At 42.2% G+C, this 112,015-nt stretch overlaps 1 protein-coding gene across 2 annotated transcripts; it reads left to right on the top strand.

Annotated features, from left to right (window-relative positions):
* Nucleotides 1-532: 532 nt before the first annotated feature.
* On the top strand, nucleotides 533-66,842 carry LOC126187407 (peptidyl-prolyl cis-trans isomerase-like 3). Of its 2 annotated transcripts, none has more exons than XM_049928472.1 (5): nucleotides 533-619; nucleotides 723-797; nucleotides 31,755-31,916; nucleotides 66,423-66,541; nucleotides 66,643-66,842. In XM_049928472.1, the coding sequence occupies exons 1-5, from the start codon at nucleotides 617-619 to the stop codon at nucleotides 66,767-66,769; spliced, it is 486 nt and encodes a 161-aa protein (XP_049784429.1). In that variant the 5' UTR covers nucleotides 533-616; the 3' UTR covers nucleotides 66,770-66,842. The 2 variants fall into 2 exon arrangements, with proteins under 2 accessions (XP_049784429.1, XP_049784430.1); XM_049928473.1 differs by having other exon boundaries at nucleotides 66,507-66,541.
* Nucleotides 66,843-112,015: the final 45,173 nt, after the last annotated feature.

Here is a 112,015-nt window from a genome sequence, read left to right on the forward strand (position 1 = left end):
CGTGCGTATATGCACTTCGCACGTAAAAACAATTAAAAATCATCATGCAAGAATTGCAATTCCAGCGTTAAGAACAGCAATGTGAGTTGATATCGTGTGACTTAAATTGGCTTGAAGTGCTGTGACATGACGGACGGTGCGGTGACGCGACGGTGCCGTAACGAACACTGTGTATTGGCCATTAGCTTGTCTCTCGAAAGTGGGTATGCTGTACCCACCACTCTTTTTTATGGTAGTTCGGTGAGTTCGGAATTAATGACTGTTGACTGTCTCTTTAGAACCCGTATCGACAAATGACACTTGGACTTTAAAAAAAAGTTTAGTGGCAGTCATCCTTCGTGAGCGCACACCACCTTTTTGACGTATCGTGACAGTGAGAGAAAATTTTTTTTCAAGGTGACAGTGCAAAGATCCCCTTGCGCGCTAATCAGTGATTACTGGCACTAGTCTCTACGGTTGGCAATGACCAGAGACAAAAACGCTAGTTTATAAATACTAAATAGAACGCCGTTGTGGTGGACAGTAAAGTGTAGTGTGAATGTGTGATTGTTTTGTAGTGTGTAGATGTCCAAGGACCTTGTTAAGGGAGAATTGTTGTTTTGGCACTATCTGAAATATGGTATGTATTTCTTTTCGTCATTATCTACTGAAGCTGCACAGATGTATCTCTATTTTCATTCGAAGTGTTGTTATGCAGTTTTTGACATTTTGGACTGTTTCAGTCGGTTACAATTCATACGGACGTCGGTGATTTGAAAATCGAACTCTTCTGCGAATACTGCCCAAAAGCTTGCGAGGTATGGATTAAGTAAGTGGAATACTTTATAAATGGTTGGTTAAACATTGTGCGTAAGTGTTGCATAGTGTCAAATTTTGCGTGTATGACGTAGCCGTTGGCCCCGTGGTGTCAAGACCTGATGGGTGAATGCTCCACATAGTAATAAATGATGAATCGTGTAATAGCCGTGAATATGTCAGTGCAGTCTTTGATAGGGCAAGCTTTCAGTCTTTAAAATCGTAGTTGGTGTAAGCCAATATTGTGGCAACCATTGTGTGGTTTCAACATATTTGGTTAAAATTTCTTCTCCACTTAAAAGTACTGCCTGAGCTGTGTTATAGCCCTAGGGGGGGGGGGGGGGGGGTACCGAAAAATATACTTGATTGTGTTGTACTGCAGTAGATATCGAAGGAGTTCAGAGGCGGTCTGCTAGATTTGGGCAATTGCATAGTAACGGGTGTTACATGTACACACCTTAAAATCAGGAAAAATAATGTAAGGAAAAATATTTATTGAATTTAATGTAGAAAACCTTTAAAGCTTACGTTATATTAAATTATATTAAACGTTGATACTGGAATTGTTTTATTGTTCTCCTGGTTATTAATCAAAAAAGTAGAGTTACGGGTGTTACCAAAAGTAGACCTGACCCCTGTTATGAGTTAGGGAATTCTCTAATTTCTGCAAACTTGATGAAGCTTTTATTCTTGTAAAACAACTGTTAAGAGGTATTGCCCCAAATTTTATTTTGAAATATAAATTTTTGTGTGTGTGTGTGTGTGTATATATATATAAATCTACCTCTTACAATTGCATAAAAAGAAAAGTAAAGTTTTGTAGTTTATTTGGAATAAAAGTATGTACTTAAGAAAACATATTTGAAGGATAAAGCTATTTATTACACAAAAAATTTTGTTACAATTTTTTAGTACAACTAGGCCAAGATATCATTACTTACATTTCCCTCATTTTGTAGGCCTAACAAATTTATGACAAAAATGTTTTCTTCTTATTGATAGGTTTAAAAACTTCATTTAATATTCTTTTTCAGCAACATCCATCTCAAAATTGAACTCGTAGTACAAACGGTTACCTTGTTGTTTGATTTCTGGTGTTGTTACCTTAGATAGTACTTGACTGAATTTCACAAAACAAACATCAGTTTCATCTAGTTTAAAAAGTGTTTTACTTTTTCCTACTGAGTTCAGAAACATTATTTTCACATCCTCCTCTTCATCAACCTGACTCTGGCAGATTCCCAAGTAACGGTATTGAATTTTGGATAGGGTTAGCTTCTTTTTGTCACTTGGAATGTCAACCAAGACAAATAACCCAAATTTTAAATCAGACTTTTCAGCTTTATTAGTTTGCTTAACTCACAAGCACTTCCAATATTGTCTTGTGATTCAGATAGTGAAACAGTCTCGTGATCAGAACTGCACACTTCATAGAAGTTTATGCATCTTTTTGCATGTAATGTTTTAACTTTGGCCTCCTCAGTAATAAATACTGCCACCCTTGTCATTAATGACTCTGCTGTTTTTGAAACCAGCAAATCAGTTGTGTTATAAGGCCAAAAGTGATGGCAGCCCTGGATTTGAGGAATTGCTTGTAAATTTTTCCATCTTTCATCCAAAATAGGAGTGTTACGTTCCACTGTTATCTTATCAACCCATAGTACCTTCATTTTAGAAAAATTCTTCAGTGTGTAGTCATAAAAGTCAATTGCGTTGTTAATAATAACTTTTCTAGATCTACCCCCTGCGGGTTCGGGGGTTAGAATAGGCCCGCGGTATTCCTGCCTGTCGTAAGAGGCGACTAAAAGGAGTCTCACATGTTTTGGCCTTATGTGATGGCCCCCTCTCGGGTTTGACCTCCATCTTTCTAAATTATTCCGAAGAGCGAGCCAATTGGGGAAGGGCGCCTTACATGGTGCACTGTATCCGTCGTGCAATTAGACCTTTAGCCGGCTTTCACGTCGTTGCAATGGTGTCCCGCTCGTTTTCGATCTTTAGGGCGGGGATACGTCCCTGGGTGCGATTACCACGCTGCCCTCTGCAGTGTTTCTTTTAACTGCGACGACGACCTTGGACAGTTTTGAACCTAAGATCCAGCACGGTAGCCAGTCCGTTGTGGTGGGGCCGCCATGTACCCTCTTGGTTGTAGCCCCCTGACAACACAGGGATCGCTCTACTGATGCCTGCGCCGTTAACTCCCCACGTATGCCAAGGAGTAGATGCCTATCCTCCTGGGGTATCAGGATTCCCGGTAACGGCCATCCTGCCAGGTGGCCTTTGCTGTGGCTGGGTGGCGCCCGTGGGGAGGGCCCTTGGTCGGAGTAGGTGGCATCAGGGCGGATGACCCGCAATGAAGCGTGGTACATCAACTCTCGCTGGTGGCCAGCCGCCAGCAGTCTCTAAGCGTTCTCGGGCTCAATTTAATGCTCAGAAGTATGATCCGAAAACGTTCCCCTCCCTGGCCACGCCGTGGGAAGAGCGTAAGTCCCAGGATGGAGGTAACAGTTATTCACCCCGATTCTTAGTTTGCACGAGAGCTGATGGGGAGTCTTTTCTCTCCACAAAGCCTCAGTTCTTCGTCGAGCATTTAGAGGACAAGTTTGGGGAGGTGGAGGGCTTGTCTAAAATGCGCTCTGGCTCAGTACTGATACAAACGGCATCCTCCGCCCAGTCACGCAGGTTACTTGCTTGTGACAAGTTGGGGGATGTTAACGTTACTATTACTCCACATAAGAGTTTAAATATGGTCCAGGGTGTTACTTTCCATAGGGACCTCCTTTTGCAGTCTGATGACGAGCTGCGCGCCAACTTAGAACGTAGAGGTGTTCATTTCGTCCGGCGCGTTCATCGGGGTCCGAGGGACAATCAGGTTGCTACCGGTGCCTTCATCTTGGCCTTCGAGGGTGATACGTTACCGGAAAAGGTCAAGGTGATGGTCTACCGATGTGACGTCAAGCCCTATATCCCTCCCCCGATGCGGTGCTTCAAGTGCTGGAAGTTCGGCCATATGTCTTCCCGCTGCACTTCCAGCCTCACATGTCGAGATTGCGGACGCCCATCTCATCCCGATACTCCATGTGCCCCGCCTCCCATCTGCGTCAACTGCGGGGAGCACCATTCACCTTGCTCGCCAGACTGCAGAATATTCCAGAAAGAGCGCAAAATCATGGAATATAAGACCCTGGACCGACTGACTTATACTGAGGCCAAACGGAAATACGACCGATTACATCCAGTGCGAATGACAACTTCCTACGCCGCTGCTACAACACCTGTGCTAGCCCCATCAGTTTCGCGCCTTCCGGCCGGATCGACGAGTGGTACAACTCCTCCTGCCCCCTTGCCAGTGGGGGGCTCTACCCACCGGGTTGCTCCTGTGCCACCTACCTCAGGAGCAACACCATCCCCCCCATCGGGGACGTCGGTCCCCGCTTCTAAGCCGGAGAAGTGTCCAACTTCTTCGGCTTCTCACGCTTGCAAGGGGTCCCTTGGGTCCCTCCCTTCCCAGGTTTCCACCGGCGGGAAGGCTGACGATAGACAGTGGCGTAAGTGCCCACAATCTGCAGGTCGAAGGGCTTCCCGATCCTCCTCAGTCCCGGAGACTGAATCGGTGAAGCCCTCCCAGCCAGTTAAACCCAAGGAGCAGTGTGAGAAATCAAAGAAGAGCAGCTCTAAGCCCAAGGAACGCGCGGTGGTAGCCACCCCATCGCTACCTTCTAGCTTTGCGTCTGAGGACGAGGTGGAGATTCTGGCGTCCGCTGAGGACCTCGATCTCGCCGGTCCCTCAGACGCCGTGAATAGCAATAGCACTAGCACGGGTGCTCAATCGGAGGCAGCAGGTGACCCAGCGGCGTAATCTGCCGTCCCAGTCCCGGCACGCCTTTCTCAGCCATGGACAAAACCATCCTCCAGTGGAACTGCAGCGGTTTCTTCCACCATCTAGCTGAGCTCCGCCAACTTATCAGCCTTCACCCTTTCCTCTGCATTGCTCTGCAGGAAACTTGGTTTCCAGCAATGCGCACCCCCGCCCTCCGTGGCTATCGGGGTTATTATAAGAACCGAGCAGCTTATGAAAGGGTGTCTGGTGGCGTCTGCATATATGTCCTTAACTCCCTTCACAGCGAGTCTGTCCCTCTACAAACAGCTTTAGAGGCTGTCGCTGTTAGGGTGTGGACGCCGCAGGCTCTTACCGTCTGCAGTCTTTACCTTCCACCGGAGGGTGATGTCGCGCAGCATGTCCTGGCTGCGCTGATAGCCCAATTGCCGCCACCTTTCTTGCTATTGGGCGACTTCAACGCCCATAACCCTCTGTGGGGTGGGTCAGTGGCAACAGGTCGAGGCGCCACCGTTGAGCATTTATTGTCGCAGCTCGATCTCTCGATTTTGAATGATGGTGCCTCCACACACTTCAGTGTGGCGCATGGCACCTACTCCGCCATTGACCTTTCAATCTGTAGCCCTAGCCTCTTACCATCTGTCCACTGGAGTGTGCATGACGACCTGTGTGGTAGTGACCACTTTCCGATTTTTCTGTCACTACCACAGCGTCACTCTTCTGGGCGCCCTAGCAGATGGGCTATGAATAAGGCTGACTGGGACTTGTTCTCCTCCACTGCCGCTATTGAGCCTCTCTCAACTGATGCCATTGATGCGGTGGTTACATCGGTCACCGCCGGCATCGTCACTGCCGCCGAGTCTGCCATTCCCCGTTCTTCTGGGTCCCCTCGGCGGAGGGCTGTGCCTTGGTGGTCGCCTGAGATCGCTGAAGCGATTAAAGATCGCCGGCGGGCGCTCCAGCGTCACAAGCGACATCCCTCCATGGACCACCTTATCGCCTTCAAACGGCTGCGTGCGCGGGCCCGCCTCCTTATCCGCCAAGGCAAGAAGGAGTGCTGGGAGCGGTATGTGTCCACCATTGGACTCCATGTCACTCCATCGCAGGTCTGGGCCAAGATTCGACGGGTCTTCGGCTATCGGACCCCTGCCAGCGTCCCTGCGCTCTCACTGAATGGAGCAGTTTGTACTGACTCCGACGTCATTGCAAACCGCTTAGCAGAGCATTTTGCTATGAGTTCCGCTTCTGCGAATTACCCCCAGGCCTTCCGCTCCATTAAAGAGCGGATGGAACGTCGGAGCCTTTCTTTTCGCACCAACGCTTCTGAACCCTACAACGCTCCATTCAGTGAGTGGGAATTTCAGAGTGCCCTTGCTGCTTGCCCTGATACCGCTCCCGGGCCAGATCGCATCCACTGTCAGATGCTGAATCACCTTTCAGTGGACTGCAAGCGACGCCTCCTCGACCTTTACAACCGTCTCTGGGTCGAGGGCGAGTTTCCGTCGCAATGGCGGGAAAGTATTGTCATCCCCATTTTGAAACCTGGAACGAACCCTCTGGAGGTGGACAGCTACCGTCCCATTAGTCTCACCAACGTTCTTTGCAAGTTGCTTGAACGGATGGTGAGCCGGCGCTTAAATTGGGTGCTGGAGTCTCGGGGCCTTCTGGCTCCGTCTCAGGGTGGGTTCCGTAAAGGCCGCTCCGCCACCGACAATCTGGTGAGCCTGGAGTCGGCCATCCGTACAGCCTTTGCCCGCCGTCAGCACCTGGTCGCTGTCTTTTTCGACATGCGGAAGGCGTACGATACGACATGGCGTCATCACATCCTTTCTACGCTTCATGGATGGGGTCTTCGGGGCCCTCTGCCGATCTTTATCAGAAATTTTCTGTCGTATCGTACCTTCCGCGTGCAAGTCGCGGCCTCGTATAGTTCCTCCCTCGTCCAGGAGAACGGGGTACCCCAGGGCTCTGTCCTCAGTGTCTGCCTGTTTTTAATTGCAATAAACGGTCTCGCTGCGGCAGTAGGAAATTCTGTCTCCGCTTCCCTGTATGCTGACGACTTCTGTCTTTACTATAGTTCTATTAGCATTGCAGCAGCTGAACGTCAGCTACAGGGTGCAATCCGCAAGGCGCAGTCTTGGGCTGTAGCGCGTGGTTTTCAGTTTTCGGCTGCCAAGACCCGCGTTATGCATTTCTGCCGGCGCCGAACGGTCCATCCTGAGCCGCGGCTTTATCTTGCCGACGAACTTCTTGCTGTGGTGGAGACCCACAGGTTTTTGGGTGTCCTTTTTGATGCCCGGTTGACTTGGCTGCCTCATATACGGCAGCTTAAACAAGCGTGTTGGCGGCATCTCAACGCCCTGCGTTGTTTGAGCCACACCCGCTGGGGCGCCGACCGATCTACCCTGTTGCGGCTGTACCAGGCGTTAATCCAGTCTCGCCTGGATTATGGGTGCCTAGCTTATGGCTCAGCATCCCCATCTGCGTTGCGGGTGCTGGACCCAATTCTCCACAGCGGGATACGCCTTGCCACTGGTGCTTTCCGCACCAGCCCTGTGGACAGCGTCCTAGTGGAGGCAGGTGTACCTCCACTGCGGTTCCGACGCCAACGTTTGCTGGCCGCTTATGCTGCCCATGTTTTTAGCTTGCCCGGGCATCCAAATTATCGTGTCCTGTTCCCGCAGTCAGTCGTCCATCTGCCAGACCGTCGGCCCCGGTCGGGTTGTCCGATCGCCGTACGCATCAAGGAGCTTCTCTGCGGGCTTGGGTTTTTCCCAGTTCCACCTCCTTTCCGGGCGCCTCTGCGTACACCCCCGTGGTGTGTTCCTCGCCCTTGCCTTCGGCTCGACTTGGCACAGGGCTCGAAGGACTCGGTCCCTCCAGAGGCCTTCCGCCGCCGCTTTTATTCCATCCTGGCCACGTATCAGGGCTCTGGAATTGTTTACACCGACGGTTCGATGGTTGCTGGTCGTGTCGGGTATGCGCTAACTCTAGGGGACCATTCTGAACGACGGTCCTTGGCGGCTGGCTGCAGCGTTTACACTGCTGAGCTAGTCGCCATCTTTCGTGCCCTAGAGTATATCCGCTCCTGCTCAGGTGAGTCCTTCGTTATCTGTAGCGATTCCCTGAGCGGTTTACGAGCTCTCGGCCAGTGTTTTCCTCGTTCTCGTCTGGTGATGGCTATCCATGAGTCCCTGCATACTCCTGCGCGTTGCGGCCGCTCTGAGGTCTTTGTGTGGACCCCCGGTCATGTCGGTATCCCGGGCAATGAACATGTTGACTGCCTGGCGAAAGAGGCCACGAGTAAACAGTCTCTGGACGTTGGCCTCCCAGAGACTGATTTGCGGGCAGTCCTCCGCCGAAAAGTTTTTGCGCTTTGGGACGCTGAATGGCGCAATTGGATCATGCCCAATAAACTCCGTGCCATCAAGGAGACGACGACTGTGTGGCGGTCATCCCTGCGAGCCAACCGCAGGGACTCTGTCGTCCTTTGTCGGCTCCGCATTGGCCACTCCCACCTGACACACAGTTATTTACTGCGCCGGGAGGACCCTCCTGTATGTCGCTGCGGGGCGGCTTTGACAGTGGCCCACATTTTGTTGGCCTGCCCCCTTTTAGCTGTGGTCAGGCAGACATTTGCGCTGCCTGATACGCTCCCTGCCCTCTTATGTGATGACCCTGGTATGGCTGACTTAGTTTTCCGTTTTATTCGGGCAGGGGTTTTTTATTATTTACTCTGAGTGTTTGTTCTGTTCTTTTGTGTTGATTCTGGCCGTTGGCCTACGATTTTACGCTGAGTTTTTAATGTGTTCTCGGTGGTTGGCTTTTCCTTTTTATCTCTATGGTCGGCCAACCACTGTCACACTCTGTGTGATTTTAATTTGTTTCGTCTGATCTCTGTAGGAGTATTTCTTGTCCTGTGTCGTCTGACGTCTTTCCTGTTGTTGGTTTTTTATTCTCTTTGGGTGGTTTTACTTTTTTTTGGAAAAAGGGACCGATGACCGTCGCAGTCTGGTCCCTTTAATCCCCCCCAACCCTTTTCTAGGTCTAACAGCTGTCCACACGCTCCTCTTCAGTGCACCTCCAATGCCATCCATGCCTCCTTCAGCATGTGAACTGGCAAAAAATTTCACTCAACTGTCAATCCAAAGTATCTCTCAAAATAACATAGATTGGACAAAGTATATTTATTTTTGAACTGCCCAGCACAGTACATTGTTAAACATAGGCTCTTATGAATGACTAGAATTTACCTCAATAAGCAGTTTACTGAGCCTATATAAAATTTAAAACTGAGGTTAGTAATATTATTGTTCTTGGAAAAGTTAGAATGGAAAACATAAACTATATGTAATCTAAAGAATTTTGGGCTTAATTAACTTTTTAGGAGAACGTCAGTTGAGTCAGGTTAATGCTCTAACTAACTTTTATAATGTAGGTGTAGTGCTTAAACAAATGTATGCAGAGGAATCAAAATTTTAGTTTTCGTGCTTAAAACTGTTTTATATGTAATAAACATAGTTAAAAAAAACTTTTTTCCATTGATATTAATACCCTTTAGTTATAATTTAAATGTAGGGCCTAGGCCTACTAAAGATGAAGATGGCATTAAACCTTCCAATTCAAGTTACAGGTGTTACGCATGTGTTAAGTAACACCCGAAACAAAAATTAGTAACACCCGTAACAGCTCTAAGAGTGTTAAATAAGATTTCAAAATGCCATGTAATGGTATGATATTGTAAAACATGTGCATAACCTCACTTTTACAGAAAGGTATTGTGCAGAACAAATTTACTAGATTACAAATTAAACTTTTGTATCTTCTTTGTTACGGGTGTTAAAAGCTACATATATATTACAAAACTAACAAAATAAAGGAAAGCAATTAGCTTACCTCAACAAAATGAATTATTATGAGCTATAACAATGTTGACTTCAATATTCTTTGCAACAATAGAACAACCAGCCATAGATAACACAACTAATACTCATCTGGAAATAGCTTAAAACACACCTCTCTGCGGTGCCATAGAGTAGTGCACTTTAAACACTTAGTGAAGGTAGAAATTTAATTTTTTCATATTCATGATTATTTTACAATGAACAAATGTACTTTTAACTTGGCATTTTTAAGGTTATATTTGTAATATTGTCATTTTAATTTTTTTGTCACAAAATCTCTTTAACATGGAATGACCCACTTGTTACCGGTAGATTCAAACAGCACATAATTGTCACGGAGTTGCTTCGGGAGCTTTAATGGGAATCTCTGGAGGGAAGACGTCATTTTTCGAGAAGCACTATTGACAAAATTTAGAGAACCGACATTTGAAGTTGACTGTTACATGATTGTACTGCCGCCAACATTGCGCCTAAGGACCATGAAGATAAGATATGAGACATTAAAACTCCTGTGGGACCATGTAAGGTAGTCATTTTTTCCTCACTCTTTTTGCAAATGGAACAGGAAAGTAAACGGTTAGTAGCGATAATGGGTACCGTCTCCACACACCCTACGGTGGCATGCGGAGTATCCCTGTAAATGTCATTATTATTATCAGTAGCGAAATGAATTGTTAAGGAAAGTGATTATACAGTATGTACAGGCCCCTACATACTACTGTCTTCCACATTCCCTTTTTTCTCTAATTTCTAGTAGCTTACACAGAAACCTACTGTTTATTTGCGCACACATACCTTCTCTGTTCTTGTATATTCTGTTATCTTTTCACTCTTAATCCATTTTTCGCCCTTTGATGGGTTCCAACAGTGTGTTTAAGTTATTCTGATGTCATACTAACTCTTTGTGTTTCATCATTCCTCATCAGTCTTTTGACTGGCAGTCTATTGAAAGTATACAAACTTGTGTTCGGTACTGAATTACATTAATCTGTCTGTGATAAAAACTGCTCATCAGCATAAATTGTCCTCAGTTCATTACATATACGCTGTAAAATATTCTGTCTCTGAACTCCTGTTTCACTGCCTGTGAGATGATTGTAAAAATACATGCAATAGCATTAAAATATGTAATAAGAATATTAAATTAGGATGATTAATATTAAAGTCAGTTGTAATTTTAAAAGAAGCCAACTATTTTAGAGTGTGATAATGGAACTGCCCCCATCTCCTGTAGTCCTGGCTGTGATGAGAAACTGATCTATAGCATAGCTCGAGGTCTAACTTAGAATGGAAGGTGATAATTTAATTGTGAGTTAATGAAGGAAACGAATGTGAATGCAAAATAAAAGTTGCGGTAACAGCATGATCTGTCTTCTGATGCTTACATTTGCGCCTAATTTAACATATTTTTGCTGTATATTTAACACACATTTTGTTGTAAAACAAGTATGTTGATGCGCGTCACTCACATGAAGTATAAAAGATGCAAAGGGAGTCCAGTAGGAAATTATAGCACAACCTGTCTGTATATAATGTATTGAGAATAATAGGATATACTTACTATTCAGACCTATATATGAGATAGCATGCAATTTGCCATATAGAGTTGACCATGTTTGAAACTGTGTAGTAATGAGCTGAATCATGTATTGAGGTGGGGAAAGATGACACATTGTTCAATTAGTAGTCCACAACATCTCTCATGCAGCCAGTGATTCAGTTGCTCAAGATGATATATTGTGCAGGAAGGTCAATTGAAATTTGCGATACCATACATTGGCTTTGAACCATGACATAACTGTGTTGTGTGACATCATTGAGGTGCGGCATCTTTGAAATGGATTGTGTTTACAGAGGACGTATTGAAGGATGCAGTGGTGCACTCGAGTGTTGGATTTTTGTGTTTCTGATTTGAATGTGCCTGATGTTAGTGTGGGTTGGGCTTATCACTATATCGAACTTGGTGTTTTCTGAGGCTGTTGTTGGATTGTCATTGGGTCGTTTTAATCTCAGTAGTGATTGGTTATGGTTAGTTTTCAGTTTTGCAGTTGTTGGTTTGTTGTTTGAAATTTGCTCATGTGTAGAATTTAATTTTACCCTTTTGTCTTTCGTTGCTGAGTATGGGTCTGATGATTACTTTTAACAGTTGTTAATTAGTGACTGTGATGAGTGAGGGTATGGCTGTGACTATAAAATTCCTACAGCTACATGGCCTCATTGGTGGGTACGCTAGGTGTGGCCACTGCGGGGAATTGATGTTGACGAAAGTTGGTGCTTCTTGAACCAGGGACCAATACATGTGGCAGTGCTATTGAGATAGTATTTGGAGGGGTTCGGGTCAAGCAATCTAGACTGGCCATACAGAGTACTGTTTTACTAAGTTACTGTCAGTATTATTCATCCATTTAGTTTTGTGCACATGTGACAGACCATGAGAGTGATAGGTGTGTTACGTTAGTTAGCTTTACACAAATTAAAAAGAGCCATCAAATTTATTGAAGGCGACTATTTACCGAAACAAGAATTTATTTAATTAATATTGTGTTTTAACTTTTCTTGCAGAAAGAAATACAGTTAAATAACATTTACCCTTCTGGAAAAAAAGCCTTTTAACTTTATATAGAATATAATGACTGTGAAGTACAATTTAGTTTAAATATAGAAATTTATAGATCTTCACTCTATTCTAGGGTCTTTTCTCTCCTAAATTATTTCTTAATTTTGACCAAACAAGCATGTGTAGGTGGAGAAAATTCTCTTGATTGGTGCAGTGCTGGCAGGGCAAAAAATGACACACTAATAAAGTAGCTGTAAGAATGGATTAATATTTTGAATAAATTACTCATAGGAATTGAAGTTGAACTATTTAATCATCAATATGATCCCCCCCACAAAAAAAAAAAAACAATAAAACCCTCTGTTTTCCTCCCCATCTCTTTTTTCCCCTTTTTCTCACCCCCCCCCCCCTTTTTTTAAATATCCGTGTTCTTCTCAGCCATGGTTCTGATGTGGTTTTAGTGTGGTGGGGAGGTGTACTAGACAGGTTTTGGTTGTGTTAATAGAGGAGTATTGCTATATTGGTTAAGATTTAGATAGTGGTATGCCACATCTTGATGATTTTATGGGTCAAACCAGATGTGTGGTACCACAATTATTGGCAATCCCATGTAGAACAGTCTCATTATTTGGGAACTACAGCATTCCAGAAATTCTTTGACATGGGGATTCTCGTCTGAGTATAATTATTAGCTGCTATTTTGAACACACACACTACGGTACATTATTGGTTGATCTTTTATTGCCCATGGATTTTCACCATAGCCTTTCAACTTCAGGATTTTTTCCTCAGTCAGTCAGTTTGTGTGTGTGTGTGTGTGTGTGTGTGTGTGTGTGTGTGTGTGTGTGTGTGTGTGTGTGTGTGTGTGTCGTACTTTTGTTCAGAGGTTTACTTTTGTCCACTGTTCATTTCTAATGAATTGCTACATTGAGTTAAGTAAAGAGAGATAAATGTGGGAAACAGGAAAGGGGCATTGGGGAGCGGTGTCTGATGGCTTGAACGAAGGCAGCCAGTATGCAGGATAGGAATGTGTGAGGGGGAGGTAGTAGGTGTACATGATAAGAATGTGTCACATGTGCATGCAGCTAGTGAGCTGTGCAACACACATCGATGATGATGATGATGTGAAGGCATGCATAGGGAGAGGGTGGCAGGACAGAGGAGGGGGATATTGTTAGGAGGAAGGTGTCAAAGTACTGTATTAGTGGAGATTCAGGCCAAAAGTGGTATTGCAAGGATAACTACCAGCTGTGTAATTCAGGAAAGCTGATGCTTGGGGGCAGGATCCAGATGGCATGGATAGTAAAGCAGCCATTGAACTGAAGCGTGTTGTACTCAACAGCGTGTACAGTGACTGGATCATCAGCTCTCATCTTGACCACAGTTTGGAGATGGCTGTTTGTTCAGGAAGAGAGATGATTGGTGGTCATGCTCTCATAAAATGCTGTGCAGAAGTTGCAGCAGAGCTGGTGTGTGACATGGTTGCTTTCACAGGTGGCACTGTCTCTGATGGGACAGGACAAGCCTGAGTCAGGTAGGATGCACTGTCGGTGGGAATCAGCAGGTCTTGCGTCAGGTCTTCCACGCAGATATGACCCCCGTGGCAAGGCGATGGGAGTGGCATAGGGATGTATCGGAATGTTGTGTATGTCTGGTGGATGGCAGAAGGGGTGGGAAGATGTGGGTAAGGAAGTTCCTGATTTTCAGGCATCATGAAGGTAGTCAAAGCCCTGGTGAAGGGCATGGTTCAGTTTCTCCAGAGCAGGGTGATATTGGGTGAACATGAGGCACCACCTTGCAGCTTGTTCTGGATAATGGTGGGACAATTAAGGGTGTGGAAAACCTGTTTGTGGGCTAGGTTTTGGGGATAGTGCCTGTTTGTGAGGGCCTTTGTGAGACCTTCAATGGGCCGGCCTCTGTGGCCGAGCGGTTCTAGGCGCTTCAGTCCAGAACCACGCGGCTGCTGCGGTCGCAGGTTCGAATCCTGCCTCAGGCATGGATATGTGTGATGTCCTTAGGTCAGTTAGGTTTAAGTAGTTCTAAGTCTAGGGGACTGATGACCTCAGATGTTAAGTCCCATAGTGTTCAGAGCCATTTTTTAGGCCTTCAGCATATTGGGCAAGTGACTTCCTGTTGCTGCAGAAATGGTAGCTGTCAAATTGCTATATTGTCTGTGTGGTAAGTGATAGTTTATTAGAAGAATCGTGACGTCTGACATAGGAGCAGAGAAATTACATACTAAACATAGAAGCTGCATATCAGCAATGGAGGTAACTAGATAAATATGCTTGTATATCATCAAAATGTCGTAGGAAGTTAGAATCAAAACTTCTTTTTGGCCCAAAACCTTCACAACATAGTACACATAATAGCTTTGAAGATCTTTACAGTCAAAATAGATAATCAGTTTTTGATCAGTCACCAGTTGAAAGGGGAGCCAAGGTTTGTGCATGGAATCCAGCATCAGTTATTTGAGGTAGAGAACTAACCAAGCACGAGCTCTCTTTAACACTTTGGAGACCAAGCTCAAGTATAGATTGGTCAGTGATTTTCTCGGCATGCGAGCCACATGTCACTCAAAAAGTGTACTTATTTCGTATGACAATAATGTACCAACATCTTGCGACATGTCCCTTGACTGGTGCTCCTTTCTGTTGCAAATTTGTAGAATTATTTCGATAAAAACATTAGTGAGTGTAACTGTTCCTGTCATGAATAACTGAGCCAATATGATTGCACTGATGTACTCATTAGATTTTGCAGTTTGCTGTGATTCTGCTGCAAACATACTATGTTTGTTGAGTGAGCAAGAAATTTTGAAAGTTCGAGAGGAAGAAATTGCTCAGTAACTCACCTTTTACTTTTTTCGTGGAAAGATACGTTCTGTCATCATTAGTTTGAAATGTGTAGTCTATAAAAGATCTAAAGTAAATATAGAAAACAAAGCTTGAAGTTTGGTTCTTTTTTAGTATGTACTAATCTTGAAGATATACCATTTGCACATGTGCCAGTGGTACTTAAAATAATGGCATGAATGGCCAGTTTCCTAGGCTCAATATTCTTCTAAGTGAGCAGTCTCCAAAGAATTAAGAGACGAGAGTGAATTGAGTATGAAATTCAACAATTCATTAAATACACATTAATGTATTTAAAATATAATTTGTGCACACAGATGTACCATATTAAAAAAATAAAAATTAAAGTTCTCTATTAACTAGGTGCTTGTAAATATATATGTGGGTTTTTAGTTAAATCCTTAGTTTCTTTCACAGCCATATATGTTTTGAAAAAGTTTGTTCTGTGTTGAATTATGACCACAAGAAGGACTGCAGTATGTTCTGTTTGTATTTTTCTTAGCAGTATGTAAGTTGAAGCATGGGCCCTTTCAGAGGTGTATGTGGTTGGATTGAAAATCTTTTGGAAAAAGATCTCTTGTATTTACCTTGCAATTATGAGATGTATGAGGTGATTATGTTGATAGTTTTGGAATTAACTGCAAATGCTCTTCTCAAAGAATCATCCCTTGATCTGTCTTCCCATGCTCAAGGTGATCCATCATGCAAAGTGGATGGCGAGAGCCATATATGTTTAGAAAAAGTTTGTTCTGTGTTGAATTATGACCACAAGAAAGACTGCAGTATGTTCTGTTTGTATTTTTCTTAGCAGTATGTAAGTTGAAGCATGATCTTGTGCCACTTCAGGAGCCAGAGCCATTCTATGATTTCTTTAAAGGGAGAGGCACCACTTTCCCTTTCCTCAATGAGTCGAAATCGGGCACAACTCACTTTTTTATACTGGGGGTACCACAAAAACAATCAAACTTGAAAAGTAAGAGCCTGCATAAATGCCATGTTTTATTTTAGAAAGAAATGTGAAAATTACAGATTTTATGTAAACTTTCATACACTACAATTAAGAAATTAATAAAAGCAGTCTTAAAACCTAGTCATTATACCAAGCAGATGAAACTTAAACTGTGGACAAAACAATAGCTGCTTTTTTAATTGTTCAAACAAACAAAAATAACTTCTCTTGTGATAAATAAATGCCCTACAGTTGACCGTTGATCAAAATAATGAAGAGATAGGCAGATTTCACTTTCTGTTGCTGAAAAATGTGTGTGTTACATACAACTTAATTTTTATATACATTTTAGAATTATGTAAGTTGTACTGGAATAAGCAACTACCAAAAAAGAATGAAACCGGCTGAGTAAGACTGAGGAGGGAATGAGGACCACACAAAATAGACCAAGATGGGAATGAGATCACTGAAGTGAACTGTGAATGACCAGGAATAAGACCGACCATGACAACAGTGAACTATGACCATTCCCAGGAATGAGACCAACCGTGAGCGAAGTGAATGGTGAACAACTTTTCCTTAGAAGTCGTTCCTTGGTCTTTTCATTCACTTTAGTGAACCGTTCCTTTGGACCCATTCATTCATGAACAACCCACCTCTAGTTCAGACTCTCTACAACATTTGTACTCAACAGATAAAGTAGCCCAGAATATCCACGATGCCCCAATTTTACACTAACTTAAAGGATGTGACATAGTGCACCTATGCAGGTGACCAAGATTGGAGTTGGGAGAAAGTGAATGTTATGTGCCAGACTTACCCTTACTTGGTTTATGACATTTTACTTGTTTTAACCACCTCCGTTCCTACCAACTTCCATACTGCTGCTGATAATCTTGCTGTTGAGTCCATAAGCCCCCTTCTCCCTGTCTAAAACACAGTCTCACATCTTGTTCCGTAAATACTGCACACACCCTGGAATCCCCATCCCAATGACCTTCATATTTTTAAATTCTGCCAGTCCCTTTCCCTCACAAACCTGGTACTACAGAAACAAATTTCCATAGCATAGATGCTGTGAGGTTTTGTTACTGTGCAATCCCAAGTACTTATGCCACATCTACCACACTGAAATCCTTGTCCTCCATCACCAGGACGACCATTCCAGAGACAGCCTCCAAAAATTAATGAAGGTACTGTTATACCATTCCTGCATTAGAGTACCGGTACTCGGTACTCTATCTATCCTGATTCACTGTGAACACCCTCATCAATCCTGTAAAGCATGCAGGCCCTGCATTTGTGGCCTTTTCCATTTACCACATCCTCTAAAACTCACTCCTAATAAACCCAGAATACTGAGACTTACTCTCCCCCTGATTCACACTGTCGACCCCCCCAGGGGGCTCACGGTTCTTTCGTGCGCGGCGAGCACGGGTCCCCAAGCTATTGCAGCCTTCCCTCTTTCCAGGGCTGCATTTCCTTGCCCTTCCTCTCCTTGCTCCTTCCCCTTCCCCTTCGCCCTCTGTTCTCCCTCTCTTGGTGTCCTTGCTTATGTTGGCCCCGCTATCCTCCTGGTTATGTTGGTTTTGCAATTTATTTTTGTTGCGTAATCAGGGCGGACGCTATGCAAATGAAACGCATATGGGTCCAGAACTCTGGCAGTTCTTCTGCGGCCGGCTCACTGCATGGAACTGATTCTTCTACTGCTGCTTCTCCTGCCCTTTCAGCCTTCCCTTCCATGGCTACCCCCTGGGAGACGGGTCAGGCCCATCGGCTAGGGGCAAAACCTTTCTCCCTCTATCTGGTTTGCACCAGGATTGATGGGGATACTTTCACCAATAACAAACCTTTATTCTGTATGGAACACATTGAAGAAAAGTTTGGCGAAGTGGACTCCCTGGCAAGATGCGTTCGGGTTCGTTGTTGATCAAAACTGCTTCAGCTGCCCAGTCTACAGCCCTTCGTGCCTGTAGCCATCTTGGCACAATTCCTGTGTCCATTACCCCCCACCAGTCTCTAAATATGGTTCAAGATGTGATTTTTCACAGGGGCCTCATCCTTCAAACTGATGAGGAACTTCGGGACAATCTCGGACGGCAGGGTGTTCACTTTGTTCGGCATGTTCAGAAGGGTCGGAAGGACAATCGCATTGATACTGGTGCCTTTATCCTGGCCTTTGAAGGGGATACCCTCCCTGAGAAAGTAAAGATTATGGTTTATCGATGTGATGTGAAGCCGTACATCCCACCTCTTATGAGGTGTTTTAAGTGCTTGCGTTTTGGACACGTCTTCCCGCTGTTTGCAGGCCCCTCTCTGTGGTGACTGTGGACATCCACTCCATGAGGGGAGTTCCTGTGTTCCCCCTCTTGTGTGTGTTAATTGTCTTTGGCAGTCATGCTCCACATTCACCCAATATATCAGAAGGAAAATAAGGTACAGGAGTATAAGTCCCTTGATTGTTTAACCTACACTGAGGCTTGTAAGAAGTATGCACGTCTTCACCCTGTGTCCATGATGTCTTGTTATGCTTTCATTACATCTTCACCCCTTCCTTACCCCAGTCCTGGACCCCCTCTCCTCCCGCCCCTCCCCCTTCCCTAAGGCTCCCACATCTTCTCCTCCAGGCACTGCTCCCCGTCCCCAGCCAGAGAAGTGTCCCACTTATTCGGTGTCTGCTGGTCAAGGACGTCCCTCCTAGGATGCCTCTTCCCGGCACCTTCCAGGCCAAAGGTCTGCTGCCACGTGATGACCGCGAGAACCATGGTCTGTCGGCCCCCAGGTCGCCCAATCTCATTCTGTTCCCAATCGTGCTGCAGCTGGCTCCTTTATGCCACACATCCCTCCTCGATCTCAAACAGAAAAGAAGAAGAAACAAGTCCTGGGACAAGGAGCCTTTGGTGTCACCAGAGGTCCCATACCCGGCTTCACAACCAGATTTTGACCTGTTGTTCATGGATGTCGCCCCCTCCTGTTCGGTGACGGGTGCTGACCCGGTGGTATGACTGGCTTTAGCGTGTTCAACCCCCATTTGAATCATCGTTCTGTGGTTATTTAATGGAATTGTAATGGATACTACCATCACCTTCCGGAATTGAAATCCCTTATTTTGTCTTACTCTGCAGCTTGTGTGGTTCTACAGGAATATCATTTTACTGATGATCACTCACCAACCCTCTGTGGGTTCCGTGTTTTCTGTCAAAATCGTGTCAGCCCCCCTGCAGCCTTCTGGTGGTGTTTGTACGTTGGTCTGTACAGACATTGCTAGCACATGGATTCTTCTTCAAACTACATTGGAAGCGGATGCTGTTAGGGTCTACCTGGACTCCGAGGTCATGGTTTGCAATCTTTATCTCCCTCCTGACAGGACTGTTACGCCTGCTGCCTTAACTGCCCTTCTTCAGCAACTTCCTCCTCCCTTCCTCCTCCTCGGGGATTTTAATGCTCATCATCCCTTGTGCGGCAGTGCATTTCCATCTAGACGAGGTCTTCTCATAGACCAGTTTATTACAAACCACGACTTGTGCCTTCTTAATGATGGCTCCCCTACTCATTTCAGTGCCGGTCATGGTACCTTTTCTGCCATTGATCTTTCTTTCTTCTCCCTCCCTCCTCCCTTCATTGCACTGGTCACCACACGACAACCTTTGTAATAGTGACCATTTCCCATTGATTCTGTCGCTCCCTTCCCACTCCCCGATGGACAGATTACCTCATTGGTCTTTCCAACGCGCCGATTGGCCTCTATACACTGCACAGGTCGTGTTTTCTCCTTTGTCGGGTTGTATTGATGACGTCCTATGTGATGTGTCTGGCACAATTGTTCGTGCTGCTAGCCTTGCTGTACTGCGCTCATCTGGACCATTTCGTCACCGGCAAGTCCTGTGGTGGAGTACAGCCATTGCCATTGCCATCTGTGATCACCGTCGAGCTTTGCAACACCTTGAGAGGCACCAATTCGTTGCCAACCTTATTACCTTTAAATGCCTTCCCACTAAAGCCCACTATTTAATCAAACAGAGCAAACGGATATGTTGGGAATGATTTGTTTCTTCTCTCGGTTCTACTGTCCCTATGTCATGGGTATGGGCTACACTTCGCTCTCTCCAAGGTTGCCATCGGCAGACCACCCTCCCAGGCCTTCACCTCCCAGATGGCCTTTGTACGGACACGTTCATTCTTGCGGAAAATCTTGCTACCCATTTTGCAACGGCATCAGCCTCATATCCGGCTGCATTCCTTCACCGGAAACAGCGAGCTGAAGCTTCTGCCTTATGTTTTATCCCTTGTCAGTCAGAATCTTACAACAAACCTTTTACTTAATGGGAATTTCTTTCCACACTTTTTTCTTCTCATGATACGGCCCCTGGCCCAGACTCCACTCATAACCAACTGCTTCAACATTTCAGTGCTCCACAACGGCATCTTCTCTGGGTGTTTAATTGTATTTGGCTCCAGGGTGACTTCCCTTCTCAGCGGACGGATAGCATCATGGTTCCTGTTCTTAAGACTGGTAAGAACCCCCTATTTGTTGAAAGCTATCGGCCAATTAGTCTGACAAATGTTGTTTGCAAGTTACTTGAACAGATGGTAGCCCGTTGGCTCAATTGGGTCCTCAAATCTCAGGATCTATTGTCCCCTTACCAGTGTGGCTTCTGAGAGGGACGGTCTCCGATCGATCATTTACTTCGCTTGGAATCCGCAGTTGGCAGGCTTTTTCCCAGTGCCGCCATTTGGTTGTAGTATTTATTGACCTTCGCAAGGCCTATGACACGGCTTGGCACCATACTTACACTTCATCAGTGGGGTCTTCGGGGCCCACTCCCTATTTTTATGCGCCAGTTCCAGTTCCATCGGTCGTTCGAAGTTCGGTTTGGTACTATTTTTAGTTCTCCACAGACCCAGGAAATGGGCATTCCACAGGGTTCTGTATTGAGTGTACTTCTTTTCCTCATTGCTATCGATAGACTTGTGGTCTCTGTCGGTCCTTTGGTCGCCCCTGCTCTGTATGTGGATGATTTCTGCATTTGGGTTAGTTCCTATTCGATGGCCTATGCAGAGCGGCAGCTACAGGGAGTTATATGGCGTGCCTCTGCATGGACCCTCTCACACGGGTTTCAATTTTCTCTTTTAAAATCGCGGGTGGTCCACTTCTGTCACTGTACTACGATCCACCCTGATCCAGAGCTCTCTCTCTATGCACAACGATTGCCTGTGGTCCACAGTTTCGTTTTCTGGATCTTCTTTTTGACAACAAGCTCACTTGTCTGCCCCCTATCAGACTTCTGAAGGTAGTATGTTTCTGTAAACTTAATGTTCTTTGCTTCCTTGCCCACACCTCTTGGGATGCGGACCACTCTCTCCTTCACCACCTTTATCGTGCTTTAGGTCTGTCTCGCTTGGACTATGGTTGTTAAGTTTATGGTTCGGCTGCTCCTTCCACATTGCACATGCTGGATCCAGTCCACCAGTGTGGTATCAGTTTGACCACTGGTGACTTCCCTACTAGCTCTGTTGATAGTCTCCTGGTTGAAGCTTGGATCCTTCCTTCCCCCCTCCCCCTATCTCTTTCTGTTCGGCGGTCCCAGCTTCTGGTGTCTTGTGCAATCGCTGTCCGTTCCTCTCCCACTCATCCTTCCTATTCTATCCTGTTCCAAGACCATGGACGTTACCCACCTGATTCTTGCCCTCAGGCGGGTTTACCGGTTGGGATCCGCCTTGCGTCTCTGTGCCCTGATTTTCAACTTCCTTCTTTGTCCTGTCTTCCACACTCCCTCCCCTCCACCCCCGCTTGGTTAGTTCCTCGGCCCCGAATTCGGATGGATCTCTGCCGAGGTCCGAAAGATTGCATCCCCCCCGATGGTGTTCCATTCCTTTTTCCGCTGAATTCTATGGGAGTTTCGGGATGCTGTTGTTTTTTTAGACTGATGGCTCTAAATCTGCTGATCATGTGGGATATGCCTTCACATCTTGTGTTGGAATGGAAAATCATCTGCTTCCACCTACATGTGGGGTGTTTACTGCGGAATTGATGGCAATTTTCCAGGCCCTTACCTTTATTAAACAGTCCCAACACAACCACGTTTTGTTATGTACGGACTCAATGAGTGGCCTTCTGGCTATTGACCGGTGTTTTTCGCACCATCCCTTAGTCTCTGTCATACATGACCATCTCGCTGATACTCACCGTGCTGCTTGTACCACTGACTTCCTTTGAGTCCCTGGTCATGTGGGGATCCCAGGTAATGAACTCACTGATCGTTTGGCGGGGGGAGCAGTCACTTACCCCGTTTTCTGTAACCCCTCCTGCAGCAGATTCACGGCTTCATATCAAATCCCACTTCGCACAATCGTGGACCAACTCTTGGGAGGCTACCTCCCTGTCTAATAAACTTTGTGCAATTAAGGTGACACCAGGCCCGTGGCGTTGTTTCTTTCGCCTCTCCCGAAAGGACTCGACCACACCGTGTTGTCTCCACTTTGGCCATACCAGGCTGACCCATGGTTTTCTTTTGCGTGATGAGCCACCCACACTTTGTGGTTGTGGAGCCTTCCAGTCAGTAGCGCACATTTTGGTTGAATGCACCCTTCTGTGGCTTGGTGTGCTAAGTACAGACTCCCCCGTACTTTACCTTTGATGTTGGCTGATGATTCCCGGGTGGTCGAACTGGTTCTCGGTTTCCTCCAGGAAAGCGGTTTTTATTCTGGTTTAAAGTTTTCATCTCTCTCTGGTGTTGGAGCAGGGCAGTGAGTGTTGGGGTATCTCCCACTGTAAGCAGTGTTTGGAGAGCCCAGACTCCCCTCCCTGGCCGAGGTCCTCTTTTCTTCCCCTTTTACTCTGTTTTTATCACTTTTTAGGATTGGTTAGTCTCATTTTCCCATACGCACTTCTACATTCTAGCGGTTGCACGCTTTTAAGTCGCAGGTGGTCTTGCCTCTACTGCTTCAGGGGTGGGGTATTTCCTGCCTCTAGCATCGCATTGGGTTTGCTCTCTTGCTGATTTACCTCATTTTGTTTTTACCATTGACGACATGACTGCACTTTTACATTTTATAGCCTTTTCCCTTTTATCGTTCTGACTTTTCTGAGATGTCACACTATCGGAATGGACCACATTTGAAACAAGGGACTGATGACCTTGCTGTTTGGTCCCTTCATCCCCAATCAATCAACAAACCAACCACACTGTGGAAACACTTCTTTGCCACCAATCGCTCAAACAAAACCAGTATCATCCCAGAATTTGAACCTTGCCTATCCCATTTCGTACCTCTAACCAACTGTGGCCCTCCCTCCCAGCTAACCATTCCTTGCTCATCTTCTAGGAATTCCTTACCTTGAACTTGGCCTTACCATTCTTTCACAGAACAAAACCCTCTCAACAGAAGAAAGAACAGCCATTCACATTCTGAAGACAGATCCTGATTAAATAATCCTGTTTGTAAACTATTGTGATGAACTGCAGTGACTACAAGACAGAAAGCTTCCACCAGTTATCTGACATGTCACCCTACAAGCCCAGCCATAGTAATCCCATACCAGAAGTCTAATCCCTGTTCAGGTCCATATGCCCATCCCAGAATTTCTCCCATGAATCCATACCCTCCTCACCCCAGTGATCCTCTACACACCCACCTTATACTTACTTTAAAAAATTAATAAATGCAGCATTTGTAGACACCTCATTGTAGCTACTTACTGTGCTTCCACTGAAAGAATACCTTCTCTTGTCAACCCAACACTTCCAACTAATTGTGTGTAGCCTAGCCTCCCATATCAAAGATACAAACCACTTCCTTCACCACCTCTTGACCATTTCCACCCCATTGCCTTATGGATGCCAACTGTTGGTGCCACCTCTCTGTACATCAACATCTCTAATGACCGTGGCCTTACCTCTAACAAACACTACCTCTCCCACCATCACTTTGAGTCCAAATTTCCTGCTTCATTACTTACACACCTTACCAATTATATCCTCCCGTATAACTGCTGCTCCTTTGAAGGGAAGATATACACAAATCTGTAGCACAGCTGGAGCACTTGCTTGGCACCATCATATGTCAACATGTTTATGGGCCATCTAGAGGAAACCTTCCTAGTCTCCCAAACCCCTTATCTGGTTCATATTCATTGATGATATCTTTGTGATCTGGGCCCAGGCGAAGAAACCCTGTCATTCCTCTACAACCTCAACACATTCTCTGCATTTGCTTCACCTGGTCCTCCTCAACCCCACATGTCACCTTCCTGGATGTTGATCTCCATCCCTGATGGTTCTATCCATACCTCTGTCCATATAAAACCCACAAACTACAAACAGTACATGTATTTTGACCGCTATCACCCTTTCCACACCAAAAATCACTCCCATTTGGCCTGGCCACCACATATGGTGTTTGTGCAATAACAAGTCACTTGCCCAATATGCTGAAGGTTTCACAAAGGCCTTCACAGACAGGCACTATTCCTAAGACCTAGTCCACAAACAGATTTCCTATGTCATATTCTCACACACTTCTTATCATCTCACCGTTTCCAAGAACCAGCTGCAAGGTGGTGCCCCTGCTCTGGAGCAACTGAACCTTGACCTTCACCAGGTCTTTGACTATCTATCATCATGCCCAGAAATGAGGAATTTCCTACTAAAGTCCTTCCGCCCCTCCTAAAGTGCTACTCTGCTGCCATTCCAACATGCTCAGCATCCTGGTCCATCCTTATGCCACTCTTGACATTTTGCCACAGGGGTCCTATTCCTGTGGAAGACCCATATGCAAGATCTGCCAGATTGACCCATCCACCAGATAATACTGCAGTCCTGTTACAGGCTCGTCCTGTGCCATCAGAGACAGTGCACCTGTGAAAGCAACCATGTCATATACCAGCTCTGCTGCAGTTTCTGCACAGGATTTTATGTAAGCATGACCAACAACCAGCTGTTCGCCGTAACGAATGGCCACGACCAAACAGACCAAGGAAAGAGTTGACGACCCAGTGGCGGAACATGCTACGAGCACAACATGCTCCAGTTCAACGGCTGCTTCACTATGTGTGCTATCTGGATTGTTCCCCCAAGCTTCAGCTTTCCTGAACTTTGCAGGTGGCAGTTATCCTTGCAATAGGATTACAGCCTTTTCTCCTGTAATACCCGTGGCCTAAATCTGTGCAAAGCCACTGCACACACTCCTTCTACCCAACAATCTCCCCCTCCTCTATCCTGTCACACTTCCCAATCCATGCCGGCCAATTTCCTTCCCCATCTTTCACTTGATATTAGCTTGTGCTCAGTGTCGTTGCAATGGTGTTCCGCTTGTTTTCCATCTCTTGGGCGAGGATACGTCCCTGGATGCGATTCCCACGCTGCACTCTGCAGTGTTTCTTTTAACTGCGACGACGACCTTGGACAGTTTTGCACCTAAGATCCAGCACGGTAGCCAGTCCGTTGTGGTGGGGCCGCCATGTACCCTCTTGGTTGTAGCCCCCTGACAACACAGGGATCGCTCTACTGATGCCTGCGCCGTTAACTCCCCACGTATGCCAAGGAGTAGATGCCCGTCTCCCTGGGGCATCAGGACTCCCGGCAATGGACATCCTGCCAGGTGGCTATTGCTGCGGCTGGGTGGCGCCCGTGGGGAGGGCCCTTGGTCGGAGTAGGTGGCATCAGGGCGGATGACCCGCAATGAAGCGTGGTACATCATCTCTCGCTGGCGGCCAGCCGCCAGCAGTCTCTAAGCGTTCTCGGGCTCAATTTAATGCTGAAAAGTACAATCCGAAAACGTTCCCCTCTCTGGCCACGCCGTGGGAGGAGCGTAAGTCTCAGGATGGAGGTAATAGTTATTCGCCCCGATTCTTGGTTTGTACGAGAGCTGATGGGGAGTCTTTTCTCTCCACAAAGCCTCAGTTCTTCGTCGAGCATTTAGAGGACAAGTTTGGGGAGGTGGAGGGCTTGTCTAAAATGCGCTCTGGCTCAGTACTGATACAAACGGCATCCTCCGCCCAGTCACGCAGGTTACTTGCTTGTGACAAGTTGGGGGATGTTAACGTTACTATTACTCCACATAAGAGTTTAAATATGGTCCAGGGTGTTATTGTCCATAGGGACCTCCTTTTGCAGTCTGATGACGAGCTGCGCGCCAACTTAGAACGTAGAGGTGTTCATTTCGTCCGGCGCGTTCATCGGGGTCCGAGGGACAATCAGGTTGCTACCGGTGCCTTCATCTTGGCCTTCGAGGGTGATACGTTACCGGAAAAGGTCAAGGTGATGGTCTACCGATGTGACGTCAAGCCCTATATCCCTCCCCCGATGCGGTGCTTCAAGTGCTGGAAGTTCGGCCATATGTCTTCCCGCTGCACTTCCAGCCTCACATGTCGAGATTGCGGACGCCCATCTCATCCCGATACTCCATGTGCCCCGCCTCCCATCTGTGTCAACTGCGGGGAGCACCATTCACCTTGCTCGCCTGACTGCAAAGTCTTTCAGAAAGAGCGCAAAATTATGGAATATAAGACCCTGGACCGGCTGAGCTATACTGAGGCCAAAAGGAAATATGACAGACTCCATCCTGTGAGAATGACATCTTCTTATGCAGCTGCTACGACAACTGTGCTAGCCCCATCAGTTTCGAGACTTCCAGCCAGCTCGATAAGCAGTACGACTCCTCCTGCCCCCTTGCCTGTGGGGGGCTCTACCCAACCGGTTGCTCCTGCACCACCTACCTCAGGAGCAACCTCCTCCCACCCGTCGGGGACGTCCGTCCCCGCTTCTCAGCCGGAGAAGCGTCTAACTTCTTCGGCTACTCTCGCCCGTAAGAGTTCCCTTGGGACCCTCCCTTCCCAGGGTTCCACCAGCGGGAAGGATGACGGCCGCCAGTGGCATAAGTCCTCACCAGCGGCCGGGCGTAGGGCTTCACGATCCTCCTCTGTCCCGGAGACTGAATCGGTGAAGCCTTCCCAGCCGGTGCAACCCAAGGTTCAGCGAGAGAAGTCCAAGAGAAAGACCTCTAAGGCCAAAGAACTTGCGGTGGCGCCAACCCCACCGCACCTTTCGCGCTCTGCGTCTGAGGATGCAGTCGAGATTCTAGCGTCCGCTGAGGACCTTGATCTCGCTGGTCCCTCAGACGCCATGGATGCCTCTCGTACGGGTACTGAATCGGTGGCAGTGAGTGAACAAGCGTGTTAATTGCCTTCCCAGTCCTTTCACGCCTTTCTCAGCCATGGACAATATCATCCTCCAGTGGAACTGCGGCGGTTTTTTCCACCATCTAGCTGAGCTCCAACAACTTATCAGCCGTCACCCTTTCTTCTGCATAGCTCTTCAGGAAACTTGGTTTCCAGCAATGCGAACCCCCGCCCTCCGTGGCTATCGGGGTTATTATAAGAACAGGGCAGCGTATGAAAGGGTGTCGGGTGGCGTCTGCCTCTATGTCCTTCACACTCTGCACAGCGAGTCTGTCCCTCTCCACACACCTTTAGAGGCTGTCGCTGTTCGGGTGTGGACGCCACAGGCTGTTACCGTCTGCAGTCTTTACCTTCCACCGGATGGTGATGTCTCGCAGCATGTCCTGGCTGCGCTGATAGCCCAATTGCCGCCACCTTTCTTGCTATTGGGCGACTTCAACGCCCATAACCCTCTGTGGGGTGGGTCAGTGGCAACAGGTCGAGGCGCCATCGTTGAGCATTTATTGTCGCAGCTCGATCTCTCGATTTTAAATGATGGTGCCTTCACACACTTCAGTGTGGCGCATGGCACATACTCCGCCATTGACCTTTCAATATGTAGCCCTAGCCTCTTACCGTCTCTCCAATGGAGTGTGCATGACGACCTGTGTGGTAGTGACCACTTTCCGATCTTTCTGTCACTACCACAGCGTCACTCTTCTGGGCGCCCTAGCAGATGGGCTATGAATAAGGCTGACTGGGACTTGTTCTCCTCCACTGCCGCTATTGAGCCTCTCTCTAGTGATGACATTGATGCGGTGGTTCAATCGGTCACCACCGGCATCGTTACTGCCGCCGAATCTGCCATTCCCCGTTCTTCTGGGTCCCCTCGGCGGAAGGCTGTGCCTTGGTGGTCGCCTGAAATCGCTGAAGCGATTAAAGATCGCCGGCGGGCGCTCCAGCGTCACAAGCGACATCCCTCCTTAGACCACCTTATCGCCTTCAAACGGCTGCGTGCGCGGGCCCGCCTCCTTATCCGCCAAGGCAAGAAGGAGTGCTGGGAGCGGTATGTGTCCACCATTGGCCTCCATGTCACTCCTTCGCAAGTCTGGGCCAAGATTCGACGCGTCTACGGCTATCGGACCCCTGCCAGCGTCCCTGCGCTCTCACTGAATGGAGCAGTTTGTACTGACTCCGACGTCATTGCAAACCGCTTAGCAGAGCATTTTGCTATGAGTTCCGCTTCTGTGAATTACCCCCAGGCCTTCCGCTCCATTAAAGAGCGGATGGAACGTCGGAGCCTTTCTTTTCGCACCGACGCTTCTGAACCCTACAACGCTCCATTCAGTGAGTGGGAATTTCAGAGTGCCCTTGCTGCTTGCCCTGATACCGCTCCCGGGCCAGATCGCATCCACTGTCAGATGCTGAATCACCTTTCAGTGGACTGCAAGCGACGCCTCCTCGACCTTTACAACCGTCTCTGGGTCGAGGGCGAGTTTCCGTCGCAATGGCGGGAAAGTATTGTCATCCCCATTTTGAAACCTGGAAAGAACCCTCTGGAGGTGGACAGCTACCGTCCCATTAGTCTCACCAACGTTCTTTGCAAGTTGCTTGAACGGATGGTGAGCCGGCGCTTAAATTGGGTACTGGAGTCTCGGGGCCTTCTGGCTCCGTCTCAGGGTGGGTTCCGGAAAGGCCGCTCCGCCGCCGACAATCTGGTGAGCCTGGAGTCGGCCATCCGTACTGCCTTTGCCCGCCGTCAGCACCTGGTCGCTGTCTTTTTCGACATGCGGAAGGCGTACGATACGACATGGCGTCATCACATCCTTTCTACGCTTCATGGATGGGGTCTTCGGGGCCCTCTGCCGATCTTTATCCGCAATTTCCTGTCGTATCGTACGTTCCGCGTGCAAGTCGCAGCCTCCTATAGTTCCACCCACGTCCAGGAGAACGGTGTGCCACAGGGTTCTGTTTTAAGTGTCTGCCTGTTTTTAATAGCCATTAACGGGCTCGCTGCGGCCATGGGAAATTCTGTCTCTGCTTCCCTGTATGCTGACGACTTCTGCCTTTATTACAGCTCTACTGGCATTGCAGCTGTTGAACGTCAGCTACAGGGCGCTATCCGTAAGGCGCAGTCTTGGGCTGTAGAGCATGGGTTTCAGTTTTCGGCAGCCAAGACCCGCGTTATGCATTTCTGCCGGCGCCGAACAGTCCATCCTGGGCCGCGGCTTTATCTTGGCGACGAACTCCTTGCTGTGGTGGAAACCCACAGGTTTTTGGGGGTGGTTTTCGATGCCCGGTTGACTTGGCTGCCTCATATCCGGCAGCTTAAACAGACGTGTTGGCGGCATCTAAACGCTCTGAGATGCTTGAGCCACACCCACTGGGGCGCCGACCGCTCTACCCTGTTGCGGCTCTACCAGGCGTTAATCCAGTCTCGCCTGGATTATGGGTGCCTAGCTTATGGCTCAGCATCCCCATCTGCGTTGCGGGTGCTGGACCCAATTCTCCACAGCGGGATACGCCTTGCCACTGGCGCTTTCCGCACCAGCCCTGTGGACAGTGTACTAGTGGAGGCAGGTGTACCTCCACTGCGGTTCCGGCGCCAACGTTTGCTGGCCGCTTATGCGGCCCATGTTCTAAGCTTGCCCGGGCATCCAAATTATCGTGTCCTGTTCCCGCAGTCAGTCGTCCATCTGCCAGACCGTCGGCCCCGGTCGGGTTGTCCGATCGCCGTACGCGTCAAGGAGCTTCTCTGTGGGCTTGGGTTTTTCCCTGTTCCACCTCCTTTCCGGGCGCCTCTGCGTACACCCCCGTGGTGTGTTCCTCGCCCTTGCCTTCGGCTCGACTTGACACAGGGCTCGAAGGACTCGGTCCCTCCAGAGGCCTTCCGCTGTCGCTTTTATTCCATCCTGGCCACGTATCAGGGCTCTGGAATTGTTTACACCGACGGTTCGATGGTTGCTGGTCGTGTCGGGTATGCGCTAACTCTAGGGGACCATTCCGAACAACAGTCCTTGGCGGCTGGCTGCAGCGTTTACACTGCTGAGCTAGTCGCCATCTTTAGAGCCCTAGAGTATATCCGCTCCTGCTCAGGTGAGTCCTTCGTTATCTGTAGTGATTCCCTGAGCGGTTTACGAGCTCTCGACCAGTGTTTTCCTCGTTCTCGTCTGGTGATGGCTATCCATGAGTCCCTGCATACTCTTGCGCGTTGCGGCCGCTCTGTGGTCTTTGTGTGGACCCCCGGTCATGTCGGTATCCCGGGCAATGAACATGTTGACCGCCTGGCGAAAGAGGCCACGAGTAAACCATCTCTGGATGTTGGCCTCCCAGAGGCTGATTTGCGGGCGGTCCTCCGCCGAAAAGTTTTTGCGCTTTGGGACGCTGAATGGCGCGATCGGATTACACCCAATAAACTCCGTGCCATTAAGGAGACGACGACTGTGTGGCGGTCCTCCATGCGAGCCAACCGCAGGGACTCAGTCGTCCTTTGTCGGCTCCGCATTGGCCACTCCCGGCTAACACACAGTTATTTACTGCGCCGGGAGGACCCTCCTGTATGTCGCTGCGGGGCGGCTTTGACGGTGGCCCACATTCTGTTGGCCTGCCCCCTTTTAGCTGTGGTCAGGCAGACATTTGCGCTGCCTGATACGCTCCCTGCCGTTTTATCCGATGACCCTGTTATGGCTGCCTTAGTTTTACGTTTTATTAGGGCAGGGAGTTTTTATTCTTTCATCTGAGTGTTTGTTTTATTTTTTGTTTTGATTCTGGCCTTTGGCCTATGATTTTAAACTGATCTTTTAATGTGTTTCTAAGTGGTTGGCTTTTCCTTTTTTATTTCTATGGTCGGCCAACCACTGTCACACTCTGTGTGGTTTTAGTTCGTTTTTTCTTGTCCTTGTCTCCGTTTCTCTTGTTCTGTATCGTCTGTGATCTATTCTGTTCCTCGTTTTTATTCTCTGTGGATGTTCTTTGTCTTTGGAAAAAGGGACCGATGACCGTAGCAGTCTGGTCCCTTTCATCCCCCAAACCAACCAACCAACCTCAGTGTCTAGTGACATTGATGTCAACAGGACGTTAAACCCAATCTTCCTCCCTTCCTTCCAACCTGTGCCTTCACATTGTTGTCATTGTGTGTTGCACAGCTCACCGTCTCTAGTGCCCATGTGTTGCATTCTTATTCATACAACTGCTGTCTCAGCCGTCTGCATTATTCCTCACACCAGCTGCTTCCCTCCGATCTGCTCACCTCTTTCTCTCTCTGCTCACCTCGCAGAACACAAACTCTCTTCCCAGTCTGCCTGCTGTACTGAAGTTCTGGCATTGTGTATTTAGTCGGCACAATTTCTCATTCTTTATTGTGTGCCTGGTGACAACCCTGTAATTCTCCCAGAACTTTCATTGCTGTGTCAATAATACTTTCAGACATTTCTTTAGGCAGTAACTTCTACTTAACCAGTGATATCAAATGTAAACATGAACAAAAGTTTCAAATGGTAATTCCAGAACGAGAGTTTCTACCACACTATATAGAGTAGGAAATGAATTAAATGGGTGAAATAACAGGAATGAGTTGGAAAATCGCCAGAGTTCACAGTTCGAAGAATATACAGTGACTGCTTGATACCACAAATGAAATTGTTATGTTAACTGTTTTTCAAAATTTTTACAAAATGTGTTGTATTTATCTTCTGTTTTCAGAACTTCTTAGCACTGTGTGCAAGTGATTATTACAATGGCTGTTTATTTCATCGGAATATTAAAGGCTTCATTGTTCAGACTGGAGATCCTACACAGACAGGAAAGGGAGGAAATTCCATATGGGGCCGGAAATTCGAAGATGAATATAAGGAAGACTTGAAGGTAACAAAAATATCTACTATTTTCTGTTATCAGACTATTATTTCTGTGTAAATTAAGTTCTATGTTACTGCACTAACTATTTATAAATAACTAAATCCCCTTCTTTCTTCATTCAGCAAAACATCTTTATTTTTCTCTACTTACAAAAACAGAAGTAATTTCTTAAGTGACCTCTCCAGAAGAAATTCTGGAACAGTTATTTCTCTTGGGTCAATTAATTACAGTGCAATACATAATCCATCTAATCATTCATTTACCATATTTTACACACTGTAAACGCTACGGACTATAAGATGCAATTTTTTTCAAAACAAAACCTTTACCATCTTTATTATTAGACTGCAAAGCCAGACTGAACAAATTATTTGTTTATAAAACAGAATTGACCTTTAAAATGTGTAAAAATCATCATCTGAACTTTGTTGTTCTCCTTCTTCTTTTTCTTCTTCCTCTTCATCATCATTGTCCTCTTCATATATAAGATAGTTTTCACTGCCATCGGGAGCGTTACTTGTGCCTCACTTCTTGAAAGATTTAACAATAATGTCTTGTCTCACGATAGACCGTGACTGTTTTATCCACTGAGACACTTGTTTGATTGTAGGTCATTGTAAAGCTCCCTTCTGTATGAATTCATATTGGGTTTCATTTGTCATCCATTTTTTCCATTCCTCACTCATATACACTTCAAGGGGGTTATTTATTGATATTCAAGAGGTTGCCGCTGAGAAGTCCTCCAGGAGTAACAGCAAGCCCTGTATTTCCCTGTCTCAACTTCTCTTTTACAGAATTTTTCAGATGGCTACTAAACTGATCTAGCACAAGGAGAGTCCTCTTATTCAAGAAAGCACCTTTCCTTCTCTCCCACATTCTGTTCATCCATAATTTCATATCGGTTTTGTCCATTCAAGCCTTGTCATGTTTGTGAAAAACACCTGCTGGCAGTATTTCGGGAAGTTTTGGCATTGTTTTGCGCTTGAAAATGATCATTGGCTGTAGTACCTCCAGCACAACATGAAAGGACAACAGTGTAGTGCATTTTTTAAACTCCGCTTGTTTTTCTAGTTATACTTCAGTTACTCGGCACATCAAATATCAGAGGAGTTTCACCCATATTTGCTATTTGTGTCGACTCCCTATTGGTTTTATTTTGATGTTTAATAATAAAGCAATGGAAAGATAATATTTTCTCGTCATACTCTTGTGGCATTTTCTGAGATATTTTGGTTTTGGTTCACATACTAAGTATATGATGCTTCATAAACCAGTAGCACCAACAAACACCACCCTTAAAGTCTGTTAAGTTCCACTGTAGCAATAGGTTAAGAGCACGTATTTGAATCATATTTGTATTAATTTCAGTGACATTTTGCTGGTGTCCTTGAATCCATTTCAATATGTCATCTTATAGTTTTGACCATTTTGCATTTAGTACTCTTATTTGCATGCTTAGTCTTCCTCATTTTCTTCAGTTCTTCTTTACTAGCCCACCAATCGTGAATGGCTTTCTCTGTTGGTGCTTTGTTTCCATGTTGTTCTGCATATGCTGTTACTTTAGATTCATAGCCTGCATCATATGAATACCTTTTATTTCTTCCTTTAAGAAACTAGCTTCTAACAGAAATTGTACTGTTACTGATACCACAAATCTCTCTCAGTTCAAGCTAACTGGCATCGTAGCCTGCAATGATGCATCATATCCTAGACAGTGTTCTGGGTTTGTGATGGTGGGACGGGAGGGAGACATTGTTAGCTAGCTTGTGAATCCTCGCAACTCATATTTGTTGCATAAGTGCACTGCTGCTGCCAGATGAATCCAGTGTTGCCAGATAGAGATAACATTGATTTTTGTATCGATGCATACACAGCTTGTAAAACACAGAACTGTTATGCATACTGTGGCGTAGTTGTTTATATTTGCTTTACTGCAAACTGTTGATGTTGAATTAGTGTGGAGCTTCCACAATCATCAGCTTGAATGTTTTAGAGTTATGCGGGAAGAAACTACAGCGTTTCACTGACTCTGTGAACATTTCTAACAAGGAGATGCCCCAAGCAGTAGAATCGACTTTTTGAAACTATCTATAAGGCACTGTAGGTTAATGTCCCAAGTATCACAACTTGCAACCATTCACCCTGGTGAGCCCTTGTTTGCTGACAATCTACAAACAAAATTTGAAATTTTATGTGGTGCTGTACAGCTTTAAATAAGTTAATTAAATCAGACTTGTTTTGTAACATAATGATTATAGTACAAGCCTCGTATGCAAGTGGTTATGGGTGTTTCAATCTCATTAGCTGCATTGAAATTTTTTGTTTTTATGTCCTTGTCAAAACAACTTTGGTCACTTTTTAAATTCAGTTAATAGGTTTATAAGTAATTTATCTATTTCTGTTCCTTTGTCGTGCCATTTTAATCACCATATCAACTTTTTCAGTTGCTCTCATTTTTTCCTGTAATTCTTTCACCACTTGGAATCTTTGAGCATGTGATTTTAATTATTTCCATGCATTAACATTGATTTAATTTCTTTTGTTTCATCATCCTATATTTTTGCCCAGTTTATTGTATTTGTTATTAATTATAACTATTTATCATTTTGCTTTAATTTCATTTTATTTATAATCCCTTCTTTCATTTAAATCTTCACTTATGTTGTCCATAGTGCAATAAAAAATTGTGATTTAAATGTGTAAATGACTATTACCATCCAAGAAATTGTACATCATGCAACAAAAATCATATTTTGAAATCATTGCACATGTAAACAGATTATTTCGTCCTCTCTCTCTCTCTCTCTCTCTCTCTCTCTCTCTCTCTCTTCCCCCCCCCCCCCCCCCCCCCCCCGATAGATCGACATTTTCAAATTTTTTAAGTATTATGATAAATTAATAAAAATAATTGTACATTTAAATTCACATGCACAGAGTTTCTAACTGAAAGAAGAATGATGGGGGGAAAAAAATAAGAGCAGTTAGAAAAGTTAAAATGGTGATTAAAAGTGATGTTACATAGATGTTGGTACTAGTTGAGCAGACTGTCATTTGAACATATGTGTACTTAATTGACAGAACAACACTGCACAAGAACTCCTTTGAACAATATTAATGTGGCTTTATTAATCACAATCACAGGAGACAGCAAAGATTACATGGCTTGTTCGATCGTTCTGAGCTTGCAGTTGAAAATAACAAGCAAGAAACAAAAGCATCAGCGTTATCTTGTAGCCATGCACGAACCAACAATAAAAAAAGCATATTCCAAGAATAACAAAAACAAAACATACATATATAAAACACAACACCTCTGATGGCTGGCGCAAAATGTTTAACAGAGTAATTGTTCCTACACATGCACAATACAATGCTATGCAACTGCACGATGTCGCCACAAGTAAAAAAAGTTACATTGAAACCCATTCATTGAACAAAAATAATGATCAAAGTCATTTCAATAAATATTTAAAAATGTAAAACTTTCAAAGCACCTAATGAGATTCGAACCCACAATAATCTGCATATGAGGCTTGTACTGTAACCATTACAGTACACAGCCAGTTACTAAAAAAAAAAAAAAAAACTTTTTAAAATCTGTAGAGCATCAAGCAAAATTCCAAAATGTTTTTTCTTCGATTACTTGCAAATGAGGCTCCGCCAGGGTGAATGGTTGCAGGATGTGATACCTGGGATCTTAACCTATATTGCCATATAGATAGTTTGAAAAAGTCAGTTCCACTGCTGGGGATCTCTATTGTAAGACTTGAAAGTGCCATTAAATTAGGATATTTCAGTGATTAACAAGCTGCTATAGTTGTGGTAGTGAATAAAAAGTTTAGTTTTAGTGCTTGTGTAGAAATATCGAAGTACTTGCTGTAGTATTGTTGTAAACAGTAGTCAGTATTCTTAAAGCTCTATTTATATAGACAAATACCAAACTTTTTATAAATTTAGAAAATAAAAATAACAAATTGCATTACTATATTTTACTAAAAAGTTTGTTTACTGTATACTTGTGTAATGAACACAACTTAACCTGATCTCAGTCTTTGCTGTAGTGGCAGTGAAATCACTTACGTGAAACGGTATCCATTTTATGAAATATTTAGTAATGTAACATACAGCTAAATAGGTATTGTTTGTATATCTCGTACACAAATTTCTTGATTAAATTATATACCAGTATCATTAGTTAGTCATTTTTATCAAATAAAACTGTAAAAAGCCAAGTAATTTCAATATTTCATTGGGCAGGTACTGGTAAATAATTATGTATGCAAAAATGTTATTGTCACAATTGACAAATGTGAAAACTGCTGCCGACAGTGTGCAGACTACCAATGATTATTCATGTTGGATGCAGCAAAGCGCCGGCCGTGGTGGCCAAGCGGTTAAAGGCGCTACAGTCTGGAACCGCGCGACCGCTACGGTCGCAGGTTCGAATCCTGCCTCGGGCATGGATGTGTGTGATGTCCTTAGGTTAGTTAGGTTTAATTAGTTCTAAGTTCTAGGTGACTGATGACCTTAGAAGTTAAGTCGCATAGTGCTCAGAGCCATTTGAACCATTTTTGCAGCAAAGCAACCAGCTTGGATTAGATGTGTGACTGGCCTTTGGCACTGTAGTAGTTATGTCTATTGCTCCCTGATTATGAGAAAATTCCAGCTGCTCTTAAAATTCAAAGTTGATATGCCTATAGCATGGGCAGAATTAGAACAATTCAGAACTGTACTTGGCAGCAGTAAAGTTAGTAATAGTGTAGATGACTGGACTGTGGTCAAACCTACTGTATTGGACAAGAGGTTCAAGATATTGTGGAAGTCTGCTAGCATCAGTCTCAAAACAGCTTCACTGCACTGCAGACAGAAAGTATTCAAACAATCTGAGGAATTTAGGTATGCTCTGAAAAGACAGTAAAAAAGTGCAAGCTAATGTTAGTCATAGTTCAGGATGGAAAAAAAATAATAATAATTTTGTTTCGTGGCCAAAATCCTTGCTATTATTTGATAAGATCAGTGTAATTTTTTGCTGAAATTGCTGTTATTTTTTGCCAAAATTGACATTACTTTTAGCCAAGTTAGTTGATTGTGCCAAATTGGTTGTAACCATACTTTTTTTGACACACATGGTATTATTTCTTGCCAGATTCAGTGTTGCTTTGATAAATTTTATGTTATTGTTGAACTTGGTGTTTCACAATTTTTTCCATATGTGATAATTTTGTACAAAGTTGGTTGTAAGGTTGGTGCCATTTCTTTTTTTTTTTTCCAAATTTGCTGTTGTTGATTTTGCTGACTTTGTGTTTCTTTCCAAATACAGTGCAATTTTCTTTTCCAAACACGGTATTGTTTTTTGCCAAGTATGGTGTTCTTTTGCCAAATTCAGTATTTTAGCCAAATTGGGTGTTCTTTGGCAAATTTGGCATTTTTTGCCAAAATTGGAGACTTTTTTTGTCAAATTAATCGGGTGGTTTTTGCCAGGTTGGGTGTTCTGTTTGTCATCATTTCAAAGTTCGTTATCCAGGAACTGAACTATTATTGGAAGAGTGCACATGAAACTCTAACTTTAGGAGATTGAAAGTCAAAATGCAGTTTTAACATTCAGGAACTATCTATCAGTTTTGAATATTAGTAAACTACTATCCTCAGATTTATTACATTTTTATGAGATAATATTACAAATTTTGTGTTATATTGTGAAAATTGCCAATTTTGCATAATTTCTCAAAAAACCATTAATTTTTCATTATCTTTATTGCGGAATTTTCCTGTCAAGAGGGTTAAAAAGACCAAGGAGGTTCTTCTTTTAAGCAGTGGTGATGGGAGGGGAATGTTAGAACTAGCACAGAACTTGTTTGGTAATGAATATCAGGTAGGTAGTATTTTTAGGCAAAGTACAGGATGCAGTGGTGTCACCTATGATTTAGGTTCTCTGGGAAACTTCTTGAAAGATCATGCAGTTGTAATTGTCGGTGCCATGAACCATGTGTATGAAGCCAGGCACATCACTGGAAATGCTCCTTGCACAAAAGTAAAGTAAAGTAAAGTTTGTGTCACTCTTTGAGCAGTATGACAAACTCTGGATGACTTGTGTTGGACCTCTAAATTCAGAGCAACGTATGTTGCCCAGCAGATCAGTGATCACAGATGGAAATCAGTGATGATGTATCACATCTTACACATTCGCGCCTCACATGATGTGGTTTTCATTTGAATGTTTCTGGTAAGAGGTTACTTGTATGACTAATTCCCAGAAGCATTCAATGAAACCAAACCAATGTATGTTCAATCCTTGTGATTTCCAATATTATCACTAGGAATTTTCTAGGATAAATGGTGCCAAAAGATAGAGCTGTCCAGTAACTATAGAAACATATGCAAAAGTAAATGAAGAAACAAAAACTGGTAGTTTGGACAGAAAAAAGGTTAACCGTGAAAATACATTTTGACTTCTCCATCAAAACGTAAGAAACTTGTTTAATAAGAACAGGCATCTCTTATCAGTGCAAGACACTGAGAAATGTAAAGGTATTTCCTACAGATGTACCTTACATGATGAAACATCATTTGGAAATTCCAGAAATTGAACAGATCAAACTAGAGGGACACAAATTAGTATCACATTAATGTAAGTGTAGTATGAGGAAAGGGGGAATGGTTATATCCACAAAAGAGGAATAAAGTCCTAGGCCAATTGAACAACTATAAAAGTGCTGTACTTTGGTAATAGACTAGGTAACATATAAGGTCACTGTTCTGAGTTTGTAGGCAATAATCATAAATGTTTTAAACAATTGAAGGTGATACCAATAAGACTGTAGAAATAACTGGGAAGTGATTGTATACAGAGATTTCATTATAGTTTTCATCTCGTATAGTTCTGATTGAGGGCATCCAGAATTACTGATGTCTGTCTTTGGTTTGACCACTGCAAGGAGGACATTGTGTTAAAGCAATTGCTAATTTATTTTTAAAACCATATCTTCAAAACTTTGAGGTCCAGCCAGTTCGAAAAATTTTTGTGTCCAGAAAACCAGCCAGTTGTGGCACTATTTAAATTATTACTGGCACATTTGTGTTTGATATATCTTAAAAGATGACACAAAAAAGCCCAAGCTTCGAGGTTTATTTTTAATATTTCATGTAGTTCTGTGATAGATTACAAATTTTACAAGAATGATAACAGAATATAATTATCCTTCCAAAAAATAATTGGGAGATGCATTCTGAGCAATTTCACGAAAACTTGGCTTTTGTATGAAAAAGTCTGAAACATTCATGCATACAGAGAGGTATGTTACATTTGGAACTGTTCCAGCTTGTGTATTTCGTGCTTGCTTTGCCAGTAGATTGTTTTGTCTTCTCCGAACAAATCTTGAAAACCTGCATTGAATGCTGCTTTGTCATGAGATACATATATAAAAAAAAGGATGAGATGAAGATAAATAAAACGGAACTAAATTATAATTATAGCAACACTATTAGCAATGGAAACATTGTATCAGACTGTAGTTTACTTGAATATGAATTTTCTGCATACTCTTCCCACTCAGATAGATCTGTATGATCTAAAATCACTGAATTCTTCCTCTAAAGCTTCCAAAATATCTTTCTCACTCAACAAATGTGACACATTTGTAGCAGGATTACAACAAACAAGAAAATCGTAACAAATAAATGCACAAATTTCATGACAAAGCAGGTACACAGTGTCTCTGTCAAGTCTTGATAACAACTGTTAAGTTTGCTAATGCTGCTTTCAAAGTTATTCTAGAAATTGACATTGGAAGGCTGCACTTGTCAAAGGTTGGATGGCGAGATGTCCATACTTAGTTCTCCTATCTAATTTGCCCAGTTTTTGAGCAAGAGATGGTTCGTACATCGTGAACATTGGCCCAAGATATACTCAGGTGCAGTCACTTAAACGACTTGTGCTCTGGCTTGGTCACCAAAGTGTTAATGAAATAGATGTGAGTTCCATAATAAATGGTTTAGCTGCCCATTGTGGATAAATGACAGCTATAAAACATTTCCATCAATCTGGTTTAACTAAGGGAGGAAAAGGAAATTTCACAGACTTTGAAATGCTGACTCAGTTAAATTAAGCAGAGAGAATTTACAGGATTAGAATGGGGAAGAAGTTACCAAAGGGCACACAGCAGACAAGAAGTTTCCTTCCTAAAAATATTCTTAATTTATGAATTCCATTTTCCTTTATGAGAAGTCGGAGACATTTTCAGTGGATGCCAAGGAAAAGGCTGGCTAATATCTAGGTTCAGATTATCTTGTACCATGAAAAAGAGTTTTATTAAATGGAAAAGGAGTTGCTCTAATCAAGACCTAAAAATGCACTGCAAGCAGCACGAAGAATGGTTAAGTATATGATCAAAAAAGGCAAAAATCATACACTACACTAAAAAAATTGAAAGTTCCAAAAACAAGGCAAGGACAGTTTGGAGCATTATAAGGCATGAAACAATTAAACCCAGGAAAACAAATGATACTGATCTCCCAGATGGCAGCAGCAGTGAGACAAATGACATGAAATTTATTTGCAATTGCGGAATCTTTCTCACATCAGCTGCATTAGGTATGAACATATTACCTATTGGTGACACATGAAAGTTTGTGCCACACTGTAACTAGAATCCAGATTTCCTTCTCGTTGCAAGCAGTTGCCTCAATTAATTTGGTTATCCGAGCAAGTGGAAAATCTAGGTTCGAGCCCCGGTCTATCACACGCTTTCATGTGTCACTAATGGGTAATACCATCATACCTAAGATTCTGAAATTGCGAATAAATTTCATAAATTTAGTACAGCTGAAAGATCTTCACCAATACCTGTTTCTTTATACATGGAAACTGAAATGGAAATGGAAATGGAAATGAAGTCCCATGCATCTTGACAGAGCATAGGGGAACAATGCAGGAGACATGCACCGCCATACTAGGCAAGGTCCTAATGGAGGTGCTTTGCCATTGCTTTCCTCCAACTGTAATGATGATGATAGTGACACAACACCCAGTCATTTCGAGACACCACCACCCAGTCATTTTTGGGCAGGTGAAAATCCCTGACCCGACTGGGGATCAAACCCAGGACCCCGTGCTTGGGAAGCGAGAAAGCTATCGCGAGACCATGAGCTGTGGATTTCTTTAGACATAAATGAAAATAAATGAATTCTTCCTTAACTGTAGCTGAAAACATGGGGACAAAAAAATCTGCCATCTGAAGGAGATCCAGTCAACTTATTTCTTATATAGCTTACACATACTCCATCACCAAAAGAAATGAGTTTTGCCAACTAATCTGTAAGGAAGATCACAAAAATCATTAGTTCACTAAAAAGTAGCAACTCTTGTGGCCCTGATGGTATCTCAGCCAAAGCACTAAAATCTTATGCTGGCTTGGTAGCAACACTTCTGAGTTACCTGTGTAATCAGTTATTGAGTCAAGGGGTTTCCTGGAAGACTGAAGTATGCAGTAACATTCCACCACAATGGAGATAGGCCGATGACTTCTGATAATGCACCTATCGTCTTCTTTACTTTGATCTCAAAATTTTTGTGAAAGGGAAACTTGTCTGCATAAATGATTTACTGGGAACATTGGAAGACTCTTCAAAAACTATTGCTCACTGGTGGTACGTAGAAAGAAACGTGTCACTGACAAGTAATGTAGCTCAATACGTGTTGTGCAATGTTCATCCATTCTGGCTACAAGGTTGGTAAGCAGTTCTTGTAGTAGGCTGTTCTGTTCCTCCACTAGCACGGTTGACAAGTGCTGCGTGGTTGTTAGTGCATGTTGACTTGTTGTAACATACCTCCCCACATTCCACTTACGTTCGTTGGATTAAGTTGGGGGAATGGCACACAAGTCCATTTTCCAAATATCCTCACATTCCAGGAGATCCTCCATTTGCACTGTTTGATGCAGTCATGCATTGTCATCCATAAAACTGAAGTCAGGGCTGAAAGCACTCTTGAAAAGATGCAGCTGGGAAAGGAGTGCAGTGTCGCAATGTTGTTCACTGTTGAGTGTACCTTGCCTTCCCACACCATAACATCTGGACCACCAACACAATCATGTTCGATAATGGTGGATGTACCCTCATATGGCAAGATGTAGAAACACTTAAGGCACCCAGGACCATTGTCAAACATGGTTGTTTGGTGGTTCTGGTCTTGTTGTGTGTGGGAAGGCTTATTATTGTATGAGTGTACTGACCTCCAAATCTTTAAACACTGTAGACTCACTGGTCATCATTATTTTGACGCTTTAGTGTTTCCTCATGTATGCTTTTTCAGTGTGCGTTCGGCTCTGACTTCATTTTTATAGGTGACAGTGTTCAACCATATCAAACAGTGCAGGTGGGGCAGCTCCCTGAACGAGGGGACATTTGGTGAATGAACTGGCTTCTGCTCATCCCCCTCACTTAAATGTCACTGAGCATATGTGGGATGTGTATTGCAGCATGTCCACATGCCGCAAGTACCATCCAGCAGTTGTCAATTGCGCTGGTGGAGGAATGGAAAGCCCTTCCGTAAGAACTCCTTACCAACGTTGTAGTTAGCATGGGAGCGCATATTGCAGAGCAAGCATTGCTGACCATAGTGATCATACACCTGTTAAGAACCATGACCCTCCTTTCATAATGTCCAATGGACCATCATAAATTGCAGTGACTACAGTGTAATTGTTGTCTCTGAAGGAAAAAAAGTATTATTTCTGTTCGTCTCATTGCGTGTTTCTTTGTTACCTACAGTACTACTACTGTAGCAGTTCTTTCCATGTGTAGCCACATTTCATCGAGCTATGTTACTAGGCAGTGACACATTGTGTGAAAGCTACTTTTGTCCTTATGTTTTGTACATCATTGTCTACAAGGTGTGATCAATAGGTAACAGGAATTTTTGTTTTCCTTAAAGAAGCTTTATTTATTCATCATCAATATCAACTTTTTTCCCTTCAAAGTAATCTCTCTGAGATATAATACACTTGTCAGCATTTTTTCCAATCTTGGAATCACTTCTGGAACTCACTTTTCGTTGTGGTGTTCAGCTCCTTCAGTGATTTCATTTGTAACTCATCAGTGGTGGAAAGACAATGTCCTTTCATGGTTCTCTTCAACCTCAGGAACAGAAAAAAGTCTCATGGGGCCAAATCTGGTGAATAGTGGCTGAGGCAATGTAACTGTTTTGTTTATTCCCAAAAAATCATGAACAAGAGTAGAGATGTGAATCGGAGCATTATTGCGAAGCCATCTCCATGAATGGTTTTACCGCAGTTTTGGTTATTTTCTTTGGATTGCTTCACGCAAATGATGGGTAACATCCAGGTAGTATTTTTTATTGACCGTACAACCATAAGGCAGGAACTCATTATGCACTCTTTCATGGTAATCAAAGAAAACAGTGAGAAGAACCTCCATACCTGATCAAAATTCTTGAAATTTTTTTTTTTTGGTCTTGGCCCTTCAGGCAGTTTCCATTGGCACGATTGGGATTTGGTTTTGATATCCCACCCGTATACCCACATTTTGTCACCTATTATAACAATCTTTCTAAGTTCTGGATATTGTGGACTACATACCGCAATTCTTAAGGGACATTGTTTTTGGTCAAAATTGAATAATTTCAGAACAAACTTTCCGAAAAATTTTTGGCGTGAGCCAAAGGAAATGCTGACAGCAGCAGCAACCTCTCTGATGGTGATTTGTCCATTTTCTTGGTCTAGGGCATCAAAGCAATTGTCAGCTTCAGTGTCTTTTCAATGCTCTTTGTAACATTTTTACCACTCGTAAACTCTTATCTTACTCATAGTAGGTATGCTAAAAGCCACAGTCAACATTTCGAATGCGGTGCTGCACTTTATTCCATTTTTCATGCAAAATTTAATGCAAATTCTTTGATTCGTATTTTTCGAAAGTAAAAATTTGCCGAATACTCCAGAACATGTAAATTTTTTTTTTTACTTTCAACAATAAATTAAATATACAAAATAGTTGAAAATGCAAACATACATTAGGAACATGTGTACAAACAAGATTTTTTTAATCTTTCAGAATTGAATGTATAAAGCCCTTGAAATAAAATTCCTGTTAATTTTTGATCACACCTCATGATAAAAGATCCAAACACATCCATACCAGAGACAGCCCTGGGAATAATGGAACAGACTTAAAAGTTGTTCCCAGACAACAGCTTAACTGTTAATCTTATTAAAACTCATATTATACAATTCCAAATAAATAAGTTACTTGTCCAGAAGTTGATCAATGGGCATGCACTGAATGAGGCTCTGTGTGTTGAGCTCCTGTGTATCCAAATACATAATCTACTAAGGAGGTACCAATATGTGAATGAGTAGACAGAAAGCTCAGTTCTGCCTGTTTTGCACTCTGAAACATCTCTCACTGTGTCGACCTGCAGAGAGAACTGCTAGCATACATTACCATCTTTCACTCAGTTATGTCTTATGGCATAATGTTATGGCGCATTCCAGCTAAAATGAAAAAAAAATGTTTATTCTAGAGAAGTGTGCAATAAGAATATTCTGTAAAGTTGATAACTGAGCATCTTGTATGAGCCTCTTCAGTCACCTAGGCATTCTTACATTTACATGCCAATACATACGAGTTGTGTTCAAAAAGTATCTGGAATTTTATAATTTCACAGGTTGCATTTGTCCAATTCATGCAGTTTTTCATAGTGTTGGTAAACATGTCTGAAACATATCTGTATACTGACAGCCTATTGGATGTATAGTCTGTTGCCAGTTCTCAAGAAGGTTGCATGTGTATGCTTACGAGTGATGATTATTGTTTTTTAAAAATAATTCAGAGAATTTGCAGTAAATTTTGCTATAAAAATGGAATAAAATGTAACAAAGTTTCAGAAATGTTGGGTATTGTTTTTGGTAAGTCTGCTGTCAATAAAACTAGGACTTAAGAGTGATATAAATGTTTCCTAGATGTCCGTGAAGATGTTGAAGATGACGATCATTCTGGACATTCCAGCACATCAACAACGGTCTAAAACATGGAAAAAGTGAAAACAGTTGCCAAATCTCAATCAGATAAGTTGCTGATGGTGTTGGCATAACAATTGCCTTATACCACGAGATCTTTTTGGATGTTTTGGGTATGAAACACGTGAAACGATTCATGGATTTTGCACCACGGTAATGCATCTTCTCACACTTCATTGATTGTTCATGAATTTTTGACGAAAAACAACACTATAGTAATATCCCAGCCTCCACATTCACTAGACTTTGACTTTCTTTATTTCTAAAAATAAAAAGAACTCTAAAGGCGTATCATTTTACAAGCATAGATGCCTGCCACAAAACTTTCAAAACCTTACCTATTCTTTCCTATGTAATTTAACACTATTGTAAAAATACATACCTTTGGCGACTCATTCCTATGGTTATCTTGAAAATCTAGGGGTGTTGTAGGTGGAAATGGACAAAAGGTATTATTCCCAGCTCATCACAAATTCCTACAAATACTAATTACAACACATGGTTTATTACAAAGATGAAAATTTAAAGATATGTATCAGAATGTAGATAACATAAGCATTATATATCACACTGGACCAATGTCAGAAATCTGTTTTTGTATTGTAGATTCCGAAGCATGGTGTGATGCACATGGAGATGTACCACTTGGGGCAGTAGTATTGTGTTTCTCTCTAGACACACTTCTCACGTGTATCCTGCTTCTTGGAGCAAACTGTGCATACTCGTGTCAGATTGCTCTTCTTTTCTGTTGGTTTGATGGCTTCTGGGAAATGTCTTTGTCTACCGAAGAGGGTAGGGCGTTTGTCATGGTCATCTTCGTGTAGGAGAAATGATGCTCCCTTTGTACTTCTCAACTGTTTTTTTCCAAGAGGGTCAACGTAAATTGCTGGGAGTTCTTTTTCCCTCCACCTTTGCCGTACGAGATAAAAGAATTCCACACAGAAATTTCCAGCAAACGGATAAAGATTTTCGTATAATATTTTTTGCCTTGCTTTCTGAGTATTGGATACAATGCCACTCTCCGATCGGCTTGATCCACCTATCCCATGGTGCTGCTGTCGTTAAGCATGAGCTTTGGCTTCATTATTTCCTATTACCTTTTTTCAGTCTCCACCATATCCATAAAGTGGATAGTTGAAAGAAGCACCACTTCTTTCGTGTCTTTTCAATGCAATGCTAGACCCCACCCCCCTTCATAATTTTTTATTTCAGAGAAATTGTGGCATCTCTTTCTGGGTCATTTTTACTGTTCCATAAATACCTGTGGACTTCAGAGTTAGGAAATCGGCTAACAGTGGGAATATGTAAAAGGTATCTGTCATTAGACAGAAACCTTGCTTCAGGAGTGGTTTTACAAGTGTCAAAACAGCTTGTGATGACATTGGAAAATCTATAAATTCTGCATCCATCTTTTCCCCTTTCGCTGTGTCTATAGTCATGAGCCACACATATATGCTAAGATTCACACAGAATGTAGAATTTTATTCCAAATCGGTTTTTTCATTGGACTATACTGTACCGGACCCAGTCGGCACTTACACAAAAGTAGACTTTCATCACTGTAATGTCTTTCAGGAACATAAGAAGTTTTGAATTTATTTTCAAGATGTTGATAAACTGGGCAAATTTTTTTCAGCTTAGGCTTTGGGTGTTTTGCAGCATCACAGATTTTGTTATCAGAAAAATGAAGATACTTTTTGATTGACAAAGCCTCTTGTAAGACATTATGTTATTAAAAAAACGGAGTTGATATGCTTGCTGCTGCATCCAGTATATCTGCGGTTCAGGTTTCTGAACAACACTTTGCAAAATGGTTAGAGCAAGGAACATTCGAAGCTCTTCACATGATGGTGGCAAACCATTACAGCTGGTGGTTGAAACAAATTGGCTAATACACTGAAGCGCCCAAGAAATTGGTATAGGCATGCGTATTCAGACATAGATATGTAAATGGGCAGAATATAGAGCTGCATTTGGTTACGCCTGAGACAACAAGTGTATGGCACAGTTGCTAGATCGGTTACTGCTGCTACAATGGCAGGTTACCAAGATTTAAGTGAGTTTGAACGTGATGTACATTCAGTGCGCGAGCGATGGGACACAGCATCTCCGAGATAGCGATGAAGTGGGGATTTTCTCGTACAACCATTTCATGAGTGTATCTTGAATGTAAGGAATCCGATAAAACATCAAATCTCTGACATTGCTGCGGCCGGATAAAGATCTTGCAAAAACGGGACCAACGACGACTGAAGAGAACTGTTCAGTGTGACAGAAGTGCAATCCTTCCACAAATTGCTGCAGATTTCAAGGCTGGGCCATCGACAAGTCTCAGCATGCGAAACATCATCAATATGGGCTTTTGGAACCGAAGGAACCCTTGATGACTGCATGACACTAAGCTTTATGCCTCACCTGGGGCCATCAACACTGACATTGGACTGTTGATGACTGGAAATATGTTGCCTGGTCGTATGAGACCCGTTTCAAATTATATTGAGTGGATGGACGTATACGTGTATGGAAAGAACCTCATGAATCCATGGACCTTTCATGTCAGCAGGGTACTGTTCAAGCTGGTGGAGGCTCTGTAATGGTGTGAGGTGTGTGCCGTTGAATTGATATGGGACCCTGATGTGATGTGTCTTGATGTGACATGTACATAAGCATCCTGTCTGATCACCTGCATCCATTCATGTCCATTGCACATTCTGACGGACTTGTGGCAATTCCAGCCAGAAAATGTGTTGCCCCACACAACTAGAGTTGCTACAGAGTGGCTCCACGAACACTCTTCTGAATTTAAACACTTCCACTGTCCGCCAGACATTATTGAGCATATCTGGGATGCCTTGCAATGTGCTTTTCCACCCCCTCGTACTCTTATGGATTTATGGACAGCCCTGCAAGATTATTGGTGTAAATTCCCTCCAGCACTACTTCAGACATTAGTAGAGTCCATGCCATGTCGTGTTGCAGCACTTCTGCATGCTCGCGGGACCCCTACATGATATTAGGCAGGTATACCAGTCTTTTTGGCTCTTCGCGTGTATTTAGCTGTTTCCTCCTGTATTGTTTCCATCAAACCCCTATAAAAAAGTGGTCAGGTATTTCAAGTCCTTCATTGGCAGAAGGAATCATACAGCCAGGATTAGCAATAAATGGAAATTGTGGTGGACCACTATCATTATTTTGATTAACCACATCACAATCTCACCTGACACCAATCTGTATCTGTGCCTCCCTCACATTCCCCCTCACTTGATGAAAGTTCAAAAGAGACATTACCAGATTCCAAAACAGGGATGTCTTCCCACTGCTCTTCTGGACTGGAACAATCAATATTCATTATAGAAGACTGCAAGCAGATGTAATACTGCAACAACTGCACCAAAATGCTATGAAACAACGTGGTACTGCTGCAGCAGTACTACACTGTGGCAAAAAACTGCCAAAAAAATGCTAACTAGTGGTAACAGAATGAACCAAAACAATCATATCTGGATGCTGATACTAACTAGCAACAGTGAAAGAAACTACAGTTTTTATAATCAGGATATTTGTGCAGGGGTGCATCAAATTTGGAGGCCTGAGTTACCTCAGGCCAATATTTCTCAGTAAAACAGTTTAACCTGAGTTATCTTGGGATAATTAGTTAGGAGGTTAAAAATGCAATTCTGAAAGAGCTAAGTACTATCAAAAGACTGGGTTCCAAATGTGTTTCAGGTATTGGAAAAGGTGCTGGGATAAGTGTATAATATCTAATGGGGACTACTTTGAAGGAGATAACATTAATGTGGATGAATAAACAAAATTATTTCCGAGAAATGAAATTTCTTGATACTTTAACACGCCACACCTCATATACTCCCTAATGGTACTTTTGGTTAATAACAAGTGAATTTAGGATGAACTCAGCAATCCATAACCTCAATACTAGAAGTAGAAATTATTTCCATATAGAGTACTCATCCCTCTTAGGGTTCAGAATGGTGTTTCATATAGTGTTGCTGAAATCTATAACAGGTTGCCAGTTGACATCAGACAGGGAATACTTTAAAAAAAACCACCTCATATAACCACTCTTCCAACAATTTACTAGAAATTTTGGAATGTTCCCACAGGGCTCATAACTCTTTTGTCAGTACACACTTGGCTACTATGGGGCCCCAGCCTTTGCAGCTCCACTTTTCTTTCTGTGCTGCACTCCTGTACTTCCACTATCCCTTTCCCTTTCTGCCTTTCCATTGGGTTGTCTTTCTGGTGTAGACTCCACTTGGACCTTGTACATGATTTAGGACCCTAGTTTTCCATTTTACTTCTAACGCTCTCTACACCTTTTCATTAATAGATACATAGTCCCCATTGTTAGGTTTGACATGCCACCACTTGTACAAATTTTTCAGGAATGCAGATCATGCAGGAAAGGTCCTCCGGTGTGGTGTCTTTTCCACCTTTTTGCCTTTCCATCTTAGTACCCTTCTTTTCCAGTAAGGCAGCATGCCCAAAACCTGGCTCGGTAGCCATCCAGTTGTGGGGGAGGCTGTCAAGTTCCTGCACGATTGTAGCCCCCTGACCCCACACAGATTGCACTATTGAGGTCTCAGCTGAAACATCCCCATGTATGCCATGGAGTATGTGCCCATCATGACTGGGGCATGGGGTTTATGAGCAATGGATTACTGGCCAGGTAGCCGCTGCTGAGGCTGGGTGGCACCAGCCCACATTTGGAGTGGCTGGCACCATGGCACATGACTCACGTATGAAGCAGATGAAGATTTCTCTTGGTGGTGGTCACTTGGTCCCAGCAATCTCTTCAGAAGGAAAGAACTCATTCAACGCAGAGAGATACGACCCCAAAATGTTTCCTTCCCTGGCTACATCATGGGAGGAACGTATGGCAAAGCAACAAGCAGAGAAATACTCCCCTCAGTACCACGTTTGTACAATAGATAAGTATTCTTTTTTGGCTACAAAGCCTTTATTCTTTGCAGAGACAATATAGGACAACCTTAGGGAAGTTGCAGTCATCTCAAAATGAAGAGTGGGTCAATTTTGATTAAAGCAGCATCCCCTGCCCAGTCTCAGGCGTTGCTTGCTTGTGACAAGCTGACTCTCACTCCCCATGATAATCTAAACGTGGTTCAAGGCATCATTTTCCATTGTGACCTCCTCATGCAGTGTGGTGATGAACTATGCACCAACTTGCAGCAATGAGGTGTGCACTTCGTCTGTTGTGTGTTCATAGGGAGCCAAAGAATAATACGATTGCTATTAGGGCCTTCATCTTAGCGTTTGAGGGCGATTCATTGCCTGATTAGGTCAAATTGATGGTACATCGATGTAGTGTGAAACTGTGTGCACCCTCCCCCCCTTGTAATGCATTGAATGAATGAAATTCGGACACATGTCTTTGTGTTGCAATGCCAGCCCAGTCTGTAGGGATTGTGGACGACTGTTGCACACCAAAGTCCCTTGTGGTCCCCCCTCCCCATATATATGTCAGTTGTGAAGAGCACCATTGTCCTTGCTCACCAAACTGCACTGTCTTCCAGAGAGAAAAAAATACAAAAATAAGACTCAGGACAGAATGACATACGAAGAGGCCAAGGAAAAGTATGAGCATCTACATCCTGCCTGCATGACAGTGTCATACACAACTACTATGATGATGACGCCCTCTCTGTAGACAGTACTTTTGCCTGTCATAGCTCCTACAGCAAGCCCTTAGGGCTGCACGGCTGTACGTGTCCCCCTGATGGTTGAGGGCCATCTTCTGCTGCTTCTCCCACACCTACTTTGGGAGCAATGACTCCCCACCCACCAGGGACGCTGATACTGTTCGCCCACCCAGACACACATCACACTTGTCCCACTTCTTGTGCCAGGCTGCTGGTCATAAGGCTTGAAGGTCTTCATCAGTTGCCGAAACTAATTCAGAGAACCCTCACAGTCCAATTTTTTTCCAGAACTTGTCGCTCTGTGCTTCCCAGGTTCAAATTGGTGCTACCCACAGTATCTCCCATATCCAAGAGAATGGGGGTTATGCAGGGCTCTGTATTAAGTGTCCCTCTCTTCTTTGTGGTGATTAATGATCTAGCAGCGACTGTGGGGGCCTTGAGTGTCACCCTCCTTGTATGCTGATGATTTTTGCTCCTCTAGTGTGGGTGTTGCAGAACACCAACTGCATGGCACAATATGAAAGGTGCAGTCATGGCCCCTCAACCATGGCTTCCAGTTTTCTGCTGCCAAGACTGACATCATACATTTCTGTCGCTGTCTTACTGTTCATCCCCAACCAGGACTTTACCTCGACAACCAATTACTCAATGCGGTGGAGGCTTACTGCTTTTTGGGACTGGTCTTTGACACCCAGCTTAGGTGGCTCCCCCATCTTCGCCATTTAAGCAGAGGCGCTGGCTACACCGTAGTACATTTTGCTGACTCAGTAACACCAGCCAGTGGGTAGACTGCACTACTTTTCTGCAGCTTTATTAAGGCCTGATACTGTCCCATCTTGATTACGGGAGTCTGGTGTATTGTTTGGCATCGTTCTCAGCATTGTGCTCGCTGCACCCAATGAACTACTGTGGGGTCTGACTTGAAACAGGAGCCTTTCAAACTAGTTCTATGAACAACCTACTCACGGAGTCTGGGGGCCATCCACTATGGATCAGGTGACAACAAGAGCTACTCAGTTATGTTATAATGTTCTCATCTCCCCTAAGCATTCAAACTGTCAGTGTCTCTACTCTGAACTCCAATTCTCCCTCCATCACATCTTGTCAGTGATCAGTTGTGTACGCCCCTGCGGCATGTACCCTGACCTTGAATCTGTCTCAATTTACCCTTTGAACTCAAAAATTCATTTGACCCCACTGTGTTTTGCCACCTGTTCCTGGCTGTCCTTGATGAATTTCCTGGTTTGGAGGTGGTATACACAACATCTCAACGGTCGTTGGACAAACCTGCTTTTCACATGTGAGCTTGTGCAACACACACACACACACACACACACACACACACACACACACACACACACACACACAGTGTGCAGTGCCAAATGGATGCAGTGTCTTCATTGCTGAATTGGTGGCCATCAAACGAGCCCTTTGCTATACTCATTCTTGCACTGATAGGGTGCTTCTAATCTGCAGTGGCCCCTGAGTCACCTTTGTGCTATATACCAGTGCTGCCCTCGTTGTCCATTGGTCATGACTATCTATGATCTTCTTTCTGTCCTCCATCAAGCTGGATGGCCAGTCGTCTTTGTTTGGACCCCTGGACATTTTGGGATCTCAAGGAATGAACATGCCGACCACTTGACAAAGTTGGCTACCAGGAAGCCAATATTGGAAATGGAGTTCCCAAAACTAGACCTTCGATCAACCCTATGTCATCAATTGTTTGGATGTCTGGAACTCGGAATGGTTCACCCTGGACTCTGCAAACTGAGGGCAATAAAGGAAACCACGGCCATATGGCCGTCGTCCCTTCGCACTTTTTGTAAGGAATCCACTGTCCTCCACGCATTGGCCACACTCGGCTGACGCAGAGCCCCATTCTCCAATGTGAGAACCCATTTTACAATCAATGTGGTGCCCACCTTACGGTGGCCCAAATCGTATGAGACTGCCCAAATTTGGTTACTTTGTGGCAGCCTTTTAACATTCCTGACACACTCTCTTGTGCTAGCGGACAGCTCCAAAGCAGCTGACCTGGTTTTAGGTTTCACCCATGAAGGTGGTTTCTACTCATATCTGTGAGTTGGGCACTTCAGCCTCATTGACCCGCTGAGGGTTTGGAGGGGCACCCCTCGCCTGCTCTGGGCCAGGGTTCCCATGGTAGCCCTTGCTCAGTGGTGTGGCCTGGCCCCTACCCTTCCCACTTTTTTATTCTCCTTGTTCCTTTAAGTTTACCATTTTTAATGTTTTATCTTTTCTAAAAATTACTTCATCTTGTCTGTGGTGCTCTTTTTCTTGCAGTAAAGGACAGTGAGGTGGTGTTGGTGAGATCTAGAGGGTGTCTCTCCCACAGCATACGATGATCTGGGGACCTCTTACCTGCATTTTGGGTCAGCGACTCGCCCACCTTACCCCCTCTCATTCCCCTCCTGCACCTTACCCCCTCTCATTCCCCTCCTGCTTCTCCTTGATTTTATCTCTGTCTTATTGCATCTTGCATCTAAACTGGCTTCTCAGGATTTGCTTTCTCTATCCTTCTTCTGAGGATTTTTCATGGTTAAATTGATATAGGTTGAAGGGACTGATGACCTCATAGTTTGGTACCTTTAAACTCCATGCTACTCTATCCTGTGCAAGCTTCATCATCTCCCAGTACCTACTGCAACCTACATTCTTCCAAATCTGTTTAGTGTATTCATCTCTTGGTCTCCCTCTACAATTTTTAATCTCCATGCTGCCCTCCAGTACTAAATTGGTGATCCCTTGATGCCTCAGAACATGTCCTACCAACCGATCCCTTCTTCTAGTCAAGTTGTGCCACAAACTCCTCTTCTCCCCAATTCTATTCAATACCACCTCATTAGTTATGTGATCTACCCATTCTTCTGTAGCACCACATAGTAATAATAATAATAATAATATGAAATCCTTTACAAAATGTGAAAGTTATAAATTCATGTACACTTTTGTGATGAGGGGTGTGGGTAACACTTTTAATGGCTCCATAAACAAGCTTAATTTGTTGTGTATCATAGTGAAATCTCTTTTCAATAGGAATATGTATCTCAGAGAATTTGTTAGAATGTTGATTCTACATTCAACCTACTGAAGCTGATGGGACATGGAATTTTGTTCAAATTCATAAAGGACAGGAACTTTAAGCAGTCCTTGAGAAAAATTATTCCAGAAACAGAATAATCAATTAGTTGTTGTTGTTGTTGTTGTTATGGTGGTCTACAGTCCTCAGACTGGTTTGATGCAGCTCTCCATGCTACTCTATCCTGTGCAAGCTTCTTCATCTCCCAGTACCTACTGCAGCCTACATCCTTCTGAATCTGCTTAATGTATTCATCTCTTGGTCTCCCTCTACGATTTTTACCCTCCATGCTGCCCTCCAATACTAAATTGGTGATTCCTTGATGATGCCTTAGAATATGTCCTACCAACCGATCCCTTCTTCTAGTCAAGTTGTGCCACAAACTCCTCTTCTCCCCAATTCTATTCAATACCACCTCATTAGTTATGTGATCTACCCATCTAATCTTCAGCATTCTTCTGTAGCACCACATTTCGAAAGCTTCTATTCTCTTCTTGTCCAAACTAGTTATCGTCCATGTTTCACTTCCATACATGGCTACACTCCATACAAATACTTGCAGAAACGACTTCCTGACACTTAAATCAATACTCGATGTTAACAAATTTCTCTTCTTCAGAAACGCTTTCCTTGCCATTGTGTCTATATTTGATATCCTCTCTACTTCGACCTTCATCAGTTATTTTGCTCCCCCAAATAGCAAAACTCCTTTACTACTTTGTGTCTCATTTCCTAATCTAATTCCCTCAGCATCGCCCGACTTAATTCGACTACATTCCATTATCCTCTTTTTGCTGTTCTTGATGTTCATCTTATATCCTCCTTTCATGACACTGTCCATTCCGTTCAACTGCTCTTCCAAGTCCTTTGCTGTCTCTGACAGAATTACAATGTCATCGGTGAACCTTAAAGTTTTTATTTCTTCTCAATGGATCTTAATACCTACTCCGAATTTTTCTTTTGTTTCTTTTACTGCTTGCTCAATATACAGATTGAACAACATTGGGGAGAGGCTACAACCCTGTCTCACTCCCTTCCCAACCACTGCTTCCCTCTCATGTCCCTCGACTCTTATAACTGCCACCTGGTTTCTGTACAAATTGTAAATAGCCTTTCGTTCCCTGTATTTTACACCTGCCACCTTCAGAATTTGAAAGAGAGTATTCCAGTCAGTATTGTCAAAAGCTTTGTCTAAGTCGACAAAGGCTAGAAACGTAGGTTTGCCTTTTCTTCATCTAGCTTCTAAAATAAGTCGTAGGGTCAGTATTGCCTCACATGTTTCAATATTTCTACGGAATCCAAACTGATCTTCCCCGAGGTCAGCTTCTACCAGTTTTTCCATTCGTCTGTGGAGAATATGTGTTAGTATTTTGCATCCGTGACTTATTAAACTAATAGTTCGGTAATTTTCACATCTGTCAGCACCTGCTTTCTTTGGGATCAGAATTATTATATTCTTCTTGAAGTCATTTCGCCTGTCTCATACATGTTGCTCACCAGATGGTAGAGTTTTGTCAGGACTGGCTCTCCCAAGGCCGTCAGTAGTTCTAGTGGAATGTTGTCTACTCCCGGGGCCTTGTTTCGACTGAGGTCTTTCACTGCTCTGTCAAACTCTTCACGCAGCATCGTATCTCCCATTTTGTCTTCATCTACATCCTCTTCCATTTCCATACTATTGTCCTCAAGTACATTGCCCTTGTATAGGCCCTCTATATACTCCCTCCCCCTTTCTGCTTTCCCGTCTTTGCTTATAACTGGGCTTCCACCTAAGTTGTTGATATTCATACAAGTGGCTCTCTTTTCTCCAAAGGTCTCTTTAATTTTCCTGTATGCAGTATCTATCTTACCCCTAGTGAGATAAGCCTCTACATCCTTACATTTGTCCTCTAGCCATCCCTGCTTAGCCATTTTGCACTTCCTGTCGATAAATTCCTCGTAAGTCTGATATTTGTATTAGAGGTATCCTGAGTTTGCCATTAGGCTATATAGAAAGCCTATAGTGGTCTGTCTAATATTGCATAAGTGCTTTGTTTGAAGTAGTACACAACAGCATGAGGCTTTTCCCAAATAGCTGTTTCTCTTCTTACTTACATGTGTAACGTAATTTAAAAATTATTACCATTATTTGATTAGATTAGTACTAGTCATTTGTTGTTACTGTACGTTAAAGAAATAGCCAGAAGTGCTTGCATCTACATGTTAATGTACAACTTGACTCATTCCACATATCTCAAGCCTCCCCTTCATGATGGGATAAATGGAACATGGTGCATGAATGAATGAATGATGCCTGTTTACTTTGTTTTATTACATTGGAGTTATTGTAAATATAAAATTTACTTTACAACATTAATTGAATTTTTCATTGGTGCTTGGTGGAACATGATAAGAAATTTTTTAGTTAATATTTTTAATGTTCTGTGAAATAATATCTATTTGGTCATGAATTGGCTTTCAGCTACTTTGGTCATTGTCGGGTGACAAGGTACATATAATAATGGCTCAAGATGACAAAAGCTGGTTCGTAACCAAATAGATATAATTATGCAGAACATTTATAAAGTGTTTTCTATTTAATATTTTAAAATTTACTGTTTAGCATTATAAATTACTTCAATTAGATACAAGTTTGCATAATGGTAGGTTAGATTATTTAGTGTCTGGGTTTATCATGCAAACTAAATGAAATTGACAAGACAGCTGAACCCAATCAGTTGCTCTTGCAGTGTGGAAGCAATAAGTAAAGTCCAAAAACTGGCCCCCTCAGGAAGCTCAAGACTCATTCATGAGTATGTGTATGGTGAGCACGGGGCCCAAAGCTACTGCAGCACTTACTTCCTTTCTTAGGCTGTAGTCTCCATCTCCGACTCTCCTTACCTCTCTCTGTTTCTCTTAGTGGCAACCTTTGATGTTTACTCAGTTATTTCCATAGGTTCTGCTTTCTTTTGTTGACGTATTTCTTAATTTTTCCTTAATCACTTTTCGGCTGAAGTAATTTGGTCACCTGGGTTTGACTACTGGTTCCAGTTTTTTTCTGTAGTGTGAACCAACTTCGGAAGAACACCTCAAATAGCACCTACTGCCTACAGGGTTGATGACCCTCTGTACACAATAAGTGTGTGTGTACACACACACACACACACACACACACACACACACACACACACACACTTAAAAGCTATCTCGGTAGCCAATCTGACGTGATGGGGTCGTTATGCACCATTTCTGCAGAGTACCGTGGCAACGCAGCAGTCACAGTGCTGCTAGCTGCCCACATATGCTGAGTAAACTCCTGTCTTCCTAGGGAATTGGGACTTCCAGCAGCCTGTTCTCCAAATTTTCTCAATAATGCTCCACGAAAGAATGTTGTCATCCCTCCAGAGATTCCCACTTGAGTTTACAAAGCAGCTCCATAATACTTGTGTTGATCAAACCTACTGGTAAAAATGTAGTATCCCACCTTGGTATGGCTTTGATGTCTTCCTTTAATCTGACCTGGAGGGAATCCCAAATACTCTGGCAGTGCTGAAGAATGGGTTGCACTATTGTTGTATATGCTGTACCCTTTTCTCTGGCGAACCCCTAAGCACAGGCTACTGAAATCTATTACTTATGAAGTCTTTAGACCACTCAAATATCTGGGAACCAACTCCGCATGCTTGTACCTTCATTAACAGTCTCTATTGGGGCACTTTGTCAAACGCATTTCGGAAATATAGGACTATGGATTCTGCCTGTTGCCTTTCATCTATGGTTCACAAAGGGCAAGCTGATTTTCACATGATTTGTGCTTTCTAAACCCATGCTGATTTGTGGACAGAAGCTCTTCTATCTGAAGAAAATTTTTATATTTGAACTGAGGATATGTTAAACACATTTTCAGCAAACTGACATTAAGAATATTGGTCTGTAATTTTGCGGATCTGTTTTTGTACTCTTCGTAACACAGGATTCATCTGTAGTTTTTTACAGTTGCTTGGAACTTCGGCCTGATTGAGAGATTCATTATAAATGCAAGCCAAGTAAGAGGTGGATGCCAAGAGAACTCTCTCTAAAACTGAATTGTGATTCCATCCTGACCTGCAACTTACTGTATTTGTTTTCAACTCTTTCAGATGCTCTTCTATGCTAGGAGTGCCTATTACTATGTCCTTCATACTTTATGTTTCCATAACTTTGTTTGTACAATCCTCCTGCATGAATGTTTTCTTAAATGCAAGATTTAAAGCTTGGGCTTTTCTTTTACTTTCTTCTATTACCTTCCCAGACTGATAGAGTGCCCAAATAGAAGCTTTCGTTCCACGTAGCGATTTTATGTAGGACCAGAATTTTCTCTGGATCTTGGCAGGATCTTTCACTGAGTTACGACAGTGGTAGTTGTATACTTTATGCATCAATCTTTTTACACTTGATCAGATTTCTACTAACTTTCGCCTGTCATCACATGCACATTCTTTTTTTTAACTTAGAGTGCAGCAGTCTCCATTTTCCATATTTTGGTGTGATTTTGATTTTACTCTCTGCATATCAACCAGAGGATCTCAAATTACCACCTAGCCAGAATTATCCCTTGTGCATTCCACAAGTACTCTGCTACCCAAGTAGCTGCTTCCTTTGTGTAATGCAGTCTGACGTGTCAAGCCAAGTTGTACAATTCTCCACCCCAAATCTGCAGCATAGACTTGATGGAGAATCAGTGGAGCCTTTGGTTGAGGCACTCCACTTGATTCCAGAACAAAGGACACCAATCAATTCTGGGAACTATGCTGCACACTGTTTACTCTGCTTGCACCCCCCACACAAGGCCAGCAATCTTCACCACTTCTGCCAGCCACTCATATGAGCTCAGCATGGCCTCAGAACCCAAGTGACAAATGTCATTGGTACTGATGTGAGCCACACCCGCAGATGACAGCATGCTGCATGCTCGATAGCTGCAGATGGGAGTCTTCCACATCATGGATTAGACCTACCAGAAGACAGTGTCTTTTCCTTTCAGTTTTCCGAGAGTATCAATGTGCTACTGTCTCATTTTACTGACCACTTAAACCATGGATAGGTGGGATATGTGTTTACATCACCTGCCAATCAAGAACAACACTTATAGCTGGAAACATGGAGTTTTTGCAAAAACTGATTAGCATTAACAAAGATCCACATTTTATAAAACAAGCCTCCCTTGACTGCATTTTAAATTTCAGTGAACAGCCTCTAAGCCATTGGTCACAGTTACTCTTGTCACACTGCGATATCTGCTCTTCATTACCTTCTCTCTGACCTTACTTCTACTACCTGCACAGTTGTCTTTTTATGTATATGCTTTAATATTCCTAGATGCAGATTTGTGGGTGCCCTTAAAGCCTCTGCTCATTCGGAGATGAAATTATAAATGGTCGGCTACTGCCCCCTCTATTCAACTACTGCTGCATGGTGTTTCTCCTTCCATTCCTCCTGGAAGGAAACCCCTATCCTATCTCCCTCCTACATTGATTGTACCAGGCTAACTCATAGTTTTATTTTAAATAATGAGCCAATACCCCCCAATATTGGGGTTGCGAAGCATTACAGACAGTACCTCATAGCTTGGTGGAATGTTGCCACCTTCTGGCAGATTCTGTGCCACTAATATTGGCAGCCAATCCATGGACATATGAACTGGTTCTCAGTTATTATTAGATAGTTTAAAATTTTAAACTATCTTCATGGCAGGGGGTGGGACACTTGGGGTTGCGTCAACTTCCACTGCATGCTGGGTCTGAAGGATCCTCTAACCTGCCTCCTTTGCATGCTGCCTCTTTCATTCCTCTTTTAGTCTGTTTTAATGGCTTTTAGGTGTAGCCTGAGTCTTTCTTCTTCACCCTGTTTTCCATTTCAGGGGTAACACTGTGGAATTGTGGGTACCCTTTAACATCTAGTCTATAATGTATCAGGGGTGGAACAGTTCTTGATGGGACAGATCCTGTCATATGTAGAGTGTAGTGGAAACCCACCTGCTGCATAACATATTTCTCTTATTTTGTTGTCATTATTGAGTATACATCTGGTGCTCATTACGTTTTTAGCCTTCTCTCTTTTCACATTCAGAACTTCCCAACTAGAAGGCATTCTTTACTCTGTAACTGTCTTCTTCCTTAATCGATTTGGCTGGAGTCAGCTGTGGATGGGGTTTCTCTCATTGTGGATGAGCTCTGCGAGATCATCATCTGCTCTGACTTATACCCATATACTTCTCCATCTTCTTCTTCTTCTTCTTCTTCTTCTTTTATCTGGCATCTTTATTGCTTTAAGTGCCTCAGTTTTACTGCCCATACACACTTTCATCATAACACTTCCCTGGCAGACATCACTAACTGCAAATGAATAACCCATGGACCAAGTGACTGATGACCTCACTGTTTAGTCACTTAACCTCCACCCAACCAATGAACCAAAAACTGCCATGAATAATGACAAAAAAGAGCACACACGTACCTAAAATAGTGCGAGGTAAGCACATCAATCTAGTCTTTCATTTATAAGCAAAATTAAACTTTACAGCTTTGCTGAACAGAGGAATTGTGCATTGGAAGAGGCAGGGAGGGTGTGGTAGGCAGAGTTCATACTACGTTCTCGCAGTAAAAATTGAACATCTTGAGCAAATTAGAAATGTAATTTTGTTATTGTAATTGTCACATAAGAATATGAACGTTAAGTACACAAGTACAACATGGGAATGATTGTCTGTAGTCCACTTTACTCAGGTGCTGTTGCAGATGGTATTCAGGCACTTTTTGTATGTGCTGAGGGGTTGGTAAATTCCATTTTATCTGCCTTTTTGCAAACATACATAGCACAACAAATATATTTCACTGACTGACTGACTGTAGAGCCTGTTGAGGAAAGGTACCATAAATTATGTCTGAAAGAAGCTGCATAAATATTCAGTCTGATCTTGATAAGTTATCAGTGTGGTACAGAGATTGGCAGTGTATTCTAAATGTTCATAAATGTAAAATTTTAGACTACTCTAAAATCAATGAGTCGCTATAGGCATCGGCCAACTTGTACAAATACCTGTGTGTAACACTTTGTAGGGATATGTGATATGTGGTTTATTCATCTCATTACATACAATTATCAAATCTTTGATTTGATGTACAGGAGACATGTCAAGGTTTACAAAAGAAACTTTTTTCACTTTTTTAAGAGGAACACAAAAGTTTACATTATATTTTACATTTCTAAGTTACATGTACATAAAATAATAAATGTAATACAATCCCTGTGTTCAGGTTGTGAAGCTGTCCTCAATGAAGTCATCGACAGAATAACAACACTTTTCCACCAGAAGAGTAAAGAGCAATCTTCTCAGTGAACCCATCTCCATTTTAAATATATTACTGCCTTTTATTTTATTGAAAATTTTTAACCCCATATACTCTGGCGTTTGGGCATAAAGTTTTAAACGATGTGTTGGAAGTTTGAAGTTATCTCTGTGGCGAGTGCTGTAGTTGTGGTCAAAACGGAAAGTGTCTAGTGTATGTTGATTTCTATATAGGAACACCACCATCTCATATATGTAAAGTGAGGGGATAGATAGTATTTTTAAATTTTTTAACAGTGGCCGACAGGATTCCCATTTTTTTGCAACACACGTTTCTAATTACTTTCTTTTATAATACTAGGAGTCTAGTGACATTTGCTGAATTTCCCCAGAAGATTATGCCATAACAAATAACTGACTCAAAGTAGCAGTGATAAACTATCTTTCTGGTCTCCATGTTTGTGGCACCTGACAAAATACACATTGCAAATGCTAAGTTGTTCAGTTTATTTGCTAAGTAATCTATGTGCACCTTCCAATTTAAATTTTTGTCAAGATTTAGGCCTAAGAACTTCACGTGGTTTGCTTCTGTGATATCCTGATCATTGCAAGTTATCTTTATTTCACTCCTTTCTACTGATTTAGCTTCACATTGCATCATTTTGGTTTTAGTTACATTTAGTTTTAGTCCATTTTGATAGAACCAAGATTCAAGTTTTTCTAAAGTATTTTTGGCTTTTTCTGGAATATTTTCAGATACCTCATTTTCAATTAGAACTGATGTATCATCAGCAGATAAGACTGAATGAACATCAATAGCAAGTGGTAGGTCATTTATGTAAAAAAGAAACAGATAGGGACCCAATATCGAACCTTGTGGGACTCCTTGGGGAACTGTTTTCCAGTCTGAAGAATAATTGGTTCCATTTGAAGTTAAAATTACTCTTTGTTTCCTACCTGACAGGTAAGAGCTAAACCATTTTAAAGCAGTGTCTCTGATTCCATACAGCTGTAATTTGTGGAGGAGTAATGCATGGTTCACTGAATCAAAAGCTTTAGTCATATCACAGAATATACCTGTGACCTTTCTACCTTTATCTAATGTGGAGCATATTTGTTGGATAAACTCATTTATAGCATTCACAGTGCTTTTACAGTGTTGGAATCCAAACTGGTTTTTAAAAATTATATCATTTACAGTAAGAAAGTTATTAATTTGTTTTGCTGCAATCTTTTCAAACACTTTAGAGAAGACCGGCAATAGAGAGATAGGGCGGTAATTCCCCATATCTTCGGTCGATCCTTTCTTGAATAGAGGTTTGATCTCACCATATTTCAATACCTCTGGAAAGCATCCCTGTTCAAAAGATTGATTTATAATACTTGACAGTGGTTGGGAAATAATATCGTACTCGTACTTGATTACAGATGTTGTTATTTCATCCCACCCATGTGAGGTTTTGTTTTTTTAGAGACAATATTTCCTTTTCCACATCCCTTCGGGTGATTTTTTTTCAAATTGTTTAAAAGATGTGTTCTGGCTGTTTTCCAAATTTGTGATGCCCTGATAGAATGTCATATCCACATCCGATCTTACTACATTTAGGAAGAATTCATTGAAACAACTTGACATCTGAACAGGATTTACTATAATTTCATTTTCTTGTCTAATCTTCAAAATCTCATTAATTTTTACTTTGGCTCCTAGTTCAGACTGAACAACTGACCACACTGCTTTTGTCTTATTTCTGTGTTCTTGTATGAATTTATTATTTGCCATTTATGGAATGATCGCATAGGTTCTGTCATGGGTAAAGCAGGTGGTAGACTCTATTTTATTGGTAGATTACTGGGGAAGTGCAATCAGTCTACAAAGTAGATTGCTTACAAATCATTTGTTTGACTGGTTCTAGAATATTATGCAAGTATGTGGGACCCATATCAAATAGGACTATCAGAGGATATTCATCTTGTACAGAGAAGGGCAGCATGAATAGTTCCACATTTGTTTAATCCATGGGAGAGTGTTACAGAGATACTGAAGGAACAGGTGGTAGACTCTTGAAGATAGACGTAAAGTATCACAAGAAAATCTATTAACAAAGTTTCAATAACTGGCTTTAAATGATTGCTCTAGGAACATACAACCACCCCTATGCATCTCAAATAGGAATCATATCATCAAATAGGAATCATGCGGATAAGATTAGAACATTTAATGCACACAGAGAGATATTGAACAAGTCATTCTTCTCACACTTCAAATGGAATGGAATGGGAAGAAACCCTAATAACTGGTACAATGGGATGTACCGTATTTACTCGAATCTAAGCCGCACTTTTTTTCCGGTTTTCGTAATCCAAAAAACTGCCTGCGGCTTAGAATCGAGTGCAAAGCATGCGGAAGTTATGGAAAATGTTGGTACGTGCCGCCACAACTAACTTCTGCCATCGAATATATGTAGCGCGACACAGGCATGCTTTGTAGGCACAAAGATAAATACTGGCGCCAAAACCTCTGGGTCAGTAAATAAATTTAAAAAAAAAAAAGTGGAAGACGAGTTGTTTTTCTCCGCCGCGAGTTTCGACCACTGCATTTTCATACATTATCAAACGAAGCAAATACAAATTCCGTATTGTTCATCTTCGAATGTAGCACAATTTCAGTGTACTACGAAAATCCGACTTGCAAGACTGTTTGGGATGTTTGCCAATATGGCCAACTCTACGTTCTGAATTTTTTCCTATCTGTGAGAAGAGATGGTTGCTAATAGAAACCTGATGCAATTTGAATCACATACAGTATTCTCTTCACCATAAGAATAATACGAATATAAACATTTTGCCATGTATTCTTTTGTGTTTGCTGCTATCTCATTTAAATCCTGTCTGCCTAATAAACAACGAAACTAGAGTGAGACAACAGCAAACGCGGAAGAATATATGTATCGTGTCATGTTTATATTCGTATTATTCTTATGCCTAATAATGATACAGTCTGAAATGAAGCACGGCAAGTGACTAGATTTTTAAATCTAAGATGACTCTAATTTCTGTGCAGAATTGGATGTAATAAAGAAGCGGCTACAAAGATTTTCAAACGGAGAAAAATTTTCGCCTAACTCTCGTTCAGAACATGTTCTATCATACGCAGTCTATTATTTGATTCTTGTTGATCATTATCAAAGAAAGCAGCAGTGTAAGTAACAACAAACAGCAGTCTCTTGCCATTGTTTCGCTAATGAGACGATTCCTTTCTCCTCTCTCTCTCTCTCTCTCTCTCTCTCTCTCTCTCTCTCTCTCTCTCTTTTTTTTTAATTAATTGTACACGGCGGTAGCGCACACAAAAGCAAGCCATGCCGCGAGCCGCGACAGGCCGTAAACACGCACTATCAGAATGCGACAAACAATGCATGGCGCAGTGCAGTAATGCATTTTCAGCTTAAGAGTGACGCAAACACCTATAACAAAGAAAACGGCACTTATCAGGTCAAAGGGAAATAAGCAATCGATTCAAACCAGACGAAGCACGTGAAAAAGGAAGAGTACCCGTATAAAATACTGACGGAGCGCCTGACACATAGCAATGGCTACCTGGTAAAGCTTAACTGCTAAGCTTAAGACTCGAACCAAACTACTGTAGCTGTATTGTCATTCATTCGACCTAAATTGTGTCTCATATTACAATGGACCAACTTTGTTTCGATTTGGAGGTGTGGCCTAAAACTTTTCTCTCCCCTTGAATTTCGAGTCTCAAATTTCAGGTGCGGCTTAGATTCGGGAAATTTTTTTTCCTTGATTTCGAGTCTCATTTTTCAGGTGCGGCTTAGATTCGAGTGCGGCTTAGATTCAAATAAATACGGTACCCTCTGTGGTTTGCAGGGTATAGTAGTAGATGTAGATACCCAAAACTTGCGCTTTGTAGCAAAAATAGGGGAACTCCTGTAAATACTCGACATCTTCAAAACAATCACTTCAGAATAGTCTACAACTATGAGACTGTTTTTCGTTTGGTTGAAAGCACTTTTAAAAGTACATTATTTGTAGCATGTGTAATAACTGTTGTTTACATTTGTGTTTTTCTGTGGAAATAGCCACACATTCAATAAGAATTACATTTGGTGTAAAGAGAGAAATCACAAACTGCTAAGTCAGAGTGAGGGAGTTTCATATTCTCATTAAACAAAAAGTGAGTTATATGGAGGCTCATTGTAGAGATAACCAACCCATTTTAGTTTTTATTTCACTCAGGCTTTTGTCTCTCACATTTTACTGTAGTCTCATAAACATGCCAAATAGAACTTCACTGTGATGGCCTCAGTGGAGTGAATTCCATATGTACACTTTGATGGCAACAGAGTATACTATAATCACTGGATTTTGCTTAAAACATGTCATCTTTTTGCCAACAAAGGGATGGTGTTATTTACTGTGGGGTTTGTAACAATATTATGAGAAGAAAAGTTGCTACTCACTATATAGCAGAGATGGTGAGTCACAGATAGGCACAACAAATATTTTCACATTTAAAGCTTTCGGCCAATTCCCTCCTTTAACGCTGCTCCCCCCTCTCCCTTGCCAGCCACCTAACCTGCAGGACTTCACTGTCTGCCATCCCCACCATACTATCCTTGTCCCTCTCCGCCCCAGCCTCCTCCTTTCCCCGACCCAGTCGCCACTCCCATCATGCACCGGTGCTGCTGCTCGCAGTGTGATTCTAATTGCCTGAGACTGCAGTTGTGTGTGTATCTACAACTCAGCATCTCCACTATATGGTGAGTAACAACTTTCCTTCTCGTAATATTGTTACATTCAATCCTGGCTTTTCCATTGTTTGATTACTGTGTGGTTTGATGTTCAATATCAGTCACAACTGTACACATATAGACTTGCTATAATTTGTTGCCGTAGTCTATGGCTGTCCTATTATACTAACACCATGGAGGGCCTGTTTCTTTGTCATTATGTATCATTTCGTTAACTTGGAAAATTATTTTATAGATTTTGGATAATGAATATTAAATCGACGACCATTCAAATGTTGTGGATGTTCTCGTGCAAAAACCTCCCTTGGTCATTCAGTGGGTTCCAAGTGAAGTTTTTTTTCTGCTTAAAACAAACCTTAATTCATGCCATTTGAGAGAGAGAGAGAGAGAGAGAGAGAGAGAGAGATTTACCTTGTAGCAGAACTTATCTGGTACTTCATTGATTTTCTTATTTGTGCAGTATATTTAATGAAAAGCAATTACAATCTTTTTAAGACTAAGTGCATTGAAACAGGTACTTTGATGTCTTTCTGCCGCCATAAAATTGTTGCAGATTTTTCTAATTGTAATACATTGACTGTTATTTCTTTACTTTTGCAATTACACAGTCACTGTATTTTTTGTTGAACAGCATAACACTAGAGGTATGGTATCTATGGCAAATAATGGTCCAAACACAAATGCAAGCCAATTTTTTATTACATATGCTGCCCAGCCGCACCTGGATTTGAAGTACACCATCTTTGGAAAGTAAGTTCCATTGCCTTCTATACCACAATTTGTAACCAATAAACCAAATTTTGTTTTTCTTCCCCATTTCACTATGAGAATTTTATGTTCTTTTGTTGTAGGGTTATTGATGGATTTGAGACACTGGATGAATTAGAGAAGTTGCCAGTAAACCCTAAAAATTACAAACCTTTAACAGAAACAAGGATAAACAGAGTTACAATACATGCCAACCCCTTGGCAGGATAATTGTCTGCAATAAATTAATTGGATAATACATGTGAAATAAAAAAATAATAAATTTACTGCAAGCTTTACAGAAGTTTTAAAGGCTTTAGCTTTTATGAAACCAAGCACCCATCACTCCTAAAATTTCTTAGAATAAAAGGTGAATAAAAATTTAATTGATTTGTTATCATTCTTTTCCAATTTATATTCTAATCTTCGGTACTTCCCGAATGTTGTATACAGTGTAGGTACCTGAAGTGTTGAACAGACGACTATGGATGATACAAATTATTGTACATAACATTTAGTTTTGAGTTGCAAGAGATATTTTCGTATCTCAATATAATTCAAAGCACTTTCTTCTCAGCTGAAACTTCACACTTTTTTTTATCCAAGTAGTGCCCGTTATTGATAAAGGCAGGCGGGTACTGCTTTCAATTTTTTACTTGAGGTGGAGTTCTGGAATTCGCTACACCACAATAAACTTTGAGAAAATGATTAAATGCAATTAAATGTGCCCTCGTGTGTGTGTGGGGGGGGGGGGGGGGGGGGGGGGGGTGTGCGCGTATCAGTTGAACTTAACCCATTATGAACTGGTGTCTACATTGAAACAAGAAAAGGCATAGAACAACAAAATTGAATTCAAAAGCTATATTAAGAATCCAGTGTAGAAAGAGGAAGTTTTCAATTAGGTAAAATGTGGATTTAGATGGGAAACTTTATAAAATTGCAGCCAGATAAGCTGAACAAAGTTCGCTCAAGCAATAGGCATATGTAGAAGATTGCAGAAGAAACACAGAGTGCCGAAAAAGTGACATGGTAATGTAAATAGCTTATAAACAGATTCTTCTGTTACAACATGTTGGTTCTTGACTTAATATATTGTGGTGCTCTGGAAGAGAGAGAGTAAATCCTATAATTAGCGTGATATCTACAGTAAAGGGGAACATGTCAGGTGAGGTTTGTTGTTATCACCAGGTGGTCATCCATGTGCTTTGCATTCAAAGACCATGGGCTGTGTATTGTATGCATCAGAAATTGCAGAAATGCTTTCAATTGACAATGTATTAGGAATCATACATTTTGAGAAGCAGTGAAACTAGTGACAACTCTCCAAGCTGGCAGCTTACATGCACAGGTCATATGCTCCTGTCCAATTTCTGCGAGACTGTCAATACTGGTGAATATCTTCTCCAGACCCCCATGTGGCAATTTTGTTTCTTGGGGACATGCAGAAGAACCATAGTACTGTCTTACAAGCATATTTGTGATCTTGCAACATACCACACTTCAAACATTTTATCTTCTGACATTTTATTGACCTGTAATTGGTTTTAAATTTCCTGATAAGCTTCAAGAGGTTTTTGTGCTATGCATGTTTGCTAAGATGCTGGTATTCAGAGAAGATTAAAAGGTATGACAAATAAGAAGAAAACAACATTTAAAAGATAAAAACTTTACATAAACTCACAATTATTTGGTATCACTTAGTTGCAAATTTGATAAGCCGCTTTACAATATGGTTATGTAACCATAAGTTGTTTACATATCAACAAGTGTGCAATGTCTGTAAAACCAAAGTTGCAAAATTGTCATAACTGAATTACCACAATATTGTCGGTAGCTGTGCTGCATGCTGTGTGGAGTAGTGTTTTGTGCCACTTGCTGGATTGCTGCGGGTTGCCAGATCAAGTCTGATTATCAACAAATATTCAGTATTCATCTTGTCTGGAAGGTTCTCGGAATTTCTTGTGTTTGTATTATTCAGGAATATTATAATGCATGAATAGCAGCACTCTCCAACTAGGAGGCAGTTCTGTTCTGTTCTGCTGGATGTTGATGTGTGAAACATATATGCTTTCAGTGTTATGTTTTGTACTCCATTGATGACTCTCCTTTTGGATTTGGTTGTGGTTATGTGACAGTATGAACCTTAAAATGAAAGCCATGCTGTTATATGCAATACGCCAAACTGCACAGTGTTGATAGACTGAAAATGATTTTCATAAAACTGTCTATTTCTTTTGGATAGTTAATATTTGTATCATGCCACACATTACAAAATAGAGATAGCCAAGAAAACTCATTTGTAATTGCCTGCCTTTTTATTATTACAGCATGTCACAACTTACAGTATGCTTCTATTGTGTTGGCAGTCAGACTTTAAAAGTACTTAAGCAAAAAGGAAAAATCTTCCTCCACAGTAATATAAGTAGTCCATAAACTTTTTCTTCTTCATTAATGAAGGAGATGTGGTGAAAATGATGAAGGATGCTGTGCCCGGCATGGACTACCATGTAACAAAGAACACAGGAGATATTGTAATTGCTCATTTCTTCCACAATGCTGCCACTGTACCTATAGTTTGTACTGAGCATTTACACAAACTCCATATATTGAGCTTTCCTTGCAAAGGAGGGGTTGTAGATGGTGCCAATACTGCATCAGTAACTGCTTAAGCACTTATTTTAGAAGGAACAACCAGAGCGCAATGGTATTAGTGTACACAGTACAGTTCATTCACTGAAGTGGCAATGGCTGGATACAAGACCCCCAACTGTTTAGTTGTCAGAAGTCTACTGACTCTACAAAGCTGAGCATATAGTATACAGATCAGGAACATTTTGAATATTATAGTTTATGCTTTAAGTAAGTAAGTTTATATCGGAGCACCATTTACACTCCTGGAAATTGAAATAAGAACACCGTGAATTCATTGTCCCAGGAAGGGGAAACTTTATTGACACATTCCTGGGGTCAGATACATCACATGATCACACTGACAGAACCACAGGCACATACATACAGGCAAGAGAGCATGCACAATGTCGGCACTAGTACAGTGTATATCCACCTTTCGCAGCAATGCAGGCTGCTATTCTCCCATGGAGACGATTGTAGAGATGCTGGACGTAGTCCTGTGGAACGGCTTGCCATGCCATTTCCACCTGGCGCCTCAGTTGGACCAGCGTTCGTGCTGGACGTGCAGACCGCGTGAGATGACGCTTCATCCAGTCCCAAACATGCTCAATGGGGGACAGATCCGGAGATCTTGCTGGCCAGGGTAGTTGACTTACAACTTCTAGAGCACGTTGGGTGGCACGGGATACATGCGGACGTGCATTGTCCTGTTGGAACAGCAAGTTCCCTTGCCGGTCTAGGAATGGTAGAACGACGGGTTCGATGACGGTTTGGATGTACCGTGCACTATTCAGTGTCCCCTCGACGATCACCAGTGGTGTACGGCCAGTGTAGGAGATCGCTCCCCACACCATGATGCCGGGTGTTGGCCCTGTGTGCCTCGGTCGTATGCAGTCCTGATTGTGGCGCTCACCTGCACGGCGCCAAACACGCATACGACCATCATTGGCACCAAGGCAGAAGCGACTCTCATCGCTGAAGATGACACGTCTCCATTCGTCCCTCCATTCACGCCTGTCGCGACACCACTGGAGGCGGGCTGCACGATGTTGGGGCGTGAGCGGAAGACGGCCTAACGGTGTGCGGGACCGTAGCCCAGCTTCATGGAGACGGTTGCGAATGCTCCTCGCCGATACCCCAGGAGCAACAGTGTCCCTAATTTGCTGGGAAGTGGCGGTGCGGTCCCCTACGGCACTGCGTAGGATCCTACGGTCTTGGCGTGCATCCGTGCGTCGCTGCGGTCCGGTCCCAGGTCGACGGGCACGTGCACCTTCCGCCGACCACTGGCGACAACATCGATGTACTGTGGAGACCTCACGCCCCACGTGTTGAGCAATTCGGCCGTACGTCCACCCGGCCTCCCGCATGCCCACTATACGCCCTCGCTCAAAGTCCGTCAACTGCACATACGGTTCACGTCCACGCTGTTGCGGCATGCTACCAGTGTTAAAGACTGCGATGGAGCTCCGTATGCCACGGCAAACTGGCTGACACTGACGGCGGCGGTGCACAAATGCTGCGCAGCTAGCGCCATTCGACGGCCAACACCGCGGTTCCTGGTGTGTCCGCTGTGCCGTGCGTGTGATCATTGCTTGTACAGCCCTCTCACAGTGTCCGGAGCAAGTATGGTGGGTCTGACACACCGGTGTCAATGTGTTCTTTTTTCCATTACCAGGAGTGTATATTACAATTTTAATACCTGGAGAAATAAGCAGAAATCACATAGATAGCATTGATAAAAATTTCATTGCAAGAGGAATGTAAACTGTGCCATGGACCTGACAGTAGGGAGGAGATATGAAAGAGGACATCTGAAAAACATCGTAATACCTTACACAAAGCATGCTTCAACAGACACATGTAAACACACTTCAGACATTGATTTTGTGGGATTCAGTCCAAGGTCAGCATCTGGCAGAAGGGGTCAAAAGGCTGAGCCATACAGTAAACCCTGCATTTGTGCAATTGATAGACCTGCAACACGAAACAAAATGTAGCAAAAATTTGGTCATTTCATTTGAGCTGTACAGAATGCAGTACTGCTAGTGAATATTGATGGCAATGAAGAGACAGTCATGGGCACAAAAATATTTCAGGGGTATTGTGGAAAATAATGTGCAATGGTATATTTGTTCCCTATATATTAGTTTCAAAAGCTGAAATACAATGCACATGATGTTCCAGTTGAAGAGCTACAGAATATTTAAAGGTAAATGGACATCAGTTGAGAGCTCTCTCCTCTGTATGTTACTAGTGCAGGTATGATATAATGACAGTACGCGAATCATTTTCCAAGAATGTAACAATACCAGAGAAGGAAATTTGCTACTCACCATATAGCGGAGATGCTGAGTCGGGATAGGCACAACAAAAAGATCCGCACAATTATAGCTTTTGGCAGAACTGAAACTGAGTGTGTTTTCAGTTCTCTGAGACTGCAGATGTGTGTGCAAGTTGCATTTGCGTGAGTGTGCGCGTGTGTGTATGTGTGTCTACCATTTGTATTCCTGGAAAAATTGTTTAAAAAAATTTGTGGTTGACCTGAGGTCAAAACAGTAAACAGGTGAGAGGTGAAAACAGTTACCAATCATTTTTCGCAATGTATATGTTGCATTTATTAATTGTCTTTTCTGTGGAATGAATTAGACAGCTTCGGTGCACAAATGGGGTGATATATCATCCCTCACTCACTGTAACTTAAAAAGATAACTTCAGTGAAACAGAAAAGGTGCAAGCAATAGTGAGAGACAATAATAACTTTTTAAATGTGTACTGGTATATACAGGTATAAAAACTCTGCAAAGAACAGTTTCATAAACAAATTCAAATATAAAGAAGGAAAATGTATTTTTAAAATTCTTTTACCTTGCATATAACTATGTTTTTCTTGATATCTTGATGCAAAAATGAAATTAGTTCACTTAAAGGTGAGAGGTATGATTTTTTTTCATAGCATTTATTGTCAAGTTTATACAGCTGTGGACTGCGTCTGCGTATGGATGGGATGTCCATTTTACATATAGTATTGGAGAAGGGCCCCCAAACAGCACCATTCCTATTGGGGCTGAAAGAAATTGTGATTTAGCAGTAGGCATGCAGTTAATCTCAACATCTTTAAATCCAGTTGACGCCGGGGAAATACGCCTTGTGTACCCAATCTCATGGTAAATGAAAGCCACATTCTGTCTGACCTGCAGCTGTTCCCACAAGGCATTTTTATGAGCTTAGCAGTGCTTCCATTTTTGTCTGTTGGAATTCTCTTCATTAGAAAGTTGTTAGTAGCAGTGACTGAAAATGCGTGGTTATATCATGTTCCTGGAACTCATTGTACTGTATCCATGTGCCGTATATGACTAAATTCTGAAATGGTCACATTGTCACCACCTGCGAGATTACATGGAATGACCCTTGGGGGACAGCTCATCATGCAGGCCAGGTGTTCCAATCAGCACAGTAATAAATGTAGTAAAGGACTTACCTTGGAAGATTCAGGACAAATCTTTTGATAGAGGCGAGGTGTGCTATGCAATGAAAAAGTTTGGCGCATAAATTGTAAAATTTTTCTGGCCCCTGCCAGGCAATAAATGCTAGCTCTACTGAAGTGATAATCAAGTAGGCCACTGGGCAGCAATGTTGACATTACGTCAAACCCTCAGACTGGACCGGTTTGTGATACCAGTCGTAGGTGAAGCACGTAGAACACCTAATCCTCCCAATGCTATGAGATCAAGGTTGAAGTAACTTCTGGTAACTTGGAGCACTTGCGTGCTGCTGAAAAATCACACATTGCAAATATGACTGAGGTGTACTCAATGCAGAGCTAGGAAAAGATGACTAGACAAGGAATATGGAACAGATCCACTCATCCCACGTAGGACTATATCAGAAGCATAAAGAACGACAGACTGTTCGAGTTCCAGAGGCACCGTGACTAACACTTGGGTAGTGAAGATCTGCTGGCTGACTGGGTGCTGACGAATTTGTCAGGTTCTGGCTTGAGGTATGCCACACCAATATTGTTGCAGCTGCTGGATTTGGGGAACTTCACCATTGCAAGTGGCTGTGTGTAGCCACCCTCCATCCTCTGAGACACTTTGGCTGACAGACTGCAAGTTGTGTACAGTCCAACTGAGGAAGGCATGCTGTTCCAGCCTCCTAGCTACCTAGATGTCATCGGCCACCGTCCTGGTCAATCCCTTATGGGTGACTGGGAACTTGCTGCTCGGTGTCAAACGTCTAGTGTCAGCTATTGCACCCAAGTGCATGACGCAGGGATGTGTAGCCTGCCAAACTCTGGAGGCCCTGAATGGGCCGTACTCCTGGTTTATCCCTGGCTCACAAGACACATGGCACCGCGGAGGTAGCTGCCCATGACCTAGGGTAAACACGTCATGGGCACCACCAAGGGTATCAGTAAATTCTGCAATTGGCTGCACTGGCATGTGGACTGGACAGCCTTGAAGTCGGCTGTAATACTGTACATTACCAATGGAAATACACTTATTAATGCTGCCACTGTTTCATTGTGCACACCATTGTAAATCAGCCCTCACCTGCACCCTGGTAGAATTTTTCACAGAGCATAACTTGATCATAGCTAACACTTGGTTTAAGAATCGTGAAAGAAGGTTGTATACGTGGAAGAGGCCTGGAGACACTGGAAGATTTCAGATAGATTATGTATTGGTAAGACAGAGATTCAGGAACCAGATTTTAAATTGTAAGACATTTCCAGGGGCAGAGGTGGACACTGACCACAATCTATTGGTTGTGAACTGTAGATTAAAACTGAAGAAACTGCAAAAAGGTGGGAATTTAAGGAGATGGGACCTGGATAAACTGAAAGAACCAGAGGTTGTAGTGAGTTTCAGAGAGAGCATTAGGGAACGATTGACAAGAATGGGGGAAAGAAATACAGTAGAAGAAGAACAGGTAGCTTTGAGAGACTTAATAGTGAACGCAGCAGAGGATCAAGTAGGTAAAAAGACGAGAGCTAGTGGAAATCCTTGGGTAACAGAAGAGACATTGAATTTAATTGATGAAACGAGAAAATATAAAAATGTAGTAAATTAAGCAAGCGAAAAGGAGTACAAACGTCTCAAAAATGAGAGTGACAGGAAATGCAAAATGGCAAAGCAGCGATGGCTAGAGGTCAAATGTAAGATAAATACTGCATACAGGAAAATCAAAGAGACCTTCGGAGAAAATAGAACTGTTTGTATGAATATCAAGAACTCAGAAAACCAGTTCTAAGCAAAGAAGGGAAGGCAGAAAGTGAAAGGGCCTATACAAGGGCAGTGTACTTGAGGGAAATATTATGGAAGTGGAAGAGGACGTAGATGAAGACGAAATAGGAGATATGATACTGTGTGAAGAATTTGACAGAGCACTGAAAGACCTAAGTCAAAACAAGGCCCCAGGAGTAGACAACATTCCATTAGAACAACTGATAACCTTGGGAGAGCCAGCTATGTCAAAACTCTACCATCAGGTAAGCAAGGTGCATGAGACAGGCAAAATATCCTCAGACTTCAAGAAGAGTATAATAATTCCAATCCCAAAGAAAGCAGGTGTTGACAGGTGTGAAAATTACCGAACTATCAGTTTAATAAGTAACGGCTGCAAAATACTGACACGAATTCTTCACAGAAGAATGGAAAAACTGTTAGAAGCCGACCTTGGGGAAGATCAGTTTGGATTCTATAGAAATGTTGGAACACATGAGGCAATACTAACCCTACAACTTATCTTAGAAAGTAGATTAAGGAAAGGCAAACCTATGTTCCTAGCGTTTGTAGAATTAGAGAAAGCTTTTGAAAATGGGAATTGGAATACTCTCTTTCAAATTCTGAAGGTGGCTGGGGCCAAATACAGGGATCAAAATGCTATTTACAATTTGTGCAGAAACCAGATGGCAGTTATAAGAGTCACGGGGTATGAAAGAGAAGCAGTGGTTGGGAAGGGAGTGAGACAGGGTTGTGGCCTGTCCCTTATGTTATTCAATCTATTTATTGAGCAAGCAGTAAAGGAAAAAAAGAAAAATTCAGAGTAGGAATTAAAATCCATGGAGAAGAAATAAAAACTTTGAGGTTCGCCGATGACATTGTAATTCTGTCAGAGATGGCAATGGACCTGGAAAAACAGCTTAAAGGAATAGACGGCGTCTTGAAAGGAGGATATAAGATGAACATCAGCAAAAGCAAAATGAGGATAATGGAATGTAGTCGAATTAAATCAGTGATGCTGAGGGAATTGGTTTAGGAAACAACACACTTAAAGTAGAAGATCATTTTTACTATTTGGGGAGCAAAATAACTGATGATGGTCGAAGTAGAGAGGTTGTAAAATGTAGACAGGCAATGACAAGAAAAACATTTCTGAAGAGAAATTTGTTGACATCGAGTATAGATTTAAGTGTCAGGAAGTCTTTTCTGAAAGTAACTGCATGGAGTGTAGCCATGTATGGAAGTGAAACAAGGACAATAAATAGTTTAGACAAGAAGAGAATAGAAGCTTTTGAAATGTGGTGCTACATAAGAATGCTGTAGATTAGATGGGTACATCATGCAACTAATGAGGAGGTACTGAAGAGAGTTGGGGAGAAGAGGAATTTGCAGCACAACTTGACTAGAAGATGGTATTGGTTGGTAGAACATGTTCTGAGGCACCGAGGGATCACCAATTTAGTATTGGAGGGTAAAAATCTTGGAGGGAGACCAAGAGATGAATACACTAAGCAGATTCAGAAGGATGTAGGTTGCAGTAGGCACTTGGAGATGAAGAATCTTGCACAGGGCAGAGTAGCATGGAGAGCTGCATCAAACCAGTCTCTGGATTGAAGACCACCACCACCACCACCACCACCACCACCACCATCGCCGCCGCCGCAACAACAACAACAACAACAGTGCTGCCACTGTTTCATTTGGCATCCCATTGTAAATCAGCCTTCACCTGCACCCTGCCTTTCACCTGTCCTGACATGTAGCAGCCCTGAATAGGCCAGGTCGCTCCAACACTCAGAGGAATTGGACTTCATTACCTTAACTGCATTTTTTGCTGCAGCTGCAATAAGAATATTGAAAAAAAGTGCTATGTGGTGACATCCTCCAGTGTATCACTGCTTGTCACAAGAGGGAATGTTAATAGTGAACACATGTTGTAAACTTGGAACAATCTCATTTGTAGTGTGTCAAGTTTCTACACCTCTTGGTTGGCCATGAGCTGTGAATCCGTAGTTCTCAAAAGTGGAAGAGCATTGAAATATGAAATTGGGAGGAGGGGGGGGGGGGGGGGGGGGGGGTAGGGTAAAGGGGGAAGGGGGGGTGTATTAATAAACGCACATAGCATTTGTTTTTATGGGCAGTATATTCCCACAATCCTTGATGATGACAGATGTTAATCGCTAACACAGTCTCTTAATACAAACACCATAATAATTGTTCACAGCTCATTTACATATCAGTGCACAGTTGAAAGGTTAAGTACATAATTTTGCTTGCCTGCCATTGTTATTGCATTAACATAGTTATCAACAATTCAGACAGTATTTTTGTGTGGTACACTTCGCACAGGTTTTAGTCCATGCTCTTACTGCATCCTGACTCTTACTCATTTGCAACTTGAGTGCCATTCACTTCTCCCAGCTATTTATAATCTTGCCTTTTGGCGGGTGTTCCTCACATCATGGGTTTTGATGATTTACAGTAGAATCTGTACAATAATTATTGACACAAAAGAAATAAATTGTAAGGGTGACCATCCCAACTTTTAGAATCATTTACTTCATGTACCAATATTTTGTATCTTTGTGTTCTACAGAAACTAAATGCACTACATTCCGAAATACTGATGATACCATACCCCAATGTTCAGTAAAAATTCCCTAGCATCTAAGAGAACCACCACATACAGTTTATTTAACAGAAGTTCAAACTCTGAATATTTCCTTTAAAAATCAAAATATGGAAAGTCTTGGAACATCACAGTTTGCGAAGAAATTTTTGTCACGGTATTATCAGAACAAAATTTTGAAATATTACAAGGTACAAAAATTGTTGTTGAGCTGAAATTGTATCTTAATTAATTAATAACTTTTCAATTACAACCATTTAAACTAAACTACTTACTTCTTGGAATAATGAACAGATTGTATGTTGGTTCTTAGATTTCAGTTTACACACACATTTTTTGCACCGTAATGAAATTACAATATTTTCATATCCTGGTATCCACTGAATCAATTAAATGACAACAGTTATACCACCATTTTCCTTGTTGGGTATAGTTGATCTGTAATAATAGTAATAATAATAATAATAATAATAATAATAATAATATGAAATCCTTTACAAAATGTGAAAGTTATAAATTCATGTACACTTTTGTGATGAGGGGTGTGGGTAACACTTTTAATGGCTCCATAAACAAGCTTAATTTGTTGTGTATCATAGTGAAATCTTTTTTCAATAGGAATATGTATCTCAGAGAATTTGTTAGAATGTTGATTCAACATTCAACCTACTGAAGCTGATGGGACATGGAATTTTGTTCAAATTCATAAAGGACAGGAACTTTAAGCAGTCCTTGAAAAATTATTCCAGAAACAGAATAATCAATTAGTTGTTGTTGTTGTTATGGTGGTCTACAGTCCTCAGACTGGTTTGATGCAGCTCTCCATGCTACTCTATCCTGTGCAAGCTTCTTCATCTCCCAGTACCTACTGCAGCCTACATCCTTCTGAATCTGCTTAGTGTATTCATCTCTTGGTCTCCCTCTACGATTTTTACCCTCCATGCTGCCCTCCAATACTAAATTGGTGATTCCTTGATGATGCCTTAGAACATGTCCTACCAACTGATCCCTTCTTCTAGTCAAGTTGTGCCACAAATTTCTCTTCTCCCTAATTCTATTAAATACCTCCTCATTAGTTATGTGATCTACGCATCTAATCTTCAGCATTCTTCTGTAGCACCACATTTCGAAAGCCTCTATTTTATTCTTGTCCAAACTATTTATCGTCCATGTTTCACTTCCATACATGGCTACACTCCATGCAAATACTTTCAGAAACGAATTCCTGACACTTAAATCAATACTCAATGTTAACAAATATCTCTTCTTCAGAAACGCTTTCCTTGCCATTGCCAGTCTACATTTGATATCCTCTCTACTTCGACCATCATCAGTTATTTTGATCCCCAAATAGCAAAACTCCTTTACTACTTTAAGTGTCTCATTTCCCAATCTAATTCCCTCAGCATCACCCGACTTAATTCGACTACATTCCATTATCATTGTTTTGCTTTTGTTGATGTTCATCTTATATCCTCCTTTCAAGACACTGTCCATTCCGTTCAACTGCTCTTCCAAGTCCTTTGCTTGTCTCTGACAGAATACAATGTCATCGGCAAACATTAAAGTTTTTATTTATTCTCCATGGATCTTAATACCTACTCCGAATTTTTCTTTTGTTTCTTTTACTGCTTGCTCAATATACAGATTGAACAACATCGGGGAGAGGCTACAACCCTGTCTCACTCCCTTCCCAACCACTGCTTCCCTCTCATGTCCCGCGACTCTTATAACTGCCATCCGGTTTCTGTACAAATTGTAAATAGCCTTTCGCTCCCTGTATTTTACACCTGCCACCTTCAGAATTTGAAAGAGAGTATTCCAGTCAGCATTGTCAAAAGCTTTGTCTAAGTCTACAAATGCTAGAAACGTAGGTTTGCCTTTTCTTCATCTAGCTTCTAAAATAAGTCGTAGGGTCAGTATTGCCTCACGTCTTCCAATATTTCTACGGAATCCAAACTGATCTTCCCCAAGGTCAGCTTCTACCAGTTTTTCCATTCGTCTGTGGAGAATATGAGTTAGTATTTTGCATCCGTGACTTATTAAACTAATAGTTCGGTAATTTTCACATCTGTCAGCACCTGCTTTCTTTGGGATCGGAATTATTATATTCTTCTTGAAGTCATTTTGCCTGTCTCATACATGTTGCCCACCAGATGGTAGAGTTTTGTCAGGACTGGCTCTCCCAAGGCCGTCAGTAGTTCTAATAGAATGTTGTCTACTCCCGGGGCCTTGTTTCGACCCAGGGCTTTCACTGCTCTGTCAAACTCTTCATGCAGTATCGTATCTCCCATTTCATCTTCATCTACATCCTCTTCCATTTCCATTATATTGTCCTCAAGTACATTGCCCTTGTGTAGGCCCTCTATATACTCCCTCCCCCTTTCTGCTTTCCCGTCTTTGCTTATAACTGGATTTCCATCTGAGCTCTTGATATTCATACAAGTGGCTCTCTTTTCTCCAAAAGTCTTTTTAATTTTCCTGTAGGCAGTGTCTATCTTACCCCTAGTGAGATAAGCCTCTACATCCTTACATTTGTCCTCTAGCCATGCCTGCTTACCCATTTTGCACTTCCTGTCTATCTCATTTTTGAGGCATTTGTATTCCTTTTTGCCTGCTTCATTTACTGCATTTTTATATTTCCTCCTTTTGTCAATTAAATTCAATATTTCTTCTGTCACCCAAGGATTTCTACTAGCCCTCGTCTTTTTACCTACTTGATCCTCTGCTGCCTTTACTACTTCATCCCTCAAAGCTCCCCATTCTTCTTCTACTGTATTTCTTTCCCCCCATTCTTGTCAATTGTTCCCTTATGCTCTCCCTGAAACTCTGCTCAACCTCTGGTTTAGTCAGTTTATCCAGATCGCATGTCCTTAAATTCCCACCTTTTTGCAGTTTCTTCAGTTTAATCTGCAGTTCATAACCAATAGATTGTGGTCAGAGTCCACATCTGCCCCTGGAAATGTCTTAAAATTTAAAACCTGGGTCCTAAATCTCTGTCTTACCGTTATATAATCTACCTGAAACCTGTCAGTATCTCCAGGCTTCTTCCATGTATACAACCTTCTTTTATGATTCTTGAACCAAGTGTTAGCTATGATTAAGTTGTGCTCTTTGCAAAATTCCACCAGGGGGCTTCCTCTTTCATTTCTTAACCCCAATCCATATTCACCTACTACATTTCCTTCTCTTCCTTTTCCTACTATCGAATTCCAGTCACCCATGACTATTAAATTTTCGTCTCCCTTCACTATCTGAATAATTTCTTATATCTCATCATACATTTCTTCAATTTCTTCGTCATCTGCAGAGCTAGTAGGCATATAGACTTGTACTAGTGTTGTAGGCATGGGCTTTGTGTCTATCTTAGCCACAACAATGCATTTGCTGTGCTGTTTGTAGTAGCTTACCCGCATTCCTATTGCTTTATTCATTATTAAACCTACTACTGCATTACCCCGATTTGATTTTGTATTTATAACCCTGTATTCACCTGACCAAAACTCTTGTTCCTCCTGCCACCAAACTTCACTAATTCCCACTATATCCAACTTTAACCTATCCATTTCCCTTTTTAAATTTTCTGACCTACCTGCTCGATTAAGGGATCTGACATTCCACGCTCCGATCCGTAGAACGCCAGTTTTCTTTCTCCTGATAACGACGTCCTCCTGAGTAGTCCCCGCCCAGAGATCCGAATGGGGGACTATTTTACCTCCGGAATATTTTACCCAAGAGGACACCATCATCATTTATCCATACAATAAATCTGCATGCCTTCGGGAAAAAATTACAGCCGTAGTTTCCCCTTGCTTTTAGCCGTTCGCAGTACCAGCACAGCAAGGCCGTTTTGGTTAGTGTTACAAGGCCAGATCAGTCAATCATCCAGACTGTTGCCCCTGCAGCTACTGAAAAGGCTGCTGCCCCTCTTCAGGAACCATACGTTTGTCTGGCCTCTCAACAGATACCCCTCCGTTGTGGTTGCACCTACGGTACGGCTATCTGTATCGCTGAGGCACGTAAGCCTCCCCACCAACGGCAAGGTCTATGGTTCATGGGGGGGAGGGGGGGGGGGGGGGGGGGGATCAATTAGTATGCATGTTAAATGTTCCAAGCCAGGCAAGGGGATCTGACTGTAACAAGTTGCAGAGAGGTTTATAGAGACGCTGTTAGTAGAGTAACAGGTGGGGAAACTAACACATAGACTGCTAAATGTGTCTGACAGTAGAACCGCATACCTGATGCCATGTGGCTGCCAATTATCACAGCAGAACCTTACACATGACGCCATGAACATGGCCTGGCTTAGTGGTGAAACACCCATTACTAAGTGTGAGGCAGTCAATATTTTCAAAGGGGCAGTTCTGTTAGTTCAGTATCTAGGTAGAGCCTGTTTCAGATATATGTATGTAATGATAGAGTTCAAACAGTTGTGAGAAGCCAAGGAGATGAGACTGAGTTGTCAGCTGCACTAGAAATAGCACTACATGAAAAAGTTGTGTTAATGTCAACGAGTGAAAGCAGAATAGTCCTGTTAATAGAACTTGGGCTTCCAAATGAGACAGTAAGAGTGATCAGAGATGCACGAGATATTAAATGTTGTACATACCAGGTCATGTCGCCAGTAACTGTTGAAGCAATAAGCTAGAGGGCTGAGTTCGTTCAATGACAGCCAGAGAGTTCTGAAATTTTTGTTATTGGTGTGATGAGAAAGGTCACACAGATGCAGAGAAGTAAGTTGGATTAATGGAGCTGACTGATATCGATCTCATCATTTCCAAAGGGAACTGCAGGGAGACTGAATGTTTACAGGCAAGGAGATACTCCCAGTATACACTGATAGGTCACAGTGGCTGTGTATGAGGATAAAACATCTTATGTGCTTTAAATGTAAGCAAGCAGAGCACTACACAAAGGACTGCAACAAAGGTGCATGACACACATTTAGAAAAAAAAGGATTTCAGTGCCAAGCTGAAATGAAAAGAATCACAAAATTAAAGATGTGACAAAGCTGCACATTTTTTAATTGGGAATTGTTTCATTAATTACACCCACAGTCTGAGTAATAGGCTGTGCCACAGTGAAAGATGTGTTAACAACATATTGTGTAGAATGAAGGAAGCACTCAAAAGTCACAGGCACAGCTATGCTTGCGAAAGAGAACAAATATTCCTGTTACTTTTAATGTTAGAGTAAACAAAGCAGAAGGCAATTTGACAGGCAGATTGAACCACAAGAGAAAAAGGTAATGTTATTAAAAGTGGACAATCATGTACTGCGAGGCAGTGAAAGGGAGAGTGTATAGGGTGATTATAATTAAAGTTAAACTTTCAAATCGGTGTAAAAGTAACACCACTGGTCAGAATGACATCAAATTGCAATGGAATATTACTGGAGAAGGGGAAAACATATGGCAGAAGAAAAATAAATAGTTACAAAATGCAGCAATAGATGGTTCTGTAAGCATCATAATTTGATAGTGGTCGACTGCAAATGACAAATGAATCATACAACGATGCATAAGGTATACATTTGACACTAAACAAACTGTACTACTCAGTGCACATGGGTGTTCAGGTGTGATACTATTAGTTATGTAAGACCATCCACCATGACAAGGTCGTATCACATCACATGGGAAAAATCAGTTTTTAATTGTCCTGAGGCCAGAAACCTCATAAAAAGTATCGATCACATTGGTTTTTAATTGTCATGATGCCAAAAACGGCATAAAAAGCATCAATCAAAATCAGATTGGATTACAGTAGAGCGTCGATTATCCGAACGTCGGTCAACCGAACGACCACTTAACCGAACTGTGTACTCGCTCGCACCTGTTACTCTCCCACCCTACCATCCATCATCGCCCTCACTCCCAAACCAAGTAGTCACCGCACTGGGCCACCGCTGACGGAACATTGCTTGTAATGGGGCCTTCACAAGGCGCTGCTGACGGGCCAAGCCGCCAGTCGCTGTGTTTCAACAATCAGCACACTTCTGTCAGCTTGGCACTGGCAGTAGAAGTAGAGGCAGTATCAAAACCGTTCACAGTAACAGCTGCGCCAGCTTAGAGTTGAGGCGTGCCGCTCTGCGCAATTTGAAGGATTGCGTGCCCCCAAGAAGAGCTTCTCATGGTGCAAACAGTCACCTTCTGTTCTCTGTAACGACCACTTGTGTGCTGCTGCATGAAGAAGTGAACTTGACGATACAAAATGCTTAAACGTAAACGTGTTGTCCTTTCTATGAGGGAAAAGTACAAGGTTATTAAAAGGTTAGAAGAAGGTGAATCTGCAACCACTTTATCCAATGAGTACAAGGTGGGGAAGTCGACAATTATGGATATAAAACAGCTTCTGAGGCGTTCACTTGTTTAGATACTGCCTTGCGATGGTTTGAAGCCCAAGATGAAAGTGACCAGTTTCAGATATCTGTAATGAAAAAAGTACGTGACTTAGCTGCTCGTAAGCATGTAGGCTTGCTTAGACAGACCAAAATAAAAGATTTTTTTAAATGTTAATTTTGTATACTGTGTGTATTGTTCATGCAAAATGCATATGTAATATGTATATATTTTTGTTTAATAAACTGTGCCACATACTATATATTCCTACTGAAGTTGCATTTATATGTTACTTTGTAATACTAAAAGAGATGCCTGTTTTTATGAATAAATTTACTGTACAGTATTTCTTTTTGGCAAATAAACATGTACAGTTCGATTATCCGAACAAACCAGTTTTCCGAACACCCACGTCCCCCAATTACTTCGCATAATTGATGTTCTACTGTATTAATTTCCGTGTTACTGGTGCAAAATATGTTCAATATGCTGTACACTGTTTACTGCAACAAGTTGAAATTGAGAAACAACATGTTCCACAACTGATCAAAGTGTTTCCAGGGTCACGTTCATAAGTGTTGCGCAGTGCTTGCCTTCAATGCAGTTAAGTTTGCAGTCAGAACACTGAACACAACATCTTTCAGATAGCCCCATAGCCAGAAGTCACACATATTAAGATCCGATGATTGGGATGACCAGACTGTAGGGAAATGGTGCCTGATAATTTTAGCATTTCTGAAATGGCACTTCAGCAGCTGCTTAAGTGGACTTTTAATGTGCGGAGTTGCTCCATGTTGCATAAAAATGATACCATCCATGCTGTTGAAGAGCTGGAATGACATGGTTGCACAAAAGACACTCGTAGTGCTTACGAGTGACAGTACAGGTAACAGGACCGGAAGCCCTGTCTGGAAAAATATGGCGCTATGATAAATGATGCCATAAACCTGCACCACACAGTGACCTTTTCAGGATGAAGTGGTACTGGTTGATTTGCGTGTGGATTTTCCGTTGCCCATATTCAACAATTCTGTGAATTGGCTTATCCTGTCAGATGGAAGTGGGCTTCATCTGTCCACAAAATCTTCCACAGCCAATCATTATCCACTTCCATGCAAGCAAGAAATTCTAAAGCAAAGGTCTCTCTTGCTGGCAGGTCAACAGGAAGCAACTCGTGCACATGGGTAATTTTGAATGGACAGCAAAGGAGGACATTTCGTAGGATTTTACACACTGTGCTCATAGGTAGGTTCAATGTTTGGGCAATTCTCTGTGCACTGCACATTTGCACACCGCCACTCATCTCCTCCTGCCTTGCTGTGACCACTGCTTTCACTGATGTCAAATCAATTTGTTTTCTCCCTCTACCAGGTTGAACACCAAAAGAACCCATCTTTTCAAATTTGTGAATCATTTTCTCCAGACCCACAGCAGTCATCGGACCAATGCCTTTTTTCAAACCCTTCAGTGTCTGGAACTTCTGCAGAGCAATGTGTGCACAGTCATCATTCTTGTAACACAGCTTTACAATCAGAGGGTGATCCTGCGTTGAGACAGTCATGGTGAACATCGCAGACATGAAAGGAGGAAAAGCTGTGTATGCGGCGTGTTTATACCAACTTCAGTGGTTCGTGTGCATGACAGGTGTTTCCATTTACATATTCTGACACATAGAGCGCCATCTATTGATCAATTTTCACACTTTTTTTTTTAATTCTGCCATACTTTTTTCCCCCTTTTCCAATAATATTCCATTGCAATTTGACATCATTCTGACTAGTGGTGTTATTTCTACAGTGGTTTGAAAGTTTAACTTTAATGATAATCACCCTGTACATAGGGTGTACATAACCAGAGTCATTTCGTAGCATCCAAAATGAAAGGTGTAGTCAATGCAGTGGTCTTTAAGGATGAAATTCAGATAAAGAGAGTCAGGTTAGTGATGGAAGGAACAGAACAACTAGTGAAAGTCTGCAAAGTAAAAGGCACTGAAGATGCCATATAAGGAAGAGAGAGAGAGAGAGGGAAAGAGAGCCAGTAGGAATCAAGCGAATTAGTCATTTAAATGCAGAAGAGAAAAGCGCAATTGTGTAGATTCGGTTGACTGCTCTGTAGCCTAATGGTTAGCATTGTTATCTTCACTGCTGAAGGACCTAGGTTCCATTCCCGGTACTACCTCAGATTTCTCTGAAAAAGGAAGGAAGAGTAGAGTTCAACATCCTGTCAATCACATGGTCACTAGAGAAAGAACTTTTTCTGAGGCAGGGACGTCTGGAGTGGAGTTAACTCAGCCTTGAGACCAGATGAGCAGCTGCGTGAATAAAGAAGCAACAGCATCACCAGGATTCGTCTACTGGCAATAATGGATGGAGGAATTGGCGACAAGCTGATCACATGTTCTGCTATCATAGATTGCTCTTCATATCGCCTTGTAGGCAGCAGTCAACCTAGTGGAACAGGCCTAATGTGTAATCCCTGAGTTGCATTTACATTTACATGTTTTCACTGAATGTGGAGATGCATTTGTTCTACTAAGTGACAGTTTGTCATATATGTCTCTAGTGAAGCATAGGATACTGTAGTTCTGGAGCACACTGCTGTTATTGTTGGTTCTGGAAAAGATATTCCAGTAGCAAAAGAAATGGAGAGTTGTAGTGGAATACAGGCAATTAAATGATGATATTGCTGTAGGTGGTGCATTTCCACTACGGAATATATTTGATATTTTGGACCAAATAGGACAAGCAAAGTAATGCCATCAGATATTAACAAATAAAGACAGAAAGAAAACTGCATTCATTCCTAATTGCCCACACTAATGGGACTGAAGGGAGCCTCAGGATGTTTTCAGCGGTTCATGAACACAGTTTTGGCAAGGAATAAAATGTTTTGCTTTTCTAAAGTGTGTAGTGTGCTGTGGAAGAAACTGTAGGAGCATAATGAGAGGCTTCAGGAAATCCTTGAATGGTTGCGGGAGCATAATGTAAAGCTGCAACCGGGTAAGAGTGAATTCCTAAAGAAAAAGTTATCTTCATAGTTCAGTCCATTTTAGACAAGGTAATCTCATCAGAAGTGGTAAAGGTAAAGTTCTCCCCTCTGCTGGAAACAACAAATGAACTGAAATGTATATTATCATAGATACATAGGGAAGTGTAGAAAAATTGTCAAGCAACTTGATGAACTATTAAAGAAAAGAGTGAAATAAAAATGAGTTAAAAGGCAAATGGAGCTTTTGAAACTGAAGGAGATATTGATTATTCCTCCAGTACTTCAGTACTTTGGCTATGAGGAACAATTCATGATGATGACAGACACATCTAACAAAGCACTCTGAGCAGTCTTGGCACAAGGAAAGTTCTTGAAGACGTGCCAGTAGTGTATGCAATTGAGTTGTTGAATAAAGCTGACTTGAACAACAATATGGCAGAAAAGGAATGGCTAGCGCAGTCCGTTAAAACAGATTTTTAGTGTGAAGGATCGAAGTTCGAGACACCTAAAACGGAGACAAACTTGAAGAATTCAAGATTCACTTCAAAAGTTCTGCATACTGTAAAACAGAATTGAAGACAATAATTTATTTTACAAAAAACCTTTACAGGCCTTCAATATAATTTCCACTCTTCCTAATGACAGCTTGCCAACATTTTTGCAACTGTCTGATTACTCGGGTCACCTCACTGGAAGCTCCATCAGTTGAATGAAAATTTTTTCCACAAAGTTGTTCCTTCATTTTGGGGAACAAATCAAAATCTGGTAGGCTCATACCAGGACTTTATGGTGGATGGAGAAGTATTTGCAGTTCGTATTTATCAAAATTTTCTCTCACTGGTAGGGCAATATGTGGTCTTGCATTGTTGTGCAAAGTGAGGACACCAATCACAAGCATGTCAGGCCTTATTTCAGGTACAAAACATGTTGCAGATAAATGTCTCGTAGAACGCACCTGTTATATATGTCTACTGGGGCACTTTATTTGTAGCTATGACTTCATTCATGTCATATGCAGAGGTCATCTTCAGTTTCATTTTTGATTGTTGGTGGCAGAATTTTTTCAGGTGTGTAGTGGGAACTTTTCCATTGTGACAACTGAAACTTCAGTTCTGGCTCAAAATCTTGTATCCAGGTTTTATCAAGAGCAAAAATTCTTCTTTTGTTCAATAACATTGAAGCAATTATTCTGCAACCTGTTTTCCGCTCTTCCCTCAGATCATGCAAACCCATATCGTAGCAAATTTTCTCATCTTTAACTTCTCAGTTATGATTCTGTAAACTGAAGTGAAAGGCATTCTGGCCTCATATGCATTTCCTTCAAATTTGTCATTGATCCTCTCTCAGAATTTCATTAACAATAACCTGAGAGCTGCAGTCCATTGTAGTTGATGCAGTCTGCTGCAGGAGATGGTCTTTCACTTCTTGGATTGTCCATAGTGATTACGTGACCTTCATGGAAACAAGCAGACCACTGTAATATTAGCTACAATGCACTACACTATTCCCACACACCTCCCTCAAAGTGTAAATTTCCATTGGGTTCTTTCCACATAGGGATTTGATTTTGATGTAAGAATGCTGGTCACTACGAGTAATGTGACCTGCCTTGTTTTCAGCTTCCACTTTAAAACCAAATCACTCACAGCAGAGCCATGCAAACCAGCACACACACATATGACCATCACACCACTATAAAGGTCATGCATGCGCAGTGTGCAGGGCTCTTGAAATGACCCACATATGATTACCAGTTAATCTGCAAAGCAGGCAGTTTGACCAGTAATGTGGATACACTTAGAACGTGGTCGAACCATACCCACGAGAAACAGATGGCCTGAAAAAGTAACAATACAGGAACAGAGGAGAGCTCTGTAACGAAAGAAGGTGTAGAGAGTAACACTGCCCCCCCCCCTCCCCCCCTCCTGCTCCCCTCCCCTGAATTTGCGACAAGTGTAAGCAAACCCAAAGGTAGGAGTGGAAGCAAACAGTGACAAGGGAATTAGTTTCCAAGAGGAGGAGGATATATTAAAAGTAAAGCATGATTATCCTTCGAGAAAGTGCCTAGGCATGTATAGGATGTCTGAGATAATTAAACCCTACAAACAATGGCACAGAAGGAAGCATGATACAGAGCAGTATATGGAAAAGTGTCCATCCCGTCAGAATGATAAGTACACACAAGCCAAGCATGTCTTTAGAAATCATGAGACAGCTATGGTAATATGTGAAGAGTGTTAAATGGACATAGTGGGACCTTAAAATATATCAAATACAGATAAGAGGTGCATGTGAACTTAAACAGAACTTGAAAAAATTTAAGGCACATGGCAAAGTATTACTCTTCAATGATTCATTGAGATGTGGCAGATTCATAAATATTTACAGAACCAAGAACCATTTGTTGTGGTAAGCATAGACACTCTGAATGTAATAATAAAGATTAAAAGAAACAAAGATACATGTGAACAGATTAATTTTGTAGTTTTAATTTCAGGTATGGCACACCCAGGGAGAATGTTCCTACTACTAGAAGTCCCAGCGCAACATTCAAGTTCCAACATGGCAAATGTAATAATTAATTCTGAAGCAACAAAAATAGAGGAGCCATCAGGACTGCATTAATGATAATCTGGGGAAAGTCTAGTTACTGTAGGAGGATACAAGAGGACTTAGACAAAATTTCTAGTTGGTCGGGTGAATGACAGTTGGGTCTAAATGTAGAAAAATGTAAGTTAATGTGAATGAGTAGAAAAAACAAACCCATAATGTTTGAATACAGAATTAGTGTCCTGCTAGACACAGTCACGTAATTTAAATATCTGAGTGTAACGTTGCAAAGCGACATGAAATGGAACGAGCATGTAAAGACTATGGCAGGGAAGATGAATGGTCAGCTTTGGTTTATTCAGAGAATTCTGTAAAGGAGACCACATATAGGACACTGGTGTGACCTATTCCTGATTACTGCTTGAGTGTTTGGGATCTGTACCAGGTCAGATTAAAGGAAAACAGTGAAGCAATTCAGGGGTGCGCAGTTCAGGAGCGAGCTGCTAGATTTGTTACCGGTAGGTTTGAACAACACCGAAGTGTTACAGAGGTGCTTTTAGAACTCAATGTGGAATTCATGGAGGGAAGGTGGCATTCTTTTTGATAAACACTATTGGGAAAATGTAGAGAACCGTCATTTGAGGGTGACTGCTGAATGATTCTACTGCCGCCAACATACTGGGTGGTTATAATTAAACTTTCCCTATTTAATATGGAAATTAATTACTGTATGAGTACCAAACTTGGTAGGAGTAATGTCCAAAGTATGTATTACATGATTTCCATGTGTCACAGCGCCACCGTCCAGTTCCAATTATGGCCACCAGGTGCCATGATCGGTCATCATGATTCATAGTCTCACACACCTGACCAGTCAACACGAGCTTGGACAAAAGGATCAGGGCATTATTGGTGAAACTCTATCATCAAAACAACAGTAATGCTGCAGATGCACTTTGAGAATATCACCAGCTGAAAGGATTACAGAAGGGTCCTCTTTGTCCACTGGCTGTGCAGAGCATGAAGAAGAAGTTCAAATCAACTGGAGAACTGGGCTTCACTCTGGCAAGAGGCTGATGAGAATAAAAATGAAATAAGGATCACGAGAAATTAGGTTTGAAACGGTTAACACAGAACAGGGAATCAGCGATCATAAAGCGGTTACTGCATTGATGATTTCAGCCATAAATAGAAATATTAAAAAAGGTATCAAGATTTTTCTGTTTAGCAAAAGTGACAATAAGCAGATTTCAGAGTACCTGACGGCTCAACACAAAAGTTTTGTCTCAAGTACAGATAGTGTTGAGGATCAGTGGACAAAGTTCAAAACCATCGTACAATATGCGTCGTAAGAGATGGAAAAGAGCCACCGTGATACAACAACTGACTTAGAACACTGCTGCGGGAGCAAAGGGAACTTCACAGCAAACATAAACATAGCCAAAGCCTTGTAGACAAACAAAAATTACGCGAAGCGAAATGTTGTGTGAGGAGGGCTATGCGAGAGTCGTTCAATGAATTCGAAAGTAAAGTTCTATGTACTGACTTGGCAGAAAATCGTAAGAAATTTTGGTCTTATGTCAAAGCGGTAGGTGGATCAAAACAAAATGTCCAGACACTCTGTGACCAAAATGGTACTGAAACAGAGGATGACAGACTAAAGGCCAAAATACTAAATCTCTTTTTCCAAAGCTGTTTCACAGAGGAAGACTGCACTGTAGTTCCTTCTCTAGATTGTCGCACAGATGACAAAATTGTAGATATCGAAATAGACGACAGAGGGATAGAGAAACAATTAAAATCGCTCAAAAGAGGAAAGGCCGCTGGACCTGATGGGATACCAGTTCGGTTTTACACAGAGTATGCGAAGGAACTTGCCCCCCTTCTTGCAGCGGTGTACCGTAGGTCTCTAGAAGAGCATAGCTTTCCAAAGGATTGGAAAAGGGCACAGGTCATCCCTGTTTTCCAGAAGGGACGGCGAACAGATGTGCAGAACTATAGACCAATATCTCTAACGTCGATCAGTTGTAGAATTTTGGAACACGTATTATGTTAGAGTATAATGACTTTTCTGAAGACTACAAATCTACTCTGTAGGAATCAGCATGGGTTTCGAAAAAGACGATCGTGTGAAACCCAGCTCGCACTATTCGTCCACGAGACTCAGAGGGCCATAGACACGGGTCCCCAGGTAGATGTTGTGTTTCTTGACTTCTGCAAGGTGTTCGATACAGTTCCCCACAGTCATTTAATGAACAAAGTAAGAGCATATGGACTATCAGACTAATTGTGTGATTGGATTGAAGAGTTCCTAAATAACAGAACACAGTATGTCATTCTCAATGGAGAGAAGTCTTCCGAAGTAAGAGTGATTTCAGGTGTGCTGCAGGGGAGTGTCGTAGGGCCGTTGCTATTCGCAATATAAATAAATGACCTCGTGGATGACATCGGAAGTTCACTGAGGCTTTTTGCGGATGATGCTGTGGTATATCGAGAGGTTGTAACAATGGAAAATTGTACTGAAATGCAGGAGGATCTGCAGCGAATTGACGCATGGTGCAGGGAATGGCAATTGAATCTCAATGTAGACAAGTGTAATGTGTTGCGAATACATAGAAAGATCCCTTATCTCATTTAGCTACAATATAGCAGGTCAGCAACTGGAAGAAGTTAATTCCATAAATTATCTGGAAGTACGCATTAGGAGTGATTTAAAATGGAATGATCATATAAAGTTGATCGTTGGTAAAGCAGATGCCAGACTGAGATTCATTGGAAGAATCCTAAGGAAATGCAATCCGAAAACAAAGAAAGTAGGCTACTGTACGCTTGTTCGCCCACTGCTTGAATACTGCTCAGCCGTGTGGGATCCGTACCAGATAGGGTTGATAGAAGAGATAGAGAAGATCCAACAGAGAGCAGCGCGCTTCATTACAGGATCATTTAGTAATCGCGGAAGCGTTACGGAGATGATAAATAATCTGCAGTGGAAGACTCTGCAAGAGAGACGCTCAGTAGCTCGGTACGGGTTTTTGTTGAAGTTTCGAGAACAGCAGTATATTGCTCCCTCCTACGTATATCTCGTGAAGAGACCATGAGGATAAAATCAGAGAGATTAGAGCCCACACAGAGGCATACCGACAATCCTTCTTTCCACGAAAAATACGAGACTGGAGTAGAAGGGAGAACTGACAAAGGTACTCAAGGTACCCTCCCACACACCGTCAGGTGGCTTGCGGTGTATGGATGTAGATGTAGATGTAGACATACAGACAACTGTTTTTCCCTCATTCAGTTTGTGAATGGAACAGGAAAGGAAATGATTAGTAGTGGTCCAGGGTACCCTTCTCCAAATGCCTTATGGTCGCTTGTGGAGTATCTGTGCAGATGTAGTTATAGACTTACACTACCACTTCGAGAAATGTACATATTATTGTTCCAGAAGAACTTTGATGCAACTGCAAAATTTGTCAAATCAACTTTATTGCTTCAGTCATCTCAGAAAGAGGTAGTGCTTACAGTCAAACATCATCTTGACTGCTGTTATACATCGTGCCACTATAAGATAGTTACGTCTTTGTGGAAATATCGAATGTTGTGACAAAGGTTGGTACGAACATCGTCGTAACTGGCAGTTGTGTTTTTCAGTTTGATGAGTGAAGTAACATATCCAGTGAAACGACAATGCAAGTGTTGAATAGTGGGAATTGAGAGTCGCTTCAACTCATGTCCTGGATGTGATAATGATGTTAAGTGTACATTGTGTCACGGTTTTCCTACATTTGAGTAACTTCTGCAGCATTATCGTTCTTAGCCTAATTGTTTTCTAAACATGAAAATAACTTTTGTTTTAAAACTGTTCTTAGCATCATTGTTGATGTGAGCAAAATGACTTTGAATACATTTAAGTCAATTTCATTTCTATTTTCTGTTTTTTAGGGACAAAAAGAGTGATCAAACAAAGAAGATCATGCACCTTGCTGTTGAAGGGCTAATGGAGGATAACAAAAAGACAAGGGAGATACATTTTTTTGTGAGAAGTGAAACACAAACATGATCCAGCACTTTAGAGGAACAGCCATCAATCCCACATTGTGAAATAACAAAAAACAAGTGAGCAAGGTGGAGCCACAGACATCAGCATCAAATCATAAGTTCAACGTGACACAAATGACGGAAGCTTCAAGTGTGTACGTGATTGAAAGGGCAAACACGACAAAATCTGTTTTGAAAAGATTACCATTGACAACTCCTTTGCTGAACAGCAATTCTGAAAGCAGTTCAGATTTGTCCTCTGGTTCAAGCGACAATTATCAACTGTCAAGCAACAATGACTACTATCAACCATCAAGCAGAGATGAATCGTAAAATTCAGGTGAAAGTTCACTCACCAACAAAGAAAAATGTCCCATTAAAAAACCTAAAGAAAGAATGCAGAATGTTAGTGATTGCCAGAGTAAAAGCTAAAACATTGAGAAACAGTGAAAAAATTATATAACAAGAACAAGCAAAATTGTCAAGGCTCAAAAAATGGGTGCTGCGTGTACAGATAAATGTATCCTCTCTTTACATAGAAAGTGGTATAGAAAGTGGTAGAACACAACAGGCATCAGCTGTCCATGAGCTCCTGGGTGTTGGGAACATTACAAAGCCAACGGGATTTTCTGAATTCATGCATTGACACACTCATTCTCAAATATCATTGCATTACTGGCAGAGAAGCTAGAAAGCTGAACCGCTTTCTATTTGATGAAAGATGAGCAGAAGATTCATGTGTGTAAAATTTTCTGATAAACACTTTGGAAATAACGGAAAGGCAAGTCCGTACTGTTATCAAGGTGAAATGACTGGACTGAGATGGCACCTGCGGACAAAATGGCCCAACATGAAAAACATTGTAAGACTGATCAAAAAATCTTGGAGTCATGTAGGAATCACATAATGTCAATTCCCTTTGTTGAGAGTCACTTTGCAAGGCGTGACATAACAAGAGCTTTATCGACGGTAACTTATCCATCACTGAAACGCACAGAGATTACTCTTCAGCATGATGTTCCATTAACCTGCCAGCTGTGAATTATGACACTTACATGCATATATTCAATCCTGAATTTAATATTGGATTTCTTTGCACCAAAGGGGGATCAGTGCGTCCAGTGTGAAGTTTACAAAAAGCTACAGATGAAGAGAAGCAGAAATACAAGATGCATTTCAAGAACATCAGGAAGAAAAGAACTGAGTCACATGGAAAAAAACATGGACAAGGAGATACAACTAGCTGTTCATGATTTAAAAGCTGTCTTACTAGTGCTTACAGGAGAAACAGCTGCCTTTTTCTACAAATCAAGGCACAACAGTTTCACAGTAAGTGTCCATACATACATTGTTTTCACAATTTTTTTTTTACTCTTGAAGTCTGTTTCACTTATTTTTGTTATTCCTTGCAGGTGCCTAAGTATTGCAAGGGTTTCTGTGATTCTCTTTCCACATAAATGTAATGTGTTGCTTTTTATATCACTTGTTTGGAAGTTCTTTCTTTTGCTGAGTGTATTACTTTATTTCATTTATAAGATACAAATAATAAAAATGATAATAGAACAATGAAACTATGTAAGAATGACCAAAAACTAATGATTTAGAGATACATTGAATTTTTTCTGCACATCTTTTTCAGTCGTATTTGTTATGTGGCTACTAAAGCCAGAGAAAAAATGACATATTTGTCAAAAGGGTTGCAAGGGGGTGAATGTGGTGCAATTTAGAAGAAGTAATTTTTGTGTTTTGTAAGGCACACCTAGTGTCACAATAGGCTGAGTTTCAGTTCCATAGATAATTTTACTGTTGTCTATTGAAGTTTTTGGACAATGTTGTTTGGTTTTCTGTGTCTCCTGTAAACTTTTCATTTTGACAGTTGTCATTGTTTTTCTGGAATGGCGATATGTGAATCTAAATTCTATACTACTGGAAAAATAGAAATGCAACATCTGTAAGCACAAGATAAATTTACTGATAAGTTTTGTGAAGGTATTTTATCATTGTAGGAGTATACGGTAAGAAGTGAAACGTCACAGTAAAGGTTTCCCAAATAATTGAATTAGTATACAGCGTGCCCTCTTTGATGGCAACACAGGCGTGTATTCTCACATGCAAACAATCATAAAGATACCGAATGGTATCTCACAGTGGATTGTCCCAAGCATCTTGCACCCTTTTTTGGAATTCAGCAATGGCTCTTACAGACTGTAGAGGATGAGTAAATTCCTGCTTCACTATGTCCCATACATTGGTGAGAGGTATGGTAATCTTGCTGGCCAGGACAGTAGTTTCACACCTCAAAGATCAGGTTGCATCACAGCAGCCATATGTGGACATGCATTTTCTTGCTGAAAAAGCACATCACTTTCCTGTTGAAGAAATGGTGGTAGCATAAGAATAACAACTCGTGAAATGTAGTGAGCACTGGTTACTTTACCCTGTAGAAACACAAGATGTGACCATGAGTCTTAGCTACACCATGAAGCCTGGGGTGGGACCTGCGTGTTGTGGATGAATACACTCTGGAAAAGGCCAGTCACCAGCTCTACACCGTACACATGTACATCCATCACTCACATACAGACAGAACCTACTGTAATCACTGAAAATGATAGATTGCCATTTCATACTCCAATCACCTCATTCAGACACCAGAGTAGCCATGCTTGGTGGGTGGTGTCGGTGGCTGCCAAGCCAGATGCACATGATCTTAGTCCTGCTGCGAGCTGTTGGTTCACAACGGTCCTTGGTGACACAGCAGGTGCAATATGTGCCCAAATTTCTTCCTTGGGTCATGTTCGGTCAGCCACTGCAGTTTAGTAATATGTTGACCTTGACATGTGTCTGTACTACACGAGTGTCCAGAATCTGGTCTACCAATACACTGTGCCCAACAATACATCATGGCATCCAACCAGCTTCCCGCAGGTCCACATTGCGACCCTGTTCAAATGGCTGCAGTTGTCAGTGGGAGTATGTACTTGTATGTGTGGGTGGTTGTACCCTACAATGAATGTTTCAATCACTGTTAACTTCTAAACTCAGCACAGACAAGCCTCATGAGTGTTGTCTGATCACCAATGACTGTGTCAAATTAGTAACTAACACCGCAATGCCTCAATATGCACATATTATACCATACGCCACCCAACAGTCCTTGAGGGTGCTGCAGTTTATTTTATTTTTTCAGCAGTGTATAACAATGCTTTCAGAAGGCAGAGAGAGAAGTAACACTGGACAAGGCAGATGCCACGTATTATGAACACACAGAGGCGATGGAAAGGAACTCTGAATTAATATTGAAGTTAATTAAAGAACAAGTGTTCTCCCATGAGACACAGCCTTACCAAAGACACATTCAATACTGGGTGGGAGAGGTTGCACACTCCAGCAAAGTTGAGGGCTATGCCAGCAGTGGTGTAGCTACTGGCAAGGTCACCCAAGCTGGACGGACCTCTACAGAGGTACAGAGGAGTCGGATGAATCGTGAATCACATAGGGCAGAGGGCTCTATGGGCGTAGGGAAGCCAAACCTACCCCCCTCCCCTCGCAGGGAAAATCCTGATCCTCCATGTTGGGGTTTTGAGATGGGAGCTAACAGCCCTACCTCACAAAATGTAACTGTCAGTCTAGAAGGATACAAATTAAGAGAAAAAGGTTAATGGGAAATAAAATAGGTATCATGATAACCCATGGGAATATAAGAGCACTTAAGAGACCTGACAAATTGGAAGAAATTAGAGAAGAATTTATTTTTAATTATTTATTCTTCATAATTACATCCCATTATCTGTAAAGCCAAAACACGCCATACAAATCACATTTCCTTGGATAGTAGTAAATTTTATATTAATTATTTATTTCTGATACTGAATTTGAAAAAGGAAGAGGAAAAAATGAGAGAAATAAAAAACTAAAACTACTTCTACCACTACAAAACTATAATGAAACCTTTAATCAACTACTAATCTACCACAAGCACTACAGCATTTGTTCTCTGTGTGTTCATTTCTTTTTGTGCATTCAACTTGTAGAGGGTTGTTTCTGCTACTGAATCCACCGTCATACTACCCCAGACAACAGCCATTGTCTGCTGGATTCTTTGGGCTTCGGGCAGCATGTCAGCAGCGTTCCACTGTAGCAAGTAATTCCACTCATTACTGTTAATTCTAAAGTCGCACTTCCATGATCACTTGAACAAATAAAATTTATATTCTTGGGACAGTGCTTCATTTGGTGGTTGCCAACCTCTGTTATCTTCTCTCCATCTAGAGAGTATGTTGTGTAGCCTGGATGGCAGCATGCTGACTTATGACTTATGGTTCAATGCCTCTTGAAGTCTTCCTTGTTCTTCCTGGATACTTTGGCTGCAGTGTCATCTAATGCGCACCAGGTTAACTCACCCCTTAGTGCTGCTTTGGGATCCAACGTCCTTAATACTGGGATCCAACATGCTTAATACTTGACATCTACATCTACATCTACATCCATACTCCGCAAGCCACCTGACGGTGTGTGGCGGAGGGTACCTTCAGTACCTCTATCGGTTCACCCTTCTATTCCAGTCTCGTATTGTTCGTGGAAAGAAGGATTGTCGGTATGCCTCTGTGTGGGCTCTAATCTCTCTGATTTTATACTCATGGTCTCTTCGCGAGATATACCTAGGAGGGAGCAATATACTGCTTGACTCTTCGGTGAAGGTATGTTCTCGAAACTTTGACAAAAGCCCATACCGAGCTACTGAGCGTCTCTCCTGCAGAGTCTTCCACTGGAGTTTATCTGTCATCTCCGTAACGCTTTCGCGATTACTAAATGATCCTGTAACGAAGCGCGCTGCTCTCCGTTGGATCTTCTCTATGTCTTGTATCAACCCTACCTGGTACGGATCCCACACTGCTGAGCAGTATTCAAGCAGTGGGCGAACAAGCGTACTGTAACCTACTTCCTTTGTTTTTGGATTGCATTTCCTTAGGATTCTTCCAATGAATCTCAGTCTGGCATCTGCTTTACCGACAATCAACATTATTTGATAATTCCATTTTAAATCACTCCTAATGCGTACTCCCAGATAATTTATGGTATTAACTGCTTCCAGTTGCTGACCTGCTATTTTGTAGCTAAATGATAAAGGATCTATCTTTCTGTGTATTCGCAGCACATTACACTTGTCTACATTGAGATTCAATTGCCATTCCCTGCACCATGCATCAATTCGCTGCAGATCCTCCTGCATTTCAGTACAATTTTCCATTGTTACAACCTCTTGATACACCACAGCATCATCTGCAAAAAGCCTCAGTGAACTTCCGATGTCATCCACCAGGTCATTTATGTATATTGTGAATAGCAACGGTCCTATGACACTCCCCTGCGACACACCTGAAATCACTCTTACGTCGGAAGACTTCTCTCCATTGAGAATAACATGCTGCTACCTGTTATCTAGGAACTCTTCAATCCAATCACACAATTGGTCTGATAGTCCATATGCTCTTACTTTGTTTATTAAACAACTGTGGGGAACTGTATCGAACGCCTTGCGGAAGTCAAGAAACACAGCATCTACCTGTGAACCCGTGTCTATGGCCCTCTGAGTCTCGTGGACGAATAGCGCGAGCTGGGTTTCACATGACCGTCTTTTTCTAAACCCATGCTGATTCCTACAGATTAGATTTCTCGTCTCCAGAAAAGTCATTATACTCGAACACAATACGTGTTCCAAAATTCTACAACTGATCGAAGTTAGAGATATAGGTCTATAGTTCTGCACATCTGTTCGACGTCCCTTCTTGAAAACGGGGATGACCTGTGCCCTTTTCCAATCTTTTGGAACGCTACGCTCTTCTAGAGACCTACGGTACACCGCTGCAAGAAGGGGGGCAAGTTCCTTCGCGTACTCTGTGTAAAATTGAACTGGTATCCCATCAGGTCCAGAGGCCTTTCCTCTTTTGAGCGATTTTAATTGTTTCTCTATCCCTCTGTCGTCTATTTCGATATCTACTATTTTGTCATTTGTGCGACAATCTAGAGAAGGAACTACAGTGCAATCTTCCTCTGTGAAACAACTTTGGAAAAAGACATTTAGTATTTCGGCCTTTAGTCTGTCATCCTCTGTTTCAGTACCATTTTGGTCACAGAGTGTCTGGACATTTTGTTTTGCTCCACCTACCGCTTTGACATAAGACCAAAATTTCTTAGGATTTTCTGCCAAGTCAGTACATAGAACTTTACCTCACTGCATCCTCATACAGCATGCAGTTCCACAATGTGTGTTCTTGTATGCTTACACTGCCACAGGTGTTACTGTCATTCGTCTGTCTTCTGATTTTGCATCGATACATAGCATATGGGCCATGGTGAGTCAGGCAATATATCAGTCCACTCAACAGGTTAAAAAATCTCATATTTAATCTCCCCCTGACAGAGAGAAATTGGGGTATGTTCTCTTGCCTTTGCCTGAAGTGCTTCATTCATTTTGCCACAGTTGTAATATCTGATCTTTTATTGCTTTTTTCGAATTGTCCTCCGTTCCAAGCACCCTTCGTAGTTTCATTTGATTGCCATTATGTAACCTGGAAAAGTCTCTCCATTTTCCTAATTTCCAAGTCCAGTTGAACATATTTCTAGAATTTCTAACAAAGCATCATTTGGGGTAGTGCAATAGACGTCTGTTAATCTTAGTAGCACTCCCCATTGAGCTCTTCTCCCTAATGAGGCTGGCTTCACTAGCTGCAATCTATGAGCCCAAATGCTCACACCATATCCTAAGACTGGTGCTAGTACAGATTAGTGGTTACTCTGATTGTTTTCAGAGGAAGCCAAAATTGCCTATTTGCAATGGTTATAATTTTATTCATCATGTTTGTACCTGTATCTTCTCTATGACATGCAAAGTTACAATACCCCTAGATATCTTGTTACTGTGCTTCTCCTAGTTGTTAAATCATTTAATTTTGTTTTAGGGTTTCTTATTAGGTTCCCTTTCAGCAGGAGGTACATTGTTTTGTAAGTGTTAGCAACAGTTTAACACTTTGACACCAGCCCTCATTACATTAGTCTTCTGTAATTCTTTACTTGCAAACAAACAGCACTTCATCTGTAAATGCCATCAGTCCACTTACGTTACTGCTGTCACGTAACGTCTGTTGCAAGGGTTCCAGTGCTACATCCCAAAACTCCAGACCACACACCTATCCCTGCAAACAGCCTTTTGTTACTGTCTTTGTTATTTTCTTTCCTGGGCATGTTACAGAAGCATGTTGGCCGTGACAGTAATCTCTCAGGCAGTTGTACAGCACTTGTGGGCACTCCAAATCCCAAAGGTGGCCAAAGGAAGACGGACACCATAGGTTATTGAAAGGGCCAGCTATATCAACTGTCATCACTAGAATGCACATAGAATGAGTATCTGTCCTAGCGAAATTGCCTTATTAATAGCGTCTTCTGTTGACTTGCCTCTTCTAAACCCATACTGGTGAGGGGTCATCCTAAGTACCAGTCTGTGATCTTGTAATCTTTTGCATATCAATTTTTCAAATATCTTGCCAAGAATGTTCAAAAGACAAATTCGTCTCTAGGATTTTAATATCATTAGATCTTGCCCTTTACCAATTATTACCACTTCAGCATTCTTCCATGGTGCAGGGACCCTTCCTTGCAAGAGAGACTTATTGTACAGTTTGTATAAGTAACTATGTAATTGATGATATGAATATAATAGAGGGAAACATTCCACGTGGGAAAAATATATTTAAAAAGAAAGATGATGAGACTTACCAAACAAAAGCGCTGGCAGGTCGATAGACACACAAACAAACACAAACATACACACAAAATTCTAGCTTTCGCAACCAACGGTTGCCTCGTCAGGAAAGAGGGAAGGAGAGGGAAAGACAAAAGGATATGGGTTTTAAGGGAGAGGGTAAGGAGTCATTCCAATCCCAGGAGCGGAAAGACTTACCTTAGGGGGAAAAAAGGACAGGTATACACTCGCACACACACACATATCCATCCGCATATACACAGACACTGTGTCTGTGTCTGTGTCTGTGTATATGCGGATGGATATGTGTGTGTGTGCGAGTGTATACCTGTCCTTTTTTCCCCCTAAGGTAAGTCTTTCCGCTCCCGGGATTGGAATGACTCCTTACCCTCTCCCTTAAAACCCATATCCTTTTGTCTTTCCCTCTCCTTCCCTCTTTCCTGACGAGGCAACCGTTGGTTGCGAAAGCTAGAATTTTGTGTGTATGTTTGTGTTTGTTTGTGTGTCTATCGACCTGCCAGCGCTTTTGTTTGGTAAGTCTCATCATCTTTCTTTTTAAATATATAACTATCTAATTGGTTGCATAGGGCTTGTATTACTTCGTCAGGGATCTGATCTGTCTCGCCTTCTTCTGCATAACAGTGTTTCCATTAGCAAGGCAGCTGACTGTTTCCAACTTTGTTACCATCCCTTCCAAGCACAGATAAAACTTTTGGTGACTGTATTTTTCTCACAGACTGTTTTGTACAGTACACCCCAGGGATTGGTTTCTAAGTTACTCTCCACGAATTGCTTGGATCACTCGTCTTGTGTTTTCCATATTTCTTCCTTAAAACGTTTAGCATAACTGTATGTTATGCCTTCTGCCACTGAGCAGTGTGTCAGCAGTGCGCAAGTAGCAAGTGGCTTATTTAGCATTCATATAAGTGTAGTAGTCAAGTTGAAAATTTGTTTGAGTGTTCTTAGCGCACTTTTTTAGTTAAATCCGCCAAATCATTGTGTAGTTTCGTATTTAGCAGGGGCAGATTTGTATTTTAATATCTGTGATGTGTAAAGTCGGGTAGTCGTCTCTCATTTGTTTATTTCTTTCAAATAGTCTTTGTACGTTACTGACAGTACAGTTAGCCTTCTGCCGCCAAGCAGTGTGTCAGCAGTGAGCAAGTAGCAGCATTACTGTATTTACTAGGCATTCTTGTATTTTAATAACCATTTAAATTTTGTGTCAAATTGTTTGTGCTCTCTGTAGATTAGTTCAGACGTTCTTTGCACAACAGTATTTAGCACGGATAGGGACTGCGACTGCTGTGTTCAGATGCGGGCTGAGTTGGCATCCCTTCGCTCCCAGCTTCAGGCAGTGTCGGCTTCGGTCACACAGCTTGAGGCTGTTGCCAATGGGCAGCACTGTGGGGGTCCGGACGGGGGTTTGTCGGGGACGGCCAGCTCGTCCCACGCATCCCCCGATCGGACTTCGGCTGTGGCTGCCTGGGATACTGCCCACATTGAGGCTCACCCCTCACCTGTGGTAGAGTGGAAGGTCGTCTCAAGGTGTGGCAGGGGGCGAAAGACATTCCGGAGGGCTGAACAGAAGGCCTCTCCAGTTTGTCTGATGAACCGGTTTCAGGCTCTGTCTCCGGCTGATACTGATCTTTGGCCGGATCTGGCTGCTTGTCCTGTTCCAGAGGTTGCCCCTCAGTCTGCAAGATCTGGGCGGTCGCAGAGGGTGGACTTACTGGTAGTTGGGAGCTCCAACTTCAGGCGCGTAATGGGGCCCCTTAGGGATATGGCTGCAAGGGAAGGGAAGAAAACCAATGTGCACTCTGTGTGCATACTGGGGGGAGTCATTCCAGATGTGGAAAGGGTCCTTCCAGATGCCATGAAGGGTACAGGGTGCACCCATCTGCAGGTGGTCGCCCATGTCGGCACCAGTGATGTGTGTCGCTATGGATCAGAGGAAATCCTCTCTGGCTTCCGGCGGCTATCTGATTTGGTGAAGACTGCCAGTCTTGCTAGCGGGATGAAAGCAGAGCTCACCATCTGCAGCATTGTTGACAGTACTTACTGTGGACCTTTGGTACAGAGCCGAGTGGAGGGTCTGAATCAGAGGCTGAGAAGTTCTGCAGCCGTGTGGGCTGCAGATTCCTCGACTTGCGCCATAGGGTGGGAGGTTTTGGGTTCCGCTGGATAAGTCAGGAGTCCACTACACACAGCAGGCAGCTTCACGGGTAGCAGGGGTTGTTTGGCATGGGCTGGGCGGTTTTTTAGGTTAGATGGCCTTGGGCAAGTACAGAAAGGGCAACAGCCTCGAAGGGTGCAGGGCAAAGTCAGGACATGCGGGGACCAAGCAGCAATCGGTATTGTAATTGTAAACTGTCGAAGCTGCGTTGGTAAAGTACCGGAACTTCAAGCGCTGATAGAAAGCACCGAAGCTGAAATCGTTATAGGTATGGAAAGCTGGCTGAAGCCAGAGATAAATTCTGCCGAAATTTTTACAAAGGCACAGACGGTGTTTAGAAAGGATAGATTGCATGTAATCAGTGGTGACGTGTTTGTTGCTGTTAGTAGTAGTTTATCTAGTAGTGAAATAGAAGTGGATAGTTCCTGTGAATTATTATGGGTGGAGGTTATACTCAACAACCGAGCTAGGTTAATAATTGCCTCCTTTTACTGACCTCCCGACTCAGCAGCATTAGTGGCAGAACAACTGAGAGAAAATCTGGAATACATTTCACATAAATTTCCTCAGCATGTTATAGTCTTAGGTGGAGATTTCAATTTACCAGATATAGACTGGGACACTCAGATGTTTAGGACGGGTGGTAGGGACAGAGCATAGAGTGACATTATACTGAGTGCACTATCTGAAAATTACCTCGAGCAATTAAACAGAGAACCGACTCATGGAGATAACATCTTGGACCTACCGGTACTGATAACAAACAGACCTGAACTTTTCGACTCTGTAAGTGCAGAACAGGGAATCAGTGGTCATATAAGGCCATTGCAGCATCCCTGAATATGGAAGTAAATAGGAATATAAAAAAAGGGAGGAAGGTTTATCTGTTTAGCAAGAGTAATAGGATGCAGATTTCAGACTACCTAACACATCAAAATGAAAATTTCTGTTCCGACACTGACAATGTCGAATGTTTATGGAAAAAGTCAAAGGCAATCGTAAAATGCGTTTTAGACAGGTACGTGTTGAGTAAAACTGTGAGGGAGGGGAAAAACCCACTGTGGTTCAACAACAAAGTTAGGAAACTACTGCGAATGCAAAGAGAGCTTCATTGCAAGTTTAAACGCAGCCAAAACCTCTCAGACAAACAGAAACTAAACGATGTCCAAGTTAGCGTAAGGAGGGCTATGCGTGAAGCATTCAGTGAATTCGAAAGTAAAATTCTATGTACCGACTTGACAGAAAACCCTAGGAAGTTCTGGTCTTACATTAAATCAGTAAGTTGATCGAAACTGCATATCCAGACACTCTGGGATGATAATGGCATTGAAACAGAGGATGACATGCATAAAGCTGAAATATTAAACACCTTTTTCCAAAGCTGTTTCACAGAGGAAGACCGCACTGCAGTTCCTTCTCTAAATCCTTGCATGAACGGAAAAATGGCTGACATCGAAATAAGTGTCAAAGGAATTGAAAAGTAACTGAAATCACTCAACAGAGGAAAGTCCACTGGACCTGATGGGATACACAGATTACGCGAAAGAACTTGCCCCCCCTTCTAACAGCCGTGTACCGCAAGTCTCTAGAGGAACAGAAGATTCCAAATGATTGGAAAAGAGCACAGGTTGTTCCAGTTTTCAAGAAGGGTTGTCGAGCAGATGCGCAAAACTATAGGCCTATATCTCTGACATCAATCTGTTGTAGAATTTTAGAACATGTTTTTTGCTCGCATATCATGTCGTTTCTGGAAACCCAGAATCTACTCTGTAGGAATCAACACGGACTCCGGAAACAGCGATCGTGTGAGACCCGACTCGCTTTATTTGTTCATGAGACCCAGAAAATATTAGATTCAGGCTCCCAGGTAGAAGCCATTTTTCTTGACTTCCGGAAGGCGTTCGATACAGTTCCGCACTGTCGCCTGATAAACAAAGTAAGAGCCTACGGAATATCAGACCAGCTGTGTTGTTGGATTGAAGAGTTTTTAGCAAGCAGAACACAGCATGTTGTTCTCAATGGAGGGATGTCTACAGACATTAAAGTAACCTCTGGCGTGCCACAGGGGAGTGTTATGGGACCACTGCTTTTCACGATATATATAAATGACCTAGTAGATAGTGTCAGTAGTTCCATGCGGCTTTTCGCGGATGATGCTGTAGTATACAGAGAAGTTGAAGCATTAGAAAATTGCAGCGAAATGCAGGAAGATCTGCAGCGGATAGGCACTTGGTGGAGGGAGTGGCAATTGACCCTTAACATAGATACATGTAATGTATTGCGAATACATAGAAAGAAGGATCCTTTATTGTATGATTATGTAATAGTGGAACAAACACTGGTAGCAGTTACTTCTGTAAAATACCTAGGAGTGTGCATATGGAACAATTTGAAGTGGAATGATCATATAAAATTAATTGTTGGTAAGGCGGGTGCCAGGTTGAGATTCATTGGGAGAGTCCTTAGAAAATGTAGTCCATCAACAAAGGAGGTGGCTTACAAAAGACTCGTTCGACCTGTACTTGAGTATTCCTCACCAGTGTGGGATCCGTACCAGGTCGGGTTGACAGAGGAGATGGAGAAGTTCCAAAGAAGAGAGGCGCGTTTCGAGAGGATGCATTTCTGGATGAGGTATCGAATATATTGCTTCCCCCTACTTATACTTCCCGAGGAGATCACGAATGTAAAATTAGAGTGCGCATGCAGGCTTTCTGGCAGTCGTTCTTCCTGCGAACCATAGGCGACTGGAACAGGAAAGGGAGGTAATGACAGTGGCACGTAAAGTGCCCTCAGCCACACACCGTTGGGTGGCTTGCGGAGTATAAATGTAGATATAGATGTGTGATCTTCAGACTTTTTCTTCTTGGGTCATGTGGCTCCAGTATAGCTTTCTAGCTCTTCTTGTTTCATATCTTAGTTTCTGAAACTTCTCTGTCCAGTTGCGAGATACTCCTCTGGTAGGACCTCCGCTGACAGGTATCGATGCCTCCATTGTTCTACGTATAGCCACTGTCAGTTCTTGTGCTGTAACACCTACATTGTCACCCAGTGATGGACTTCCTGGACACTGAAACACCCTTCTTAGTTCTTCCCTCGATCTTATATTTGGGCCTTATGCACACATTTACTGTGGCATTTTGGATTCCCCTTGCAGTGATGGTATAGTGTATGATATTATGGTCACTCAATGTCATTCCATTCTCAGCCTCCCAGCCTTTCACACTGCGCGCCACTGCCACAATACTGACTTCACATTTGCGTCAATGGAGTACTAGGTGACTAATATCCTTTAGTCTTAGTAAATACTCATCAGTCTCATCACTAAATTGAAAATACTTTGAAACCAGGATGCAACTCTCCCTTCCAGCTAACATTTCCACACAGATTATGTGTTCTGAACAGTATTGTAATATTTTGTCACTGTTATGGTGTTGTTAAGTACTATTATCGCTGCCATAGGACACTGCCCGTTTGTGACTATATGGACAGTTATTAGCCTACTGGGAATCTTTCCTATATTCGTACACAGTTCTTGGAGGCCCAATACATCTAACTGCAACTCTTCTGCCACTTTTGTAGCCTCATGCTGACACTTTTCTTAGCATTAAGCTGTCGTATCTTTATCTGCATTAGGAATGATGAGTGTTTATTCGACAGTCTTGCCCTACTTGCTTGTAACAACCCAATGCTATACGATCACCCATCATCACAAAGTGCTTGTACAACATATCTAAGGATAATGATTCATTTCTTGTGGCAGAAATCTGCTTCAGTAACTTCTCCATCTTTCCCTCTTCTATTGGCAGATTGTTCACTTTGAGATGGATTATACCTACGCTATCAGGCACAGAAAAAGTAGTATGCTCCCCTTCTGGATGTTTTTACCTTACTAGATATCTGAACACTGTAGTAAATGTCATCGGTTCTTCCAGTCTAGTGAGTTGCGTAACTTCCTTTAAGCTTTGATAAATCTGTCGTGGATCTGTTCTGGTCTGTGTTTTATTGTTTACTTCTTTGTAGTAGGTGTTTGTTTCCTGTACAAATAGCTCTTGAGTCTCATGTTTTTGTTACAGATTCACGTTCTGCATTGGCGAATCTTCTTTTACTTCTGTAGGCAGTGCAGTGTATTCCTCAGGATGGGTGCTGTCGCATTCTACGTACAACTGCCCAGTTTGTCACAAAACCCTGATTGCCTATATCATTTGTCACTCCTACATCTGCCCCTTATTTTGCTTCTCTGTTATACAACATAGTTCTGAATTTTTGCAAAAAAACTTCTTTAGTGCTTTTTCATAGGTGCATGAAGTTCTATTTCGGTCTGTGTTGCATGCTCTTTTCTATGGTACTTACTGCTCACTTTTTGCTAGAAATTCTTCACTCTTTTGGTGTCCCTTTTCCTCCTCGATGGTGATTTATGTTTACTACATAGAGGGCATTTGATGGTGTCATTAGAGCCCTGATTGCTTTCTAGTATTAAGAGACACCTACCTAAAATCCACCTTGTTAGGAGGTTTTGATATGTGTGACATTTGTCTCGCTTCCCTGTGCATTTTTACCCCTATATTTACATGGCACACAGACTGCCACTTGTTTGATTTTATTGCAGTCTTTTCTTACATGGCGTCCTTCTCTACAATGTCCACAAATTATTACTTGTTTATCACAATATTTTGCCAAATGACCAAGGTCTAGGAATTGAATGCAGCACCTCAGTACTAGATAGTCTTTCACTGAAATCAAATGTAACCCAAGATATACTTTTTGTCACTTCATGAGAGTTGTTCCAACCTCGGAACGCCCTTCAATAACTTGATGGAGCAATTTTCTTCCCCTTGGTCCTGTCCTGAATTGTACTGTAAATCCAGTTTCAAAGCTTTCCTTATACAGTTCACTTTCAAGGTTCTGCATTTATATTGTGTCATTTAGTGTCTTTGCATCTGTGTCCTCTGTGATGTCGTAGAGTATCGCTGAAGGTCTCTTTTTTTTTCCCCCCCCTTAGGCTGCTCACAAATCAGTCTCTCTCGCATCTTTTTGTTGTTCATTATCTTTTCTATGTCACTTTGTGTAGCACTTGTCATGATGACTACATTATTGGTTAACTTGATATTTGTTATCCAAAATTTCTCTTTTGTGGGATTTATTAAGGTCATTAGTTTTTGGTGCACTACCTTTGCCTCTTCAATTGTTCTTTACCTTATGAACAATGTATTTTGTTGCATTGTTTGGGCTGCCGCAATTTCAGCTGGAGGAGCTGTTTTGCTTACATCTCTACAAGGTGGCACTGTTAGTACCGAATTTGCATATATTTTTGCTGGTTTTTGTGAATTTTCTATATAACTTTCATTTTCTTTTTGTTGCTGTTCCAACCTGCCAATTAATAACACCTGCTCTGTCACCCATTGCAATATTTTCTCTTTTAATTCCACTTTCAGTTCATTTGCTCTTGTCTGTGTCATCTTTAGTTGTATATTCATTGCTTCTCTAATTGTTGGAGTTTTCCCTTCAGCATTATCATTTAAATTAGCTGTGTCAGTCACAACCATTCCTTTCCATTTCTTTCCTACATCTGTTTGTCCATTAGACATGGAACTAGCTGCAGTGCACGGCTCTGCACTACAAAAAATATAATGAAAAGGACAAGGAATGATTGGACCAGGGAAGCATGCTGATGTATAGCGGTGGGGATACAGGTCTTCATGGGTGTACACAGCTCAGTGAAGGCAAATATAATTAGTTTTGAATCAGTTAGTAACATGTTGTTTTCTTTGAAATTTAGAGCAAAATTTTTCAGTGTTACTATGATGTGTGCCTATGCTGCACCTATGGAGGAATCAGTGAAGATGAGAACGGTGCATTTTACTCCAAACTGGAGGAGGAAATCAACAAAGATAAAAGGAATGGTGCAGCAGGGAGATGTGATCTCTGTGCTTCTCGTTAACTTCACACTAGGGAAGGTGATTCAGCAAGTGCAACAAACATGGGGAACTATATTTAACCGGCAGGTCAAGGTGGTGGCAAACACTGATGATGCAATGTTAATTGCAAGGAATGTCAGAGCTTTGGAGGATAATTGTGCTGCACTGGAAGTGGCAGTATAAGAATTAGGACTGGAAGTGAATATAGTTAATGTCATGTATATGATGATGGGAAATCCTGGTGGGGAGAGAGGAGAGACTTCATTAAAAATAAATGGGAAAGAGTACCAAACAGTGGAAAAGTTCCAATATCCATGTTCAATAATAACAGACGATAACAGCATAGCAGTAGAAATTCAAAAAAGGATAGCAGGTGGCAACCAATGTTATTATTCCTTGCAGAATATACACTGTGTGATCAAAAGTATTCCGACACCCCTAAAAACATATGTTTTTCATATTAGGTGTACTGTGCTGCCACCTACTGCCAGGTACTCCATATCAGTGACCTCAGTACTCATTAGGCGTCATGAGAGAGCAGAATGGGGCGTTCCACGGAACTCACAGACTTTGAATGTGGTCAGGTGATTGGGTGTCACTTGTGTCATACATCTGTACGCGAGATTTCTACACTCCTAAACATTCCTAGGTCCACTGTTTCTGATGTGATAGTTAAGTGGAAATGTGAAGGGACACATACAGCACAAAAGCATACAGGCCAACCTCGTCTGTTGACTGACAGAGAACGCCGTCAGTTGAAGATGGTCGTAATGTGTAATAGGCAGACACGTATCCAGACAATCACACAGGAGTTCCAAACTGCATCACGATCCACTGCAAGTACTATGGCAGTTAGGCGGGAGGTTAGAAAACTCATATTTCATGGTCCAGCACCTGCACATAAGTCACACATCACGCCGGTAAATGCCAAACGACACCTCGCTTGGTGTAAGGAGAGTAAACATTGGACGACTGCACAATGGAAAATAGTTGTGTGCAGTGACGAATCACGATACACAATGTGGCGATCCGATGGCAGGATTTGTGTTTGGAGAGTGCTTGGTGAATGTCATCTTCCAGCGTGTGTAGTGCCAACAGTAAAATTCGGAGGCAGTGGTATTATGGTGTGGTCATGTTTTTCATGGAGGGGGCTTGCACCCTTTATTGTTTTGTGTGGCACTATCACAGCACAGGCCTACACTGATGTTCTAAGCACCTTCTTGCTTCTGACTGTTGAAAAGCAATTTGGGGATGGCGACTGCATCTTTCAACACGATCGAGCACACCTATTCGTAACGCATGGTCTGTGGTGAAGTAGTTACATGACAATAACATCCCTGTAATGGACTGGCTTGCACAGAGCCCTGACCTGAATCCTATAGAACACCTTTGGTATGTTTTGGAATACTGACTTCGTGCCAGGCCTCACTGACTGACATTGATACCTCTCCTCAGTGCAGCACTTTGTGAAGAATGGGCTGCCATTCCCCTGAAACCTTCCAGCAGCTGATTAAACGTATGGCTGTGAGAGTGGAAGTTGTCATCAAGGCTAAGGGTGGGCCAACATCGTATTGAATTCCAGCATTACTGGTGGAGGGCACCACAAATGTTAAGTCATATTCAGCCAGGTGTCCATATACTTTAGATCACATAGTGCATTCATGTCCATTAGTAGGAAGGGTGGGCCAACATCGTATTGAATTCCAGCATTACTGGTGGAGGGCACCACAAACGTTAAGTCATATTCAGCCAGGTGTCCATATACTTTAGATCACATAGCGCATTCATGTCCATTAGTAGGAATACGAAAATTCAAATATATTTGACAACAGTAATGCAGGCATCAGAAGGCTGGGAGAAGACTACAAAGAAAGGAGGATAGCTATTGAGATTTTGAAAAAGATAGTTGAGGCAGTAAGAGATGAAGAAAGCATGAGAATGAAGATGCAGAACTACAGATACTTTTTGGGCAGATGAATATTGTGGTGAAAATCAAGAAAGGAAGAATAAAATGGCCTGTTGATGTACAGAGTAATGCCAGAAATTCAATGTATTAAGAAAGAGTTTATAGGAAAGCCCCCAAGGGGAGAAGCAGAAGAGGAAGACCCAGGAAAAGGTGACTTGAAGATATGGAGAAGTGTCTCAGAGCAATGGGAGTCACAAACTGGAGAAGGAAAGCAGTGGACAAAGAATGGAGGCAGGTGACAAAGAAGGCCAAGGTTCTGCAAGGACTGCAGCATTGACAGCATGTAAGTCTGGATCAAGTGGCAGTAACAACACGTTATCTGGAGTAAGTAGAACAATAAGTCATGCAAAATAAAATTAAAGCACTTTAAAATTAGGAATGGAAAGGTTCATTAAGTCTTGTGTTAACAAAACAGACATGGAACTGAAAAAAAGAGTCACATTGTTTGTAACAATATGTGAACCAGTGTTGTAATCATCAGACAAATTTGGGGAAATACAAACAATATGAGCATAGGATAAATGAGGTTGTGAATTAACAAATGGGCATATTGCAGCTGCAGATAATAAATCTCATACAAATGGTAAAGTTCCTTGTGTAATATGAGTTAAAAAACATAAATTTCCTGTTTCTCTAGCGGAGTCATCAAGGTATTTACTGCTGAAGTTAACTGATTTAGATATATTCATAGCCTGGACTATATCATGTTACATAATAAATATTCTCTTAGTTGTTGATATTGTGTTCAATTTGTACAAAGTGTTTCCATCGCCAACAGATTTCTTAGTAAAAAAGAAACCTATGTTTTTATGTAACCTGACAAAGAATTTTTCATGACTGTTGGAGCAAAAAGACAGTTTGTAAAGCTGTTGGCTTAACAGTTTAATTGTAAAGAATTAAACAAGAACAAACAGTTGTGCAGAAAAACTTTTCCACTGATATTAACTTTTGAGCAGGAAGAGTGTGAAGCAAAGTTGTCCCTAATAAGTAAAATTCTAAATGACTATGTGAAGAGAATATTGTAGCTTTAATTTGACGGTTGAATGTAGTTTCTAAAGAGGACGGACTGACAGTACTATGAAGGTAACATGCCCCAAATGATGTGCTTATGAAAGGAGTTGGAAAATGTAAAGTGTGTGGAACAAGAGTCTTCATACAGACAGACAAAATTATATATACCTCAACAACTAAGGAAGAAATGACACAACGTATAAATTTGGAAAAAGAACTAACATTTCCATGTTAGATTTAGATTTGCCCTT

Source organism: Schistocerca cancellata, chromosome 5 (genome assembly GCF_023864275.1).
Source record: "Schistocerca cancellata isolate TAMUIC-IGC-003103 chromosome 5, iqSchCanc2.1, whole genome shotgun sequence".
In the NCBI taxonomy this organism is placed as follows: domain Eukaryota; kingdom Metazoa; phylum Arthropoda; class Insecta; order Orthoptera; family Acrididae; genus Schistocerca; species Schistocerca cancellata.

Bases quoted from the DNA above. Each gene is read 5' to 3' on its own strand.
- LOC126187407 (XM_049928472.1), top strand. The intron at 798-31,754 runs GTATGGATTAAG...TTCTGTTTTCAG, and splicing joins ACTGCCCAAAAGCTTGCGAG to AACTTCTTAGCACTGTGTGC. The intron at 31,917-66,422 runs GTAACAAAAATA...TTTGTTGAACAG, and splicing joins AATATAAGGAAGACTTGAAG to CATAACACTAGAGGTATGGT.